The sequence below is a fragment of the Tenebrio molitor genome, chromosome 4 (assembly GCF_963966145.1).
Source record: "Tenebrio molitor chromosome 4, icTenMoli1.1, whole genome shotgun sequence".
Classification (NCBI taxonomy): Eukaryota; Metazoa; Arthropoda; class Insecta; order Coleoptera; family Tenebrionidae; genus Tenebrio; species Tenebrio molitor.
In genome coordinates, this window is record NC_091049.1 from 9,518,667 (window position 1) to 9,656,372 (window position 137,706).

At 36.1% G+C, this 137,706-nt stretch overlaps 10 protein-coding genes, 4 long non-coding RNA genes and 1 pseudogene across 26 annotated transcripts; 6 read left to right on the forward strand and 9 right to left on the reverse strand.

Moving 5' to 3' along the window:
• Positions 1-3,953: 3,953 nt before the first annotated feature.
• Positions 3,954-6,959, reverse strand: LOC138128280 (fatty acyl-CoA reductase wat-like). Its single transcript, XM_069044470.1, has 6 exons — positions 6,609-6,959; positions 6,315-6,563; positions 6,121-6,266; positions 5,947-6,056; positions 5,644-5,899; positions 3,954-4,098 (listed from the first exon to the last, which is right to left on the reverse strand). Exons 1-6 carry the CDS (start codon positions 6,798-6,800, stop codon positions 3,954-3,956), a joined length of 1,098 nt encoding a protein of 365 aa, XP_068900571.1. The 5' UTR covers positions 6,801-6,959.
• A 3,531-nt stretch (positions 6,960-10,490) lies between these two features.
• On the reverse strand, positions 10,491-12,958 carry LOC138128963 (uncharacterized). Its single transcript, XR_011158976.1, has 6 exons — positions 12,711-12,958; positions 12,417-12,665; positions 12,223-12,368; positions 11,447-11,556; positions 10,718-11,399; positions 10,491-10,639 (listed from the first exon to the last, which is right to left on the reverse strand). It is a non-coding gene; the product is annotated as an uncharacterized lncRNA (long non-coding RNA).
• A 2,949-nt stretch (positions 12,959-15,907) lies between these two features.
• Positions 15,908-17,929, reverse strand: LOC138129333 (fatty acyl-CoA reductase wat-like). The gene is made up of 6 exons (XM_069045622.1): positions 17,555-17,929; positions 17,261-17,509; positions 17,067-17,212; positions 16,893-17,002; positions 16,164-16,845; positions 15,908-16,083 (listed from the first exon to the last, which is right to left on the reverse strand). Exons 1-6 carry the CDS (start codon positions 17,744-17,746, stop codon positions 15,984-15,986), a joined length of 1,479 nt encoding a protein of 492 aa, XP_068901723.1. The 5' UTR covers positions 17,747-17,929; the 3' UTR covers positions 15,908-15,983.
• A 4,147-nt stretch (positions 17,930-22,076) lies between these two features.
• LOC138128801 (uncharacterized) lies at positions 22,077-24,113 on the forward strand. The gene is made up of 3 exons (XR_011158918.1): positions 22,077-22,709; positions 22,764-22,922; positions 23,868-24,113. It is a non-coding gene; the product is annotated as an uncharacterized lncRNA (long non-coding RNA).
• Positions 24,114-24,250: 137 nt separating this feature from the next.
• On the reverse strand, positions 24,251-25,816 carry LOC138128800 (uncharacterized). 2 transcript variants are annotated; one of them, XR_011158916.1, is made up of 3 exons: positions 25,279-25,816; positions 24,930-25,205; positions 24,251-24,856 (listed from the first exon to the last, which is right to left on the reverse strand). It is a non-coding gene; the product is annotated as an uncharacterized lncRNA (long non-coding RNA). The 2 variants fall into 2 exon arrangements; XR_011158917.1 differs by having other exon boundaries at positions 25,275-25,816.
• Positions 25,817-33,561: 7,745 nt separating this feature from the next.
• Positions 33,562-38,310, reverse strand: LOC138128600 (fatty acyl-CoA reductase wat-like). 2 transcript variants are annotated; one of them, XM_069044803.1, is made up of 6 exons: positions 36,289-38,310; positions 34,966-35,214; positions 34,769-34,914; positions 34,560-34,669; positions 33,831-34,512; positions 33,562-33,745 (listed from the first exon to the last, which is right to left on the reverse strand). In XM_069044803.1, the coding sequence occupies exons 1-6, from the start codon at positions 36,301-36,303 to the stop codon at positions 33,646-33,648; spliced, it is 1,302 nt and encodes a 433-aa protein (XP_068900904.1). In that variant the 5' UTR covers positions 36,304-38,310; the 3' UTR covers positions 33,562-33,645. The 2 variants fall into 2 exon arrangements, with proteins under 2 accessions (XP_068900904.1, XP_068900903.1); XM_069044802.1 differs by lacking the exon at positions 36,289-38,310 and adding an exon at positions 35,260-35,668.
• A 141-nt stretch (positions 38,311-38,451) lies between these two features.
• Positions 38,452-41,189, reverse strand: LOC138128598 (fatty acyl-CoA reductase wat-like). Its single transcript, XM_069044801.1, has 6 exons — positions 40,806-41,189; positions 40,512-40,760; positions 40,315-40,460; positions 39,450-39,559; positions 38,721-39,402; positions 38,452-38,641 (listed from the first exon to the last, which is right to left on the reverse strand). Exons 1-6 carry the CDS (start codon positions 40,995-40,997, stop codon positions 38,542-38,544), a joined length of 1,479 nt encoding a protein of 492 aa, XP_068900902.1. The 5' UTR covers positions 40,998-41,189; the 3' UTR covers positions 38,452-38,541.
• Positions 41,190-50,221: 9,032 nt separating this feature from the next.
• Positions 50,222-52,919, reverse strand: LOC138129810 (farnesol dehydrogenase-like). The gene is made up of 4 exons (XM_069046112.1): positions 52,759-52,919; positions 51,600-52,061; positions 50,472-50,630; positions 50,222-50,425 (listed from the first exon to the last, which is right to left on the reverse strand). The coding sequence occupies exons 1-4, from the start codon at positions 52,864-52,866 to the stop codon at positions 50,384-50,386; spliced, it is 771 nt and encodes a 256-aa protein (XP_068902213.1). The 5' UTR covers positions 52,867-52,919; the 3' UTR covers positions 50,222-50,383.
• Positions 52,920-55,358: 2,439 nt separating this feature from the next.
• LOC138129809 (putative phosphatidate phosphatase) lies at positions 55,359-59,400 on the forward strand. 3 transcript variants are annotated; one of them, XM_069046111.1, is made up of 5 exons: positions 55,505-55,662; positions 58,473-58,627; positions 58,689-58,978; positions 59,029-59,062; positions 59,172-59,400. In XM_069046111.1, exons 1-5 carry the CDS (start codon positions 55,602-55,604, stop codon positions 59,235-59,237), a joined length of 606 nt encoding a protein of 201 aa, XP_068902212.1. In that variant the 5' UTR covers positions 55,505-55,601; the 3' UTR covers positions 59,238-59,400. The 3 variants fall into 3 exon arrangements, with proteins under 3 accessions (XP_068902211.1, XP_068902212.1, XP_068902210.1); XM_069046110.1 differs by lacking the exon at positions 55,505-55,662 and adding an exon at positions 55,359-55,481 and having other exon boundaries at positions 59,029-59,400; XM_069046109.1 differs by having other exon boundaries at positions 55,507-55,662; positions 59,029-59,400.
• Positions 59,401-62,162: 2,762 nt separating this feature from the next.
• LOC138128283 (uncharacterized) lies at positions 62,163-66,730 on the forward strand. The gene is made up of 4 exons (XM_069044477.1): positions 62,163-63,038; positions 63,084-63,279; positions 63,768-65,620; positions 66,089-66,730. Exons 1-4 carry the CDS (start codon positions 62,163-62,165, stop codon positions 66,728-66,730), a joined length of 3,567 nt encoding a protein of 1,188 aa, XP_068900578.1.
• Positions 66,731-75,319: 8,589 nt separating this feature from the next.
• Positions 75,320-76,506, forward strand: LOC138129812 (uncharacterized). Its single transcript, XR_011159395.1, has 2 exons — positions 75,320-75,858; positions 75,910-76,506. It is a non-coding gene; the product is annotated as an uncharacterized lncRNA (long non-coding RNA).
• Positions 76,507-76,993: 487 nt separating this feature from the next.
• LOC138129808 (uncharacterized) lies at positions 76,994-83,718 on the reverse strand. Of its 4 annotated transcripts, none has more exons than XM_069046106.1 (5): positions 83,576-83,718; positions 82,676-82,787; positions 78,325-82,453; positions 77,977-78,208; positions 76,994-77,271 (listed from the first exon to the last, which is right to left on the reverse strand). In XM_069046106.1, exons 3-4 carry the CDS (start codon positions 81,480-81,482, stop codon positions 78,166-78,168), a joined length of 3,201 nt encoding a protein of 1,066 aa, XP_068902207.1. In that variant the 5' UTR covers positions 81,483-82,453; positions 82,676-82,787; positions 83,576-83,718; the 3' UTR covers positions 76,994-77,271; positions 77,977-78,165. The 4 variants fall into 4 exon arrangements, with proteins under 4 accessions (XP_068902207.1, XP_068902209.1, XP_068902206.1 ...); XM_069046108.1 differs by lacking the exon at positions 83,576-83,718 and adding an exon at positions 83,238-83,363 and having other exon boundaries at positions 78,114-78,208; XM_069046105.1 differs by lacking the exon at positions 83,576-83,718 and adding an exon at positions 83,238-83,363.
• A 9,389-nt stretch (positions 83,719-93,107) lies between these two features.
• Prp40 (pre-mRNA processing factor 40) lies at positions 93,108-97,853 on the forward strand. 6 transcript variants are annotated; one of them, XM_069043869.1, is made up of 11 exons: positions 93,108-93,311; positions 93,358-93,633; positions 93,682-93,821; positions 93,964-94,070; positions 95,111-95,197; positions 95,258-95,649; positions 95,732-96,203; positions 96,250-96,479; positions 96,691-96,885; positions 96,935-97,162; positions 97,483-97,853. In XM_069043869.1, exons 1-11 carry the CDS (start codon positions 93,309-93,311, stop codon positions 97,624-97,626), a joined length of 2,274 nt encoding a protein of 757 aa, XP_068899970.1. In that variant the 5' UTR covers positions 93,108-93,308; the 3' UTR covers positions 97,627-97,853. The 6 variants fall into 6 exon arrangements, with proteins under 6 accessions (XP_068899970.1, XP_068899974.1, XP_068899975.1 ...); XM_069043873.1 differs by having other exon boundaries at positions 95,261-95,649; XM_069043874.1 differs by having other exon boundaries at positions 95,111-95,194; positions 95,261-95,649.
• On the reverse strand, positions 97,691-121,693 carry LOC138127813 (uncharacterized). The gene is made up of 6 exons (XM_069043876.1): positions 121,430-121,693; positions 120,480-120,754; positions 101,187-101,493; positions 100,143-101,093; positions 98,593-98,778; positions 97,691-98,359 (listed from the first exon to the last, which is right to left on the reverse strand). Exons 1-5 carry the CDS (start codon positions 121,442-121,444, stop codon positions 98,593-98,595), a joined length of 1,734 nt encoding a protein of 577 aa, XP_068899977.1. The 5' UTR covers positions 121,445-121,693; the 3' UTR covers positions 97,691-98,359.
• Positions 121,694-132,234: 10,541 nt separating this feature from the next.
• On the forward strand, positions 132,235-134,113 carry LOC138129859 (coiled-coil domain-containing protein 124 pseudogene; annotated as a pseudogene).
• Positions 134,114-137,706: the final 3,593 nt, after the last annotated feature.

Genomic DNA, 137,706 nt, shown 5'->3' on the forward strand with positions numbered 1-137,706 from the left:
AATATTTTTTCTATTTTGCCTCTATTTTAAATTAAAAAAAAGTCCAAAACATAATTCTAGGAAAATTAATTTGGCAGATATAAAGGATTGGTAACACTGATAACTAGACAAACAATGGCAAGTTTTGAATTTAAAGTGTGGTGAAGTGCAGTGATCGCCAAGCAACTACTCACTGAGAGTCACTGCTCACTGCCAACATTAAAAATGTACGTAACCGGTATCGAAAAGAACTCCTTTTCGAAATCCGTTTGAGTGTTATACTGACTGTGTTAAAGGTGCAAAATCGAAAAAAATATGAACTTAAGTGTGCAAAAGATAGGCACATAGATATATTTTTTTCCTATTATAATAAGTTAAAATAAGTACACTGCTATAATTATTTTGTTAGTTATGACTTATGAGTTATTATTGTAAAAAATGACAAGATAAGTAATCAATTCAATTAATTTTAAATCACTTTCAGTTATAATCTACAAATAAAAAAAAATTCTCATAACATTTTAATTACTTATAAAATCAAATTTTTATGCGATTCTAAATCATCTGCAATGCTCCGGGGTCACTGATTGTTTTTCTTTTAATCTATATATTAATACGTGAAGGAAAACCGTTGTACCCCTTTTTAATCAAATTGCGCGCACGGAGGAGTGTGAGATTTGGCATAGTTAAAGTTTATGTGGAGAAGGAGTGCAGAAAGATAAAATTTATGTATAATATACAGGGCGTCCCCAAAAAAAGAGACAAATCCATAGCTCTCTTATTTATCGGAGGATTTTAATTATCTATACACTAAATTAAATGGTTGTGAATAAGCTATAAAATGGCGTACTAAATTCACGTAAAACCCAAAGTGCTTCAAAGTTAAACTGCCCAAATATTTTTTTTTACTAATTCTGAATGAGATTTTTATTTTGAAAACAACTATGTATGACATGTGTAACCTCATATAAGAAATTTTTTTTTTTAAATAACACTACATTTTGAAACAAATGACGAGCACCAAGCGAGAAGCTATCAAAATTCATTGCGTTACAATGTAATAAATTAACCAAATTAAGTTAGTTGGAAAAACAAATGACAACTGTGTAATAACATTTGGGATTGCACGTACAGAGCGCAGATTAAGCATCGACGATAGTAGCATTTTTTAACTTTTCTTTGGTTTTTGGGTAAGTAAGTGTAAACTTGTGATACACTGTTCTTTTTAGAATAAAAAAATCTCTATCAGAAGTGTTAAAAAAAGTATGTGTTCGCATTTGACAAAAAATATTTTGAGAGTTTAGCCCTGAAGTCCTTGGACCTATATGTGAATTTATTAGGGCTTTTTGTAGCCTATTTAGGTCCATTTAATTTGGTGTATAAATAATTAAAATCCTCCGATAAATAAAGGAGTTATGGACTCAAATTCTTTTTCGGGGACACCTGTGTATTACGTTCATATACTGTAAAAAAAGCGGAGTAAATGCGGAGTGAATTTGGAGCGAATGCGGAGTGGATGATTTGTAATTGATTTAATCCCCCGCAGTGAATCCACTCCAAGAGGGAGTTTATTTAGATTATTCATAAAAAAAACTCTTCGAAGTGAAATACAAAATTCTTTGACTATTAGTGGTTTGCCACCACATAAGTTAGTGTTGAAAGTTAATTGCACGTTTTACTGATCAGAAACTTAAATACAAAGGAAGCATTAGTCTATGGAACAAGAACGGGCATCAAGTTTATGCATCGCAATGCTATTGATTGCGAAGATTTAACTGGAACCGAACGCAATAAGAGAATTTTGATTCCACGTATAAATTTAACGTATTCAGGTACTATTTTACCATTTAATTTTCAAAGAAGTCAATTTCCAATTATAACTGCATTTGCGATGACAATAAATAAGTCTCAAAAACAAACATTCGAAAAAATTGCAATTTTATTGAGGCAGCCAGTTTTCAATTGTATGTCGCAGCAAGTAGCGTTCGATCATCATTCAATGAATATGACGGCCAAGGGCATTTAGCAAACGATGAAATTTTATTTTAAGTTCAATGGACAACATTTTATTTTTTTAACCGCCCGGTTTTTTTGTTTTAATAAAAAATATAGGTCTAAAAAATACGAAACAGGTGTTCTTTATTTCATTTTTCATTTTTTGTATTAATTTTTTATTTCAATCTTATATAATTTGAAAAAGATAGGCAAATTAACTGTGCAGCCTTGGCGAAACCTGGCCAGTATAGCAATAAAGAACCTAAGGAAATGTCAAAACACGCGTTATTGTTTTTAAATATGGCACAGCCAAACTATATTTTTCAAATAACTAGAAAATTAGTGCATAATTAATGACGTATTTGTAAACGCTCGCAGCTGACGTAATAGAACAAAATTTAAAAAAAATTATATGCGATAATTATTATAGAGGTATACTCCTTGATAAAAAAAATCTCAGTAACGTTCAAACCAAGCTTCAAACTTAAAAATTTAATGAAAACGGTCGAATTTCGACCGCTGGGCGACCTCTAGTCAGTTGTATTACAATGAGTAGTGAATGTTATGCAAATTATTTTTGTGGTGGTGTTACGTGCTGCGCACTCATCAAATTCATATCCCAGCACCGTTGACATGAATAACACCACCGCAAAAATGATCTGCATTTAATAAATTTCGATTACAAATTAATTTGATCGCTGATATTTATACTATAGTATTGCCGTTATAACTTTTTATCTGCTCCGCCCACTAAAATTGACCAATCAGAATCAAAGCCAGATTAAATCTGTACAACTTTTCATCACATTTGCCACGTAAAAAAGTTAAGGTTAGAATTTTGCTGTCAAGTCCACAATTATTGTTTTAGGTTCTAAAAAATAAAATGTCATTAAGACAATTCGAATGTCAGAAATTTTTACTGTGTAAATTAGATCGTCTTAACAACCTATTTGATTGGTAACTAAGAAAATGAAATGGGCGGGGCAGATAAAATGTTACGTTGTCCTTAGTATTATAGTCCAATATCCACTACAATTCTTTTGTAACCATGGAAATCACTAAAATTAAGTTTGTTTTATTGGTTGATGAACATTAAGTGACAGATGAATTAAATAGTCACTTATAATAACTGTTACCAAGAAAAGGCAAAGTTATCATTCACCTGTCATTTGTAAAAAATAGACCAATAAAATAGTATATTAAAATATAATTGCAGAAGGCATCTATTCAAGCACGAATGTGAAATTCCGAAACGAGCCGCGTAGCGGCGAGTTGAGGAACAAATGAATACTTGAAGGACCTTCTGTAATATGCATCAATATTATGCTTCAAGCAAGTCTTCCTACGTTAGCGTTTTCATTAGAATGCAAGAATGGATGCGGATTTTGGAACTAGAAAACTGGCGCGTTAATAAGACTAGTATGGTCTGTGAAAATCATTTTATCCTGATATCTTCGCCCTTTTGTTACTTACTCTTACGTCTGTAGTGAGGTCTTTGTTGGTCGTTCCATTAGGTCCAAAATCCATTTTAAACTATAAACCTGTATTGGTGGTAGGGTCCATACACCCGAGTGGGTAGCTTTTGCAGTTCTTATTTATTTTTTTTAACAATTCTTACTGCACCTTTATTAGTCTTTAATGGTCTCTGTGTACGACTTTAGAAAAGAATGTTGTCCTGAGCTGTACAGTGTACAGGTGGCATGCGTTGTTAAAATAGAGACCGCCTTGCTATTAGGGAATTTTACTTGTTCTGTAACTAGGTACTGTACTATAGGGTTATTGTTTTCCGGGTTGTGCAGCGGTCTATTTATATCGTTAGTGGTGGGAGTGGTCCCCGTGGGATTGGTGTTGGGGGTGGTAGGCGTGGCTCGGTGAATGAGGTTAGTGGAGGGAGTGCACACATACATGGCCGAATAACGGAATTCCACGTGCTAGAAATCTCAACACCTTGGTCTCTGTTGAAATTATTTGGATTTTTTCTAATCTCGATTGCTTTCCTTATTAATCTGGTATTTAGTTGTTTTAGCCAGAACTACTGTCTTTTCAAGGTCGAACGTGTGGTCTTCATCTTCGAATTTGTGTTCCGCCAATGCTGATTTCTCCTTGTCATACTGCTTGATGGCCCTACTATGTTCTTTTAATCGATGGTATTTTTTTTTTTAGTCGATGATATTTTTACTAATTCAATATCCGCTACAATTCTTTTGTAATCGTGGAAATCATTCAAATTAAGTTTGTTTCATTGGTTGATGAACATTAAGTGACAGGTGAATGAAATTGTCATTGATATTGCTGCTACAATAGTATATTTCAAACCAAGGTAAGAAAGTGGTTTCTTGCAGACCGCAGGCAAAGATTATAAACCGAGTCGTAGACGAGGTTTGTAAGTGCCTAAGGTCTGCAAGGACACTTTCTTAACAAGGTTTGAATACAATTTTTTTCCCTACCGGCACAACTTTGTTGAAAAAAGTAAAAAAAAATCGTTATATTCGTGATTAAAACGAAAATTTTGAGAATTGAATAGTAGCCTGTGTTATTTGTTTAATTAACTTGTCATCGCATTTGAAGATTTGAGGTTTGTTCGAAAATTTAATATAAACAGGGTAAAGTAATCTACCTACCTAGCTTATCTGTTTATTTTCCAGTTTATATGATTGACCTGCCAACTTACTTCATTGAATTGGCTTTCATTTATCAATAACTTATTTCACTTTTGACACTTTTGACATTTGTATTTTGGTACAGTTTTACCATAAACATTTCATGATTAACTTTCTTACCTTAGGGAGAAAGTTGAATTTTCTCATCTCAAATGAGGTATCCACAGCCTACATTTCTAACCGGTAGGGAGAAAAAATATTTGTATTCTTAAAGTTGCGTTGGCTTTAATTGCGAAACGAGTAAATTGTTTATAATCATTTATTATTATTCTAGTAAGACTATTTTTTTTATTAAAGCTCCATTTTACTTCTGTTCTTTATAGATGGATTAATTTTACCCACTGCATACAATTTTATTCGTTACTCCACACACCCACACATACTTCTTCTCATTTTAGTTTAATTAACCATTAGAGACCAAATTTTTGTCATTATCATCCCCATTAATATCGTTAGAATAAAATAGAATGTGAAGAGTAAAATATCATGTGCAACCTCGAATCTGAAAATAAAAGAAATTGCCCTACATTAAATCCAAGCCATCCAGTGAATGAGATAGTTGACACTGCATCATTATCTTTACCTTTGCATTCTAATTGTAGCTTCTGGTAAAGTCCGCAATGGATCCTTGAGCAAGTAGACTCTTAATCCTTTTATAAAATTGCTACAATATGTATCCCAATTGACCATTCTAATGTCGAATGGGAACATTGTCCTATCTTCATCATCAATTCGATTCCATAAATCTTTTACGTTTCCATTCGTAAAATTCCAATTTGTATTTGTAAAGATACCAAACATGTCCAAGATTTTTTCTAGATATCTTACTTTGGCGAACGCTTGAGGTTTTTTGAACGTTAAAATGTAATAGAAATCATACAAAATTGCTAATGTGTGATTGTAGAGTATTTTGAATAAAGTGTACCAAAGAGAACTGGTAGTGCATATTACTCTGGGCGTCCATATAGCCTTACTGAAAGGATAACGATGCAAATATGGCTTAACTAACTTGATAAAATCTATGAAGCTAGTTGGATTATCGATGGAGGAGACGTAGTTGTATACGGGAATGGGGTCCTTCTGGGGTATGTCCCAAGCGCATGCTATCATTGCTGAAGTTACCAAATCGACAGGAACCAACTCCACGTTAAAACCTTCTTTATATAGAATAACTCTAAGTAATCCTAAAGAAAAAAATGCCGTGAAACCAAAAGCTGCAAAAGAATCGACCCAATTTTCGACAGGTTCCTTGCACGAAGAAGTCACTGAAACTTTTGTTATAAGTGCTTAGTGTCATAATTTGTTGGGTTACCTATTGCCGGTCGAAAAATTCCGATGGGTAATCCATCTGATATTTCTTTAATCATAGATTCCGCCATTGCTTTGGTGAAAGTATAAGTGTTTATCCATTTCTTTAGAATACTGTAGAGAGAAAAATGCTCTTCAGCTGTATTGCAAGATCTATAAAATTGTTTTAGTCTCTTACTTCGGTGTCCGTCGAGCAGCTTCTTCTAGTGAAAGTCTCTCCAACATAGATTCTGCTTGTTCATAATGCAAAGGATGATTGTAAATAACTTCATCAAGAGCGTCGAGGTGACAGTAGACATACGCCGTAGAAGTGTGCACCACAGACTAAAATATATTTTGAAAAACACTTCTCCAAATAATAATCGACTTTACTTTCAAATTTTCAAATTTTTTACACAATTCCAGTAAAGTCTTGGTTCCTTTAACATTCACATCATAAGCCGATTTGATGTTCTCGTTAAAATCGACCGTCGCAGCAACATGAAACACAATGTTGGTTTTTGAAATCAACTCTTGTCGATCTTCAAGTGTCAAACCTAGGTTTTCTTGGGTACAGTCTCCGTCCATCGCGGTTAGACGGTTCCTGTAATCTGGATGTTCGTCTCGTACTTTGTCAAAGAGCTAGAAAGAATAGTTTTTGATGGACTTTAATGTTAGTATATTTACCGCGCAATTAAAGATCTTGTCTAATCTTGCCGATGCGTTTTTGCCTTTTTTCGCCCTTATCAAAACGTAAATAGTAGCAACTTTAGTACTTCGCAAAAGTTTCTCGATGAGGACTTTTCCTACGAAACCGGTACCTCCAGTAATAAAAACTGTTTGGTTTTCGTAGAAATCAAGAATTTTTGATGGAGACATTTTTGCTTAGTTAGCAAGGGTATCTCTTTGGGCGTCAACTCGGTAACTGCTGTGTGAAAATAGTACGATTTTCACAGCAAACTTGAAATGACCCAGTTGGTTGAGGTTTTTTAAAGCTATAATTGACTGAAACATTTTTTAATAGATGCAATTATTGTCATTAACTTTATATAATTTTGTTTGTCGTTCCGAAACGGTCGATGATCCTTGTTATTTTCAAAGTGATAAAATGTCCCCATATAATTTTTTTAAAATGGGATATTTTTTAGTAGTTTTATATCTTCTATTGCAGAATCAACAAACTGCATTCAGAAACATCAACATTGAGGTTTGGTTAAAAAGAAATGAAGAAAGTAATTTAATAACCTATAGCTCGGTGGCCGCATGGCTGTCGGAGACAGTGCTCCGAGGTCGCGGTCCCGGCGCTAGTGGGTTCGAATCCCACCGAAGGGGGAGGATTTTTTCGAAGGAAGGAAACTCCGCCGGGCCATGGATGTGTGTGTGTGTCTAGTAGGGGCTGACGGTAGGGTGGTGGAAGGAAGAGCGACACTCTCCCGACACCACCGCGAGGTCAGCAGGGTTCAAATCCCAGGCCGGATGGCCTCCCATGGATGTTGTGATATTCGTGTTGTGTCGTCCAGAAAAAGGAGAGGAGAGAGGGTGGGCGTAGGTAGCCGGGGAAAGTACCCCGGAGCCCCGCCGCACCACAAAGGAAAAAAATATAGGCCTGTTAGGTGAAAGGGGAAAGGCAAAAAAAAAAAAAAATTAATAACCTATTAACACATAATCGAGGTACCCTTGAAGGCTAATAAATTCAAGGTAATCCTGTTAGTTTGCTTTTACATTTCACTGTTGTTATTGTTGTATATCATTAAAGACTTTCTTGTAAAAACTAATCACCCTTTCGTTCTAAGCAATATCATCCGTTTAATTTTAGATCAAACTATTCCAGTGTAAGAACATTTAAACTGTCAAACATTTGATTTTGAAAAATAGTGCTCTACTTCAAAAACGACACCTTTCTTCGCCAAAGTCTTTTTAGGATGTCTACAAATTATACACTGTTCTCATCCAAGTCTTTTTTCATGTCTTTCATTTATGTAAAGTTTTAGTGTAATAAATAGCTACAAATATGCAGATTTGCTAACTTATTGCTTGATTTAACCGGGCAGTTAGTTATTGCGCCGTTCCAGAAACCGGGCATGATGTGATTGGTGACTTTCTAACGTTTCTAGAGCAACGCTTGATTTAACCGGTCGTTAAGTTATCGGGCCGTTTTAGAAACCGGGCAGTAGTCGCTTATCTTTTAGTCAAATTTCAATTCACTGGCGACAAGTCAAAATAATATTAATTATTATTTATGCCTTGCTCCTGATTCCTCCAAGTATCCATAATAATACCGGGATATCAAAAATTATCTTGGTCAAAGGTGGTGATAGATTTTCAAATAATTGTCGAAGCTTTGTGTCAAATCATTTTTTGAATGTCAAAATCAATTTCGAGAGCACTTGCCACACTTTGCAGTAGCGCCGAAGGATTTTTATGCATGCCTTACAAATTGTGTTGGTGTGTTTTGCGAAACTGGCTCTGTTACTCATAAAAAAAGGTGCTGGTAGGCCATTCGTTCGTACCGAAGAAATCGTCACACTAAATAAGTTGAGACGGACGTTTTCCAATCCATAACCTGTGACCACCTTTGACCAAGATAATTTTTGATATCCAGGTATAATTTATAGAATACATATTCCTACTTAAAATCAATAACGGGCGTCATAGAAGTTTTCACTTCTGTGGTGCGGTCTTAAGCACACGCTCTTTTTTTTTTTATTTCGTACCCTTTTTGTTGTACTTATCTCTTGTGTCCTCGTTCACCGCGCGATTTGTTTTTATTTTCCTTTCTAAGGCTTTCCTTTTGCGGCGAAGCTCGCCGGAAGCATTCCGCAAGTTTCATTCTCCGGCTACCGGGCAGGTCGTCACCACCCTTCCTTCTCAGTGATCACAGCTACCACCAGAAAGAAGATCTCCACCGAAGTCAAAGAAAAAGTAAATGGTTATTAAGGGGAGTTTGTCTCAACGAGAACAATAAGCAACAAAAAAAAAACGTAACACTATCTATAATTGATTTCATATAAATGTTCATCAAGTGAGCTGTGCATTTGTAAAAGCACCTTTAATTTAGTTACATTACAAAAGTCACATTCATGAAGGTCATGTCCAATAAATCTTTACTTGGTAAAATACAAAGACAAAAACAAATAACAATTACTTTAATTTAATCAGTAAAAAGACGTAACATTGCTTTTGAAATCAGCAATGTTAAAATGGACAAAAACTAAAAAATTAGTCAAATCGAGTTCGCGCAGAGCAAGCAACTTTGAAAGTTAAAGTCACTAGCTTTATCTTTACTACCAACAGAAAATCAGATTTTCATGGCTTGCTTAGATGCACATTTATATGAAATTGAGTACCTATATAAAATAGTTATGTGGTGCAGCTCGCTGGGAAAACTTTTCAAATTTTGAAGTTGCCGTTTTACAGTATACAGTATACAGGGTGTTCCAGAACTCGCTCCCCAGAAAAAAGAGCAGAAATCTTTATAAAAAGTAAATAAATAATCCCAAAGAAATGTTGTTCTAGCTTGAACGGTATTCGAGAAAAGAACATGGACCAGCAGGATTGTCTCAGAGAATTTAGGATTCGCAGGATCTCTCAGATCATATTCCGATTTTGTCCAAATCGTCTCAGAATCTTCTCCAGACGCAGTCGACGTCTTCACCACCCCGCACCACCTCGTGGAGACACCACCGGGCACCGCGCCGGCCAGGAAGGGGGCGAGCCCCGACTCCGGAAAAGCTCCGCCAGGCTGCCACAACACCCGCCAATACCTTGTACGGTCCTCCACAGACCACTTCTCGGCCCCACTGGACCATCCGAACGAAGACCGACACACCACTGTAGAGGTTGTTTTTGTAAGAGGTACATAGGCGGAGCCAACAACCTGCGCGAAGCTGACGTCATAGTTATGAGCAGTGGCGTAACCAAATTATTTCAATTTATTTTATATTTTTTATTAATTAAAACCTTGTTCTATTCCATTTGTCTTACAGAGAACTCTATTGTTACATTTTAAAATTCGAATCGTTTTCGAACATTATACCACCGTGGACAGGACTCGTGGCAATTTCCGTTTTCCGCTGAACACCAAAAAAAGCCCCGGTCGGAAGGAGGGGCAAAACTATAAAACGGGGGAACCAGTGAAGATCCGGTCTTTCTCGGGTCCTTTTTCGTCGATTTGTCACGGTTTTGTCGTCAGATTCGTGCAGGAGTGTATAGAGGGCTGAAAGGGGTGAGTTGTTGAGCGTCGGGAAAAGAATGTGGAGACGTCGAGGATCCGAAGAGAGAGGAGGACAGGAGCGTCCGAGAAGTCCGAATCCAGACGCCGGGCAGGTCCCCGACGGAAAATACGAATGAAGGTACGATCTAAATACTTAAATGACATTTATCTTTTTGACATTGTTATTGTTTTCCACGGCTCGCTTGATATTTTTTCAAATTTATTAATAAAACATCGTAACGTAATAAAAATTTTATTTATTTTCTTGAATTTTTATTTCCCATAAGTCAACGAGTTAGACATAATTGAAATTAAAAAAAACAGCCTGTATATTATTATTATCATTATCACCGTGATTCTATATGAAGAAACTAATTAATTAGTTTTGAATCCAAATTATTTTAAACTATCTATTAGAGACCACATTTTCGCCATCATAATCCCCACCAAAATCGTCAGAATAAAATAGAATGTAAAGAGTAAAATATTTTGTGCAACCTCAAATCTGAAAACAAAAATTGCAATACATTCATTTCAGATCATGCAGTGTCTGGGATAATTTACGCTGCATTATCATTTTTACCTTTTCATTTTAATCCTTGCTTCTGGTAAAGTGCACAACGGATCCTTGAGCAAGTAAATTCTTATTCCTTTTAGAAAATTACCATAAAATGTATCCCATTTGACCGATCTGATGTCGAAAGGGAACATTATTCTATCTTCGTCAGTAATTCGATGCCATAAATCCCTTACGTTTCCATTGGTAAATTTCCAACTTATATTCGTAAAGGTACCAAACGTGTCAAAGAGTTTTTCTAGATATCTTATTTTGACAAATGCTTTCGGTTTTTTGAACGTTAAAATGTAATACACATCACACAGGACTGCTACCGTGCGATTACAGAGTATCTTTAACAAAGAGTACCAAAAATAACTGGTAGTCCATATAAATGTGGGCATCCATATCGCCTTACTCAACGGATAACGATACATTTGTGGTTTAATTACTTTGATAAAATCTATGAATCTAGTTGGATTATCGATGGAGGAAACGTAGTTGTATACAGGAATAGGGTTCTTCTGGGGTATGTCCCAAGCGCATACTATCATAGCTGAAGCTACCAAATCGACAGGAACGCACTCCATATTACTATCTTCTTTATATAGAATAACTCTAAGTAATCCTAAAGAAAAAAATGCCGTGAAACCAAAAGCTCCATAAGAATCGACCCAATTTTCGACAGGTTCCTTGTACGAAGAAGTCACTAAAACTTTTGTAATAAGTGCTTGGAGTTATAATTTGTTCGGTTACCTATTCCCGGGCGAAAAATTCCGATCGGTAATCCATCTGATATTTTTTTAATCATAGATTCCGCCATAGCTTTGGTATAAGTATAAGTGTTAGTCCATTTCTTTAGAATACTGAAAAGAAAAATGCTAAATCAACGTTTCGTAGAAATCTAACACAGACTTTCTCGAGAATGATCTTTAGATCTACGTTTATTGCAAGGTCTATAATAGTATATTTCAAACCAAGGTAAGAAAGTGCTTTCTTGCAGACCGCAGGCAAAGATTGTAAACCGAGCCGTAGGCGAGGTTTGTAATAGCCCAAGGTCTGCAAGGGCACTTTCTTAACAAGGTTTGAATACTATTTTTTCCCTACCGGCACAACTTCGTTGAAAAAAGTCAAAAAAAGATGGTTACATTTCTGATTAAAACAAAAATTTTGAGAATTGAATAGTAGGCTGGGTTATTTTTTAAAATTAACTTGTCATCGCATTTGAAAATTTGACGTTTATTCGAAAATTTGATATAAACAGAAGTTGTAGTACCTACCTAGCTTATCTGTTTATTTTCCAGATTATATGATTGATCTACCAACTTGTTTTATTGAATTGGCTTTCATTTATCAATTAGTTATTTCACTTTTGACACTTTTGACATTTGTATTTTGGTACAGTTTTACCATAAACATTTCATGATTAACTTTCTTACCTTAGCGAGAAAGTTGAGTTTTCTCACCTCAAATGAGGTATCCACAGCCTACATTTCTAACCGGTAGGGAAAAAAATTGTTTTAGTCTCTTACCTCGGTGTCCGTCGGAAAGCCTCCTCTAGTGAAAGTCTCTCCAACATAGATTCTGCTTGTTCATAGTGCAAAGGATGATCGTAAATAACTTCATCGAGAGTGTCGAGATGAGATTGGACATACGCCGTAGAAGTGTGCACCACCGACTTAAATATATTTTGAAAAAGACTTCTCTGAATTATAATCAATATTACCTTCAAATTTTCAATTTTTTTGCAGAATTCCAACACAATCTTAGTTCCTTTAACGTTCACATCATACGCCGATTTGATGTTTTCGTTAAAACCTACCGTCGCAGCAACATGAAAGACGATATTGGTTTTTGAAATCAACTCTTGTCGATCTTCAAGTGCCAAACCGAGGTTTCCTTGGGTACAGTCGCCGGATATCGCAGTTACACGGTTCTTGCAATCGGGATGCTCCTCTCGTAGCTTGTCAAAGAGCTGAAAACAATCATTTTTGATGGACTTTAATGTTAGTATATTTACCGCGCAATTAAGGATCTCGTCTAATCTTGCCGATGGCTTTTTGTCTTTTTTTGCCCTTATCAAAACGTAAATGGTGGCAACTTTAGTGCTTCGCAAAAGTTTCTCGATGAGGACTTTTCCTATGAAACCGGCACCTCCAGTAATAAAAACACTTTGATTCTCATAGAAATCAAGAATTTTTGATGGAGACATTTTTGCTGAGTTAGCAAGCATATCTCCTTGGGCGTCAACTCGATAACTGCTGTGCGAAAATAGTACGTTCTTCACAGCAAACTTGAAACGACGAGGTTTTCTAAAGCTATAATTGATTGAAACATTTCTTTATAGTTGTAATTATTTTTATTAACTTTATATAATTTTGTTTGTTATTCCGGAACGGTCGACAATCTTTGTTATTTTCAAAGTGATAAAATGACCCCTAATTATTTATTTTTTTTTATCGGATATAGTTTTAGTAGTTTTATATCTTCGATTGCAGAATCAACAAAATGCATTCAGAAATATCAAGATCAAGGTTTCGTTTAAAAAGAAATGAATAAATTAATTTAATAACCTATTAACACATAATCTAGAAACCTTTGAAGGCTAATAAATTCAAGGTAATCCTGTTAGTTTGTTTTCACATTTTACTGTTGTTATTGTTGTATATCATTAAAGACTTTCTTGTAAAAACTAATCACCTTTTCGTCGTAAGTATGATAATGCGTTTAATTTTAAATATAACTATTCCACTATAAAAACATTTAAATTGTCTTTCTGAGTAAACATTTGAATTTGAAAGATAGTGACCTACTTAAAAATCAACACCTTTCTTTGGCAAAGGCTTTTTCATGTCTTTCATTTTTAATGTAATAAATAGGTACAATAAGCAAATTTGCTATCTGTTAGTTTGATAGATCAGGTTGTGCAGATAAAGCTGAATCTGGTTATCGATAAAGGATCATTAATTTTTATTAATAAGCTAGTCACGTAGAATACTAACTTCTCACTAAGAAAAGTGAAGAAGATTAAAAACCTAGAAGTCATTTATTAAATTGATGTTGAATGAAAGATTAAAATTATTCGTGATTATAATAATACAGGGTATCTATAAATGATTGTCTGGTCCAACTTGCTATGAAAACTTGCCAAATTTTGAATGTGTCGCTTCATACAAGTGTTTATGATTTTTTGATGAAAGAAGATAGAGCAAAAAAGACATGATGCCTTCTTTTCAAATGTCAGTTGTGTTTTGGAAATGTAACACTTTTTTTGAGTTGAGTTTCGTTTTCTGTGGAATTATAATAAATCAACTGCTTTCACAAGTAAACAACATTCGTTTTTTCAATCTCACGATGGTTCTCACCGTAGAACATAAAACTTTTTTAATCAGTAGTAGATTATTTCATTAAGAGCAGAAGTGAATCTTTTTGTGCCAAACCCAGAGATTGAAGACCGAGGCGAAGTCGAGGTCGCCAACCGGGCAAATTTGCAGTACCAGTAATTCTTACTTCTCTTGTTGCAATATTATTGGTACCTGAAGATTCGATAATATTAGTAAATTCTCAACGCTATGTAACTTATCCGATGTACTTTTTACAAATTTCCAGCTAAAACTTTTCCAAAATGGAGAATTATTACGATTTGTAAATTATTTAGTGTCCTGAACTTTTACTAAAACAGCAGAGCCCAAATCTTCGATATCTCCCATTGTCAAATTGGTGACTTCATTGCATCGACAAGCGCCGGTTGCACCTAGTATCAACATAACCTACTACCTAGCCAGATATTTTTCATCTATTTTCTATGTAGAAATCATACACTTTTCGGGACTTTGGTGGGATTAGATCCTGCATAAAGTTTGCCGCGATGTGCGTCTGGAGGCGTGCAATGCATTTCGTTTTCAGTTGCATTGAGCATACTTCAGTTATTAGCTAAACATAACAAAAATTATCAAAACGTGAATAGCAAACGATAACAACTGACAACTATTTACTTTTTAACACTGAACGGCCACCTTGCGCTATTTTTGATTTTGACGTCTGAGTCATCTCACATCCATGGGCACGCCCACGCGGGGCGACTTGTGTTACACCACAGTGGAACCGGTTAAATATTGAGTAATAATTTCGTTATTTCGCTTTTTTTAATAGGGATAATTTAATTCTATGCAGATACGAGTACACAAAGACGAGATTTTCGACCACTTAAAGATAAAAGTTACTTTCGAAACGGTACCAAAGTTGTGCCATTTTCGGTTTATTCGGTGCAAAATTGTATTGAAGAATTTCAAGCTGAATTTCGAAATTTTGCTGTAGATCACATAGAGTTAAGAAAACTTTGGACAGAGCTGTAAATTTGCTTCTTGGAACTGGTACCTAGTGTCTTGCGAAAACCAGGCAGTGGAGTGGAAAACGTGCAGACGAAATTGTTGTTAATACTCAAGATAATGGAAAGATTAGGTACATCTTTGCAATAGACTTGTCGACAACGTAAGCAATAATGTCTAGGTGTGCATTTAATGCTTTCAACATACGAGTATAAGATGTTTGGTATTCAATGTTACCAAACATATAGTCAGAGACATGTCATGCTCTAATTACAAACCTTTTTGATAACCTGGTACTCACATTAGGTACCTAGATATAAAATAAATTTAGTCAAAAATGTCACTTCTTAACGTGGCTCTAACCTAACTTTTGTCACTGATCTTCTAAGATATCCTTCACAATGTTGTGGAAAATTCTAAGGCTTCTGGATCAACTTTCCAATTACACACAAGATAAATGTATCGAACCATCAAATTAATTTGCCATCGAGTCATCCATGGATTTGAATTCGTATGTCTTTTGCGATTGATATGGTTGAATGGTTGATAATGGGATCTAAAGTTACATAAGTTTAAATAGGTAATTTTTTAAAATTGATTTGTAATTTTGAAATTAGATCCAAAAAACATAGCCTTCACATCTATTTTTGTTGTTAATTTCAATTTTTCGTCAGATCTGCCCAAGACCTAACCTATGTTCCACGCTGTGCATGTTTATTGGAGTGTGGAGTTCAAGTAACGACATACGATTGCGGATTCATTAAATAACTCGCTTACAAATTAATTTGATCGGTCGATATTTACCTTAATTCCCTGTAATTACGATTATCTACAACCTGTTGGGAAAGATATTATAAAAAAGGAAGCACGACATTGAACCAGATTTATTTATCAGTACGGATGTATAATTATTATTATTACTGTGATATGAACAAACTAATTAATTTGTTATTAATCCAATTAATTTAAACGATTAGAGACCACATTTTTGCCATGATAATCCCTACTAAAATAGCCAGAATAAAATAGAATATGAAGAGTAAAATATTATGGGCAACCTCAAATCTGAAAACAAAAAAATTGCAATACATTCATTTCAGACCATGCAGTGTCTGGGATAATTTACGCTGCATTATCATCTTTACCTCTTCATTTTAATTCTTGCTTCTGGTAAAGTGCACAACGGATCCTTGAGCAAGTAGATTCTTATTCCTTTTGAAAAATTGTTATAATATGTATCCCATTTGACCGATCTGATGTCGAAAGGGAACATTATTCTATCTTCGTCAGTAATTCGATGCCATAAATCCTTTACGTTTCCATTGGTAAATTTCCAGCTTGTATTCGTGAAGATACCAAACAAGTCGAACAGTTTTTCTAGATATCTTACTTTGACAAACGCTTTCGGTTTTTTGAACCTTAAAATGTAATACATATCACACAGGATTGCTACCGTGCGATTACAGAGTATCTTGAACAAAGAGTACCAAAAAGAACTGGTAGTCAATATTAATGTAGGCATCCATATCGCCTTACTCAACGGATAACGATACATTTGAGCTTTCATTATTTTGAGAAAATCTATGAATCTAGTTGGATTATCGATGGAGGACACGTAGTTGTATACAGAAATGGGGTTCTTCTGGGGTATATCCCAAGCGCATGCTATCATTGCTGAAGTTACCAAATCGACAGGAACCAACTCTATGTTGCAATCTTCTTTATATAGAATAACTCTAAGTAATCCTAAAGAAAAAAATGCCGTGAAACCAAAAGCTGCAAAAGAATCGACCCAATTTTCGACAGGTTCCTTGTACGAAGAAGTCACTGAAACTTTTGTTATAAGTGCTTAGTGTTATAATTTGTTGAGTTACCTATTGCCGGTCGAAAAATTCCGATTGGTAATCCATCTGATATTTCTTTAATCACAGATTCCGCCATTGCTTTGGTGAAAGTATAAGTGTTTATCCATTTCTTTAGAATACTGTAGAGAGAAAAATGTTCGTAAAATCTATTGCAAAATCTATAAAACTGTTTTAGTCTCTTACCACGGTGTCCGTCGGAAAGCCTCTTCTAGTGAAAGTCTCTCCAACATTAACTCTGCTTGTTCATAATGCAAGGGATGATCGTAAATAACTTCATCGAGAGCGTCGAGATGACAGTAGACATACGCCGTAGAAGTGTGCACCACCGACTAAAATTTATTTTGATAATGACTTCTCGAAATAATAATCGACTTTACCTTCAAATTTTCAAAGTTTTTACGCAATTCCAGTAAAGTCTTGGTTCCTTTAACATTCACATCATAAGCTGATTTGATGTTTTTGTTAAAATCTACCGTCGTAGCAACATGAAACACAATGTTGGTTTTTGAAATCAACTCTTGTCGATCTTCAAGTGTCAAACCTAGGTTTTCTTGGGTACAGTCTCCGTCCATCGCGGTTAGACGGTTCCTGTAATCTGGATGTTCGTCTCGTAGTTTGTTAAAGAGCTAGAAAGAATAGTTTTTGATGGTCTTTAATATTAGTATATTTACCGTGCAATTAAAGATCTCGTCTAATCTCGCTGATGGCTTTTTGCCTTTTTTCGCCCTTATCAAAACGTAAATAGTGGCAACTTTAGTGCTTCGCAAAAGTTTCTCGATGAGGACTTTTCCTACAAAACCGGTACCTCCAGTAATAAAAACTGTTTGGTTTTCGTAGAAATCAAGAATTTTTGATGGAGACATTTTTGCTTAGTTAGCAAGCGTATCTCCTTGGGGCGTCAACTGCTGTGTGAAAATAGTACGATTTTCACAGCAAACTTGAAATGACCCAGTTAGTTGCGGTTTTCTAAAGCTATAATTGACTGAAACGTTTTTAAATAGATGTAATTATTGTCATTAACTTTATATAATTTTGTTTGTCGTTCCGAAACGGTCGATGATCCTTGTTATTTTCAAAGTGATATATTTTTTTTTTTATGGGATATCGTTTTAGTAGTTTTATATTTTCTATTGCAGAATCAACAAACTGCATTCAGAAACATCAACATTAAGGTTTGGTTAAAAAAAAATGAAGAAAGAAATTTAATAACCTATTAACACATATTCGAGGTACCCGTGAAGGCTAATAAATTCAAGGTAATCCTGTTAGTTTGCTTTTACATTTCACTGTTGTTATTTTTGTATATCATTAAAGACTTTCTTGTAAAAACTAATCACCCTTTCGTCGTAAGCATCCGTTTAATTTTAGATAAAACTATTCCACTGTAAAAACATTTAAACTGTCAAACATTTGATTTTGAAAAATAGTGCTCTACTTCAAAAATGACACATTCCTTCGCTAAAGGCTTTTTAGGATGTTTACAAATTATACACTGTTCTCATCTAAGGTTATTTACGAGTACATCAAAAAATTCTGTAAATATTATAACGGTCCGAGTGATACCACATTCCTCAAGCGAAATCTGCCAACCTTTCTATGAAAATGCAGGTACGCGTCCTGTCCGAACACAACACAAAGATAACAGTTTTCATGGGAAAAGAGACATTGCAAAGTTTACCCGTTCGACAATTTGGGGAGTCCAGTTAAAATTAGGGGATAATTGAATTAATGAATTTGATGTTAGCAGGTTTCAAATTGAGAGAACCACAAAATTAATGTTCATTATAATATTGCCGTTATAACTTTTTATCTGCTCCGCCCACTAAAATTGATCAATCAGAATCAAAGGCAGATTCAATCTGTACAACTTTTCATCACATTTGCCACGTAAAAAAGTTAAGGTTAGAATTTTACTGTCAAGTCCACAATTATTGTTTTAGGTTCTAAAAAATAAAATGTCATTAAGACAATTCGAATGTCGGAAATTTTTACTGTGTAAATCAGATCGTCTTAACAACCTATTTGATTGGTAACTAAGAAAATGAAATGGGCGGGGCAGATAAAATGTTACGTTGTCCTTAGTATAGGTTAATTGACATTTTTTTGGCATTCTCAAATTTGTGGCATATTTGTAATTAAAGGGCGAGAATTGCAAATTAGAAACAGAGCGCTTTATCGTGGAAAATAACTAGAATCGTTTGCACTTTTAGTTAGAAAAGTAACAAAGCAAAGTAGAAAGGGAGTCGGAAGAAAACAGGGACAACACGGTAACGGTAAAGCCAGGTAATCGTAGAAATCAGAGGTGTGAGTGAGAGAGAGAGAATGAAAATTAGGAATTAATTATTAATTAGAACAGTTGGGGGGAATCAAACCAATGTAGAACAATTTTTAGAAGTAGCAGATCAACGGAATTTAGTTGCATGACATGACACTTACGTAACAGTGTCACAAAATAACAGTTTTTCCAGACAATTCGAAGATTTTAATGACTATGTGAATTACAGAAGTTGTGATCCCTGATCCTGTACTTGTCCCAGAACGTGCACATTCATCAAAATTCTCAGGCAAAGTGTTATAGGTTTTTCAACGTACCAAAATTTGTGAACTCAATCTCAGAGAAAAGATAATCTATTACATGGATCGTTATAAGCGAAAAACAATTTCAAAATTAAAAACTTTATAAGAAAACTAAAAATAATGAAATAAAATGTTTGGATAATTGTTTGTCTTTGTGTTTTAATAAATAAAACCATAATATGAAAAATAGGTAAATAAAAACAAAAAAATATGTCCGTATGCAACTAATTATACATTCGATTAAATTTGAATAGATCTAGACAGTCTTACTATGTTTAATTGTCTGTGGTTCTAATTCAACAGCAAATTATGTACATTCGGTCTGGTCCTAACAAAAGTCTAAATTTAAACATTTAAAATAATGATGGAAAACGAAAGCTACGCTTATAAGGCCGTTACAAGGCCCATGATAATTGTTTCTGCAGAGTGGCCATAAAACAAAAGAAGACAGAACCTTATTGCGCGCCCTCTATTTTACATGAAATGGTAAAAGCGTGTTTGATTTGTGGGGCAAAAGATGTTCGCTTATTTGAAATTCCCGCAATATGAAACAAAGACAAAAATGGTTCGAAGCTTTTAAAACGTTTTGCGGTAAGCAAATTAATGGAGACAATGATAAGGACAACCTTTTAATTTGTATTTGTAATATAAAAGACTACAAAAATTACGGATTACTCAGAAATTTGTGAGCGGCATTTTCAACAAGACTTTATAATTACAACCCCCAAAAGACGACGCTTATGTAAAGATGCTGTTCCTTGTCCTTCTATTTTTGTAAGTATCTATAATTAAAAAAGACTTGTGGTGTTTATTGATAGGTACATGAAATATACAAAGAAGCGAAGTCAACCACGAAATATGAAAAAACAAAATGAGCTTCCTCTTCTCATTTTTCGATCAATTACTTATTAGTTTTCACAGTCATAATCAGGGACCTCCAGTTATTAATTACTGTTATCTTATTAATGTGTTTGTTTTTTAGACTTTTCCCACTGAAACTCCGATTGAAATTCCTGTACCCCAAAATCCTGTAGTCTTTCATCATTCCAACTGTTCCAATCACATCCAAATCAATTCAACTAAATAGTATTTCTGCAGAGTATATGCCACTAAATGGCTGAGATAATGGGCTCTCATTTGCTAGAAAATCCAATACTTTCAACTTGTCTGGTACATAAAATTTGCGAGCTGATATTAACTGCAACGCTGAAATCTGTTTTAGATAGTACATATTTGTCAAGAAAAAACAGATTTATTAAAGATGAAATGTGCTATCCAGAACAAACTACTTTGCAGAAAAATATTAAAGTTATAAATTGTTCTAACCTACCTTGTGTTATGATTTCATGTTTTTTTGCAATTCTAATTTATTAGTATTTTGCTAGTCCAGAATGTATCCAAAATAACCTCGGATCTTGGATATTTTATAGCATTCATGTTTCAATTGATGTTTGAAGCACTTAACCTCAAAGTAAAAAGTGGAAAAAGTGTAAATCGACTGTGTTCGAAATCGATAGATGGAGCGCAAAAAGGTTCTGCCGCCCGAAATGTCACAGAAACAAAGTTTATATGGAAAAATCGAAAATTGAAACGGCCTTATAAGCCTAGCTTTTTGATTCAGATGGCCTTGAAAGTAGAACCGAGCTGATTGGTCACTTTGGTCAAGTAGGGGTAGCGAAAGTGGGGTGCGCCAGAAATGATAAAACCGAATGCGGAACGGGAAACGAGGCTTTTTTGATACACTCGGGGTTTGATCTCCAAAGTAGCCCGAGGTAGTATCGAATGCATGAAAAACTAGTACAGCAAAACGTCATAGATTTGTCAACTTTTCAAAAATGTTGTAGTGTAATTAATGTCCAACATGTGAAGTAGATAGCCTAAACACGTTTGACGTTGGGTTGACCATATTAAATTCGAACTGTCATAATGACAGACGTTTATATTTGACATTTTCATGCAGCTCAATTTACTCCAACAAAATTTTGCTGTACTAGTTTTTTATTAATTCGATAGTAGGTTCATTACTTCCAGCAGCCATTTTGTGACCACATTTACAAGGTAAATTATTTTTCTAATTCTTGTACATTATTTGTAATCGCGTTTTAATTAGTCAAACAGCATTTAGTTCTTTATCGCGAAGTATGCATTCTTGCATTTACCTATTGGGGAAACGTGCTCTTGTCAAGGGGAATTAGTATACAATTATTATAAAACATTTCCATTCATTATTTATGTTTTGGAGTCTCGAGTTCGGGAAGCTACCGCCAGTGTCCGTCGCACTCAATTAGCTGTGGTCCGGCGTAAGAGCACAAAATTAGCCGCGTCACCCCAAGGGAGCCAGCGACCAAACTAGGCCAGCTGACACGTGAAGAGAGGTACCCTGTGGCCCTGTTAGAACCTTTTTCCCTTTTATTTTCGACCACCGGAGTAGACCAGGGTGATCTATGAGATTCCAGGGCATCGCGTCGGGTTTAATTTAATTGGGGAAACAAGTCAAATCTAAATGGGATCACATAGTTCGCATCTTAAACTCGTATAATGCTATGCGCGCCAGAAACTTATGTATTTGCCCAGCTTAGGGCCGTATTTATAGTTCTAAACTTAAGATTAACTTGGGTAAGAACGTCTCAAGCATAAGCTTTTTCTTATAATTTGTTTCGTTTTATAGTCATCTGTTCGGCTAAACTCGGGTGAGACAGTCACAAGTGGCGCGTTTCCATAGTAACCTTTCAAGATCTGTCAAATTTTTAAAAATATTTTCTGTGTTCTTGCGTTCTTGCTCGTTTTTATTCAATTAAGAATCATGAAAACGGCCAACTACACTGAAAAAGAAAAAATAATTTTGGCCTCATTTGTTCGAGAAATGGGCGGTGAAATAGAAAATAAAAAAACCGATGCTACTTCGGTTCAAAAGAAACAGGACGCATCGGAGAAAATAGCGGCTCATTACAACAGCCAGCCAGAAGTTGCTACAGCACGAACATCAAAGCAATTGAAGAAGTTATGGGCTAATTTAAAACAAAAGTAAGTTCATGTACTTTTAAATGAAAAATATAATGCTCCTGCACTTTGAAATCTATAATAGGAAACGTGCCGAAAACACAAAACATATTTTCTCTATGTTGAAAACTGGTGGTAGTCCACCAGATGCAGAGTCCACTGATCCATTAATGAAACTGGTGGATGCAGCCGCACCAAATGTTGATTTGTTCTTAGAATGTGATTGGGACTCAACAGCTGCATTTGGACGTAGTTTTATTATTAATTGATTTAAACTAAAATTTACGGAATATTATTATATAGGTTCTCGAGATACTTGTGCAATTACTGTTGCGACAAACTCTGTGACGTTTACCACCAGTCCTGCCACTACCGCTGCCGCCGCTACCATCAGAACAAGTCGGGCTGAAAGTTGTGATTTGGAAGTATACCCACACATGAATATTTTACCAACGTGTACCGGTTTGTTTACGTTACACCATAGACATCTACTATATCCTCTAGACATTGCATAGCCTGCATCAGAGACAATCTGGACACAACTCTAGCCTGCACACTACGCGCCTATTGGTAAGGGCAAAAATGTGCATATTGTGTTGCATATACATAAAGATAGGTAACAATAACAATTCAATTTTTTCATTATTAAATTATCATCTTTTGGAATTCGAAGAATTTGAGGGCCATCACTTAGTTGAACTTATAAAACTTATTCAAAAATTCGATTACATAATTTTAATAACATATTTAATCGAAATATTAAGGGTGATATAGTATTAGACAGAAACTTAATAAGACTGTTTGTACATGTAACTATCTAGAACATGCCATTCCGTTTTATACTAGTTTATTATGGTTGTGTATGTTAATGTTTAATTAATTGATGTGTCTACATAAGCACATATAAATTTTCTCTTTTATAGATGGATATTGAATACAGAATACATATAACCATTATCTATTTATAAGAAATTGGCGAAAATCATTTCCTAGGGCCAGTTTATAGAAGCAAAATTAAGTTAATCGTAATTAAATGCAAGATTAACTGAACACGTGATCAGATTGAACCAATCGAAGTTCCAGGTTGATGGGTTAATCGCGCATTAAAATTTAATTCGAATTAAATATTTAATTCTCTTTCTATAAACTGGCCATAAGAGTCATCAAATTTTAAATGTAATTTGGTAGTGCGTATGTAGGCCGTTAACATTACATTTGCCCTTAGAAAGATGGCGGATTTTGGCTACAGAAATTTTACCTCTTCCACAACCAATGCAATGTCTAGAGGATATAGTAGGTATAATACATACTCGTAGATGTCTATGGGTTACACTTTACAGTATTATATCTACAGTATCTCTGGTTTGATCATAATTTTACTCAATCTGATCCTGATTTTATTCACAGAGAAAAACACAGAGCAATTAAGTACTACCCCTGCTTCACCATCATCCTTTGTGCCTGAATTATATTCCGCTCCCCATTCCTCCCATGAAACGGCGTCCACGATTTTAAGACCTCCAATAAATACCGGCCCAAAACGTAAAACAAAGAGATTTTACAAGAAAGAAGATGAGGAAAAATTGTTACGTATACAAAAAATTAAAGAAGCAATCAAGCAACAAAATGAATTACATCAAATAAGAATGGCTAGTGCGATGGAGGAATTTTTTGTAGCAACCGCCAACGCAAAATTAGTAGCTTCAAAATTAACGAACGAGCAGCTCCAGGAGGTTCAAAAAATTGTAAAAGAACGATTTACTGAGACAAGGGATAATTAATTAGACGAATTTACATAATTATTTGTGAATTTTATTGATTTGTAGCAACATAAATAGAAGTAGGTACATAATTTTGAAAAAAATAAATTATTCGTTAAATAATAATCAATTCAAAAAACAATAATCAATTCAAAAATGCTGTTGAATAAACTGACGTCTAAACGCTAATCCTAAAATATCATTATTAACAACTGGTACTTCTTCAAGTTCTTGTGGAATCTCCTCTACAAAATCTATGTTGTTATGCTCTATACCAATATTATACAAAACAGAACAAGCACATATTATTGCTTCTGTTGTTTCCAATTTAGTAGGTAACATTCGGCTGAGGCAGGGAAATCTTCGCTTCCACTTCCCAAAAATCCTTTCAACTACATTTCTTGTATGTTTGTGAGCCCTGTTGTACCTTGCTTCTTGCTCATTTTGGGGCTGAAGCAGAGGAGTTAGCAAATAAGGTCTACAGGCGTATCCGTTATCTCCCAATAATAATCCTCGAATATTTCCCTGTTCAAATCTAACTCTTGCAGCACTACGATTAAATATGACGCTATCATGGGTTGATCCAGGATGCCTTACGACGATATCTAAAATTTCTAAGCGAGGACCGCCTATGACCTAAAATATAAATTATTATATGAAAAATAGAAAAACTTAAAACAAACTAGCATTTTTTTTTGTGTTTTAATACCTGTATATTTAAAGAAAATATTCTCTTCCTATTTCTAAAATTCTCCGCATTTTCTCCACCTGGATTCTGGATTGGTATATGAGTTCCATCAATTACTCCTGCAATACAAGGAAAGCCGTAAATTTGGTTAAACCGAGCAATTAAATTTCGTTGTCCCTCTTCATTACAAGGAAATTTGACAAAATTTGCTGTATTTTCAGCCAATAACACTGATACCCTTTTTACTATCTGTGATACTGTTGCTTGGCTGACACCTTGTAAATCACCATCAACCATCTGTAATTAGTAAAATATAATTGAAATTTTAAACATTACTACTGTTGATAATAATTTAAGATTACATACTTACTTGGAAGTTTCCTGTAGCATAAAATCGTAACGTTATCAGTGGAGAAATTGGAAGTCCCCGGTTATTAATTTTTTGAAGGCCCCCAATTACCAACGGAAGTATAATATCAATTACAGTGTGTTTGCTGAAACGATATCGCATTTCAAATTCTCTGTCTCGGAAGTACTCGAATGAGTCATTTCTATTCCTTATATAACGTTTAGGTAAACGTCTTCCGCGATTACGTTCAATATCTTTTTCGACATTTACTAGATGCTCAAAAAAATCTTCCATTATATTCCTAGCTACCAACTAAACTTTGTACGATTTATTTTTTACGGGAATGAAGTTTTCACGTAAATGTCACTAATGTCATTCCCTTCCATAAGCTAGACTCAAGTCTCGGTTCGAGGTGACTCAAACTTATCCCAGGCTTGAGTTGAACTTGACACTCAAGTACGTTTTATAAAATAAAATTTGAGAACTTGAGTCAGACTCATAATAAGACAAACTCAAGTGGCGACTATAAATGCCGGCCTTAGTCATTTATTCATGAGTCAGATCTCAATTCGCGGGCCGCGAGTCAAATTTTATTGGGTCAAACTTCTGTTATTTTTTTTTTTTTTTTTTTTTTTTTTTTAAATTGCCATTCCCGTTTTTTGCCATACGGCTTTTACGGTACCTTTCGGTCGGCCGTTTTTTCCAATTCATTTTCCTTGTTCCTTTGCCTATCGGTGATGCGACGGGGCTCCGGGGCACTTTCCCCGGCCACCCACGCCCATTCCACCTCACATTCACAGACATACACAACATTTATACACCCATGGGCACCCTTCCCGACGGGACTCGAACCCGTGCTGACCTCGCGGTGGTGGCCGAAAGAGTGTTGATTCTTCCTTCCACCACCCTACCGTCAGCCCCTGATAGACATACACACACATCCATGGCCGGGCGGAGGTTCCTTCCTTTGAAAAAATCCTCCCCCTTCGGTGGGATTCGAACCCACTAGCATCGGGACCGCGACCTCGGAGTACTTTCTCCGACAGCCATGCGGCCACCGAGCCTGTTATTAAATCCATTTATTTATTTCTATAATTTGTTGGGACCAAACACCACCACACTCGATTATTTGTTAAATAAAATTTAAGTGAAGTGTGCTCAATCTACTATGGCGGACAAAAAATTTTGAACGACTTGTTATTCCTTTGACATATAAATGTAAAACTGGCTTTATGGTCAACTAACCTCATTTTTTATTTTTGCCTTTCTTGTCATGTCACCAGTAACAGATTAGTCAATCATAGATTAACACAAAAATTTTGGTGTGCCTATGTCGGCTCACGAATGGTGAACGTGGATGAAGCTTAATCGTTTCGTCTTTGCCGTCGAAATTGCGAAAATCGCTGCAGCCCCTAGGCTATCGAGTGGTGTAGAATGTAGATACGTACAGTCGATGGACAAATAAAACTGGGACAAAAATGACAATCACATAAGTCAAAATTTACAAATTTTCATCGTTTAATTACGGCTTTATCACAAATAGGTTAACTTAGATATGACATATTATATTATAGACACTGACAAATATTGACAATTCAATGGTCTGATTTACATAGATTAAATTTTAAGTGTCCCAGTTTTATTTGTCCACCGACCGTACCTATCTAGTTCTTAGAGGTTTAGCATCAACACAAAATCAGGAATGTCTTCATCATAGATGAAACCAAATTTACGGGTCTATTTTGTGACTGTTGGATCTCGTCTTTCTCTCTGGACTCGTGTCAGGTGGTTCTGGAGAAGCTCAAAGGGGGTCGTCAGCAAACAAATACTGAAGTAATTGAATATGTGTATTTCACAATAAGGGTAGATAAAGATAACAGAAATCGAACTGGTCTCGTTGAGCGCTGCTTGAGGAAGAGGCCGCGGTCCGGTCTTGCACCGTCCAGCTGCGGTTCTCCCTCCTACAAGGGTAGGGGTGGTTCGCCCTGTGTCGCAAACACATACCACCCGCACTACTCCTACTAGCTAACACAGTTGCCTAACCTACGTTTCTTAAAGCTAACATAACTTATCGTTAAACAATTATCCGTCCGATAGTGATGCTCGTTAAGCATTGGTCGCTATTGAACTACAACGATTTCAGCATATTTGGTATTTCTTAAATCCTATCGTTATCATTATAATTCGATAGCCATCGTTATGGCAAAAGTTTAAAATTTTAGGTTGGATAGTAGCTCAACGACCAACTTTACATTACTGTTAGGGAATTTTCTTTTTTTGTATTGCAATGAAAGTGTTTTATTTTTTCATATATTGAACATTCAAAGCGGGCGTTTTGAATTTGTCAAAAAATTTGACACTGTCACATTATGATTATTGAAAAAAAAAAATACGATTAAGTAGCGATATTATGGTGGCCACAGACAGTGCTTTAAAGAGAAAATACCTCACTTTAGAGATAAAACAAAGTGTTCACCGATGTTTTAAAAGCATTTGGGAAGTAAATGGTCCAAATTTGGGTAGGATGCCAGTTTACCGAATGGTTGGAGAAATTTTTACCGTAAGTTGATAAATCCACTTTTAATTTAAATTGATCTATTTAAAATGTTAGCTTCAATCTCCTACAGATATCTGAAGGAAAAGTACGGAGTAATTTCTGGATCGGGTGCACAGGCACAGAATGGAAACGACGCACGATGGAACAGTGAAGAAATATTTGCGCCATTGTGGTTTTTTTTTAATTACAAGACCGCCGGCCTTCAGGCTTGACTTGAGAAGGTTTGCTTCATGCTTTCACTCTGTGTCCTGCTCTGAAATCTTTTCGTTAAAATCTGTTTATGTTTATTAAGGTACTGTTACGATTTAAATCGCCGCGCGATTGTAAATCTTCGCGATTTTTCTAGAATGTTCTAGAATCCATCGCGACGGAAACGTACTCGGACTTCCGCCGAAAAATCTGCGCACAGAGGGGGTGGAAGCTATAAATCGGGGGAACCAGAGACAGAACGGGGGATTTTTCACGACCTTTTGCCGGGGAGTGTTGTCAGTGCCTGGGGAGAGTCAAGGGGACAGTGATCGAGTGAATTTGCAGGGCCGACGAGACGACGTAGTGGAGTTCACGAGAGCCGTTGGAGACGATTCGTCTAAGTACCACCGCCCACATCGCCAAGCGGATCACAGACTTCACTACGGAAGGTTCCAGACCGAACGCTTTTGCGGATCAGGATCTCGTCGGGTCCTGTCAGTCCAGGTCGTCCCCGGACTCACCGGAAGGTGCCGGATCTACCCTCCAGCAAGTCCGGAGCAGTGGTGACACCCCAATTTTTACAGGCCGTAGCTTCTCAAAGTTTTCGGTTGTATTTTGTCGCTCCGTCGAACTAATTGAGCGTTTGTATTTAATTATAGTCAAATTTCCATTGTCACTCATTATTTCGACGGGTGAAAAGTTCTATCAAATTCCTTAATTTGTATATCGCGTTAAGGATTTATAATTTGTTCCACTGTTAAAGTTGCAGTTTTGTCATAAGGTGCGTCATTTCAGTAATCGTACTAACTTAAGAAAAAATTTCCGTATCAAGTCCGTCGGGTTTTTATATTCACGAACGATTATCAATCCGTGAGTGACCTCGCCAGGAATTGTGTATCGCGCTCACCGAACATTTTTTTTGCGCGTGGTTCGTACCGGAGAAAAACATCTTAACTTCAATTTTTTTTTTTTGGAGCGAAGGAAGACTTGGAGGACCTCCCCGCTTATGCGGGCGGCGTAGCCGAATAGCGACGTTACGTAGGACCAGCCTTCCTCCTTCGCTAAAGAAGGAATTTTTTTTACTGTTTCGCCGGTACTCGTTCGTTGAATATCTGGGACCCGGAGGACCCTCCGAGGAGTTAGGGTTATTCAATTTTGTACACGCCATAGGGCTAGTCAGGCTTCGTTGTTTTCTTTTTCATTATATCATTATTTTCATTGTTGACATCTGAATAAACGATTAGTTGAAAGATTGTGTATCATTTCCCGTACTCCGGGCTGTTCTCACCAATTTTTCAGCTTCAGTCGGCGTTTCTCGTGGTTCGCATTGTAAACCGAGTCGAAGCCACGACTTGTTCGTTATACCCCTGAACATTCCGGATTTGTAACCGGTAACAGGGTTGCCCAGTTTCGGGAGCGTAATTTATAACGTAACAGTACCTACACCTACTTGCTGGTTTCAATGCCGGTATTTAATATTAACCTGTAGATACCATATTGGGTGATTCAAAATGATTGTGGCCAAGTATGGCAACTATGTACGAACATTTATGTGGCAACTGTGTGGGTAGGGTAGAGTTGACATTTCCTTGACAGTTCATAGTCGCGCAATTTTGTAAGTTGTCAAATCAATGTGTAATGGAATTGAAAAAATCAAATGCACGCTTATGAAATGTCATACAAATGTCAACTCTACCCCATTCACACAGTTGTCACATACATTTTCGTACATAGTTGCCATACTTGGCCACAATCATTCTGAATCACCCAATATTTTAAGTAAACTATTCAAAACTAGTTTACTTTGCTTGATTGCGGGACTCGATTAGAGATTTGTCAAAAATGACAATAATCGTACATTATACCTAACCTCTTCAAAATACACATAACCCGAATTATTATCTGTGACATTGCATTTACAGTAGAGAAAAGTTGTATCCTATTACACCACAAAAGTTACTAAAATCACTAGATTTAGTAGTGTATATTGAAAATGGATGGAGTTTACCTATATGTTCATGACAGTTCATGTACTTTTTATGTTTTTTACTGTCACTACCGCTCAAATGTTGAAAATGCAATAAGTAAATAACACTGATCACAATCAATAATAACTGATACGAAAGCGGCAAGAAAAGTTTGCGACTGTGTAAAATTACAGCTTCCCCATTGTAGCTTGAGCTGTGAGAGTCGGATGCGCAGTGGTCTAACACTAATTTTGTCGCATTTTTTTGCTGCTTCCAGGGCCTCTTTATCGGACCTCTTTATTCAACTTTGCACATCCCTCACAGCTCAAGCTACAATGCGCAAGCTGTATATAAAAACAATGCTCAAGCGTAAATGCAAGACGACTCAGCAACAGTATCAGCTCTATGTTGACGAATTAGAAAACAATATGTTCTTCAGGAATAATAAAAATATGTAATAAAAGTAAAAAAATAAAATAAAAACAAACTAAAATCTGGGGCAAGTATTTTACCATAATTTGTACAATTTCATAAAGGCTGTGGACTGAGACATTGCTTATTGCTTCCTACAGGCTACAAACTTTTGGTAATTGCCGTGAGCCATAAAACTCAGGGCTACTACAAATTTTAGGAATTTTTTGACTCTGCCGTTATCTACTCTTTTCCAATTCTGCCACTACTTGTATCAATATGTCTCTGTTCATCGCTAGAAAAACTCGCAAGACCAAGTTTTAATACGACAAATCAACACGAACGAAATATAGTGGATAGTAAAAATGCATAAACTATTTAACGATGACAGCTGACGTCAATTTACGTTATTTAGCGAGAAGCAAAATTTACAAAATACTATTTGATCACTATATTCCGATTAATCACTAACTAACGAGGGATCCTTTAGTAATGATGATCGTTGAGAGTTACAAAATAGACTCGTTGGTTCTATTTACGTCAAGACAGAATGACCCAACAGGTTGTATTTTGGTACGCAAATATCAAAAAATTCAAAGTAGAGATCAATCCAAAATACTAACAAATTATAACATTTATTTAAAATTAAAAGTTTAAAATAAAAAAAACTTTACAAATAAAACTGAAGAAGTCAATATTTGATCATTGCTCCATTTTGTTGTACAACCAAGAGCAATCTATTCCTCATGGACAGGGGGCTTTATTTGAAGTCATTCGCAAAGTTGCGTGTGCGCAAATCAGCAACATGCGAATGGTATTGTGAACGGTCGCTTAGCGATATGCGCAATACCATTCGCATGTTGCTGGCTTGCGCACACGCAACTTTGCGAATGACTTCAAATAAAGCCCCCCTGGCACAGATTTCGGTGATAGTTCGAGGGTGCCTCGTTCTGTTCCACGGACGACACCCGCCTTCTTCCAGAACCTGGACGCGGAACCACCGTCCCAGTGTGTTGCCACTTCCGCATAATGGCATGGACAGTGCCCCTCGATAACCCTAAATTCGTCGAAATTTGCCCATACGACATAATCCTCTGGTGAAGGGTTACTATTTTGGCTTTAGTAAATTCAGATTCGGCTGGCATTGTATCACTAACTTATTATTATAAACTTGATAGACGTTAACTTCAAACCGTCAATTTTTCGATTTAATTTATAAACGTCATAATAACAGTAAAGGGCAGCTTACAATGACATTCTTTGATATGCCAAAATTTGATCGTTCAAAATTTTTTGTCCGCCATAGTACGACCTCTCGTTAGAACCTAATTAAACAAAATGAAAAATAAAACACAACGTTGGATCCAAAAATATTTCTTTTCTCATTATTTTTGTTTCGTATTTAAAAAAATATCTAGGATAGGTCAAGGAAGACGAAACGTTTCAATATTGAAAATCTCTCGAAAGGATGAGAGAGGGTATTCGAGAATAATCGAAGAAAGAGAAATTCCTGCAGCGCATTTGGCTTGTGAACTCTAAAGTAGGTAGTAGTAGTAGTAGTAGTAGTAGTAGTAGTAGTAGTAGTAGTACGTTCTACGCGGACAGCAATCATTCGTGTTTCCACGTGTTGCAAAATTACAAAGTAAATTATTTCTGTAATTCTTTAAGGTTTATTTCTCGATTAATGTCAATTCGGTCACTCTCAATTAGGTATTAATTTAAAGACTAGTTTGGTAAAGGGTTTTTATACTTGATTATCGATGGGCTGCACAGAACAAATTATGTTCAACGAAAAAGTAAGGCGCCCTTATTCGTATTCGAAAAACATGTCTATGATGAACATGAGGAACTTAAGGTTTGGGATACGGTTAAACTAAAGAAGAGCAGATGTGGGAATCGGATGTGCGTGTTGAAGTGACCGTGAAACCACTGATTATACACCTTGGAGAGTCTGATTACGATTCGGATTAACCGGAAGAATTCGAAGATGAGACTTGATTTTTTAAATCCATAATATGTTTGAGTTATCGTTAATTATTGTTTCTATTTACTAACTTACTGCTTTTTTATCGAATGTCAAAACCTTGTCCGCCTGACGGAGATTTTGACAAACAGAATTTTTAGCGGCATCGTGGATCCATATCAATTATAAATGAATTTAAGGGATCTAGGCAGCCTTGATGAATGTATATTGGGTTGCCTGACTTTTTCCACGGCATTAAAAAATGAACCATAAAACACGATTGGAATATTTTAGCAAGGTAGGTAATTTAGTTCACGTACGCTTCCTGTGTCTTCAAATAAATTTACGACTCTCTAAACCTTAAATTTTGTAAAGCCTACATTTGGATAGTGTTCCACGAGAAAACTAACTGTATCATTGAAGTTCTTACGACACTTTCCACAGGCAAAAATTGTTTCCTTTTTCAACAATATTGAAATTTCTGCCATTGTAGTCCATTTTTAGAAAATTTTCAATAAATTTACACAGTTTGACTTTTCAAATAACACGCCCACTTTTGACAGATTTTAAGGGGTGTACAAAATGTTACTTGGCAAGTTTTCATCAATCCTTTCAAAAGGTCACTGCTCAAAGATTAAATTTTTAACAACAAAATCTAACACGCCCACGCGGGGCGACTCGTGTTATACCATAGTGGAACCGGTTAATTACTGGGAAATAATTTCTTTATTTCGCTTTTTTAAATAAATTCTATGGAGATACACAAAGGCGCGATTTTCGACCGCTTGAAGATAAAAGTTACTTTCGAAACGGTACCAAAGTTGTGCCATTTTATTTATTCGGTGCAAAATTGTATTAAAGAATTTCCAAATTTTATGTACAGTTTAAGAAAAGAAAACTTTGGACCGAGCTGTAAATTTGTTTCTTGGAACTGCTAGTGCCGTGCGAAAATCAAGCAGTGGAGCAGTTCGAAAACGTGCAGATGAAATTGTTGTTAATACTCAAGATAAGCGAAAGTGTACCAAAAACATCTATCCGACAATTGAGTCAGCAAATTAATCTCTCTGTTAGAACAACGGACACAATGTTACACAAGAGTTTACATCTTTATCCCCAACGTACAGGAGTGGAGGAATTGAAGCTAGCAAATTAGCCAGGAAGATTACATCTTTGCAATTGGCTTGTCGACAACGTATTATAAAAAAGGAAACACGACACCGAGCCCAGATTTATTTATCAGTACGAATATGTATAACTATATGAACAAACTAATTATTAATTTGTTGTTAATCTAAATTAATTTAAACAATTAGAGACCACACTTTTGCTATGATAATCCCCACTAAAATCGCCAGAATAAAATAGAATACGCAGAGTAAAATATTTTGTGCAACCATGAATCTGTAAACAAAAAATTGCAATACATTCACTTCTGACCATGCACTGTCTGGGATTATTTACACTGCATCATTAACATTGTCTTTACCTATGCAATTTAATCCTTGCTTCTGGTAAAGTACACAACTGATCCTTGAGCAAGTAGATTCTTATTCCTTTTATAAAATTGCTATAATATGTATCCCATTTGACCGATCTGATGTCGAAAGGGAACATTATTCTATCTTCGTCAGTAATTCGATCCCATAAATCCTTTACGTTTCCATTGGTAAATTTCCAACTTGTATTCGTGAAGATACCAAACATGTCGAACAGTTTTTCTAGATATCTTACTTTGACAAACGCTTTCGGTTTTTTGAACGTTAAAATGTAATACATATCACACAGGATTGCTACCGTGCGATTACAGAGTATCTTGAACAAAGAGTACCAAAATGAACTGGTAGTCCATATTAATGTAGGCATCCATATCGCCTTACTCAACGGATAACGATACATTTGTGCTTTAATTACTTTGAGAAAATCTATGAATCTAGTTGGATTATCGATGGAGGAGACGTAGTTGTATATAGGAATGGGGTCCTTCTGGGGTATATCCCAAGCGCATGCTATCATTGCTGAAGTTACCAAATCGACAGGAACCAACTCTATGTTGCAATCTTCTTTATATAGAATAACTCTAAGTAATCCTAAAGAAAAAAATGCCGTGAAACCAAAAGCTGCAAAAGAATCGATCCAATTTTCGACAGGTTGTTTGTACGAAGAAGTCACTAAAACTTTTGTTATAAGTGCTTGATGTTATAATTGGTTCGATTACCGATAGCTGGTCGAAAAATTCCGATCGGTAGTTCATCTGATATTTCTTTAATCATAGATTCCGCCATAGCTTTGGTGAAAGTATAAGTGTTAATCCATTTCTTCAGAATACTGAAGAGGAAAAAATGATAAATGCACGTGTCGTGGAAGTCTAACACAAAATTCCTCGAAAATGTTCTTTAGATCTATAAAATTGTTTTTGTCTCTTACCTCGGTGTCCATCGAGCAGCCTCTTCTAGTGAAAGTCTCTCCAACATAGATTCTGCTTGTTCGTAGTGCAAAGGATGATCGTAAATAACTTCATCGAGAGCATGGAGATGACAGTAGACATACGCCGTAGAAGTGTGCACCACCGACTGAAATATATTTTCAAAAAGACTTCTCGGAATAATAATAATCAACTTTACCTTCAAATTTTCAAATTTCTTACAGAATTCCAACAGAATCTTGGTTCCTTTAACATTCACATCATAAGCTGATTTGATATTTTCGTTAAAATCTACCGTCGCAGCAACATGAAACACAATGTTGGTTTTTGAAATCAACTCTTGTCGATCTTCAAGTGTCAAACCTAGGTTTTCTTGTGTACAGTCTCCGGCGATCGCAGTTACACGGCTCCTGTAATCTGGATGACTGTCTCGTAGTTTGTCGAAGAGCTAGAAAGAATAGTTTTTGATGGACTTTAATGTTAATATATTTACCGCGCAATTGAACATCTTTTCTAATCTTGGCGATGGGTTTTTGTCTCCTTTCGCCCTTATCAAAACGTAAATGGTGGCAACTTTAGTGCTCCGTAAGAGTTTCTCGATGAGGACTTTTCCTATGAAACCGGTACCTCCAGTAATAAAAACACTTTGGTTTTCGTAGAATTGGCTAATTTGTAATTGCGACATTTTTGTTCAGTCTACTAAGTGAGTTTACGTTTATATCACATGCACTACTGCTGTGTGAAGAATAACACATTTTCGATATAAAATTGCAAATAAGTAGCATTGATTGAATATTGATTTTAATAGTAACAATTAGTTACATTGACTGTTTAACCTTTTATATACATAAAAGCGACTGCTGTATGAAATTAATATATACAGGGTGTTAGGTAAATGTCCTGCCAAACTTTCACCGCGAGCTTCATGTAGAACTCGGAAAAAATATTTAAAAAATTCTGTGAAAAAATAAATTGACATTTAATTTTTAAGGTAACATTTTTTTAAACTGCTTTTAGTCTTCCACGTTGTCCCACAACCTCGTAGGTAAAATTTCGGCACATTTTTAAAATACTCCTTTTATATCATATTTTATAAAACGTACACCAATGCGGTTTTCTTGTTTTAAAGCATATTTCCTAGAGGTTACTTCGCATTGGCGTACGTTTTATAAAATATGATATACAGGGTGTATTTAAAAAATATTCCGAAATTTTACCTACGAGGTTGTGGGACAACGTAGAAGACTAAAAGCAGTTAAAAAAAATTACCTCAAAAATTAAATGTCAATTTACTTTTTTGGCCTAGAATTTTTTAAATATTTTTTCCGAGTTCTACATGAAGCCAGTAGCTCGCGATTAAAGTTTGGCCAGACATTTACGTAACATCCTGTATACACTGCTCGCAAACAAATGAAATCAAAACACCCAGAAACAATGTGTTTTTTTAAATAAAATTTTACACGCATATTCACACACAGTAACAAATTATTAAGGTTTAAAAGATTTCGAACAAAGAACTCACAGTCGTTATCAACATTTTGTAGAAAACCAGAGTAGGTATCTTCTTATTGCGTTTGACCTTGAGAACGTCGCGTCAGTTCAATAAAAAATGCCTCGCAGAAGGAGACACGTTAATTTTTCGCCAAATTGCCGGACGTATAGAGCGAAGCGTAGCAAGTCTGGTGGCAACTTGGAGGACATGGGAAGAAGAACACCGTACACGTCGTTCTGAAGGCTCTGAGGCTCGCAGAAGACCACAGCCCACAGAGAGAGGCTGCGTACGACTCGATTGCTGATTCAGCAGAAGGTAGGCCCATTCGTATGCGTACTGTATACCATCGTCTACGTTCAATGAACAATGAACAATGAATCAAGATTTTGTATGGGAGCCCATGATGGACGACAGAGGGTGAGGCGACTACGAAGTGAACGCAACAATTTTACGTTTGCTGTGGAGCGTCATGTACACCCGTACACCGTACTGTTGGAGTAACGGTATGGGGTGCTATTGCTCATGGCAGCAGATTTCGCTTACTCTTTATTCGAGCCCCTATGACACCCCAATGGTACATCAATGAAGTGTTAGGTCCCATTGTTGTGCCTTATGTAAAAAACATAAAAGAAGGCATTTTCCATCAAGACAACGCACGCCCACATATTGCCCACAAATTGTAACTGAAAAGGTACAAAGTCATTAGTTGACAACGCATGCGAATATGATGATCGTTTGGAAGTTATTAAAATGAGCAGGAAAACCAGAGTTTATAGTTTTAGGCAAAACCATGGCACCGTAAGTTTTTAGCACTCCTCGAATCAAATATTTTTATTTGGAAAATAGCAAATTTAGATCAAGGTCATCATACACATTCACAACTGTAAAAACAACAAAATGTAACCAACAAAAAATTTAATACAAGATTGGATGTATTCACATTTAGACTGTTGTTCAATATCGACAATAGAGAAAAAGGGAAGATGATATCAGACTTCAATTATATTTTTTGTTCGACACTGTCAGAATTTGAGAATTTTCTCCTGTGTGAACGGATTTTGATAAATTTGACAACTTGTCAAAACGAAACGTCAAGCTTATTTGAAACATTTTCACCGATTTGGAGCCTTTAAGGGGCTCGTCGAACAGTTATATTTATCTTCACGTGGTCGAAAATCGTGGCATTCTGTATCCCTATAGAAACGGTTGCAGTGTTTTTTTTTTTAGAACTGGACTTGAAACACTTCAAATCTAAGGAGTTGAAATGTCCACAGGCTCGACCAAATCAAATGTAAGGTCACTTGAAGCATTTCTCACGATTTATTTAGTAATAATTACAAGAAATATTTAATAATATATCCCTATTAAAAAAGGCCTCCAAAAAAGGGAAATAACGAAATTATTACCGAATATTTAAGCGGTGCCATTGTGGTATAACACGAGTCGCCCATGTGCACGGATGACAGATGTCAAAATCAAAAAGAGCAAAATGGCTGCTCAACGTTAAAAACTAAACTTTAGACTTTAGTAGACTTTACTGATATTATTAAACCTTCAAGTACTAATAACATTGCAACTAGATAACTAGGAATTACTGGAGCCTTAAAATTTGAAAATTGTAAGTTTGAAAACTGTCATTTCACTCTAACTGCAACAAAAGAAATTAAATGAGTTCATGTCCGATTTTTTTGTGATCCGCTAATCTACTATTTGTGTAACTCGTGTGAGTAAATATCGCACTCGTTACACGAAATAACGCATTTCCTAACTGGTTACGTAAATAGCTATTGAACCCCAAAATTCATACTCGCTCATTGATAACTAAGCACGAACTAAGATTTACTCGATTAAAATACTCGAATGAAAAACAGTAAAAACTCTTAGTATCTGAACAGCGATCGTTTTTTCTTCAAAAAACTGTCAAGTTTTTACCGCATAAAAACATTTTCACTCAGTCTTTTCTTTCAATTGATGATAACCCCAAGACCGAAGTGTCAAATTAGGGATTAGAAAAATAAAAAGAAAATATTCTATTATAAAAAGATGAATGTGTAAAAAATGTTTATTTTAAAGAGTTCTATCAGTGTTTAAATGTATTACGTGGACTTCCATAACACCCTCTATATTTACCTTAGTTCTCTGTAATTTGGATTATCTGCAACCTGTTGGGGATAAATATTATAAAAAAGGGAACACAACATCAAGCCCAGATTTATTTATCAATACTGATATGCTTTATTATTATCATTATCACTGTGATTCTATATGAAGATACTAATTATTTTAATCTATTAGAGACCACATTTTTGCTATTATGATCCCCACTAAAATCGCCAGAATAAAATAGAATATCAACAGTAAAATATTATGAGCAATCTGGAATCTGAAAACAAAAAATTGCAATACATTCATTTCAGATCATGCTGTATCTGGGATAATTTACACTGCATCATTATCTTTACCTCTTCATTTTAATCCTTGCTTCTGGTAAAGTGCACAACGGATCCTCGAGCAAGTAGATTCTTATTCCTTTTATAAAATTGCTATAATATGTATCCCATTTTACCAATCTGACGTCGAAAGGGAACATTTTTCTATCTTCATCAGTAATTCGAATCAATAAATCTTTTACGTTTCCATTGGTAAATTTCCAACTCTTATTCGTATAAATACCAAACGTGTCGAAGAGTTTTTCTAGATATCTTACTTTAACAAACGCTTTTGGTTTTTTTAACGTTAAGATGTAATAAAGATCACACAGAACTGCCACGGTGCGATTGTAGAGTATCTTGAACAAACAGTACCAAAAAGAACTGGTAGTCCATATTAATGTGGGCATCCATATAGCCCTACTCAACGGATAACGATACATTTGTGGCTTAATTGCTTTGAGAAAATCTAAGAATCTCGTTGGATTATCGATGGAGGAGACGTAGTTGTATACGGGAATGGGGTCCTTCTGGGGTATGTCCCAAGCGCATGCTATCATTGCTGAAGTTACCAAATCGACAGGAACTAACTCCATGTTGCAACCTTCTTTATATAGAACAACCCTAAGTAATCCTAAAGAAAAAAATGCCGTGAAACCAAAAGCTCCAAAAGAATCGACCCAATTCTCGACAGGTTCCTTGTACGAAGAAGTCACTAAAACTTTTATTGTAAGTGCTTGATTTTATAATGTTTTGGGTTACCTATTGCCGGGCGAAAAATTCCGATCGGTAATCCATCTGATATTTCTTTAATCATAGATTCCGCCATGGCTTTGGTATAAGAATAAGTGTTAATCCAATTCTGAAGAATACTGAAGAAAAAAAGTGATAAATCAATGGTTTCCTCGAGAATGTTCTTCAGATTTACGCGAGTTTACGTAAGATGTCAATAACACCCTCGCAACAGGGCTGTAAGGGAGGTTTTAATCGCCCGCATTTTTTCAAAATTTTATTTGTTGCCAAAGTACCAACGCTTTGCCAAAGTTACAATGTTTTCCATGATTTTCAAACTCTTTCCATTCAATTGCTGAATCTTTGAATAATTATTTAATATACAGGGTGTCTCCCAGAGTATGGTATATATTCAAACCCTGGATTATGCAAACCCTGAGCGTATCTTTAAACGTATTTAGAACAAAAATTAGGAAAAAAAAGTCAAAAAAGTGTCAACAAAAAAACACCCGATGTTCATTGAATTAATATTGGCCGTTTCCAGCGGTTCTCAAACGGTTTTGGCAAAATTTTCAAATTGCTCTTGTACCCACGCGGTCAAACTTAGGACACTGAACATTTTTTTGAAGAACCTTCACTTGCCGATCAATTACAGATTTGAATAAAGAGCGATCAAATCAATTCGTAAGTGAGTTATCCATGAATCCGGAATTACAAATTAATTTGATCGGTCGATATATACCACACTCTGTGAGACAACCTGTGTAATGTTTAAAGTGATTTAGCACGACGAAAAATGTTGTACGTACCACGTTTCGTTAAGGGCCACAGCTCCCTTGCTCGTTATGGCCTACTTAACAGCCCTTAATACGTAAATAACTATTTTGTCTCTTACCTCGGTGTCTGTCGAGCAGCCTCTTCTAGTGAAAGTCTCTCCAACATAGATTTTGCTTCTTCATAATGCAAAGGATGATCGTAAATAACTTCATCGAGAGCGTCGAGATGACAGTAGACATACGTCGTAGAAGTGTGCACCACCGACTAAAATTTTTTTTGACAAAGACTTCTCGGAATAATAATAATCAGCTTTACCTTCAAATTTTCAAATTTTTTACACAATTCCAGCAGAATCTTGGTTCCTTTAACATTCGCATTATAAGCTGATTTGATGTTTTCGTTAAAATCCACGGTCGCAGCAACATGAAAGACGATGTTGGTTTTAGAAATCAACTCTTGTCGGTCTTCAAGTGTCAAACCTAGGTTCTCTTGGGCACAGTCGCCGGATATCGCAGTTACACGGTTCTTGTAATCGGGATGCTCCTCTCGTAGCTTGTCAAAGAGCTGGAAAGAATAGCTTTTGTTGGACTTTAATGTTAATATATTTACCGGACAACTGAATATCTTTTCTAATCTTGCCGATGGGTTTTTGTCTCCTTTCGCCCTTATCAAAACGTAAATGGTGGCAACTTCAGTGCTTCGCAAAAGTTTTTCGATGAGGACTTTTCCTATGAAACCGGTACCTCCAGTAATGAAGACTCTTTGATTCTCATAGAATTGGCGAATTTGTAACTCCGACATTTTTGTTTAGTCAACGAAGTGCAGTTACGTATACTTCACTTGCACAACTGATGTGTGAAGGCAACACGTTTTATTCAATGCAAAATTTTAAATAAGTGGGATTGTCTGTCTAACCTTTTATCTACGTAAATGCGAGTGGTGTATTAAATCAGTGTACTCGTAAATTCTCCAATTAAAAAGAGTGCCATTATTTTACAACTCATCAAAATATGATGATCGCGGAAAAGTTATTAAAATGACCAGAACAACCAGAGCTTATTTATAACTTTTGGCAAGAAAATAACTAATTTAGTTCAAGGTCATCATGTATATCACGATGCGTACAAATTATACTTGTCCTCATTGAGGTTGTTTAAATAGCTTCAGAAAAGCAAGGATGCTAGTTAGTAGAACAAGTTGTCATACTGATAAATTAACTTATAAATATGGTAATAATTATTATTAGCTTCATTGTCAACTTTATTATACAACTTATTTATAAAGAAGTGAAATAGGTTTTCAATTGGGAATAAATGTTGGTTTACCACTTACGGTGCATGCACTTGTCAAGGGCAATGACCTAAAAATGTTGCAAAAGTCGTATGGGAAGAAAGTAAAACAAAACAAAAATTATAATTCAGTGAACACATTAAATAAACCTTTAAAAAATATATTTTTTGTTCGACACTGTCAGAATTTGAGAATTTTCTCCTGTGTGAACGGATTTTGATAAATTTGACAACTTGTCAAAACAAAACGTCAAGCTAATTTTAAAGATTTTTAGCGATTTGGAGCCTTTAAGGGGCTCGTCGAACAAAAAAACGTTGTATTCAACTCGTTCTTGTGTAATTTGGGCTTTTTTTGGCACTCGTGGACCTTTAAAACTCTCGTTTCACTCGAGTTTTAAACTGGTCCACTCATGCCAAAAAAAGCCAAAATTACACACGAACTCGTTAAATAAATAACTATTGTTTCCAACGTCACAAAAGATTGACAAGACAAAATTATTATTCGTATTGACTCTCTTGCTGCTTCAAGAATTGCAGGCAGAGCACATTGAATTTCTAAATCTTAAAATTTGCATGAACACGTCGATGACATTGATGTGTTTTTATTATTGTCATAAATCGTAATCATAAAAAAAAATTTCCAACACATCACGCTTCTACGTCAATCTTGATTTTTTTAAATTCCTACCAACTTGTTTTATAATTGCATTCTTTTTGTTGCAACATAGATATTCATGAGTTAATGTCTGGTGAGAGTTTGACCTTTGCAATACCATGCACATGCAATTATATTGTTGAATTGTTCTACTTTTGTTTAAATTTTCCAAAACTTTTCTAATTAGTTTGAAAATTTTATTCACTATCACTCACTCACTTGACAATTTTTTAGTACTATGCCGGCCAAAAAATTTTGGCCGTCAGTGTCAGTCAATTCAAAAAAAAAATTGTAATCCGTACTTTATTGTCATCATGATTACCGTCTTGATTATGAACCTTATTTTTTGGGTGGCAAATTTCAAAACTAAAAATTATATTGTCATTTCTACTGCACAGAACGTTTACCTCAGGTTATCTATGTACGATTGCTCTAATTTTGTTTATTCATGTCGAATTTTTGGAATATCTGAACTTCAAACAGTTTAAATTGATTGTCAAAATAACAAGAATCGAAAGTGGGGTTACGATTCCTAAAGGTTTATTTACACTTTACTTGAATGTCAAGAAAGTGACGGCCAAAATTTTTTGGCCGCCATAGTACTACATAATTATATTATTTTTTGCTCGACACTGTCAGAATTTGAGAATTTTCTCGTGTGTGAACGGATTTTGATAAATGTCACAACATGTCAAAACGAAACGTCAAGCTAATTTTAAAGATTTTAAGCGATTTAGAGCCTTCAAAGGGCTCGTCGAACAAAAAAACTTGTAGCCCACTCATGCTAAAAAAATCCCAATTTACACACGAACTCGTTAAATAAACTACTATTATTTGCTCTATATCTATTATTTATCATTTTATTTGCCTTCATTTGAGCTTATAAATTTACAGATTTATTTCAGTAACACCATTTAGCAACTCCAAAGGTTTTCCACGATGCCTAAGTACTATGACGACCCAAAGGAACCGGCCACAAACAAAACTCCGGTTGTCCGGAGGGGAGCGGGACAGGACAGAGAGACACAGATGTTCGGGAGAAAAGAACATTTATTTTTCCAGCTACAGGGCGGCTTGCTATATTACGGCACCCCGCAGGGTGCGGCACAGTGATGCGTCGGTCGCTCCTCACTCGGTACTACGGATCTTCGTTTTGATGGTTCAGTGGGGCCGAGAAGAGGGCTGAGGAGGACCGTATAAGCCTTGGGAATGTTGTGGCAGCCTTGGGGATGTTGTGGCAGCCTGGCGGAGTTCAGCTGGAGTCGGGGCTCGCCTCCTCCGGTGGTCGGTGCGGTTGCCCGGTGATGCCTCCACGAGGTGGTTGAGAATGAAGGAGGATGCTTGAGAATGAAGAGAATCTTGAGAAAGGTCTGGAGAATCCTGGAGAAATCTGCTGGTCGCCTTGCGTCGCGAATTACCGTTATTTGATGCGTCACTTGGACGTTATTGGGCCCGATTCCACAGCGGATCACGGTGCCTGTTTTCGCCGGTCAATGGAACTTCGCCTCCTAGACGCTGGTTCCACACAGCGAAACGGTAGCACGAGGTGTTTCAGACGATTCTTGGCGAGGAAAAGAATTCGTGCCGTTGCGATTTGCGTCGGCGTTCTCCGCAAGGATGAGATGATTTTGGTGGGGCGCAAGTTAGCGAGCGATTTTTCCGACCGATAACTGCGTCACAGTATAGATTGCGTCGCAATAATAGTTATTTGTATCACTAGGCCAGAAACTGCACGTTTGCGAGCATGAGTACGGTTTGCACTACGAGTCGACAGACGAGTATTGCAAGTACGAATGCTCGCAAAACAGTTTCTGGACGTGTGATACACAAAATTTTTCGTACCGACTTCTGCGGATTTTTGTTAAATGGAAGTTAAAGCACTTGTTTTAATAATTGGTATTAGGGACTTTTTTTGTGTTGGCAACACTTACATTTAAACAATTAAATTTTAAAATCAACATCGCTCTTGTTTCCTGACATTTATTAAATTTAATTAATTTGATTTGTTTTTGACATTTTCCTGAAACATTTGTTGTAATAAATACACCAGCCCATATTCAAGAAGTGGCTCGAAACGTAATTTTAATTAATTAATTTTAGTTAAATATTGCTTCTTTGTAGTTTGTACGTTGTTATAAATAGAACAACATTTTTAACGAGCCATCCACAGAACAAATATTGACGTTTGATAGAATTCTGATAACAAATGCCAACCGAAACCGATGACAACTCGAAATCCCTACTTTTAACCGGACTAGGCCGGCAATGCATGTGTTTCTGGACGATTTCGAGATCTGTAATTTACCAACTTCCGGCCGGAGGCACGAAAATATTATTGATAATTTAATTCATGTATAAAAAATCCCATAAGCCGCGATGCATTTGTCACTTTGACATCGGATAAAGTTAGCCCTAACTTTGCATCTGGATAAAATGTGCTTAAACTTCCATGGCAAACTTTTTCGAACCTGATTATTGTTTGTTGTTATGATAACGAACCAACAATCTTAAACATTGACACATCTTGTAATAAATTGAAGTGCCAAATGGCCAATTCAATTTTTCATAATTACCTACCTATCATTATTCATGCAATTATCTCATCGAATTACGCTCGAGGTTTTTTTCGTCCAGGATAAAATTTCATTTTTTAAACTCTAATTTGGTTTCTTTTTGGTAAATTGACTCCACAAACCACCAGATAAAAAAACTCGTCCTTCGGACTCGTTTTTGTATCGGGTGGTTTGTGTCGTCAATTTACCAAGCAACCAAATTATCGTAAAAAAATTCAATTTTATCCGGACAAAAAAAAACCTCTCGTGTAATTACGGTCGATAATTTCGGAAAAGGTAATTGTAATAAACCTGAGTAGCTGTAGTAGCAAGAACGGTAGGACATTTTACCGATAGAAGACAATTGTTGTCTGAGATTGGTACATTGTCCTTAAGTTCATGATGCTTATGTTGTCACGTCAATGCGATATGTGTTACCCTTCACATCATGTTGCCCTAAATGTCGATTTTTGTATTGCGTTTCTAGAATGCTAAAATGCTTTTCTGTCGAGTTTCTATAGCAACTTTAGCGTTCTAGAATGCCAAAATATTTACTGTGGAATTTATCGTTAGCAACTAGTAAACACAACGTACTGTCTTGGAAACAGACGTTGTAAACAAACAAATAGAGTTCAAACCGGTACCTTCAGTAATTAAAACATTTTGGTTCTCATAGGATGGAGCTGGTGTGTGAGGAATAACTCATTTTCCATTCAAAATTTTAAATAAGTTTATTTGGTTCTAAATATGTAATGTCAAATAGTAATTTTCATTTTTTCTTGTTCAGGTACATAAAAGCGCCTACTGCATCACTGCGAACTGTCAATTTTTGCCACTGTCAGTATCATTTTTCAGGTGAAAAGTGGGCAGATGAGAATTTTATTTATTTCTTTCTAAATTAACTATTGAATCTAAAAATATTGAGTTGTTTTGCAACCAATTTAACTCCTGTGTGTGAACGGTGTGTATTCACTTATTCATCATTTTTAATATGGAACGGCAACCATAAATTTAGTTTTTACGCCAACTTGGACTACAATCATTTAGAATGACCCTGTACTATTATTTTTTATTAAACATAAGAATACAAACTGGAAAAAAATTAAAATATTAAGATTTTGACGGATCTGTCACGCAAAATGTCAATTTTTTTGTAGCTAAAAGCGAGAATTAATGCTCTATCGAGAAGAGTTCCTTTAGAATAAATGGAACAAACAACAATTATTTGAATAGCCACATGTAATTTTACATAAAGTTCGATTCCTGCTGCCTTATTTAAACAAAATTTTGAAAGAAAAGCTAAGCAATAATCGGAGCTAGAGTGCAATAATCACTTATAATACATTTGTATAATGCATTCCTTGCAATGTTTCCAAATGATTAAGATCTCTTGGGTTTTATTCTGTAATTTTTAACACTTTTGTTCAAATAAAAACATATGTATGTAAAGTCGACATTATTTTTATTTTTAATATCACAAAAAATATAGCATTTAACAAACAATTTATCACTTATAATACCACGAGCAGGCAAAGTTATGTCGATTATTTTTGTGGTGCTGTCACGAATGTCACCCACGCTTGAATTTGAATATCACAAGTGCGCAGCACGAGTGGTATTCTCAAGCGTAAGAGATGCACTATCCCACCTCCACCCGGCGGCACGGCAATTTTGCCGGAGTACATACACTATTACGGATATTACTGTCAAGTAATAGTGAGTAGTACTCAAGGGACTATTTAGGGAACAAAATTTATAATCAATTTTCCTGATAATCATCACTAGTGACAATAACCGATAATTTTCACATGTGATGAATAATCAGGAAATTTCGTTCTGACTGGTCCAGGAGTGACAAATCGTGCATTTTTATTGGAGAATTTGTATCACATTACATGTGTTAAATAGTCGTTTATTTAAACCAAAATAATCGTCTAGATACGGCGCTGTAATTGGTCAGATTTTTATGAAGGAAATTCAAGCCTTAATTTACGAGAACTGTCTCATTATCCTGTTTCCCCGAATCCACTCCAGTATTCCAAAAATCAACCGGAATTATCAATCTAGCACCAAAACCTGTTCATTTTCAAGTGACACTTTTGTTTGCATAAACTAGTTACGATCCTTGTATCTACTGTAAAGAATAAATTTTTCACTTTGATCGTGCAAATTAATACAGGTGTCCCAAAAGCACCGCCTTTCCTTGAATGTGCGTCATCTAGAAGTGTTATGGAGTACTGAAAAATAGTTTAAAAAATTCAATATCTACTTCTACGGTGACTATTGAAATGCTTGAGCGCGTTCACGGCAACATCGTTAAAAGAGCCAACGCATGTTTAGACACAAATGGGCAAAATTTTGTAAATTTATTTTGATAATAGCTATTTATGTAACCAGTTAGGAAATGCGTTATTTTGTGTAACGAGTGGAATATTTGCGGGACGAGCGCAGAGAGATCCCGCAAAATCACACGAGTTACACAAAATTGCATTTCCAAACGTGTTACATACAAGATTTTTTCTAATTTTAACAAAAAAAAGTTTCTTCTAGCAAATGAATTTTATTAATAATTAATTATTATTGTGTTAAAATATCAAGTAGGTAAGTAGGCACGGTTATTTTGCTTAAAAACAAAAAATATGACAGTGTCAACTGGTGATACAATACATTTTTCCTAACCAGTTAGGAAAGATTTTACTTTTCGTAACCAGTTACGAAAAGTGTGACGTTTCCAAACGTCAATTAATTTTGAAAAGTGTCACTTTATATGTCAAAATTAGAAAAAATAATTTTTGTTGAAGTGTTTGGTTGTTGTGTTACCTGTCAAGCCCATTAAAATGGTTGCCTAGGTATTCAATAATACAATGCTACGAGTATTACGTATTTCTAGGTAGAGGTAATTCTCAGGTTACAGCGTTACCTTTTTTATATTTTAATTAAATTGCGTATATTTCCTAAATGGAGGGTAAGAATTTTTTAAAAATATTTTTCTAGCACTCTACTACATTCCTAAATGACGTACCTTCAAGGAAAGGCGGTACTTTTGGGACCCTGTATACTCGTAAATATACCTACAATAAACTATCTACTAACTACATTAGCAAGGATAAAAACAGACGCATTTTTCAAATTATTTAGATAAAAATAAACAAGTAATGTTACATGCAAATCCCTGTAAGTATCTGATATTTCTATTGTTCATCCGCATAAACTTACGCAAAATAAATCAATCACCAACAATTATTATCTTAATAGTAGTTTATTTGATGAGTTTGTGTGTAACGAGCGTTTTAAAGGCCCACGAGTGCCAAAAAAGGCCCAATTTACACATGAACGAGTTGAATACAACGTTTTTTTGTTCGACGAGCCCCTTAAAGGCTCCAAATCGCTGAAAACCTTTAAAATTAGCTTGACGTTTCGTTTTGACAAGTTGTGACATTTATCAAAATCCGTTCACATAGGAGAAAATTCTCAAATTCTGACAGTGTCGAACAAAAAAATATATTTTTGTAGGTGCATACAATAATTGCCAACATATCTACGTACTTGATGATCTATTTTAATTAAATTGTAAAAGTCTCAAGCACCAATAATGAATTTTATCTTCAAGCGGTCGAATCTCCATAAGGGGGAACACACGATCAAACATGTCTTTCATACATGTACGCGCGTACATGTTTGTCAAACATGAACGTCCGTGTGTTGGCCCGAAAACGCTTCAAACATGTACGCGCATACAAAAAGTCCGTAAAGGGCCCTATACACCTAGCGTTTTGTTTGCAGGATTTGCTTGCGCATGCAAGTATGTGATACAAGTTTATCAGAAACACACACTTTCTGGCATGTTTGTCAAACTTGTTTTCGTAAATTCGTATGAGATACAAGTCTTGTCCACACACGAATGAAAATTTGTATGACAGCACACGGTTTGCTCAAACAAAATTTGGTAAAATCACAGTGAGTGACCAATTTTTGTCGGCCGTGATGGATGTTCATACAAGTATAAGTCTATCAAACGTGTTTGATATTTTTGCGGTGTGGCTTAACTTTGGGTGTGTGGTCGAGATTTTAATAATAAAAAATCTAGTTGTCTTTCCATACAAAATAATGTATACAAGAACATATATTAGCCACACACTTGACAGCATGCATGAATAGAATGTTAGTAGTACACATGTGTTTTATCAAATCCTGTAGTATGTAATCATCATATGTATTGGAAACATGAATGCGCATACAAGTACTGCAAACAAAACGCTAGGTGTATAGGGCCCTTAAAACTTCTCAACCTGGCTTTGCCTGAAAACAAGTCCGTGCGTTGATGTATGCACGTACATGATTGACCGTGTGTTTTCCAAACGCACTTGTTTGCCACAGACTTATTCAGGGCAGTACGTCGTACCGCTTACACATTGCTATAGAGGTTCCTGATTTTAGATGGTGTAATGGGGCAAGTCTTAACTCTTCCAGTAGGTTTCCATGAGAAAATTGTTCCCGTTTTAAAAGCCAATCCTTACACCATTTTTTACGACGGTTTTAATTTTTCCAGTATTTTTGTTTAACTATGGTAATAGCGCACGCCACTGCCATCAAACACAACTCTTCGGACATCGTTTTACTCGGCAGCAAAGAAAACGTGTGAACAGGTTGATTAATATCTAGACTATGATGTCTTAAGACATGTTTGATCGTGTGTAGGTCGGTAGTGTTTGACGCTGATTTTGACAAACATGTACGCGCGTACATGTATGAAAGACATGTTTGCCCGTGTGTTCCCCCCTATAGAGACGGTTGAAGTGTCACTTTTTTCAGAGCGGAGTAGAAGTACTTTAAGTCCTAGGAGTAGAAGTGTCCCACACGCGGCTCGACCGACTCAAATGTAAGGTCATTTGAAGTATCTGTCACCATTTATTTATCAATTACACGAAATATTTAATTAATAAATTATTAATTTATTATCCCCCATTAAAACAATGCCTCTAAAAAACCGAAATAACGAAATTATTATCCAATATTTAACCGATTCGACTGTGGTTAAAGACGAGTCGCCCCTTGTGGGACTTGTGGGCGTGTCCACGGATGACAGATCAGATGTCAAACAAATGACAAAAATAGGACAAGATTGCCTTTCAGTGTTAATACGTAAAATTTACGTTTTGATAACGTTAGAAAACGAAATGTACGGCGAGCGACGGCTCCAAAATTGATGCAGATCACGGCAGACTCAATGTAAATCTAATCCGACCACAGTCCCGGGAAAAAATGTATGATTTCTACATAATTGCTCCTGATGCAAAGTTTCTGGCTACATAGATAAAATTTCTGAGTTCGCTAGAGGAAGAATTATAAATTATTATTGTAGGTTAGGTCTTACTTGTTACTAAGTGTAACCGCTTTCAATGCAATGAAATCACAAATTTGACAATGAGAGATATCGAAGATGTCGGCTCCGCTATCGTAGTAAAAGTGCAGGATACTAAAAATTACCCTTTTGGGAAACTTTTAGGTGGAAATTTACAGAAAGTCCGCTTGAAGATAAAATAGTATATTTTATATCATTCATAGTAGAAGCTCTTTTTGTGCTTCGTCCAGTTGTCGATCTCAACTGCGTTTCGGTCTTCAATCTCTGGGCTTAGCACAAAAAGAGACACTTCTACTCTTAATGATATTTTTGAAAAAATGAATTGTCAGTTAAACTGGCTCCCCGAGAGGACGTAACATAACTTCTTGAACCTGAAAGTTCTGCATTAGAAAAAATACATTTTAATTTGTAACTTACTTGGACATGTGGAGGAGTAGACAATACGTAAATCACAGCATCGGCAACATCTTCACTCTTCAGTTTTGGCATGGCCGAATAAATCTTCTCCCAGTCTTTATTGTCGTTTAGATTTGAGCTTGTTGCGAATTCGGTGTCGACCGGTCCCGGACTCACACTCTATAATGTAGGTATGAATCAATATCCATATTAAATGTGAATTGTTATCCATATTTTGATTTCATATAATTATAATGAAAATCATACCTTAGTTATTTGGATAATTCTAAAACCACGAATCCAAAATATATGGGTTTTTCATAAAAGGTATCTGTGATATCTAATTGAATTTGGTGTGAACTGAGTAGCACGATGAAAATTAGGTTTGCTAATCAGTTCTCGGGCTCCTAAGTATCTTTTACTCTTCCAATGGCTAGCTACCAGTTCTAACGTCTTTTCGTTTATTATTGAAATTTCTATAATGAATTACATATCCTCTTTTATCTGTAAAATCTGCTATTAATTTTGAAATTTTGAATTTTGGGCTACATTTATTTTCTAGACTTCAGTAATATAATTTCATTTTGAGCTACTTTCTCTTTCAGTTGTAGTAATCTTCACCCTATTAATTATTATTCGTGCATAATTTAAATGTTTACAACTCGGTCATTACCTAGTCGTTAGTAACTTTTAGGCAACTGAAAGCAGCAGATTTTTTTAATACAGTATTTAAAAACTTCTTTGTCTTTTTATTCTCTGTTCAAGACAACAACATCAACAAAAGATGAATTATACTTCATTCAATTAAGAAATACATATACTATTTACGTGCCCATCACGTGATCAGCTGCCAAAGAACCGTCTTTCGTTATGAATCGCCTAAGAAATAGACTTCAGAAGCGTAACATGGGGTAACTAGGTATATTTGAAGAAGAGGTGGTTTTTTCTTAAAAAGCTGTTATTTTACTTTAAAGACGAGATTTGATATTAGACATCACTATAACATAATTTTTTACTCAATATTGAAATTGTTAAAAGCATCAACTTAAACCAAGTATAAAAGTTCTGCTCAAGGCAAGTCCAAATTTTCTCAAAATAGTTTTTACTTCTAATTCTAGAAGAAATAAAAAACAATATAAAATATCTCACCGTAATTCGAATTTTACTGTTCAAGGCAACCAATTCCTGTCTGAGCGTTTCAGTCAGTGCCGTAACGGCAAATTTCGAAGCTGAATACATATTCAATTTGGGCACGTGAGCTACATAGTGGCCTAGAACGCTGTTGATGTGTATAACATGACCGTCGATTTGGTGGTCCATCATGTGATTGATCGCCTCTCTTGTGGCGATAGTCAGACCCAAAACGTTCGTATCCAGTACTGTTTTCCACATTTCGGTGTTTCCCCCGATCAGCGTGTTGGGCTGCGACAGTCCAGCGTTGTTTATCAAGATGGCGACAGGACCTAGATTCTCTCTGATCCATTTGAAAGCGTTGATGATGTCGGCTTCGACCGTCATATCGGCTTTGAGGGAGTGGAGTTTGCCTTTGGCACTGGAGAGTTTTTGGGCTAACTGATCGACTCGCTCTTTACGTCTGGCCAACCCCACTACCTAAAATAAAACTGAAACTGTCACTAGTCGAAATTCAGGATTTTATTATACATCGTGTATTAAAAATGGCGTATAACATTTATGTCGCGAATCTACGTGAATTCCAAACATTAATGACAATCCTTGTTACTTTTTGATTTTAGTCAAGTTCGAAAAATCAGTCTAGCTTAGTAGCGATATTAGCTTCGAAATGTATGAACAACATTTTTAAAAATGAAATTACTAATAAACCAATAATCAAATGGTAAAACTAGTGCTGGAATATTTATTTTTCTTGTTGAATTGTATGTTATTAATATCTAATTAAATGTATTTCTCCATTACAGTCGAAACTAATTTGCAAGTTTGACTCTTAATAACCCCATGAGCAAAGGGTTAACAGTAAATTGGTACTAGAGTTTTTTGCTTGTATTTCAACATAGAATCATGTGATGTAAATATGTATTATGCGCCATTTTTAATACACCCTGTATATTAGGTAAAAACAAACGTAAGTTTTTTTTTTTAATTTTATTGTTAAATCACCTCTTAAATGAATAAGAATTACGTAAAAATCAGTTGTTTAGTGAGATATTTGACCGTGACAGCCTCGAGTAATATGATAAATACAACAAGGTTAGTGTGGTAAATGCAAGAAGGTTTATATTAAAAAATGCGTTTGCAATTTAGGAAAAAATGTGGATGTGTTGTAGAGTACCTGAAGACCTTCTTTGACGAGGGCCTCAGCGATGGCAGCACCACATCCAGCACTAGCACCAGTAACAACGGCAATTTTGCCAGTCCAGCGTTCCATTGACAGCACCATTTTACAACGATAGAGGTTTACAACTAAGTGATTGTGAGCTGCGCCACGAATTTCTTTTCTCAAGGGTACTTTTACAAGGTAGATTGGTACAACGGTTTGCAATGATCACTTATCAACCGGATAAAGATAAATATAGTCCAGACGATTAATTAACCGCGCTAGGATATATATATTTAGATACTTTTCCGCTGAAAAACGTGGAAGAAAGAAGGAATTATAAAATCATTTTATAATGATCCAGTATTTAAAAAAATTGTGAAGGCAAAGCCGCATCGAAACGTGAGTCCATTGGTAATTGGTTATTTGTGATTAATACACTCCATGATATTCGGCCAATTACCGTGGTGATTTTTTCAAATTCTGGCCAATCAGATGATTTGTTAAGTGATTAAAAGCAAGGTTAGCTTTTTATCACCGATTAGTTGCCACGTACATCAAACATGCGTGTTCAGCTAATCAGAGCGCTTGCTTTCGTCCAATCAAAAATATTTATCGCGATAAAAACGTCCTATTACTCTGTCATCTGTCTAAAGTGATTAAAATTGCATGCTACTCCTGTCAGATTCTCAAATTGCCTTTAATAATTGTGTTTTTATAACTGTATTGTAAATAAATAATTATCTAACTTTAAAGTTAGTATTCTGGAATTAATCTTGCCAAAAATATCACGACCTAATTTTCTATATCTGATAAATTTCCCAATTTTCACTTAAACATTTTTGCTGTAGACAATTTTATTTGTTGATATTTGGGCATTTTTATTCAAGGTTAAACCCTCGAGCTAAAGCTCTCGGGCCTAACCAGAAAAAAATGCCCAAATTCAACTCGTAAAATTGTCAAAGCAAACAGTTTTCGTAAAATTGAAAATTTTATCCGATGAAAAATTAGGTCTTGTTATTTTACTTTCGATAAAATTCATGTATTTAAAGTTAACTCACTTTATATCTAGAAAAAACTGAAAGTTTTACGTTGTAAATTAAGTCATAAAAGATTTTGTAGAATAATTTTTTGCGACAAAACCTGTCACAATCCTATGTTTGTCGCGTCTTTGCCTTGTATTTAAATAAATAAAGTAAATACTTCACAATGATGCGGAATGCAATATTTTATTTCATTGTCAGATAAACATTGTAAAGTAAATCTTGACTACTGATGTTTACGATGATTCTTGATACACTTACGAGTATGTATACACCGTAAGCTACACATTTTTTCGAAGATTATTGAGAAAATCAAGTTTTAAAAACGTTTGAACTGAAAAAGTTTCAGATCAGTGTCCTAAGAAGATTTACTCCGTAGCGAAACTCAAAATCTCATCTAATACCCACATATGCTCAGATAGATGTAATTTTTTGGAAATAAATTTTGGTCAAAATAATAGGTACAACTTTTGCATTTTGCAGTTGACAATGGAGGTCACATGAAAGTCGGCAGCTAGAGAAAGGTATTATTTACAAAATAATATTTTTTGAATAGTTGCTTAATTTGCATGATTCGATTCTACAAGAATTGTTTTTTTTAAGGAAATTACCACCAAGACAGTAAATATCGTGTATAAAACACGATATTTATTAGCTTTTTAATTGCAAATTATTATTCATTGTACTACATACTCGTATTATACGTGAAGAAAATATAGAAAATATATTTTAAAAAGGAAACGTCATCTTCTAACCGAAAGATAAATAATACCGTGCTTTCAAATAAATTTGGAATTAGAGTAGGCTATGATTTATTTTATCTATTAAAGGTTGGTAGACTGTTTGGCACTGACAGTTTTATGTCACGATCAGAATAAAGCCATATATCAAATACTTTGTGTAGTGTGCTGTCTAAAAATTACATGCTGCCAACTTCATAATAAAATCACAGCCTACTCTAATCCCGAATTTATTTGAAGGCATGGTAATATCACTAGAAAAGTTTAATTTTGTTATAAATAAATAATATAAATTAATTTGTTATTAGTCATTATTTTGATTGCATATTTTATATTTATCCAGAAATAAATTACGTAAAATCTCTAGTAACTTTTAAGTAAGTAGCCATTAAAGAACAAACAGAATGTATCTTGGTGAATACTTTTACTTTTGTAATAAACAAAAAATTTAAATCACGTAACTAAACCGACTGTGAGATTACGTAATTGACCTCTTAGCTTAGTATTACAGATACGATTTATTATTTAAGCTTTTCTAAAATTATTTTGTTACCTCTATTTGAATCCCTAAAAATAAAATATGGCCACAGAATTCTTTTGATAATTTAAAAAAATTAAAAAACAGTTTATTATATGTAGTGCTCTATTTAATTTCAATTATATCTTCGGATCAGTAGAGAAACAAATGTAATTAATTGTCCACTACAATTATTAAGATACAAGTGGAAATAAAATCAGCTTTCAATTTGTATTAGGTAGCATTAAATTATAAACGTACAGTTCTTAATGTGTTATTAAGTAAGAAAAGACTAGGGGACTTGTTATTAGACGGTAGTTAGTATGTCGCCGGCAGTATCATTAGATTTTTAAAGTGACTACAACTCTTATAAAATGCCTAATAAGAAATGAAAGTTGCCAAGCAAGTTAAGAGATGAACCTTTCGGAATGTATTTTTGTAAGTCAGGTCAACTAACAGTTTTCGTAGTATTATCTAAACAAAATTTATTTTGGACGTTTCAAATCATTTGTGATTTGAACATAGTTCTTGTGCTAGTGCAGCAACACACCTAAAAAAATGGAAGGACCTGTTTGGTCAATACTACAAATTTTAATCGACACACTCGTTTTGTTAATCGGTGAGTTAAAATTATTTCTTGGAGACACCGATAATAATTAACTGGTAGATATTATGTAATTTTTCACACGTTTGAACGCAGTCAGATGACAGTTGCGAATAAATAATTAATAATTATTTAACATTCCAAGGTTAACTGGAATTACTTACATTCAATAATTCACATAAGATCAGAGAGTTTCGTCTTTACTTCATATTGCCTGTCTGTCTGATGTAAACAATTTGTAACAACTGTTTTATTTTATAATTTGTTTGTCATCAACGGCACAACATATTGTTTTTACCGACATCTTTATTGCCTACCACTGTATGTATTTGCTAAATATATCAAAAAGTAGGTAAAGACCATTCAAAAATCAAAAAACCACCATCTGTTACTTTAGATTGGTAAAATTTAAAAAACCCTAGGTAGATATTTTTTCATACTATGTTGGTAACTATCAATTATGACATTTATTTGATTCAAAATAAAATTCAATTGCTTTGAATTTCATTCATATTTTTTTATTAGCAGCACGTTTCATTTATTTATTTATTTATTCTTATTATTTTTACTTAAACATGCCCAGAAAAACAATACACTTAATAAACATTTAACCTCAAAATTACAAGTCTCACCAACTTTTACACTAGACAGCGTTGCCGATAGTAGTTATCGAGAAAAATGCTATGTTGGTGGTTTTTTGATTTCTGAATGGACTTTACAGTTGGTTGCAAAAAAACGGGAACTGTCATAATAAAATTGACACATTTTTACAATTTTTCCATAGTGTGAAACTTACTTAACAAGAGATAGGTTAGAATTGTGGTTAAAATTCAATGACATTTTAGAAAATCATTTGATAGGTATTGTCAAGTAGACAGTTAATTGACAAATGAACAAAACAAAATTTACATTAGGCAAATTTTCTTTTCCCGTTTTTTTTGCAACCAACTGTATAGTCCTACAGAAACTCTAGTGGAATTCGACTTTGGTTGTAAATTTACCAACAACAACCGAAGAATAAGATTTTATTATCAAGTAATAACCTTTGTCATAAATACAACTACCACTACCTGTAACATCCCTGCTTGAAGCGAACATTGCGAACCCCAAACTGACAACCCTCATTAGCATTTATTAGTAGGATTATTGCTGCAGCATAAAATTCTATTTTTCAAGTGACAAACATAAATTTACGACCAAAGTCGGGTTCCACTAGAGTTTCTGTAGGACTATACTAAGTAGGTAACCTAAGAAAATTTTAAGAAATTTATATCACGCGTACAAATGAAATCCTGAATCCTGAGCTGGGAAGACATTGGAAACCGTCAACTGTTGTGCTTTTTTGTTGACAGCTAACTTAAAATTTAGAAACAAAAAATCTTTTTTTTTTTTCTTTCTTTGCAATGTTTTACGTTAAAAATAAAATAACTCAACAATCCCTATCCTCGAAGCAAATATCTAAGGCGCACCTTTGCTGGAAATAAACATAATTATGTCCCGATTAAACATAAACAAATATCATTCATGTCAAGGGGCGGGAAATTCAAACTGTAAACTGTTCTAAACGGTTGACTTTTTCCAACGCCTACTCAGCCCAGGATTTCATTTAAACGCATGATATTTAGAGTATAACTATAATTTTCTAGAAATTTTATTTATTTAGCATCTTTTTCCTTAGTTTGATTCCCAAAATAAAATAAGTAGGTATATAATATTTTATGACATAAATAATGTAACTATAAGTGTTTATTCACAATGGACATAAGCCTAAGAAATAATAAATAATTTAATAGCATATTTGATTTTTTTAACATTTCGTTTATCTCTGTGAAATTATACAGCGTGTATCTGAAATACGTGTGTTAATTTTAACCAGTGGAAGAACTCCCTAATTTATGAAACATTTCTCTGTAACAGTTTGCAAAATTCTCAAAAGTTTTCCAAAAATTTTTGACCTCAAATAAGGGGTGGCAAACGAGTCGCTTTATGTGATTAACTAATCTCTATTTTTTTGCCCATGACAGTTTTTCTATAACAATGTAACTTTTCTGACATATGCAGATATACATTTTTATTCCAAATTTTAAATCAATTTGTAGTACATTTAAAAAAAAATTTAATAGAAAAATGGTTTTATTCAACAATTTTAGATACACCCTGTATACATACATTAATATCAACATTCTTTTTTTTTTTTGTTTCCTTATGTTTGTAAAACTAATATCTAATAGTAGAATAGTACCTAATTGTATACCAAGGTTGAGAAGACATTTTTTATAGCCAAGCTAGAAATATGAGTGCAAGGCTGTAACAGTTTCCTCAACCGAGGTTTACGTATTATTCTCTCACTGCTGACCTATTTATTCCTATTATTTATCTAATCATTTGTGTGTTGATAATAAATAGAAAGCTTTGATATAAATGTTTGGTTTTAAATAATATCAGAGGAGAACAGGCAGTCTTTACAGCCGTTTTTTAGTATTCTCTTCATTGTGCATTGTTTATATCGGCTGTTCATTTAAATGTATCCTCAAACTTGGCGTTGAAGGGTCGATTGTGAACGCACCACTCGTCAGTCTGCAGAGTAAAAACACAAACAATGCAAAAAGTAAGGTTAGATTTGAACAGCTGATCCTTGATCCATAATCCGTGGTGCGTTCACAATCGACTCTTCAACGCCAAATTTTAGGATAAAATTAAATGAACACCCGATATTTTAAAGTTCTTTACTTGCTTTTTGAGGAGAGTTTATTGTTTTGGTTTTTTTTTTATTATTTACCACAGCCTTAACTCGCAAGATAATAAAAGTTCTATTTATATTTCAGTTGGTTTACCAACACCAATAATAAGAAGTACCACGACCATATTCAAGAGAGGTTTTTTTTGCAACGATGAGGATATCATGCATCCAGTTCCAGGACATTCAACTGTGGAAAATAAATATTTCCATCCAGCGGGATGCTTACTCAACATTTCTGTGGTAAGAAAAATATACCTTCATACATTGCTTCTTCGGTATTCATAAAAATGTTAAATTTTAGATATTGCTGGTCGAATATATGAGACGGCAGAAGAACGACGAAAAGATCAATTTGTGGCGTTTCAAACTACCAGCATGGGTTTACAAAGCTTATTACATATTGCTATCGTTCGCTTTTGGACAATTGTGCACCATCTTGTTAACGACAGTCTTGAAAGGCTCAGTTGGGCGTCTTCGACCGTTCTTCTTAATCGAATGCGCCCCAAACATAAACTGCTCTCTACCAGAAAATCAACACGTTTACCATGTAAACTACGAATGTACCAATAAGAAATTTAAACAAAACACCAGGTTCAGTTTCCTATCAAGCATTGAATTAATTATTCGTTCTATATTTCCAGACTGTCTTTTCCCTCCGGACACTCCAGTTTTGCCATGTATTGTGCTTTGTTTCTTGCCATCTACATCCAAAAGAGAATGAACTGGAATTTTTCGAATTTGCTTAAAGGCACAATTGAGTTTTTTCTTATTTTGTTAGCATTGTATGTGGGAATTAGTCGAGTGTCAGACTATAAGCATCACTGGAGCGACGTTGTTGGAGGTTTCGTAATTGGAGGAAGTTTGGCAATCGCCGTCAGTGTAAATTTATATTGCCCATTTGCACCCTTCAAGTATATACCCCCGAGACCTTTAAACTCAGTTCTTCCACAATAATAATTCTGCCAATTGTAAATTTTGTTTTTACACATTACAATTAAACACAATAAAGTCCACTATTTGTCCAATAAAATTTATCGTGCACCTGATCTTGTACATAATTGTACATAATTGCAAACGAAGCGCTTTATCGTAGAAAATAACAAAAATAGTTGCACTTCTAGTTAGAAAAGTATCTAACAAAGCAGAGTAGAAAAGGAGTTGGTAGAATACAAGAAGGTAATACTAAGACAACTCTTGCATTTAATGATTGAGTTGTAGCGTTACGAAACGCCACAATGGCGATTGGCCGGAGTAGGAGGCCACGAGGTCCTACTTATGCTCGCGGGGCTAATAGATCGCAGTTCGAAGACCCGGAACTAGCAGTTAACGCACGGCATTTGGCAACGCGACGCGCCCACCCTGCCTTCAAGTTTTTTACGTCGCTCATTCCGGAAGCGGAAAGTTTCAATTTAGAGTCATTTGTGCCAGCCACCACGGGGGGGCTGGAAGAACACATGTTACCCCCGCAAATGTCAGGCTGAGGTGGCCTCACGCCTCTAGGTTGGCGAGCTGCAACCTATCTTTCAGAACCCCACTTTCACTTTCTCTTTCTCTTCACTTTCTCTTCTTCTCTTCTCAGCGATAGGTGACCGTACGGCAATGTTGGGTCCCTTTTCCTCTTTAGTAACTTGCCGGAAAGTCATCTCCTTCTTTTCAACCCCATCTTTCTTCCTGTCCTTTTTTTTTGACCTGCGAGTTACGGCAATTAACATCAGGATAGACGTGCACGACTTACCGACACAATACCGTCCAAAATCTGAATTCTCCCGCTCGGTATAATTTCGAGGTAAACAAACCGACGCCATGACGGTCCACCTGTCATGACACGCGCACGTGTAGTACCACCGGAAATGCACATTTTTGATTGCGCAGTACCACGCAAGCGCAGCCCGCCTTATAGCACAACTGAATAAGGTCGAGAATCGCGCGCGTGACGATTTTCGCGATTTATGGGACTGCGGTACCGAGATTAAAAATGCGGAAGTCGGACACTTCGTCGAGAGCCGTCGAAGCGACGCCAGCGAAGCGCCTTTTAGAGTTCGTGGTCGAGTGACCCCTCGCACTATAGAGGTAATTATCGTTCAATTTTGAATTCATTTCACTAAGACCATGTATTAGGGGTGGTTCGATCCAGTTTAGAGTCAATCCCGTTTGGATGAATTGATCCAGTACCGTATCGCAACTTTAGAGTACCGAAAATTTTTGAGTAAAGGAGTGCCGGAAGGACTTCGATTTAGCGCCAAGAACCCCCTTTTTCGCTGAAAGGTAATTACCGAATCTTCCGATTTTCACAACACTAACGACAATTCGTTAGGGGTCGTTCGCAGGGCGATTCGTAGCCAGATCGTTCGCAGGGCGATTCGTAGCCAGATCGTTCGCAGGGCGATTCGTAGCCAGATCGTTCGCAGGGCGATTCGTAGCCAGATCGTTCGCAGGGCGATTCGTAGCCAGATCGTTCGCAGGGCGATTCGTAGCCAGATCGTTCGCAGGGCGATTCGTAGCCAGATCGTTCGCAGAGGCGACCATTTTGGAGAACATCGTTCGCAGAGGCGATCGTTTATTTTGAGCACCGTATCGCCAAGGTCACACCGCAAGTCAAAAGGACGCTATTCGAGGAGACAACAGACCCGTCATAAAGCTAAGTCGCCATATTTTTTTACCGCGGCATTGCAAAATTTAGGAACGCCTCGAATTTCTCGCTTCTCGCTTTCATAATTTTTGTATGTTCACAAAATTTTTTTGAAACTTTGCAAATGTTTAGAATTTTTTTGTAAGAACCTTTTCATTCAATCTCCAGTGTCAACTTAAAGAAATTTCAGTCAAATTTAACGTTTCGGAACTTCACCGATTTAAACTTTCCTATCAGGATCAATTTTAATTTTTTTGTCAAAGTGACACCCCAATCTTGACCTTGGGTTTCATTAAGTTTACATTTAATAATTAGCTCGATCAGAAGGAAGTCTAAGTTCGGGAGGTTCCTCATCAGGAATCAAAACATCTTTTATTTCGTCGAAGAATATCATGTTTAGTTTAAGATTCGGTCACATGTGAAAGAAAAGCTTTTCTGGTTACGACCAAAGTAGATATTAAGGCCACCAAAAAGTACTGGTTCCGCATCTTTCAATTTTCATCTAGTAGTTACAAGCGAACCATTATCGCATTCGTGTGAACCAGTACCGAGCCACCAAATACTGTTCTGTGGATAATTTTGCAGTAACCGAATAAACCAAAATTTGTTTAACGATCAGAAAGCGTTTGCTTTTACTTACCTTCGACGAGTAAGATCTGAGCACTTGTCCCGGCAGCTGGACAAGCAACAACCAGCTCAAGACAATAGCTGCCTGGCGCCCATTTTTTAAAAATCCGAACCCACGCCCTCTGCCCCGAAAAACCCCCTGGGAGCCCGGAGCTGTCACTGGCCAACTTTTGGTCACACAAATTTTGACGCCCAGAACGTGGGGCTCGATTTTTTGGAGCAACCACAAATTTTCGTTTATCGTTCATCTTCATTGAGGCTCAGTCACTTTTTTCAATCGGAGCAAAGGGAGTTGGTAAAGGTTTATTGAAAGTTGAATTTTTTGATTGTGTGTTAATGAGAAGCGGAAATTTAGCGGCGAATTCATTGTTTGAGTAGCGGGGTCTTATCTTGTACCCTCGACGACAAAAACCTTTTCTCGGAATCGACTATCGTGTTGCGCGCTGTTTTTTGGTAGTGTTTTGACCGGCGTTTTTATTGCGTTACCGACCCGTGGAATCGCGGTGAGTCTTCGTCAAAATGGACGAACAATTCAAGGTCAAGCATTTACTAGCTGACGAGCTGACGTATGAATTGCGTATACGCGGCATCACGACTAGCCGAAACCAGGACGATAAGAGGAAACTGTTAGCGAGAGCTCTGTCCAAAGAACTAGGTCGACCGGACGAATACTTTCTGTCACTTCATGACGCAGAGTATGATCACGACACCGAGGTCCAGGCCATTGAGGACACCCTTGAGAGCATACGCACGATTTTGACAGAATTTGAAGGAACGGCGGAAGACATGATCTTCAAACGGTTGAAGACCCGTCTAACGCACCTTTCATTTCGCATTCGGCGAATGAGACGCGAGCGAGATGCGGAGTATAGAAATGAGGCGTACGCGACATGTTTGTTGCTCGAAGCTGATCTTCACGACAAGGCAGCAGAAGCGAGCCCGGTTACGGTGGAAGCGCCACCAGTCGTCGCGACTACTCCCATTTACGTGCACCCTCACGCGAGATCTCCGGAACCGAAACTAGTGCCAATTCACACCTGGGGCGTATCTTTCAACGGGGAGGAAAATGGAATGACGGTGAACCAGTTCTTGGAACGGGTAGAGGAACTGTCGGTAGCGCGAAACGCAACCAACAGGGACCTTTTTAACGCGGCCATTGATCTCTTTAGCGGCAAAGCGCTGATTTGGTATCGTTCTGTTCGGAGCAGATTGAGCGATTGGGACGAAGTGGTTCAGTTGTTGAAACAGGAATTTCTTCCACCGGATTTCGATGAATTGTTGTGGGACGAAATCAAGGGCAGGCTTCAGGGCAAAAGCGAGTCGATAACCATTTACGTTGCGGTTATGGAGACGCTTTTTGCTAGACTTAGTCGACCACCGGCGGAGATAACCAAGGTAAAGACGATTCGGAGGAATTTGCTTCCATGTTACCTTAACCAGCTTAGCATCACCGAAGTTGTCACCGTACCGGAGTTGATTAAGTTGTGCAAAAAAGTGGAGGAGTTATCGGCTTTGCGGCAGAAACATCGCGCTGCACCCAAGCCATCTTGCGTGTTGGAGCCAGAGTTGGCATATGTTCGGGCGAGCGAACCCGCGAAAGCGAGTCCACGCGCCATCGTCGTGAAGGAACCCTCAGGCAATTCAGCCAGACGGAGTGAACCCGCGAGTTCGTCCTCCAGGTCGTTCAAGTGCTGGAATTGTCAACAGCCGAATCATTCGTTCATGAACTGTCGACTGAAAAGAAAGCAGTTTTGCTACCGTTGTGGGGAGCCAGACGTCACCTTGGCGACCTGCAAAAAGTGTAATCCGTCGGGAAACGCGCAGTAGGGACGCGGCAGACTTGCGGCCGTGCTACGTTCCTAAAACATCCCAAGGCCGATGTAAACGCATCGATCATCGCGAAACGTACGGACACCCAGTGGAACGCTTGGTTAGACGAAGTCAAAGAGTTTTGCAAGCCTTCTCGGGCAAATTCCGCTTCCATTTTCGTCAGCAAAACCAATGACAATAGGCCATTTATCAGACTGCGTCTAAACAATAAGGAAACTGAAGGACTCGTGGATTCCGGTTCGAATTGCACTATAGTTGGTGGAAAAGGAGCCGATTTAATTCATTTTCGCGCAGGTGGAAAAACTTTCCCATCTCGGCTAAAAACCATCAGAACTGCCGACGGAAAACAACATCCGGTAACCAAAGCTATCGAACTAGAAGCAGTGTTAGACTCGTCGAGACGGCGAATTCGTGTCTACTACGTGCCAGATCTTCAGCATAGCGTCATATTAGGGTGCGACTTTTGTAGATTATTCGGACTCAAGATAGATTTCGCGGGTCACAAAATTGAAGTAGCGTCGGATATCGTAAGAGTACCAGAATGTGACGCGGTGACGGAGTGTGGCGCGGATCGGCATGAGATCACCGAGATCATCCGGAAAAATTTAGATTTGTTGAGCAACGACGGAAAGTTAGGGAGGACACACAAAATGACAGTCACAATCGACACGGGAGAAGCATTGCCGATCAAACAACGTCCGTATTGGTGGTCTCCGTACATGCTTGCGGAAGTCAACAAAGAAATTGACCGCATGCTCGAGAACAATGTCATATCGCCTTCTGACAGTCCGTGGTCTTCTCCAATTTTGTTAGTAAAGAAATCTTCCGGTGAATACCGACTTTGCTTTGACGGTCGCAGGCTCAATGCCGTGACAAAACGTGACAGTTACCCATTACCGCGTGTCGACAGGATTCTCAGTATGTTGCGAGGAGCAAAGTACATCAGTTCGATCGATCTCAAGAACGCTTTTTGGCAAATCCCGTTAGATTCAGAGTCTAGACCGAAGACAGCTTTTGCGATTCCCGGCAGAGGTCTTTTTCATTTTAACGTATTACCGTTCGGACTGACGAACGCAGCCCAGAGGCAGCAGTGTCTCATGGACAGAATTTTCGGACCTGAACTAGAACCTCACGTCTTTGTTTACCTGGACGATCTAATCATTATCGCCCCGACATTCGAGAAACACGTACAAGTTTTGAGGGAGGTGATACGACGTCTTCGAGACGCGAAACTCACCGTGAATGCGAAAAAGTGTCAACTTTTCCGCTCAAGTTTGAAATATTTGGGTTTCACTGTCGATGAACATGGTCTAGGTACCGATCCAGACAAAGTAGCGGCCATGGTGAGCTATCCAGTCCCGAAGACTAGTACCGAAATCAAACGTTTCGTAGGCATGTGTTCTTGGTATAGGCGTTTCATCCCTCATTTTTCGACCCTCATGTCCCCGATAAACGCGTTACTTACCGGAAAGCGAAAGCGACAGAAAACGGAGTGGACTCCTGAAGCTCAGGAAGCTTTTCAGAAAATCAAGGATGCACTTGTTTCAGCACCCGTATTGTCAAGTCCTGATTTCTCGAAACCTTTCGTGATCCAAACTGACGCTTCAAACACCGGTCTAGGAGCAGTTTTAACGCAAGATTTAGACGGAGATGAGAGAGTGATCGCGTACGCCAGCCGTTCGCTAACAAAAGCCGAGCGAAATTATAGCGTTACGGAACGAGAATGTTTAGCCGTTTTGTTCGCGTTGGAAAAGTTCAGACCTTACGTTGAGGGCACCCATTTCACGATCGTGACGGACCATTATTCATTGCTCTGGTTAAACCGAATGAAGGACCCAGCAGGCAAGTTAGCGCGATGGAGTGTCAAGCTCAATCAATTTTCATTCGATTTGGTCCATCGTAAGGGCAAGCTCAATGTAGTACCGGACGCACTATCGAGACTACCTGCAGAAATTGCTGCGGTAGACATTGACAGCTTTCTCGGCGTGAACTTGAATGATTTGGACGAGTCGTACACGCGACTTCGCGACAACATAATCGCCAATCCTCAAAGAAATCCATCATGGAAAGTCGAGAACGGTCTCGTGTATCGATTCGTACCGAACAAAATTGTACTACCCGGCAACGTCCCGGAGTGGAAGCTTTTAGTACCGCGAAATCAAAGAACAAAAATTTTAGAATCATGTCATGATGCACCGACATCAGCTCATTTCGGGTACTACAAGACACTTTCAAGGTTATCCATCAATCACTTTTGGCCGAAAATGCGTCGTTCCGTCATTCGTTACGTTCGAAACTGCAAGGTTTGCAATGAGCAAAAAGCACCGAACACCGCTCGCGCAGGGCTTATGGGAAAAGAAAAAAAGGTTCAGTTTCCGTGGCAAATGATTTCCGTTGACTTGATTGGTCCATTACCGACGTCCACGAAAGGATATTCGTATCTCTTAGTGATCGTAGATTGGTTCACGAAGTACGTTGTACTATTTCCGTTACGAAAAGCTACGAGCTCAAAAGTTACAGAATGTATCGAGAACGGAATTTTTCTTGTGTATGGTGTACCGCAATTCATTTTGGTTGACAACGGCAAGCAGTTTGTCGGAAACGAATTTGTAAAGACTTGCGAGAACTACAAAGTTCAAAAGATCTGGTTCACAGCCAAGTATCACCCTCAGAGCAACCCTGTGGAGCGATACAACCGCACAGTTGGCACTGCCATACGAAGTTACGTCAAAGGCGCTCACAAAAAGTGGGATGCCGAGGTGGCAAAGATCGGGTACGCGATTCGCACAGCGGTCAACGAAGTAACCGGATTCAGTCCAGCATTTCTCAATTTTGGTAGGGTAGTACCCTGTACCGGTGAATTTTACGGCAAAGTAGCGGAAAATCCGGAAACCTTGACGACAGCTGATCGCGAAGATCACGCGAAAAATTTAGAACACCTCAAGACCATCTTGCAGGATGTAACCCAGCACCTTCACAAAGCGCACGAACGCAACGAACGCTCGTACAATCTTCGGAAGCGCGACGCTGAATTTTTTGTAGGCGACAAAGTTTGGAAACGCAACAAAGTACTTTCCAGCGCTGCGAAAGACTTTGCGCAAAAATTAGCGCCACGCTACGTGCTGTGCACGATAACGAGAAAACTATCGAAACTCGCGTACGCTCTCGAAGATGAGAACCGCGCAGATCTAGGTGTTTGGCACATGAAAGATTTGAAAGAATTCAGAGGATCTCTGGCAGAAGCCGAAGAACCGTAGCGAGCTTTGCATTTCACTTTTTCGTACCGTTCAATTTTTCGATTAATTCTTTTGTCCTCCTTTGGAATGTTGACGACAGTAAAATTTTACCGTGGAGTTTGTTCAGGAAAAGTTTATTTAAGAACCCCAAATTATGACATTTAACCGGACTTGACTTACATCATACCGCAGTACTCAAGTACTAATTGACATTGAGATTCAGTTTTCAATCGTTTGATACGCGCAGATATCGACAAGCCATTTTCGTGGCGAAACCAAAACTTTTCCAGTGATCAAATTTTGACGTTTTTTTGTGAAGACTTCATCTTCGTTTTTTTGTAAAAAGTAAAAGGCAACTGAGTTACCTTTTCCTTTTTCTTTTTGAGGAGGGGGGTAGTGTAGCGTTACGAAACGCCACAATGGCGATTGGCCGGAGTAGGAGGCCACGAGGTCCTACTTATGCTCGCGGGGCTAATAGATCGCAGTTCGAAGACCCGGAACTAGCAGTTAACGCACGGCATTTGGCAACGCGACGCGCCCACCCTGCCTTCAAGTTTTTTACGTCGCTCATTCCGGAAGCGGAAAGTTTCAATTTAGAGTCATTTGTGCCAGCCACCACGGGGGGGCTGGAAGAACACATGTTACCCCCGCAAATGTCAGGCTGAGGTGGCCTCACGCCTCTAGGTTGGCGAGCTGCAACCTATCTTTCAGAACCCCACTTTCACTTTCTCTTTCTCTTCACTTTCTCTTCTTCTCTTCTCAGCGATAGGTGACCGTACGGCAATGTTGGGTCCCTTTTCCTCTTTAGTAACTTGCCGGAAAGTCATCTCCTTCTTTTCAACCCCATCTTTCTTCCTGTCCTTTTTTTTTGACCTGCGAGTTACGGCAATTAACATCAGGATAGACGTGCACGACTTACCGACACAATACCGTCCAAAATCTGAATTCTCCCGCTCGGTATAATTTCGAGGTAAACAAACCGACGCCATGACGGTCCACCTGTCATGACACGCGCACGTGTAGTACCACCGGAAATGCACATTTTTGATTGCGCAGTACCACGCAAGCGCAGCCCGCCTTATAGCACAACTGAATAAGGTCGAGAATCGCGCGCGTGACGATTTTCGCGATTTATGGGACTGCGGTACCGAGATTAAAAATGCGGAAGTCGGACACTTCGTCGAGAGCCGTCGAAGCGACGCCAGCGAAGCGCCTTTTAGAGTTCGTGGTCGAGTGACCCCTCGCACTATAGAGGTAATTATCGTTCAATTTTGAATTCATTTCACTAAGACCATGTATTAGGGGTGGTTCGATCCAGTTTAGAGTCAATCCCGTTTGGATGAATTGATCCAGTACCGTATCGCAACTTTAGAGTACCGAAAATTTTTGAGTAAAGGAGTGCCGGAAGGACTTCGATTTAGCGCCAAGAACCCCCTTTTTCGCTGAAAGGTAATTACCGAATCTTCCGATTTTCACAACACTAACGACAATTCGTTAGGGGTCGTTCGCAGGGCGATTCGTAGCCAGATCGTTCGCAGGGCGATTCGTAGCCAGATCGTTCGCAGGGCGATTCGTAGCCAGATCGTTCGCAGGGCGATTCGTAGCCAGATCGTTCGCAGGGCGATTCGTAGCCAGATCGTTCGCAGGGCGATTCGTAGCCAGATCGTTCGCAGGGCGATTCGTAGCCAGATCGTTCGCAGAGGCGACCATTTTGGAGAACATCGTTCGCAGAGGCGATCGTTTATTTTGAGCACCGTATCGCCAAGGTCACACCGCAAGTCAAAAGGACGCTATTCGAGGAGACAACAGACCCGTCATAAAGCTAAGTCGCCATATTTTTTTACCGCGGCATTGCAAAATTTAGGAACGCCTCGAATTTCTCGCTTCTCGCTTTCATAATTTTTGTATGTTCACAAAATTTTTTTGAAACTTTGCAAATGTTTAGAATTTTTTTGTAAGAACCTTTTCATTCAATCTCCAGTGTCAACTTAAAGAAATTTCAGTCAAATTTAACGTTTCGGAACTTCACCGATTTAAACTTTCCTATCAGGATCAATTTTAATTTTTTTGTCAAAGTGACACCCCAATCTTGACCTTGGGTTTCATTAAGTTTACATTTAATAATTAGCTCGATCAGAAGGAAGTCTAAGTTCGGGAGGTTCCTCATCAGGAATCAAAACATCTTTTATTTCGTCGAAGAATATCATGTTTAGTTTAAGATTCGGTCACATGTGAAAGAAAAGCTTTTCTGGTTACGACCAAAGTAGATATTAAGGCCACCAAAAAGTACTGGTTCCGCATCTTTCAATTTTCATCTAGTAGTTACAAGCGAACCATTATCGCATTCGTGTGAACCAGTACCGAGCCACCAAATACTGTTCTGTGGATAATTTTGCAGTAACCGAATAAACCAAAATTTGTTTAACGATCAGAAAGCGTTTGCTTTTACTTACCTTCGACGAGTAAGATCTGAGCACTTGTCCCGGCAGCTGGACAAGCAACAACCAGCTCAAGACAATAGCTGCCTGGCGCCCATTTTTTAAAAATCCGAACCCACGCCCTCTGCCCCGAAAAACCCCCTGGGAGCCCGGAGCTGTCACTGGCCAACTTTTGGTCACAGAGTTAACAAGTTCTCGTCAAGGCTACCTTTTTCCAAAAAAAGGTTTTAAAATATTTTTCATACATTATGCGTTCCTTGGTGCTTTCGTAGTTGGGGAGGCTCCGCCGGTGTTCATAGTATTTAAGTCTGGCGCAGAGCACAAAATGCAACCACACCACCCATTAATCGTTTGTCTCATCAACTTTCGTTAATAAAATGTTATGTCCAAATTATCAAAGAACTTGGAGGAGTCATTGTTCACGATACATCAAACAGTTCATGAACAACTTTTATCGCACGTTCAAAAGAAATCCTGGACTGAGTATGCGTTGGAAAAATTAAACCGTTTAGAACAGTGTAAAGTTTGAATTTCCCGCCGTTTGACACGAATGACATTTGTTTATGTTTAATCAGGACATAATTGAAGATGTTTATTTTCAACAAACGGTGCCCTTAGATATTTGCTTCCAGAATAGGAGTTGTTAAGTTATTCTATTTTTAATGTAAAAACATTGCAAAGAAAGAATAAAAGAAAAATTTTCTTGGCTATAATTTTAGGTTAGCTGTCAACATGCTCCAATTAATCTACGCTTTAAAAAAGCACAACAATTGACGGTTTCCAATGCTTTGTGCAACCATGACACATTGTGCATTGATAACATATCAATGCTGATTTCTACAATTAGTTATTCTAAATGTTGCTAAGTGCATTGTGAAGGATATTTTGACAAACACTGCAAAATTTGAAAGTCTGATTTTTATCGTTGCAGAAATGAATAAAACAAATATTATACGGTCAACAACATAATAAGGTCACACACAAATGATAATATATAATTTAAGGTCAAAAGGAAAATAAAACACATCGGTTATTAATAATTACAAACAATGTAACACGAAAAACAATACGAAGAGAAACTAAAATTGAATTATTAAATGGTTCTATCATTCCAAATTGGATTACAAAGCTCCGAAAGATGAGTGCTAATCTCTACGGTGCTAATCTAGTTAAAATTATCAAAAAAATTACCATCACGAATGTAATTCGGCGTGATTATTTTTTAAACTATGTCAAATCTCAAAAGCGAAATCTGAATGGTACTCCATAATGGTGACGGTGCTGAATTTTTAATGTTTATATTGAAACAAATGGCTGCGCTACCTTAACAACGGAAAAATTATCAACAGTAATATCCCAAGTGCATTAAATTTTGACGCTTTGTCAAAATGTTTTACTTAGAAATATGTCGAGTAAATGTTCCATGTAACAAAAATTTTGGATCGAAAATTTACGAGAAATATTTCTTTAAGCAAAACGTTGCGACAAAAAACGTCAAAATTTAATCAGGTTATTTTCATGCAAGCGGGGTATTCGGAATAATTATTTCCTAAATTATTATGGACAAATAGATTTTATAACGAATTATTTGCAACATCTTTGACAATGATTGCAAAAAATTCAAAAGCGAGTAAATTTTGACACATAGACACATTTGACGTTTCAAATTTAACCGATATGAAGGCCAGAAAAACCATAGCAACTACGGCTTTTTATATGTATGAAGGAAATAATGGCGGTAATTAGCTACTAGCAAATAGTCAGTGTAATTTTGATGCTATTGGTCCATTTGAAATATTTCCTCATTACGATTGGCTGACAGGACTGTTTAAAAAATAATCTATTTTATTAATTTTTTGCTACACGTGCAAGGGATTTTGTTATTTTCGACGATACAGCTATGTGTACAGGGTATTTCACGAGTGGTATGACCCCGGCGGAATTGAAAATGCAACCCACAATACATTTCCAAAGTTAACGTGATGGCTTTGCTTCTAATAATTTTATTCGTCACAACTGACATTTATAAAAAAAAGTTAAAATATGACGATTAAAATGTATTCAAACGATGAGGAAACAGCATGATCCTGATTTATAGCGAATGTAATAAAAATGCTTCTGCCGTTGCGCGTTTATGCAGACAACAAACATTTTCCCCAAAAACTCTTGGTTTTCTCACAATTTCATTTAACCAAGCGAATGACGTTTATGTCAAAATTTACGAAACTGCACAGCTAGAGTGCCAACACTTTAAGTAGAACACACCAATAAAGTTGCGCGGCAGGCGCAACTACGTTGGTCGAGTCCATTTTTCGATTTCCGGGTGGGAAGGTAGAACCGCTTACCGGCCATGCGGCGTCAGAGACGTACGTTTATTCGTGATCTGCTTTGCCAGTGTTCGTTTCGTTGTTTCGTGATTTCAGGGTTGTTTTCTATTGCATTAAAATCAGTTCTTTTCAGAACTAAATAATTTTTATTTCTTTATTTGAGCGAGGTTAGTATTGATAGAAGCGGTATCACAATCATTCAAATAAAAATGTATGCCCCCATTTCTGAACACAAGTGATACGCCACTGGACAAATTTCACGGACAGATTTGGATGCCTCAACGTGTTGTCCTTAAAGTGTGCGGACTCTAACTATGTTTTATGTTTCTTAAATCTAAAAACAAATATCCACGTTAACTTTGCAAATGTATTGTGGGTTGCATTTTCAATTTCGTCGGGCTCATTATCACTCCTAATTTGCCATTGTCGCTCTCTCACTATATTTGACAAGAATTTGCACATGATAAAAATGGTCACTTAATCTAATAAACATTAATTTGGTGTTTCCCTCAATATAAAACTTACTAACATCAAATTAATTAATGCAATTTTACCCTGATTTAATTAAAATTTCAAGTTTTACTGCAGGTGTTTGTTCCCTTTCACAATAATAACAACTGTAAAATATGTACGAAACTGATATAGGTTGTCTGCGTGATAAGCGATAAACCTTTTAATTTCACACCTACTGTTGTCATTCCTTGAGACACCATATACATTACGCTACACGTTTTAAAAAATAATAATTCAGACGATATTGGACACATTTTTTGCGTTTGGACGAAAAATTAATATGGAAAGAACTGTGTGGCCGATATCTCGCATTTATATAGATTTTCTAATGCTGTTATTCGGTAAGTTGTGATCAGTCTACGAAATGAATATGTTTCTTTTTTTCTGCAACTAGGTGTGATTTAACAATTATTATATTAGCTTCAATGTAGTAGGTACATACGTAAAAGTGTGACAATTGAATATTTTATATCTATTTAAATTCTACTCAAAATATTTCGAAATTATAAAAATAACCAACTTCAACAAATTTTACAAAAAGTTTCTAATTAGACATAAATATCTTATTAAAAATTGACGATTACCTCTAGATCTTTATTGCAGTATCCCATCCTGCCTGTTCTTTTTTTGTGTTTTGTTCTGAGATGCACAGCTAGGTTAAGTGAACAACTTTTCTTAGGAATTTTTTTTTTAATTTGCTTTTTTTATTACGCTGAACTAAACTATGTTTCCACTGTTCGTATCTATAAACACTTAATTATTCACACCAAGCTAAAATGCGTCTATCGATATTTTAAAACCGGTGCACACGAGTTCCCGTCAGCATAATATTTTATACCTGGGCTTGGACATAGGCCCTTTAATCCTGCACACGAATTCCCGTCAAGGCAAAAATGCACCACAAATTCTAGACTCGAATTCCCGTCAGAAAAAAATCTTGGTTATTGAAAGCACTGTTACGAATTACGAAAGTAAGATTCAATGATGAATCTTCTATGTTCTGAAGTAAAAACCATTTTTGCGTTAAAATTTGGTTAATAGTGACAGTTGTTTGACGTTTATTAGCTGACTTAGCACAGATACGAAAAATCTGACACTGTCAAAGTCACAGCCGCCCCTTATCTAAGTATATAATTGTTGATCAAAGAGTATTTGTAACTTTTTAAAATTTTAAACATTTTTTTTTGGTCCACGTACCTAATGGTAAACAACAATGGTACCTGGCAACGGCCAGAGGGGTAGGTAAGTAAGGGATTGAAGCGCTCTTTTACCCTTGACGGGAACTCGAGTTATGGATTAGATCAGTTGATAATTACCTGACGGGAATTCTTGCATTACTTTATGACAAGAAATAAGTCAGACGGGAATTCGAGTGCGCCCTTTAAAACGACCTTTTGCTTCCTTCAGTGGTTTATTGTCCACTAACGCACTAACAAAGATTGTTGTAAAAGTGGTGAGTAACCGATCCTCAATAATCCGCAGGTACCATCGAGAGTTTTTGTTACAGGGTAGGTAAATAATCCCCTAGTAATGAGACCATCATAAACGACCCAAAATGTTAACTAGTGTTTAAAAAGTCGTTTCAAAATATCGATAGACGCACTTTGATACAGGTTTGTAAAGGAAAATGCCTTGGCTGCCGCTTTTATAATTTAGAATTCCGATGGATCTCAAACAGTGGTTCTTCAAATTGAAAAAATGATTACTAGAAAATTATTACACATACTAAAAATGTTACTAGAATAAAAGTTTTATTTTGCCTATGTCTTTACACGGGAGAAGTTTGTTACCTTATACCCCAAACACCCTGTATATTAGGATATACAGGCTGTAGCACGTAGTTATTTGTGTATCAAGGCCAATCTTTTTCGTCCAAGTCTCAGGCTTGAAAACAGGCGAAGACAAAAGGCACTTTTTGGCAGAGGTACACTGGTACACATTAAATTTTTTAGGAGACCGCAGGAACTACAAAGCAAAAGACGTAATTGAAAAAATTACAAATTTATTTTGTATTTACCTTTTTCAAATATGTAGATACATTTCTTAAAACATGTCAACAATTTTTTTATATCTAGTATTTGGTATCAGCTTGCTAACAAAACTAGAAATTTACTACATATTTGCAATACAATTACTTATTAACATAATTTATGGTGACAGAACAATTATCGGTTTTGTAGGTTTCCTTGCTAACTTACTAAACAGACCAACAGATGGCGCCACGGTCAGCGTCTGAAATAGTTACTTTTCGTCCGCTTGTGAGTACGTAAAATTACCGTTTTCATTAAGGATGCCTAAAAAAATATTTATCACACCTCTGCTCTTGTACAAATTCTATTCTACATCTAGAGACTTTTCGTAATTTTCTTCCTGCAAGGTTTTCTCCTGAAGAATTAATAACTTCTGTTTCAGATTACTATTTATTAATAAGAATAAACCAAATGTAAATATAAAAAAATTGCTAGAATATATTAATTATGACAATCACAACTTCAAACTAAATATTCAAGAACCGTTGTCCTTCTAGTTAAACTGTAACTTCTGTGTCTTCATAAGTAAGAAGAGATTGAAATTCTCTTGAACCAGAAAAACATAATAGACATACTGTTAACAACAGGCTCCACCTCTGCTGCGAAATAAAAGCAAAACAAAAATGTAGTTTTTTGTAGCACAACAAATGCTGTAAATAGAAAAACAAATATGATTTTGTGTTACAGTTTTCTTATCGCCATCATTTATAAAGAGATACACAAATATTGTCGAAAGAGGCTTCTTTTGCAACGACGAAGACATCATGTATCCAATTCCACAAAGAGTAACTGTACCCTCTAGATATTTATATCCAATGCTGTGTTCATTGGTCGTTTTAATTGTAAGAATCAACATTTCGATTTTCATTTTAATCTTTGTTAGCATTAAATACATACATATTTAAGATATTTTTAAACGAATATCTGACACGCTCAAAGTACAGAGAGAAGGTGAATTTGTGTTGTGTGAAATTACCAAAATGGTGCTACGACGCTTACCAACCTCTGTTACATTTCCTACTTGGACTCTTCAGCAACGTTGTAGTGAAAACATCCTTGAAAGGTACATTTGGACGCCTCCGACCATATTTCCTTGCAGTGTGCGCCCCAAACATCAACTGTTCGTTACCAGAGAACCATCACATTTATCACGTAAATTACAAATGTACCAAACTGGTACCAACGAATATCAGGTTTAATCTGTAAATGGATGGTTGATAACTAAACCAAACGTTATTTTTGCAGAACATCTTTTCCTTCTGGACATGCCAGTTTTACCATGTATTGTACTTTACAGAAGCAATAAGAATAAGTCAAAAGAAACTAAAATCTCGCAATATGACATTTATTACTTAAGTTCTAATTTGACCTCAGGAGATCAATTGCAAAAAGCATTTTTAATGGTTCAGATCCAATAAAAACCTTCTCCAAAATTCCATCATAAACTTGTCACCCTTGGTTTTTCGCCCAACATACCTCTTCAGGAATCGTTGGTTGCCTACAAAATTCCCTCTTTTGCTGGCGCGAAGACAAGCGCGCGCGCGACTCCTTCGAGAATATTCCATCTTATCAGGAGAATCTTCACTCACGTTTTTTTTCTCTTCTGAATCTACCGTGCCACGTGCCTTTGCGGACCGTTTCGTTCGAGTGAAATCAATTTATTACCTGGTGCCAGGGATCTTCGTATTCGCCGAAACCTTGTGGATGGTGTGCTGTATCGTCTCCGTGTGGAAAATTTGAGCGCACCCTTCCAACTCCGCTTAGGGAGGATTTTGGTCCAAACGCTAAGGCTCGTGACGCAATCGAAGTAGACTTCTGCGAGGCATTTCCCTTGCCTGAGGGTATAGGTGAGTCTTCATGTAGACAATGTGCTACACGTAGTACTCCTCTAGGGAACCCTCCATCTCCACCCCCTAGACTTCGACCTCAACCGTCTTACGTCGAGGTCAAGAGAAAACCGTGCGTCGGGCTCATCGTCGACGCGCCCGAGACCTCTGTGGCTCCAGTCTCGTCTCTAGAACCGTCAGCTCCGCTCAAAGGACTTTGCCACCACATCCCCGAACGACTGGGAAAGGACACGCTCCTCTACGGCCCCTGAGCGCGGACTGCTCCTGGAGACCGGCAAGCCACCCCTCTTATACGACTCAATTTCATCTTATCTAACCTTTTTTTAAATATCGTACTAACCATATCACAATTTACAAACTAACTCAATCTAGCAAGTGAAATAGCTCACTTACTTTTGTTATATATACCACATTATAACCTTGTTAACATCTCCGCGTAGACATCAGCGAGATTCGCTTGTTGTAAAGCTCTGCGGAAATAGCTATTTCGGCCGGATTGCTGGAACCGAGTTTCCACCCCTTTTTATTGTACATTTTCATATTTATATTTATATCAATTCACATTTATATATTTATATCCATTCATATATTTATCAATTCAAATATTTACAGTCATTTCAATTATATTCAATTTTTCACTTACATAGTGTGTATCAATACTACCCCCCTCAGCTCGCCCGTCTGTATTTTTTTGGTTTCGCCTGTTTGAATAGCGCCTAGGTCCAGCCACGTACACTTTGTGCGTTTCTTTTCGTTCTCGCGAACTTCAAACACCTCTCCTGGCCAGGTCAGCAGGCTACTTGCGGGGCCTGCTACCAAAACAACCCTCGACTTCGCCGCAACTGGCGCCCTGAGATCGAGCTAGCCCAAGTATTGTGCCCTCTGGCCAGTTTGAACCGTGGCAAACTGTTGAAACTTTTTCGACCTTCGCCCTTCTATTTCGATGTTTTGATTATAAATAAATTCAAAAATTTCACAAAACATCACATTTTAAGATTTTCATCACATAAAATTCATAATGAAATCAGTAAAACTTATCTTAATTAAATCATTCATGTAATAAGACAGAACCTCTGCACTTGTTTCCCAGGCGTACAAATACTTATAAAAGACAAAGTATGAAACCAGAAGAATCAAAGAGATATAATAAAATAAAAAATAAACATAATATTTTTATTTAAATTTGGTTAGATGATACTGATAGGTACTAATTATCTTCTTCACTCAAGGTTGAGAAAATTGTCTTCTTACATTTCCATTCATCGTTTTCAAATATCTGTTCTTGCTTTTGCTCCGGATTGCAATGTCGACGTCGTCTATTTTTCCAAATTTTTTTAGATCAGTTTGAATCGTAAATAGTTGGAAATCGTTGTTATAACGCAAGATGTGCAGGAATGAATTCATTTTCTACAAAGAAATACTTTGTTAGTTACAGTAAAATTTAAAATAAAGGTAAACGTTAGAATAAAATGATACGTAAAGTCTTTGAAAAACTAGATTATCTGCAAATGATAAGAATTGAGGTTTATGAGATGCAAACATTCTTCACACGGTTGGAAAGCAACACCTTAGAATCTTTTGATACACCGAAAGCTACAAATGCTAGCTCGTACAAAATCCCACCCACTTTGACAACCATTTGGTGGACGCCTGTGTAGGAAAGTACCAATCTTTTGTTCGAGTTGTTATTATGACATCGATCACAAGGTCATTCACATTTATGAATTTCTTGAGCATATTGAGAAATTATCGGACATCTTTCGTTCGACGCGATATGAAGAAACTAGTAAGCCAAATGTCTTGAATTTTTTTTTATTTATAATACAAATACATTTATTTAAAGTGAACAGGTTATTACTATTAATTGTGTTTGCGTTGTTTGTGTGGCGACTACTGTGGAACAAGCAATGTAATAAATCCATAAGCTAAATAAATAAATAATAACAGATCAACGTGGATATGAAGAGATTTGAGTGGATTTTGTTAACGAGTGTTATTTAGAATAGCAAAAATTAAGAATGATGAGTGCAAACCAGATGAATGCGAAACAAAAACGGTCGCAGATGAGAACCTTGTGGTACAACAGAAAATACACAGACAACGTCCACCTACCTTGACAATCTGCTGGAGGTCACATTTTGATATCAATCCATGATATCAAATTTATATTTCAATATTTGTAATTCAAAATTTCCAGAAGAGCAAACGACGTCTCTGTGTGTTAAATTTCTTGGGCAATTAAAACTCACCATCAGATCAAATTAGAATTCTTGTAGTAAAAAACATGCAGTCGCAGAAATGTTACTCATTCTCTGTAAATTTTGAAAGCCAAGAGAATATCGAACTAAAAATCAAAAAAGCATTATGACTTTTAAACTGACAGTTTGACCAGCATCATACGAAAATTTCTCATTTGTTTTCTCGTTTACGTATGAGCCAATCGTTGATATTTACTTTTACCTTTCTAGTGTTAACTGCAGCAGTAGTTCTTCTCGCAAGCGGCCATCTCTCACGGCAGAAGTCAAAGGATATCTTCCATGATCAATTTCGACATTCGTAAGATCAACGCCGTGCTCTAAAAGACACCTAACAAATCGCTGATTTCCCTTGTAAACAGCTAGATGCAACGGAGCTACACCAGCCTTCGACACGACATTAACAGATGCTCCCTTCTCGACCAGCAATCTCGCTGTCACCATTTTTCCGTTGTACGCGGCCATATGTAACGGAGTTACGTTGCTGTCCGTAACGGCGTTGACCGATGCTCCCCCTTCGATTAATGCCCTGACTATTTTCACATCTCCCCTGTACGCAGCGAAGTGTAACGAAGTAACACAGTTGTACCTGCTTGTAACAGCATTAACAGATGCGCCTTTCCGGATTAACAGTTCGGTTGTTTCCACACTTTTACTGTAAGCGGCGAAATGTAACGGAGTTTCGTTACTGCTTGTAACGGCGTTGACAGACGCTCCCCTTTCGAGTAATAAATCGGCTGTTGCTACATCTCCGTTCTCGGCAGCGAAGTGCAAAGGAGTTTCGTTTCTATTTGTTACCGCACTGACGGATGCTCTTTTCGCGATTAATAATTTCACAGCGTATGTCTTTCTGTATTTGACAGCTAAATGGAGAGCTGTCAAACCTTCGTTGTTAGACCAGTTAACCTCAAAACCGTTGTAATATTTGTAAAACCGACGACCACCACCTAGAACTTTGATCAGATAACGCAAAGTGTCACTTTCTTGAAAATAACAGTTTTCGATGGTATGTTTAATGAAGGTCCAGGGTTCTGCTTTAATGATATTTTTGCTCCCCTCACTACTATCGATTGCCAAAGACAACACATTTTTGCAGCCGTGCTTCAAGCAGAAATAGTAAAACGACAAATGTTTCTTGTATTTTTTGATCCATTGGGACATTTTCTTCGACCGCCCGTACCTTTTCAAGATTATCTCCATTGACACAAGACAATCGTGCTCGATGGCGTAGTCTAGAGGGCTCCACAAGAACAACTGGTCGCGTTCGTTGCAGTCAAAATGCGCAAGTGTTTCTAAAATTGTGATGTTTTTCAAAAAATCTTCAGTTTCTGCAGGAGATCCAGAAGAATTTGATGTAAAACTGTTTAATCTAGGCTCACTGCCAGCTGCGATATGAAATGGATTGCGACCACCTTTGTCGTGAATATTACTGTGGTCGAGATGTTTTGTAATATGGTCTAGATCTTTGTAAATCACAGCCAGGTGTAGAGGATTTTCTTCGGCAAGAATCACACTGAAGATCATCATCAGGTTTTTGTATCTGTCGGAAAACAGTTCTTCTCGGACAATTCGGCATTTGTCGAAGTTATTTGCCAAAAACACACCAGCAAAGTACTCCCCATAAGTGTAATGTTCGAACACGGCTTTTCCTTGGCTGTTCACTCTGGCGACAATGCCCAAAGGATCCTTGTTTTCTATAATCTCGTTCAAAAAATCATTCAAATTTATTTCAACGTTCAACGTTTTGAAAACATCATTGCTGAACAAAGACTCCAGAGCCAAGACTTCATACTTCTTCAAAACGTCCTCTGGTTTAATTATATTCAAATGTTGATGCTTAAATTCCATCTTGTCGAAATTATGTTTGATTCTTCCATGAAAGAACAATTTGTACATTTTGGTCAAAACGAAGATGTTGTCTCTCATGTTGTGGTACAAATCTTTGTCATCGAGTAACGTCTGCGTTATGATGTAGAGCTGAAGAGGTATTCCCAAAATCTGACAATTGTTGACGATGTCTGTACTGCTAAAAACTCTACCAATCATGTTGTCTATTTCTTCGTCTGGATATTTTTCCTGCAGGCGATTTTTGATATACGATTTTTGTTCTTCTTCATCAACTTCCTTCATATCTATCATAAATTCGCCGAAACGTGATTCTAATTTTGATTTTAAATTTTTTCGAGTAGAAACCCACACACGAAATCCCTCAGCCAACAGTTCCTCCACGTACTCCAGAACGTTGTCGACACAATTGTTTTCAATTTCGTCGAGACCATCAAAGAAGAAAACTACTTTTTTCTTCGACATGAAGCGCTCTCTAGTCTGATCACAGAAGCTGTCTTTGCTTCTTTCGATCAAATAGCTTAAAAGCTTGGTGATGTCGTGTTTTCTCTTCAGGAATTCGTTGTGTGTTTTGAGATCAACTGCGACCGTCCAAAACTTGGGATCGCATTCGTTCTTCAATTTCTTCAACATCGTGGATTTGCCCGTACCGGGATCTGCGCACAAAATATTGATGGGTCTGGTTAAATACTCCCAAATTTTGTTTTCTTCTATGGATACTTCATTCCAAGGAAGAATTTGTGATGGGCGCTTTGTATTCGTCACTACTGACAAACTGTGGTCGCCAAGCAATCCTAAATGCAGTACAGGTTTCTTGTCGCTTTTTCTTGAAACATCTTCAAGTAATTGCTTTGAACATTCTTCATTTGTTGATATAAGTCTTGGTTCTTTCGCTGCTTCTGTCGATCTTAAATAGTTGTGGATATCGATGACGTTTAAGCCGAATTTCTTTCGAGTCTTTTCCAGTTTTCCGTCGAAATTGATGACGACTATATTTGCCATTAAAAATTTCGGGTCCAAGATCGTATCGATTTTTAAAACTTTCAAAGACACTTTTCTGTTTATATAAAATGAGGGAAGACGCTCTATTTCTTGTCCAATTGAGAAATTGCCCTTTAACATTTGAAAGACTTCGTTAGCTTCCACCTTTTCACCAATTTCTTCAAAACAGTAGATCAATTCCTCTAGTGTTATTTCTTTTCTGCCCTGCAGCGATAGGTGACACGCCCGGATGACATCCTTGTGTAATGTTTCCTCAATGGATAAATCGATTAACTTTTCAAAAATTCTAAATCGTGTCAACTTTTTGGATTCAATCCCCTTCCCCACTAATACAAATTTTATTTTGCTTCCTAGATGAAGGAGTTCCATTATTTTGTAAATCATTTTTTCTGAGCTGTCATTGAAATTAACAATGAGTGGTTTTTCAGAAGCATACTGCAATACTTTTACTTTTACTTCTTCTTCTAGGACCGTTGCAGATGCCTCAAGCATTTTGCTTTCTTTTGCTAGACGCATAATGTATTTGTCAGCTAACCTGACGGACTCCAGTCCTCTAGAACATTCACAACACACATTCACTGAAGAAAAGCTTCAGTTCCTTCTTCAAGATTAGAATCTTTTGTCAAATGTTCAACAAAGTTTTCAAACAAATCATTTATCAAAGTCACATCAAATTCCTTCACAACTTGTTCAAATAACTTCAGTTTCTTGTTTTGGCCAATGGGAAGGTAACGATCAGTTACTATAACTGGAGACAAAAAAATATCAACGAGATGAACATTCACTGTCGCTCTATCAATTGTTTTATTTGTGAATCTACCCTGATGCCAATTTCTAAACAATTTAATGTACTTCATGGCTGCATTCTCGTCTTCCAAGATCTTATTCACCTCTTTTTCGATATCTTCAACATTCTTTTGACAGGCGAAAAGCGTAAACCGCGAAAGAAACTCTTCATAATCCGATTTCGTCATTCCTTCGTCGTCTGCAGTGTTACGGTTGGCTTCAAATCTGTACACATTTTCTCTTCTAGGACTGGTATTGAACAACAGATTTGCCTCAGATTGGTCGTCGATGATCATGTCGAATTTCGTTACTTTTGTTATATTTTGAGGATCAAACTTGGCATTCGTATAAAGAATGAACTTGCATTGCTTATTTTCAGTTTTCAGATTTTTAAATGCTTGACAATATTTTTTCAATCTGAAGTCGCCCTCTCGTCTTTCTTCACCAAGTGACACCTTTCCTCCTTCTAAACTTTCAGGATGTAATTTTGTGTTCTTTTTGTCCTTGTGCTTCAGTTGTATCGCAAAACGGATTTGTTCGTTGGCTTTCGTCAAGATGTCAATCACCACGTCGTCCATATTACCAAAATTTTCTACATTACTTTGAATGGAAAAATCTTCAATTTTATCGTTGTTGTTAAGTCGTAGTGCAAAGTAAGCAGGGAATAGAACTTCATATTCGGCTCCAAGGCCAGGTGTGTTCTGCAACAAACAGTTTTTAAGTTTCGACGTCTAAAACACTACATACTCGTATCTAGCAGAACACCATTTCAATTTAAATATAATTTGCCAACAAAATTAAAACAAATCTTCTTATTGGATAAATTACTATATGTATTTACAGAATTAACAGAATCTACTGTAAAAAATATGTATGATAAATTTCTGCATTCAAATAAAATTAATTCGATAGCGAATTCTTACCTTAGTCATGACGGTGTAAAATTAAAAATATTCCGCACGAACAACAATGTGACAGGATGAAAAGAAGAATCACATCATTTTTCCATATTTTAGTTTCAAATTTCTTTCATCCCTGAAAAAATTAAACAGTTTTAGCAAAGTCTTTTCTAAGTACTGGACAAGACAAAAGCGTAGTTTTGCATTTCACTATTTAGTTTTTGTATTAAAGCGTCCCTCGTATAATTCGCGGCAATTAAATTATGACTGTTCCTTGTACATTCAAGTAGAACTGTTCATCAATTATCATCACTGGTAAAATCAAATAGTTCATTGAATGTTGTCACGCTTTCCGTAAAACTGTTAGTTCGTGCAGTTGGGTGTTCAAGAAGAAAACAATTTACTACTATTTATGATAAGATAAATGATTAGAATCGATTGCAAGGTCAACATTACTTTGGATGAAAATAATCTTCAAAGTCATCTTCATAACGAGGTGTGCCCTACAGTACTGAGTACGTTTAAAGCAAAATTTGATACATTATTTAATATTTAAAAAAAAATACAGAACGTGGATGATATTTACATAGAAACAGGTAATCAATTAATGTTTATAAAATAGATCCCACAAAAACACTTGCAACACTTCTCTGTGAAAACGTTAAATGTGGTAACACGTCACGTACACAGAAACGATAACGCTTTATCGGTAAGATAACATAACGAAGGCTTTATAAACTTATTAAATTTATTTAATCAGATGAAGAAAAAAGCAACAATCTCCCAAAATGTTCACTTGAACAGGGTAGAAATGGAATTTTTATGCAATTATTATCACCTCGAATTGTCCACATTAGAATCTTTAAAATAAAATAAATAGTAAATATCTGTATAAAATATAACGAAAAAAATAATAAATGTTACCTTTTTCGCCACTTAATTTTAATCCAATTGCGAAAGGGTTTCAAGTGATTCCTCAAATCATCAAACCTACACGATCAAGCACAGAACACGTTGTGTGATCGAGAAATCTGTTGTTTGAGTCAGCCTTGGAAATGTCATTGATTCAACACAAGAAAAATGCTGGAAAACCTAATTTTTAAATAAGACTTTGTTATTAAAAATTATTAAAATATCGTAAGGACTACTGTTTCTACGTAGGTACCTAAACTAGGCAAAAATTAATAGGGATTTTTTTCTTTTTTGAATATTTTATAAATACAGTTTAAAATTTGTAATGAAATGTGTTAGAAATATATAGATATACACATTATATGTAATGTTTCAAGTACCTGAAACATTTTAAATTTATCTATGTAGTGTTTAAGGAGTTTGAGAGCTCTGGTTTACAAAATTTACAATTTGGCTTTCTAAGAAAAATTGTGGAATTCCCTATTAATTTTTGCTTAGTTTATATGTTTAAAACAGTAAATACGTATGTAAAATTTTTGGCAAGCAAAATTACTTGTATCAGTCTTCAAGTGACGTAGATGGCACAATTACGCATTTTCATCATTAAGTTAGTCATGATTTCATCGTCAAGGCTGACTCGATTCTCTTCATCGCACATTATTATAACACTAAAAAAGAAGCGACGATGCATGATTTACTTTTACAGTTTCAGCACTATTTAACATTAATAGAATTCTTACAGCAAATTTAAAAACTAATTCGACCAAGCGCACAATTAAAATATTTGTCTATGGTAATTAATGTTTTGCCAGTGTGGTGTAATCCTGGTTGCTTTCCTGAACATGAACTGCATTGAAATAATTTGAGATGCCAAGTACGTGATCCTACAAAAAGTTGAATTGTTTCCTCCGTTAAATTGACCCCTCGCGGATACTCGTCGAACCTGTCGATCGATCAAGCCTGGAAAACTATTTGGAAGAATAAAATGAAAAGGTGTCATCAGACTTTTCACGTCTTAGCCGTTTGTCAACTATCTATATCACATTAATGGGTGGCGTGGCTTCATATTCTGCTCTGCGCCGGACCACACCTAATTGAGTGCGATGGATACTGGCGGAAACTCCCGGATTACGACAGCTCCAAGGAACGAACAACGAATGAAAAACATTTTAATTTAGAAGAGGTCGTCTGGAAGAGAACTTGTTTCCCCAATCGTTAGACGCAAAAGATCACATACTTCGTGATAATGAATTTTAAAAAATTACATGAAAGATTCTGAATTCAAAAGAGAGTATTCCATTGGATACTTTGAAATACCTATTAGCACATTAAAAGGCATTAAATAATTACATACTCTTAATCTTGTGCTTGTGCTTACGTTGGTTACAACTAACAAATATTGTAGGAAATAGTGACATTTTTGGCAGAATACATAACAAAACAGTTAAAGGATACATTTCTTTGTGATGTTCACAATTGTTCCGGGATCATTATTAAGATTAATCGCTTTGCAGGGTTGTGGAATGGTCTCAAATATGTTCGATAAATTAAAAATTTTAATTTTTAAAATAATTTCAACCAAACATCCTAAGAACCGTTCATTTTGGGATGGAAATTCTAGTCAGTTGTAAATTTTATTGATGCTTTTGTCGACAAAGTGGTACTGTAATCCTCAAAGCGAAATCTACCGACCTTCTTGGATAAAGGTACACGTCCAGGACAAACCATAGCCCAAGGGGAACAAGTGTTCAAGGGAAAAGAAATATTGCAATAAATTACTCGTTCGACAATTTGGGGAGTCCAGTTAAAATCAGAGGAAAATTATATTAATAAATTTGATAAAATTGAGAGAACCACCAAATTAATGTTCATTTACTTTTTCCTCAGATTTGTGTCATATTTGTAATTAAAGGGCGTGAATTGCCAGTCAGAAACACAACGCTTTATCGTACAAAATAACTAAAATCATTTGCACTTGTAGTAGAAAAGTAAAAAGCAAGGTAGAAAAGGAGTAGGTAGAAAACACAGGAAAGAAGGTAACGGGAAACCCAGGTAGTTCTAGAAACCAGATGTGTGAGTGTGAAAGAGAGAATGAAGATTATTAATTAATTAAAACAGTTTTGGGGAATCAAACCAATGTAGAACAATTATTAGAAGTAGTAGATCCACGGAATTAAGATGCATGGCATGGCAATTGCGTAATCGCATTCCAAGCCCAATTTAGGTTTCAAAATATGTAACGTTAATTTATTTCATTTTTAATTCTGTTTGTTTGGTTTTTAATTCTGTTTGTTTCTTGATGCTAATGTTTATTATTGTATAGTCAGTAATTTAGTGCTTTTTTTCAGAGTTCTAATTCAACAACAAATTATGTACATTGGGTCAGGTCCTAACAAAAGTCTAAATTTAACATTTAAAATTGTGGTGGAAAACGGAAACTGTTATTTCAAAAGTTCTAGAGATATCGAAATGGTGTCGCGATCAGCGTAAGTAACTGACTAATTTGTACAGGGTGTTAGGTAAATGTCTTGCCAAACTTTAACCGCGAGCTACTGGCTTCATGTAGAACTCGGAAAAAATATTTCAAAAATTCTATGTCAAAAAATAAATTGACATTTAATTTTTGAGCTAATTTTTTTTTTTAACTGCTGTTAGTCTTCTACATTGTCCCACAACCTCGTAGGTAAATTTCGGCATATTTTTAAAATTCACCCTGTATATCATATTTTATAAAACGTGCGCTAATGCGAAGTAACCTCTAGGAAATATGCTTTAATACAAGAAAACCGCCCAATAAACCCCACGGAATTTATAAATCTTGGGTTCATTCGAACACTTAAAATTTCTGAATTGATTTCACGTCACGAGTTACTTTTCCCCCCGCCCCCCAATTTTCAATGAGGCAACCTACTATAAAAATTCGTCAGTTTTACCAACCTTGTAAGTAACAAGTAAAGTAGAACCGAGCTGATTGGTCACTTTGGTCAAATAGGGGTTGCGAATGTGGAGTGCGCCAAAAATGATAAAACCGAATGCGGGACGGGAAACGAGGCTTTTTCGATTCACTCGGGGTTTTGATTTCTTTTGAGGTATGTACGTTCAGTACCGCCAGCAGTTATTTCTGTGACCACGTGTTTACGATTACAAGATAAATTGTTCCTCTAATTTCTATACTTTATTTGTAGTCGCGATCTAATTAGTCAAACACCATTTAGTTCTTTATCGTGCATTTGGTGACCACGTGGCTTTTTAGAATCTTGAATTAAACTCTTTATCGTGAAATATGTGATCTTCTTGCATTTACCGATTGGGGAAATGTGCTTTGGCCAAGGCGATCTATTATAAAATTATTATAAAGCATGTTCATTAATTATTCGTTGCTTGGGGGCCTTCGCCGTCGAGGAAGCTACTGCCAGTGTCCGTCGCACTCAATTAGCTGTGGTCCTGCGTAAGTGCACAAACAGCCGCGTCATCCGTAAACGGGACAGTGACCAAACTAGGCCAACTGACACGTGAAGAGAGGTACCGTTACCTTTTTCCCTTTTATTATCAATCACCGGAGTAGACCAGGCTTTGACTGAAGGCTTCCAGGGCTATCGCGTCGGGTTCAAGTTAGTGGAGGAGATAATCCAAATCTAGACCGGATCACATAGTTCGCATCTCAAACTCGTATAATGCTGTTCGCGCCAGAAACTTTGGTATTTGTCCATCTTAGCCATTTGTCCATGAGTCATATTTCAATTCCTGGGCTGTGAGTCAAATCTCATTCATTCCACGTCCACCAAAAGATTTTATTAAATTCATTTATTTATTTCTACCGTTTGTTAGGACCAAACACCACAATACACGATTATTTGTTAAATAAAATTTAAGTGAAGTGTGCTTAATCGTTTTAATTCCATTTTAAAATCCTCCGAAAGATGCGGTCTCTCGTTAGAACCTAATTAGATTAAATTATGAACAAAACGCAACGTAGGATCTATTAACATTTCTTTTCTCTTTATTTTTGTTTCGTATTTTTCGGCCAAAAATACCATCCGAGGGAATGCGGCAACCAACAATACACACTATCCTTTTCAGCAGTAGGTATTTATTTCATAATCAACCTAAAGTTACTTTAACATTAAAGTTTACCATTTACCATAGAAACATATTGTTGAAACAATCCATTAAAGTCACGATAAGATAAAATCAACTTTAAATTTATTATGAAACTGGCCCTTTGTGATTTTTCAAGTATTTCAATTATTTTCCAACAAAACGTTAAACACAAAAGTTGTAGTGTAAAAAAAAATTGTACCTAAATCCCTTTCTAATTTTTTTTCTAACACCTTCTGGTTCTGTTAGACAAGAAAAATTAAATATTAAAAATCTACCGATAAAATAGTAATAGCCATGACTTCCGACAACAATAAAGTTCATTTTTTGACAAAACTTAGTAATAATTGGGAACCATTTTTAATATTCTACAACTTTTGTATTTAAGGGTTTGTTCTAAAATAATTAGGGAGCCAATATTCGAGGATTTTTACTTTTACACGTAAAGTGCCTATGTACCAAAATCCATTCTACACCCGGTATACACGCGATTGGTCAATTAAAAACGTTCTTATTTTAAAATCCCATGAGGATGGATTTTCAAAAATATTTTTCCTATTATTCTCAGAACATGATAATTTCACCGTATTATTTTGATCCGCCAGTTCTGATAGACCTGTATACAGGGTGATTTACGAGGAATAATGAGCCCGAGGGAATAGAAAATGCAACCCACAATACATTGCAACAAAAAGCCGGACATCGAAGCGGTAAATGTCCGGGTTTTTCTCCTGATGAATTGCGGGTTGCATTTTCTATTCCGTCGGGCTCATTATTCCTCGTAAATCACCCTGTATAGGTATATCGGGGGTGAAAAAAAGGACGGATAGGCGTTTTAGTAGCATCAAATAGCATAACATAGACCCTGATTTTGTAACAAAAATTGTTCTGCAGCTTTCAGTTAAAGAAAAAACTCCCAGAAAGTGCAAATGAAAATGGCAGCAACGCAATAGGTAACTAAAAACTACCGTATGTAGTTGTCATGGTTACATTTTTTCTCTCTCAATTATTGGTCAAAACGCCTAATAATATTCACACTGGAATGTCTTCCGTTAGCAAAACGCATGGTGTATCTCTGCAGCTAAATGCCGCCTTATTTTCTGCGGGACCAAGAGCTAAATACATACACATTACAATATAACAATTTGAAAACTGTCACAATTTAATTGACAATTATTTTTAGAAAAATATTTTTTTCGTTGCTATGATATGTTAGCAATGTTGCCGCGTTTGAAAACTGCTCCCCCATACCAAATTTCATTATGACAGTATGTTGGCATCACTTGTTGTTTCAGTTTAGTAATTTTGAATTTTCTAATTTGGCAATTACCTTGACGCGGCAAATTGATAAATTCAAATTATTATTGATCATTTCCGATAAAAAATGTAGTCTCATTCGGATTCCGAGGATGACTTCGTTTAACCATGTTTTACACCATGTTGAAGATTGAGTTTTATCGTTTGTTGTTGACGTTTCACGAAATATCAATTTTCTTTTACCATAACCTCAATTTCTTGTTTGACATTTTTTTAACTAGGATTTTCTTATACTCTGAATACTGGTTACGAATTTGTGTGTACAATCTGCACCAACATATTAAAAATGTCACTGACAGCACGGATGTCATTGAAAACGACTATACATAGAAAATTCCATTCAGAATAAAATTAACATCGCGAAAAAAATACAGAACCAGGAAGAGAATACTACTACGTCCGGAAGCGGGAAATTCGTTCACCTAGAAGAAGCGACTCATGTAATTAATGTTGAAAATAATGTAATTCCTAAATGTTCATTTATAACTGCATATAATTGTACACTTAATGTACAGTCGTTGGCCAAAATAAAATAGGGCAAAGTGTTACCTTAGACAGTTTCACAATTCAAAAATTTGTATAGTGTAACTGAGGCGTATGTGTCTCAGATTACAACTTGATTTGACTTGACGATTGATTTACAAAAAGTTAGGTTGTGTTTTTTCACTTGTCATTTCGTCACTGTCACTTTGTTCAATTGAATGATTCTGAGTTTTTGAAATATTGTCGAGTGATGACACTTATCAGAATTGTTTTTTTATTTTTGACACTTTTGTTTCCTAAGAGATGAATTTCGCAAAAATATCGAATTACACAATCGAAATTTACTTTGTCCTATTTTATTTTGGTCAACGACTGTACATACCGGGTGTCCCAGAACTGCCGCATGATATTTTAATAACGTATTCCGGAGTGAAAATGAAGACTAAATTTGAAAGAATAAATGTCGAGGGCCGTAGGGTATTTAAATGGTAAACTATTGAAATTAACCAATCGTGTGAAGCTTTTTTCAACCTGTTTTAAGGTATATTAAGTAATCCGACTAGTTGCTAGGAAACAACTTACATTTACATTTTTCAAAATTCTTATAAATTTAGCTGGTCCACTGTACTTGACAGAAATGAAGTGTCAATGTGACGTTTTTTAATAGCTGCGTTGAGGCACGTCACCCTAAGATGAAAGCGTAAATGTTGAGCTGACAAACGTTAATACACTCCTTGAAACTAGGGACAAATATTGAGGTTCATGTTTGATTGGAATAATGCCTTAACAAAAGCTGGTTTTTAAGCAGGGTAAAACAGAAAAGCAATATTGTTTTGATTTTTTAGAATTAAAAAAAAAAGTTTAATAAACAATCAAAAACCATAACAGTTAACAATTCGTAGAGACTCTTATAATAATTGCTCAAAATGACCTCCACCAATTTGAATACAAAGGCGTGCTCGTCTTATTAAGCTTGCTTGGGCGCCTTGAATCATTTGAGGTGTAATTGTTGCCAAAGCTTCATGCAATCTATCATCCAGTTGTTCTAAAGAGTTCACCGGTTCACGATTCCTTTAGAATCCGCTGTGTTGTACTTTTTGAAATGTCAAACATACTAGCGACGCTTGTAATACTTAACGTTCCGTCTTCCTCAAAAGTCTGAAGAACAGCCTCTTCATTTTATGGAGTGCGAGCCTCTCGAGTATAGTTGTCCGTTTTCTCTAAGGTTATATTGGGGCCGTAAAATTATCCCATTGTGTAAAAGTTGATTTGTCTACAAAAGGAAACATTTTGTGGTTGTGAACATCAAACAAACCCGGCTGGTTGTTTCGTTCAGAGTTTTTTGATTTATTGCAGGGGCGCGTAGCTTCTGAAACCCACACAAAAGGGCAGCTTATTAGGAGGTAACTACTTTTACGGCCCCAATATAACCTTAGAGAAAACGGACAACTATAACACCACCAACTCCTTTAGTGCGAGGGACTAAATTCCCCGTATTCCTAGCGCGATTCACCAAACGCAAAAATACATTTGCAGGAAAACGTGCATCGTATTAAACTGTAAAGGACCTGGGGCGGAGCTTAGCTTGCGCGGCCTTTAACACGTCAGTGGCGTAAGGAAAGTGAGAATCACTGGGAACCACGACAGTGGCGCATCATGTAATGGAAAATTTTCACCGTAGAATAAAACGTTTGAGCAGTTTGTGATATAATCAATAATAATGAATAGGGGATTTTTGTCAGATTTGAGGGCGAAGTCTAGCCTCATTATTTTATAATACTAAATATAATTGTGGATAAAAGTATTATACGTAAAATCAACTTTTTAATAAATTTTATAACTCCTGATTTTTTCTAACACAGAACACACTCTGATTCGTGTTTTATAAATGCGATAATGTTAGCGATAATTTCGCGAACTCGACTGTGTAAAATTTTCTCATGCTGGCAAAAAGTTTGATGCGAAGACATTCCAATCAACTGCTAAAAAAACCTACAAAATTCCAGTAGTGTTAGTTAAGTTTTCATTTCATTTTATTTACAAGTCAATTGTTATTGAAAGTGAGGTTATAAAATTAATTTTCCTATTATTTTTTTGTACTTACGAAAACACTGTAAAGTTATCTTCAGTTGTCTCGAGAAGACAGATTTGAAGTCTTGGGTAAATTTGGTATGCGTATAAGGCAAAATCATAAATAAAGTTGCACTGCATGAACATGTAAACAACTCTGACAAATCTCCCCTATTTTCCGTCGAATGGACTCGACCACACAAATTGGTTTTGCGCGCAGATCACGTGACCGTCCCTTTACACTTTATTCCTAGTCTAAGCTTCTACGGCTGCGTAAGCACTTTCACCACATGCTCCATAAGCTATGAGCATATCATACATAGGTAGGTACTCTGCAGCGGTAAACATTTTCAAACATGATCACTTTTGGATTTTATGAAAAAATATTACTGTCAAAATGACGTTAAGAAATGTCACATTGTAATTTATTATTCGATTACAGCGGACCAAATAATTCAAAGAATTTTATCGTATTATGAAAATCCATGGAAATGAAACAAAGTAATGAGCTTACCTAATAAAGCAATTAACAATGGTCTTAAGATTGGTCAGCGAAAATCGCTTACAGTATAGATACTATAGGACCCTCGACATTTTTTCTTTCAATTTTAGTCTTGATTTTCACTCCAGAATACGCTATTAAAATATCATGCGGCAGTTCTGGGACATCCGGTATACATATCATAAATAAATCTAAAACTCCAAGTTCAATTTCTTGTTTTACAAGACTAGTCGGGTAAAAACACACCCAACGGACTAGTCCAGTAAAATGGAACTTTCCAGGTGGGAAATTATTAAAGTAAAGTGTTCATTACAGTACGATCGCAAAAAAAAAGAATTTCCTCAGCGAGTGCAATGAAACAATGAGATTTAAAACTAGCGCACCTTTATTTAACGTCAACGGTGAGCACGGAGCACGCGCACGCCGCTTGTTTTGTAAATTGATCCAAGATCCAACGATCATCGATCAATCAATATTATCCAGATCCAGAGAGGTTGTTGTCGGTTGTGGGGGCTCTTATTGTCAAGAAGTAATTTGCATTGTTGATCAGTGATCACGCTGTACAATGAAGCTTTGTACGGGGTGATCAAGGACTGTTTAAGTTGGTACTGCTGAATTTTATTTTTAAATGGTACAACTGGAGTAACTTCCGGTTGTTGACGGCTTCACACTGACAGCGTGATAGCCGCATCAGTGACAAGTCAAATTTGACATTTCAAATTAAATTAAACATGCTGGTGAATCGTCCGAGAGAAGAGTTAATTTATGTTTAGAGCAAAATGGGGAGCACTTCGAGAAATTCCTTTAGTTAATTTTTAGATTATTATTCCAAATTCCAACTTTGAATTTTTTTGGCGTTAATTTTTACTCTCCTAACCTAATACCATTTTGTCGTTATTATTATTAATGCTACGTCAGATATCTGTCAAATATACCCACAAAACATATCCGGTTGCAGTGTTGTAAATAGCCGAATAAAAAAAATGGTCTTAATTGTATTGCCAACTTAAACAGTGCTTCTTGATTACCCGGTATTTGTAATAATTGGTAGTTCAAATGCTCGCGTCGGTGAAATATACTAACTACAACTACGGTAGGTCTGTAGTGTAGATAAGAAGTTGCGGTTACGCTTCGTCGAATTTTACAATTATTATTCTCTATTTGCAATTAATTCATTAAGAGCCAGTATGTGATAATTAATATATTGATTTCGTGACGTGATATTTTTAAATCTAATTACGACCGGTGTAAAAATACCGTGCAATTGAATACAAAATGGTAAGTACTTTTAGTGAGGTTATGTTGACCTGGCTTCATGTAATAGCAGGATCCAAACGTGCCGCCACCAACTTACCCACCCCCGGGAATTGGTACACCGCCGTTGATGCCTCCGGTTCAAATGCCGCCAATGGCGGGGTTCCAAACCATGATTCCACCCTTCAGTGTGCCTCCTCCAGGATTTGGAGGTTTTCCACCTCCACCGAATCCTGTAGAACAGTGGACAGAACATAAAGCCCCAGACGGGAGGACCTATTATTACAATTCTATGACAAAACAGAGTTCTTGGCAAAAGCCTGACCAACTCAAAACTGCGTCGGAGGTTAGATTTAAATTTCATTAATTGTAATGTGCAAATAAAATGTTTTAGTTGTTACTATCACAGTGTCCTTGGAAAGAATATGTGGCTGATAATGGCAAAATTTATTATCACAATGTTAACACTAAGGAGTCGCGGTGGATCATGCCAACTGAGCTAGAGGAAATTAAAAAGAAAATTGCTGCAGAAGAGTGAGTATATCTTTATATTTGCATATCACCCTTTTTATTTTAATAGTTGAAGGATGAGACAGTTTTATTTTTAATTTATAATAATTAAGAATTAAGTTCAATATTGTTAAATATTTAAACAAGTTTAATTTTATTTTTGCAGAACCAAAGGTGTTTCAGCCACAGCTACTCCTACTGAAGTATCAAGTCCAGCGCAGCTTTCAGTGGGACCAGTTGCGTCTAATTCAAATTCACCCAATGTAGCCCCAGGTGAGTGCTTTTGCAATATTAATTGTTTAAATTCTAAAACTAAAACTTCACCTTTGTGAAAAAAATAGCACCTAGAATAAGAGTAATTAATGCAACAAGTGCATAAAGTAGTACCTTTTTACCTAGGATTTTTCTAAAACTGACGTCAGTGTTTTCATCTTCATTATGAAAATCTAACAGGTCATTAGTTCGTCACACTCAGAGTCTGTTCTCATTTTGAATATCACATAAAGTTTCTACATTCAAAGATTATTGGCGCCAGGAGAATGCCATTTTAATAGTGCCAATATTGGTTGGCGCCAGTTTGTCTTTTAATCAGTTTTCAACTGGCACAAACTTCAACATGGCGTCAACTGCTGTAGTCGTCAAGTATTGTTGACGGTGTTTTGTGAATTTTGTCTTTGTAGTTCCAGAGAACGTTACAAAAAAAATCAAATCATTTTTGATTTCGTGGAATTAAATACTCGTTATTAATTTCGCCACTCTAGCTTTGCGTTTTTGCGTGACATATTCGAACATGGTCAAACTTAATCGGACAAAAGACACTGGCGCCAAAAAATACAATCGCCTTTTACTTTACTGGCGCCAGTCTCCAATTGACATGTTTTCAGGTTCAACTATACTGACGCCAGTCCAATCGACATGTTTTCACGTGCAACTAAACTGGCGCCAGTTTAGTGGGACATAATATAGTAATACTAGGTACACGCAAGCATATTGTCGGATAGCCGAAGAAAAATAATTTTGACACTTGTACTTCTTACCAAGCACAATACAGATCTATTTTATATCGTTATATTTCATCCTGCTGGTAGTTTTGTGTTTGTTCAGAAAATTCTTGGAGAATTTAAATTATGAATGAATTTTGTGGAGAACACTTTCATTTCTCAGATGACGCTTTCTGCGTCAGGGACATAAAATAATGAACCATCGTAGTATTTGCTTTCCTAATTCATTCTCGTAATGTGTTAAATTGAAATTAATTTTAACCAATAAAAGAATTACTAAATCAATAATAATAAATTTGCTTGTTTAAATAGTGGCCAGCCCTGGAAAAAGTGCGTTAGAATCGTCTATGGCGGCGACATTGGCGGCAATCAGTCTTCCAAATCCAGCTTCTAAAAGTGGTAATTATAGTTTTTTGTTTTTGCGATACTAAGTAAAATTTAATGTTTCCTCTTGTAAAGAAGAAGATACAAACGGTGTGATTCCGAATGAAGCTCCGAAAGAGCCCCCTAAACCAGCACCGGAACCGGTGAAAGTGTTTAAAGACAAAAAAGAAGCAATGGAGGCGTTTAAGGAATTATTGAAAAGCAAAAATGTCCCTTCCAATGCCACTTGGGAACAGTGCGTGAAAATAATTTCTAATGACTCAAGATACGAGACTTTCAAGAAATTGAATGAGAAAAAACAAGTTTTCAATGCTTACAAGACGCAAAAACAGAAAGATGAAAAAGAAGAAAACCGACTCAAAGCGAAGAAATCCAAGGAACAGCTGGAAGAGTTTTTGCTAAACTGTGATAAAATTTCATCTACTACAAAGTATTACAAGTGCGACGAGTTATTCTCAACCACGGAGGTAAAATCTAACAAAAACAATTATCTTTGCGCCTGTAAAATGCATTAAAAATCACTAACAAGTAATAATTTAAAAATTCTAGATATGGACCAGCGTTAATGATTCGGATCGTCGCGACATTTACGAAGACGTCGTCTTTACGTTAGCCAAGCGAGAAAAAGAAGAAGGCAAAGTATTGAAGAAGCGCAACATGAAGAAATTGTCCGAAGTGTTGGACAGCATGACAAAAATAACCTACGACACGACCTGGAGCGAAGCCCAATCCCTCCTCCTGGCAAACACGGCATTCAAAAACGACGTAAATCTCTTGGCCATGGACAAAGAAGACGCACTGATCGTCTTCGAAGAGCACATCAGACAACTGGAGAAAGAACAGATCGAAGACAAAGAAAGAGAAAAGAAACGGCTGAAGAGACAATGTCGAAAAAATCGCGATCAGTTTTTAGCTCTACTCGATCATTTACACGAGGAAGGAAAACTGACTTCGATGTCGCTTTGGGTGGAATTGTACCCAATTATTTCAGCGGACATCCGCTTTTCTGCTATGCTAGGTAGCGAGGAGTATGTTACTAAAATCCGAGGTTACGTTTGTTTTTGCAGGCCAGCACGGTTCTACCCCACTGGATTTGTTCAAATTCTACGTCGAGGATCTGAAAGCGCGCTTCCACGACGAGAAAAAGATCATCAAAGAGATCTTGAAGGACAAAAATTTTGAGGTTAAGGTTGACACGAGTTTCGATCAGTTCGCAACTGTCATTTGCGAGGACAAGAAAAGCGCCACCTTGGATGCGGGAAATGTTAAGCTCACTTACAACTCGCTACTGGAAAAGGTGATTAATTACTCTTACTGGAGTATTATCGATTTATTTCCGAATAAATTAAGTAAATGTTGTAACTATTGTGGAAATTATTTTAAGCAATAGGTTTACTGACGAGTGTCAAGTTAGAAGTGTCATTTTTGACGTTTAGTCAAGTGTCAGAGACAAATTGGTTTTAGAGTTAGTGGGGCCAAGTAGTGTAGTGCTAACGGTTGTGTTGCAGGCAGAGGCGAGGGAGAAAGAGCGGGTCAAGGAAGAGTCCAAGCGACTAAAAAAATTGGAACTCAATTTTAAAAATCTTTTGAGAGATCTGAATGTCGATTACGAATTGAGTTGGGATGAAGTTAAGCCGAAACTTGAAAACGAAGAAGAATATTTGGCTTTTTCGTCCGAGAGCGACCGGATTAAAATTTATAAAGTACGTGATGGTATTGTTATTGTAAGTGTTGTAACGGTCACGATTGCAGGACTTTCAACACGAAATGGAAGAATCGTGTAGTCACCATCATTCCCGGTCGAAGAAATCCAAAAAGAAAAAGAGCAAAAAATACAAATCGTCGAGTAGCGAGTCGGAGAACGAAAAAGTGAAGAAGTCGAAACGTCGATCGAGGAGCGAGTCTGTGAATTCGGAAGAAAGCGAAGAGGAGTACAGGAAAAAGAAGTCGAAGAAGAAGCACAAGAGAAAGAGCCCTTCTGTGAGTTATCACTGACGTTTGTATCTTTGATATAAATTTTTTTTTGGGTGTTTTTCATTTTCTCATTGGGATGTAGTACTCACAATCGCTCTGGTACATACTAAACCTGACCAAAAAATACACACAAAAAAGTGTTTTTTTGATCGTTTTCTCCCATTCGTTTTGTTTTAATTTTAGTGTTGATCTGTATACTCGTTTAGTTTAATTTTTTGTTTCTTGACTGATTCGGGAGCTTATTAATTAATGGCATGATGTAAATATATTTATCCATTAAAGATTTGACTGAAGAAGGTATTTATTTATTTTTTACTTTCGTACAGAGAACTCCGTCAGAGGACAAACACATTAGTCGTAGACCGTCAGAACCAGATGCGATTGGCAAGAGTGGTGAAATGAGTGAGTCTGAATTAGAGAAACAGAGGGCGCTTTTGTTAGCCCAGTTGAAAGAACCTGAAAGTGAATAATAGGTCCTAAGTAAAAACAAAACGTTGTAAGGGAGTGGGTTTGGGGTTAAGTAAGACAACGCCATCTGTATAGACTTTACTGTATTTTTTCATACATTACAATTCTTAAATTACGTAAAATAAAATAGACAAATTTATGTTACAGAAATGCCTTTTCTTTTAATCATGTAAAATAAATGTAAAATGGATAAAAACGAAACATATTAAATGGCACTTAAAGTAAACTACATACGTATTTTATTACTACTGAATAAAACTTGATTGTGTGAATCGTTATTTAAATACTGCAACAAGAAAGTATCCGACTAATATTTACAGGTTATACAATAAATATTTGGTAAATTAAGGCCCGATCCGTGACAGAGGGCGCCACGAACTCAGTCTAACTGAACTGTGATGCAGAATACAATTTTAACTCTTTATTATTTATTCCCACCTTATACCGGTTATATTTAAATAATTATAATACACTTGAGCAAACTTAGAATTTATTGTTCGTTGTCAAAATCCAAGATAGGGGACGCTTCCGAAACTCCCCCAAAATCGATCATCGTCATAAAAATATTTTCAACACTTTCCTCAAAGACTTACGGCCAAATTTAACTCGGGGTTGCGTTCCACAAAGCGCCCCCTACAGGTCAGAGATAAACCAAACTAAACATCAATAAACTGTACACCTGAACGCTTATTTGTGCCCAGCCGCCTCTTCCGTTATCCAAACACAGTCTCACGCCTGAAACAATCGGCAGACAGTTATCCAAGCCGTCTTGATCGCTTTCAGTGTCAAACTGACCGTTCTTTAGCACACGTAACGGTTTGCCAATACCCGATAATTACCACAGCGCAGCACTGCGCCTCGGTTCGGCATCGCAACGAAGCGGCACGCCAACATTTAGCTTAATTTAATCTCTCGTTTTGAAAATCGAGTGAATCACTCTCCGGTGGGGTGCGAGTGTGTTTACTCACCTATCTGCGGTGGCCGCGTCCGTTTATTTGGGGTGCGGCTACGATGACGGGACCTGGGGGACCTCCGCGCGCCTCGTACATGGTGCGGGGCACTTCGGAGCGCTCGAGCTCGTCACCGGAGAGGTCTAGGTCTTGGACCATCTGCATGATTTCTCTTTCTTTCTTGATGTCTTCGCGGTCCTCGACCTGCCAACCGATTTGAACAATTTAGTGGTTTTGGGAGTTGACTGGTGACGGAAGTAGTGTTCACCGGAAAATTTGGTGAATCATTTAACCTTCGACCCGCACCTGTTAGACACCAATGAACTTGAACCAATGAACCCGATTAGGTACGGGCAGAGTAGAGTGCGCTTTTACCGACACTAATGCGATTTCTTTCTTATTTCGACTAACTGGTACTACGCTCAATTACGATTCAGCTAATTCAATTTACTTCCAGGAGTCTCAATAAGCCACCGTAAAATGTTTAATTGCCCAAATAAATAAATTATCGCTGATTTATGTCGCTTGATCCGGTACCAACTTTATCATCCAAAAATCCCACTTTTTTAAGTTAAGTTTGTTTATTGTATTTTTATGGCGACCTGTCAGTCGTTTAAAAATATGTTCTTGATGACGATTACACAAACACGGCAATAACGTCCGATCATAAAACAAAATTTACGGCACAGTAAAAGCGTTTTTAACCGAATCAAGGTTTCGCGTTGGTCCTCCTCGTCGCCAATTTAAATTTTTCCGCCGAGCAAGACATTTTAATTAATCGAGTATTACTTTTCCGTACTGCGTCTAAATTTACTGACTTTTCGTTCGCCCAAATCGTCTGGAAACAGTGAATTCCATGCTTTGGGAAGAAAATCGAAATAGGAATTTTTTATGAAAGATTTTAGGTTGGTGGCACTGAGTGTCAAATGACGTGGAATTTTTGTACAATTTTCTAAGTGTGAAATATTGTTGTTGGGCAAATTTGTATCCTTTAATTATCAAGGGGGTTATCAAACTTTACGATAGCGGATGGGATAACAGTTAACCGCCCGACTGGAGTCGTCGTAATCGTAAAGAGTTCGCTACCAGATCGACAACCAGTGACGGATTAGGAATAACAGCGAGGACGACAACGGTTTTGAATATTTGAAGAATTGATTGAAACTTTTGTGGGGTCACAGTCACTTCTTGGATCCTTCATGTTGCCCACGGAAGAAAAATAAATTCTCTATCCGGTAATACCTATTTTAGCAAAAATTTTAAAAAATTGTCGGCCGAAAATTACTTTTTGTACCTCTGCTTAAACGTCTAATTAATCCGATTTAATTAGGCACTTTCTTGTCTGAAACTACGTGATCTGTGCAGCAAATCGTGCGAAAACGTTACGAAACAAAGTGAAATTGGCGGTAATGCTCAGAAAAATCGCACAATTTGCGCATTGTTGGTGCTTTCACTTGCCTCGCTTGGCCCGTGACGTCATCAGTGGTGTCTTTGGTTACTTAACTCGCCCCAACCTGACTTATCTTCTGTGATAAGTCCACGCTACTGGTTGACAAATGAATACTCACATCTCCGTTGGGGATGGGCGTGGCAAATTTGAGATTAGCCAATGAGCCGTAACTCCTACTCCTGTGCTCTTGTCTGATGGAGTACGAGAACGCTCTTTCGTTCAGATGGCCCTTTTTCCTGTAGATCCCCGTGTTGAAAGGACTCTCGTCTTGTTCTGGGGGTGCTCCGGGCGGCGGCGGCGGCCCTCCCATCAAACTCGGATCGTCTAGCCCGTTCATACTCTGCGCTAGTTTTTTACTCAGCTTTCCTTTCTCCCTCCTTTTCTGCTTTCCCTGCGACTCCATGGTCGCGTAATGCTGCATCAAGTAGGCTTCATGGGGGAAATTGACAGGTTGATAACTCGCCACAGGTGACAACGCTCTGTTGCTGGGCATGTAAATCGGCTCCTCCATTGCGTGCTTCGATTTCTTCTTGTTTTTGGGAATGGTGGTAGGAATGATGACTGGAGCTACTGGTACTAACGGAGGAGGGATTGGACGTGCAGGGATCAACATTTTCCCTCTGGGTCTGTGTGAGAAGGTATTGTGAGGTTTGAAGAATTTTGGATTGGGGAGGGTTTGGGGGTGGGCGACTATGTAAACGGGTTGGGGTGGTGCTTGCGGCCGAGGTTTCATCATCGTTCCGGCGACGCTGTTGGCTTTGCCGTTCATGACAGGATGGTAGAGGTCCTCGCGGGAAGCACTGAGGGACTTCTTCGATTTCTTCTTTTTTTCTTTGACTGGAGGCGGGGGGACGGCGACGGGTTGGGTGATTTGACGGGGGCGGGACGGGCGGCTGATGGTAGACGACGAGTAGACGTCGTAGATTTGGTCCAGGTGGTCTTGGGAGCCCGCCCACACCTTGTGGTTTTCGTCGCCGTTGTAGATGCTGACGTCGTCTTTGGCATTGCCGATGGTGTTGATGGTCATGGTGGAGCCGGAGGTCGATCGCGTCATCTTCCATTCCTCCACCTGAAAGCCAGTGTCACATGAAATACTCTTCTGTGATCATCACTCGCTCAGTATCCACAGTGAAACGAAGTAAGTTTTGGCAACGTACTCTACCTTGTCTTTATTAGAAATTCTGTCGGACGCCAATGTGCCGTATATGCTTCCGGCGGTGTCAACTTGTTTGGCGTACGAGGAGTCGGCGTAGGCATGAAAACAACATCTGACCAGGGCATTGGCGGCGACTTCTCTTTTGCAGATGAAGGCATGGCATTCGAGAACTTTGATTCCTGTGGTTCTTCTCAATATGGCGGCGAAGAGGGGAGGATGCGTCGGGTTGGGGGCACGGGCGAATGGCGAGTCGAGGGGAAGGAAGCGGGGGCTCGGACTGTGCAAGGTGTTTTTTTCCGGGACTAGAACATACCTGAAACCAACAAAAAAAAAACTAATCACAAACCAAACAAAAAAATGAGCAGTCAGCCGAAAAAGTCTAATCCTTACAAATGTCGTACCGTTGGTATTTTACAGCGCTCCAACTATTCAGGCACTCGGCTTCGCCTCGAGCCTGAAACCTAGTTGTCGCGCTGTTGCTGTTATGCAAGATTATTTATATTCTGATAAATAAATAAATATTTAAAAAAGCATAATGAAACTTGGAACCCAACAGGACGGTAAAACTCTTTGGTATTTATCGACGAGTTCGGCATTAATTCTACGTGTTTGACGCTTGTTTATAATATATTTATTTGTTTATGTCTGCATCAAGGTCGCATTTCTTAATGGTGCATTTACAAACAAGCGTCAGCACATTTCAAGCGAATGTCTGTTTTTGCCGATTTTTTTTTGTGCCCATAGATATTCCACTTTTTGAATGATTCCAGCAACGTCCAGACAAAAACACACCCGCGAACCGTGTAATTATTCAAAAGCATGTCTGCCAACAGCCCTTGCAAAAAATCTCCAAATCGCGTTCGACACGTTTCAGCAACGGTCGACTTCTTCGGACGATCGGAATGCGGTCCTCGAACGTTTCGACCGAGTTTCATGACAGCGACGATCCGTTTTCGAATTACATAATCAGTAGAACAGGTTGTATCGGCTGTTCACGAGCCGGCCGGCGTGCACGAGGCCTAATGGTAAAAATAAAACGGCCGTTGGGGCCACGCCTTTAGCGCGAATTCCCGTTAATGGGAAATTCTTCGGCGTGGATTTCGGAGGCTTTCAGACACAGCCGCTGCCGTTAATGACGACAATTAAGATGTCCAACGTGTGGATACCTTTATGCAGAGAATGTTGACTTTTTACCTTGGAAATACCGCTAATATCGGTTTGAATTTTTTAACGACGCTCCGAGTCTGGATGCCATTGAAGGATCAAAACAAGTGCAGCGAGAAATGCCCGAGGACATGCAAATGCAACGGTTGATGACAACAATCCTGACTGTTGTTGTTGTCTGCGACAAGGTGGAGCTCTACAAGAAATCTCATCCTTGTAACTTTATTTTCTTTTAAAGTACACCGAATGATTCTCAAATCTCAAATCTTCGCCACCTCTGTCATGCTTTCTACCTATCATAACAGACAAATGATATTTTGTGAAACCACAATGACCAATCAATTCTAACTGCCAAAGACATTTTTCTATCTTTTGGTTCCACTGAATATCCCTGATTACTGAGTTAACACCAATTTCTAACATGTACCATTTTTACATCCCTAACCTAAAAAGCATCACAGAAAAAATGAAAATCTAGTAGGTAAAAATTGCGGAACTTTACGCTTGTTGCTTTAAATAAAACATAAAAAAGTAAACGGAATTAGGATGACGTTAAGACGGAACCAGAGCTGATGCGGTGGCTCCAAGTTGTCACGTGCTGAGGTGGTATGGTCAGTCGAGGTGCTTACAAATTAAATTCGACTCTTAATGTATGTAATGTAAATGGCGCTTTACGTCTCTTGGGTTGTAAGTAGTAATGCAAACAAAATATGTAAAGGGGTTACAAAGAATTGTTTTTCAATGTTCCGAAAGATATGGACGACTGAATGTCAATTTGGTATTTTCGAGATTATTCAGGAGTTGAAAGAAATATTTCAAGCTGCAATCAAGAGATTTTGAGAAAACTTACCAAACTTACTTGAATTAATTAGTTTGGCTGATATTGCAATAAAGAAGGAATGCTGTCACTTCTTCAGATTCCGAACTAAGTAGCAGAAACAGTTCACATTTTGAATTAGCAGGCAAATGCTTGACAGGAAATTAAAATATTATGTTTCGTTATGTTTACGTAACGTACGTAAAAAGTGTGCTTGCGAGAAATTTACTAACTTTTTAAATTCAAATATTGTTTTATAAATTGTCACCACAGACAGTTTCGAATCAGTTTTTAGATAAGAAAACAAAAATATGAATTTCAGCGAATGTTTCTTGTTTTGTGCTTACCCTAATTTAAACAAGAAGCGTAAAATTGTATCATGATATGAACCAAGGCGTGTTAAATACTTGTTTGAAATAAAATTATCTCAAGAATTTAAGGCTTAGAAGGTACGATTGCTTCACACCTAGCTGGCCGTTATTATTGTAAACATGATGTTTTCTGTTTTAATTGTTCTAATTTGGGAAAATACATAATACAGTATTATTCACGTAAGATGACGAGCCTGACCAGGTAAAAATGCAACCCAAAATACGATTTATAAAGCGCTCTTGATCCGTATTACATTATCATAATGCACATAAAACATAGTTATGTATAGATAGTTTTTAACATCAGCCTAATGAATGTCAAGTTCTGACAGAAAAATACCTCTCTCAACAAAGTATCATTTAATAACAATAATAATTAATAAGCAATTAAAATCACAAAAGTAATGGGTAAGTAGGATCATGTAGGTTCTGTCATTTTCTAAAATGACAATGACAGATATACCTTTCAAACTAATAGAATACCTGAATACCTTCTTGGATTCTTGATTTAATTTTTAAATATCAAAACACAATGTATGCTTTGTAAAATGTAGCTTGGGTTGCATTTTTACTGGTCAGGATCGTCATCTTACGTGAATCACCAATAACCTGTATAACAGATGAGATAAGTCCTATGGAGTAGAAGTGTCTACAGGCGGTTCTTCCGAGTCAAATTAATGTAAGGTCATTTGAAGCATGAAATATTTAATAATTAAATTATCCCTATTAAAAAAAGCCTATAAAAAAGCGAAATAACGAAATTATTACCCAATATTTAACCGATTCCGTTGTGATATAACACGAGTCGTCTGGTACATGGATGTCAGATGTCAAAATCAAAAATAGCAAGATGGCCGTTCAGTGTTAAAAAGTAAACAGTTGTAAGTTATCGTTTGCTATTCACGTTTTGATAATTTTTGTTATATTTAGCGATTAACTGAAGTATGTTCGATGCCATTGAAATTGAAATTCATTGCACGCCTCCAGAATTGACACCGATCGCGGCAAACTCTATGCAGGATCTAATCCCACCAAAGTCCCGAAAAGTGTATAATTTCTACATAATGCTTCTGATAAAAAGTATCTTGCTACAAAGATACAATTTTTGAGTTCCCTAGAGGATGTGATGAAATCACCAACTTGACAATGGGAAATGTCGAAGATTTGAGCTCTGCTATCGCTATCCTAGTTCAGGATACTAAAAATTACAAATTGCGATCATTCCCCATTTTGGGAAAGTTTTACCTGGAAATTTGCAGAAAGTACTATTGGGGACACGGAAAACTTACCTTAGCTACTCATAACCAAGTTGACAGTTTTTTTGAAAATATCAATCATAATGACGGTAAAGGTGCATTTACATTGACACTTTTTGAAATGACAATAACAGACTGCCCAGGATTCCATGCCCCTCATTGTATGTACTATTGGAGACACGGAAAACTGGGCCGATGTGTGATTCAGTTGTCAAAATTTCTAAACCATACCTTAGACACTCATAACCAAGTTGACAGTTTTTTTGAAAATATCAATCATAATGACGGTAAAGGTGCATTTACATTGACACTTTTTGAAATGACAATAACAGACTGCCCAGAATTCCATGTCCCTCATTGTACATCGGATAATTTAGATAGCGTTGTAGATTTTACTAATATTATCGAAACTTTAGTAGGTACCAATAATGTTACAAGGAAAGGAGGAATTACTGGTGCCTTAAAATTTTAAAACTTCAAATTTGAAAATTGTTATTTTAATGTAACTGCAGGAAAAGAAAAATAAATAAATGAGTTAATGCCCGACTTTTTTTTGTGATCCGCTTGAAGATAAAATAGTACAACGTGATCAAGAATGACTGAGTCTGTTGGTAACAATGAAAATTTGAATGATTTTGGTACCACTGTAATCTAAACGCATTTCCGGTTGTCAGCTTTGACAGAGTTGACAAACGAATTTGACGTTTATCATCAAAGGGTCATTTTTGTATTAGCATAAACATACCCGACATAACCTAATTTTTTTTTAATGTCGTGTCAAGTTAAAACATCCGGTCAGTGCCAATTACGAAACAGAAAAACACCAATATTTTTCAATTGTTTCATTGCCAATAGACTCAGTCATTGTTGATCACGCTGTATAAGTATATCATTCGGAGTAGAATCTTTTTGTACTTCGCCTAGTTGCACACCTCGAGTTCGTCTCGGTCGTCAATCTCTGGGCTTAGCACAAAAAGACTCACTTCTACTCTTAATGATATAATCTACAGCCGGAACGTTATACATGTGAATTGGGGACTTGTCGTTAAGTTGGTACTACCAGCAAAAGTAACTAGGCGCGCCAATAAGGTATTTGGAGTTTATGACAGATCTCACTAACGTACAGCTCAATCATAAGTTTTAAGCGACCTTGAGTTTGACAATCCACATCCAAAACATTTTGACTATACTTATAGTTTGTCCATCGAGAGATTGGTTGATATAAAAATCACAAAACACAAAACAAAATTATTTATTTACTTACCTTCAAGCGGTAAATTTTTTTGTCTTGAAATTATGCTCTAATTAATGCACCTATTCTAGTGCATTTTGTAGTGTTGAGTTACAAGTCTATAATTTAAAATCTCCCAATGTTTCGCTGGACGAAGTATACCATTTTCTCATGTAAAAATGAAAAAAGTTACACCGTTTTAATTTAATACATAAAATAACTTCAAATTGTACTTGATAAGTCTTTGAATTTATTTTTAAAAGTGTTTTGTGTTGAATAATACAGTGTTTTTTGGAAACGAACTCAAGCTCCAGCGTCTTTGAACAAATTTGTTTAGAAAGAAGTTATTCTACGATTACATAATGTAATACTCATAATAGTGCTGATAAATATTAATTAATAAATAACGAGAATATATTTTTATTGGAATGTCATGAGTTAGCATATTGCAAGTAATAGCGATTATTCTGTTTTTGATTAAATATTTTATCCGGTTGCGTTGTTTAAATGTACCGTAAAAAATATAAATTTATTTTTTTGTTCCACACTGTCAGAATTTGAGAATTTTCTCCTGTGTGAAGGGATTTTGATAAATGTCACAACTTCTCAAAACGAAACGTCGAGCTAATTTTTAAGCGATTTGGCGCCTTTAAGGGGTCGTCGAACAAAAAAACCTTGTATTCAACTCGTTCTTGTGTAAAATTGTAAATTTTTTTGGCACTCGTGGGCCTTTCGTTTCACTCGCGTTTTAAACTGACCCACTCATGCCAAAAAAAAACCCAATTTACACACGAGCTCGTTAAATAAACTATACTCACCGGCAAAAAAAACGGAACAACAAATTATTCCCATAATACCTATTTTGATGTATTTTGACCAGGAGGCGATGATAGCAAACATAACCTTGAACATTAGCACAGGCTATTTTATTAGCAATTTCGCATAAAAACAAATTTTTTGCTTAAAAACCTTCTTTTCTTAAATTTACCATTTTTATAATAATCAAGCAACCTGGTTAGATTTTTATAACTTTTGTAATTTTTTATTGTTGTTTACTTCGAATAGCTGGTGTAAATATTGCCAGAGCAGTAGCTTTGGTTGAAGACTGTTGTTGTTTCCGTTATGCAGCTAATGCTATTGAGGCTCCTCTTGCTAGTCGTTACAGAGCTGTTAGAAGGTTTCAAAAGACTGATTGAAAAAGAGCAACCACATACCGCGACGATAGATTTTTAAATAATAATGGTGTTCCGCTTTTTCTGCCGGTGAGTGTACTATTATACGAAAATTTAAATTTTCGCGCCATATGAAAACTACTTTTCAGCGCGTAGTAAGTTACTGTTTTGTCAATGAAAGTCCCAGCGGAAATAGCAATTTGGGATTTTTTTAAATAAACATTTTAAAATACCATAATCGAATCATTTTATCTTCTAGATCTAGATGGTTATTTTTTTTTTCATTTGTATTGGCAGTAGAAGTGGCATCGGTATTTTACATCTAACAGTTTAAGGTTTAGGTCTATGAGTGCTGTCCTTTTAACAAACAGAAAAATTGCAAAATTCTCCTAAGTAAGAAATACGACCATTCTCCATTCTCTACCTCTATACCATTTCGAAACTAAGTTTCATGCAGTATTCAATATTTAAATAGGGAATTCTGTCAAAATTGAATAGGTTATATTATTAATTTCACATTCCTCTAGACCTAGAGGATAAAAATATTCGATCATATGCTACTACCACTTCTAATTCCCGTCAGTTGATTTGTCTTACCACTGTACTAAGTGGAAATTAAATGCAATCAGGATGCAATTAGTAACGACGACTGATTTATAAATTTCATTAAGCGTTAAGCGTTTATAGTCACGCGAGATATCTCTCCAGCCCATCATTTTATTTCACATTTTGTACATTCCTGATCCTGTCTTACTCTCAATTGTTGCATCAAATTGCCAAAATTACCAAAAAAATTTTTTTTTTCATTTGCTTTAACTTACTAAAATTGGAAATACTAATTCATATTCATTCATTTAGTTTCACGCTTTGCTTGCGATTTATCTTTTCTTTTACATCTTTATTTGATAATTTTGTGTTATACACCTTTATAATTACATAAAACATATTCAAAACATATTGTTCAATCATGTGGTGCCAATCTTCAAATAAAATTTTAACGCCAACTACGTATTTTTTGAATTAGGATAAATTACAGTGTTTCAAATTTAAAACTGCAATTTGCTATGCAACTGAAAATATTTTCTCAATACTGTCCCACTGAAATATTTCGTCACCCATTGTTTATTGCACTTAGATAAACGAGACCAAGGTGCGTCTTTTTTATTTCTTGTAATTCTTGCGTAAAGCATTCTATTAAAAAATTTAAACTTTACTGCAATCCTGTCGTTTCCTATTTATATAAGTTTCACGTAATTCACCCACCACTCCACGATTTTACCAAGCTTTATCCTTTTTTACTAATATTTGAAAATTTCAGGTGCAAGACGTGAAATTACTGAACCACAAACGTTTGTGGTTTTTGCAGTATATTTTTCAAGAGCGTCAGTCTCTCAATCAGACTCATTTGGTAAAAAAAAATCTTTTTGCAAGTAATGCAGGCGCAGTAACAAACCAAAGCACGAAACCATTTTTAAAACATCGAAAGAAATTCCTTTAATAAAACTTATCAATAAATAACAGATAGAATAATAGAAAAATAACGGAAGAAGGAGGAATTATTATAAACAGTATTTACGCATACGATCTTGAAAATAAACCATCAGAAAATCCTGATGAGCTGCTTTAACAAAAAAATATCCCGCGTTCAAATGAAATCCTGGGCTGGGAAGGCGTTGGAAACCCTCAATTGTTCTACTTTTTTAAAGCGTAGATTAATTGGAGTATATTGACAGCTAACCTAAAATTTAGAGCCAAAAAAATCATTCTTTTTTCTTTCCTTGCAATGTTTTATCTCAAAATAGAACAACTTAACGATTCCTATTCTCGAAGCAAATATCTAAAGGCACCCTTTGCTGAAGACAAACAATAGTGCCCTGATTAAACATAAACAAATGTCATTCGTACCAAACGGCGGGAAATTCAAACTTTACACTGTTCTAAACAGTTTAATTTTTCCAACGCCTACTCAGCCCAGGATTTCATTTGAACGCGTGATATATAGAAATGTCTGTCAAAATTAAAAATGCAGCTTATTTTAATTAATTTGTCTGAAGGCACCAATGACTCCACAAACAGAAAGCTGCAACGGAAGCAGACAACTTTTTCCAGTTGATTCCCTCCTACTCACAACCTACCCAAGGTTTTGTCCCTAGTTCTGTCAACCGTGCAAAAGGTGAATTGCCTTCAGATAGTCCAAGATTACAGAGTTGCGACTTTCATTGCCATGCGTGTGCTTCAGAGCTTATTATTAAACAGTGCGTCCAGCCTGCCATTGGAAAAATTCCTGCACACACGTCAAGACACGATTGCTAATTTTTTATCAATGCGGACATATCCTCTTAATCGCTGAAATGTCAGCGAACTCTTCCGTTTTCGTCACGACATCACTCCCAACAAGACTATTCGATCACATGTCCTGCGGTCGAGCCGCATCTCCGCGAGATACACCGCTCTCGTGTCACATAAATTGCAGTTTCGACGCATCGTGTTAGTCAGCAGGCGATCCAAAAAAAAAAATGTAATAGGGAAACAAATTAAAAAATGTGTTGTGAAATGGTGAAGAATGTTGTGTGGAATGCCGTTCTAGGTGCATCTCGAGTCATTTTGAAAATCATTCATGGGCGTTTGCTTTATTGCTTATTAGAAATAAAAAGGAGGATGTACCGTGAATGAGATAATGACGAAGGCAAACAATAAGTTGCGTGACAAAAATTGTTTCAATAAACGTAGATAATAACAGTGCAAACAAATGCAGAAATAGCTGAGGAGAGAGTTGAGTGGAGATCATAAATGGTTTGAGGCATGGAGGAAAATGTAAAGAATTTGTTTTGTAACGAATGAATGATAGCCATTCATTATTAAGACGAGGTTGCAGCCGGTACATTATTATATATAAGGTTGCGGTGGTAACCGTTACTTAAGCACAGCAATGGCCCAAAAAGGCAACTTAACACTTTCAAGTAAAACGTACACAATCATGTGGTTTTTTTACATTCATAGAATAGAGTGGATCTTATTGGACTACTCATTTTTGGGCCGAATATATATTTTTTTATTATTTTTTGAAAGCAACGTAAACACCGTTCGCGTTGTTTTGGAATAATAGGAGGCGATGATTTTTTTTAACATTGGACACACTGTTTGATTTCCGTCACTAAAGTGTCCGACATAACATGTTGCTGAATTTCCCGCAATGTCTGAGTATTCTTCTATTGCAAACTAGTAAAACTGACAACAATGCACTAGACATTGACGCTATTTATAACCTCAAATTTAGAAAAACATAACCTATTTCAACAAACAGCTTTACTACCAAATCAAATGCAAAATTTCCATGGCCTCCCATTATGCCAAAACAACGTGAATGCATTTTATTTTTTTTCATGAGTCATGCCAAGATCCTAATCAAATTAACCGAAAAATTTGCAATTTAACGCTACAGTGCTAGAGAAAAACAGAAGAACTTGCAGGAAGTTTGAGTCTGAACAAGCTTGCAATTTGTCTAATTAGGTTGCCTTTCGTTTGGGAAGTTTCATTCAAGCAATGGAGAAGTAACAAGGCATTCAATTCATGTTGTTCAAAATGACTGACAAAAAAAATTAAACGAAGAAAAATCTACACTATCTCTGTGACAAGGATGTGAACATGGAGATATGAATTGTCACAGAGGTAGTCGTGATGTGGTCTCACGGAACGGCAGTAGGGTCAAATGTTGGGAACGGTGACTCATCCGTATAGGAACCGTTTTCACCCCAGAACAATTTTTTGTCTTGGTTCATGACAATTATTCATAATGACATTTACGGTTGGATGATTTAACTTCTTAAATGTTTTGTTTCTCACAGCCGTCCTTGACCAGACATTTTTTGAAACAGTATCATTTTAAAAATTATCTTCAAGATGTTATTGAGTGAAGAAATATTTAAGTACCTTTTTCGTTTTTCGAAATTTTTGTTGGAAATTTACAAAAATGAATTCACACAGTCAAGGTGGGTTTTTTTATTAACATCTAATTTAAACTCAATTTTTTTAGCAGCAGGTATCACCAAAAGTAGATATTGCTTTATTTATATCTTTTGTTTTAGTTGTGCAACTAGATCTTAAATATAACAGTTGGAGATGAAGAAGGAAGTAAGGAAAGACAAGATAACAGAGATAGATAATATTCAAGTAGAGAATGCTAGTGATATAGTGATAATGATACAGGGTTATTACAAATGATTGTAGTCCAAGTAGACGTAAAAACTGGATGTAAAATTTATCGTTGCCGCTCCATATAAAAAACATCAAAATGAGGTGAATAAGTGAGTACACACCATTCACACACAGGAGTTAAATTGGGTACAAAACAACTCAATATTTTTAGAATTGGTAGCAAAACAAGTCAATATTTTTTGGGTGCAACCGTTAATTTAAAAAAAATAAATAAAATCCTCATCACCGCACTTTTCACCTAAAAAATGACAGTGACAGCGACAAAAATTGACAGTTCACATGAATGCGCCAAAAATTTCATAACATGGGCATGGCCTGCTTCGACTACAATCATTTATAATAACCCTGTATAATGATAATAATTCAATCAATTCTGTGAACTTGTTAAAACTTACAAAGTACAGTATAATTTTAATTGGAAACATTGACAGATCTTCACCGAGGTATCATCTTCTTATAGTGGTGGTACCGTGAGATCGAAAAAAAAATTAGAGTTGGCTGTGCCAAAAATTTCAGTTGGCAATTCGTTAAAATTTCAATTATCAGATGTCAATCTTAAAAGTTAGGTTAGGAAATCTTGATTGATCATAAAGGTGTGCATTATGTGTGCATTATGTGACCAGTCGGTTGTAAAAGAATCATGAGGAGCTCTAATCGTATTTACGAACTAGAGTAATGTTCGAAATGTCTGCCTTCAGCTTGCAAACGTAATGCTACTCTCTTCGTTTCATGTTTTCAAATGACTTTCGCAAAGTCGGGACATCAATTAAATTATCAGTAATTACTCGCATTAATTCGGGAATTGTGCCAGGCCTATTTTTGAACACGTCGTTTTTCAGGTATGGAAAAATAAAATAATCAAGGCAAGTTGTTGGTAAGTGCCTTGTAAGTCCGGAATGACAGTTACTATTGTAATGAATGGGATCTGATGACATTTGAATTAAATTTTTACGTGCTGCCAACTGAAGTGGCCATCTCGATTTTTTTTATTTTCGATCGCACTGTATTTTTCGCTGCAGCGATTATCACTGTATATAAACACAGAGTCTAGGGTTCTATTGTCACACAAGTTCTTGGTCCTAATTCGATTAGTTTTTAAAATTTACTTCTTGCGAGATTCTGGGAGTTAAAATGTTACTAGTTTTATTTCTGACAAACTGTACAATTTTTTTCGTGAACATGAATTCGAACACCGAATACAGTATTTTTTACTGGAGCAGGTTCATATTTGGTTATTATAAAATTCCTTACTAAACTGGACTTTTTTCTGCCAGAGTTTGACCCGCAGTAACGATCTGCTAAGATTTGTTTTTTTTTTACCAATTACATATTTTACTTTTCTCCCATCGCACTTACTAATTAAGTATTCATTTTCTACTCTCCAACTATGTATATCCTACCTATTGTTTTAGTTTGTTTTTACCTACACTTTAAAATTTTTCTTTCAGCTGTTGAATAGTTCATCTACATCTTCTGCAGCATTGAAAGACGTTTTAGTGGCTCGAAGCAGCATCTAGATCCATAAACTCACAATCAGTACTACAACCACAACCACCAACATCATCTACATTTCCTTTTTACACTTGTTTGACACCCTGTTTTGCTCCTTAATTCTATTATTTTTTAAAATAGCTTTGGAAAACGAGCTAATTTGTTAACTAAATATGGTATGTGTTACATCCTAAGGAAAGCTTCACTCACAAAGGCACCTAACTTATTTACTCAACTGTTTAAATTATTATAGCGATCGACGAATTTTCTTAGTAATTTTGCTCTTACAGAAAATTTAAAAACTCAAGAACAATTTGCTAAAAAAATTATTTCTTATAGGACGCTACAAATCCGAGTATTACAAAAATCATCGTCATATAGAACATTGGAAAAGGTGTGAAATGTAATGGTTTCGTTATTTCATTGATTGTTATTGCATTTTTTGGTCTAAAACTTGTCATTCTAAATGTTGTTTTCTTATTCCGTACTTCGTTTTTAGAATGATCAGTATTTTGTCCTGATTTAAATTTGTGAAACTACTTTCAAGAAATATTTTTACCAACGAAATTTAATTTTTATTCAGTTTTTTATTAATCTACATATTCTTCATACATTTTTGTTAAATAATTATTAATTTTATTTTCACAGATGTGAATTCCTACGTAGTTCCATTTTGACAAATATCTTTCTAAATGTCAGTCACAAAGTATTTATTTACGAGTACATTTTTATGGTTCAAAACAAATTGTTTTTTTACATTTACTTGTCTTAATTAACATATCGAACGGGCTATTCGCTATTAATTACTTTATTTCTTAATTTTTTATTTAACCAATTAAATACAGGGTTAATATAAACGTTGGTTACATCATAGTTGGCTGCGAAACGTGCTACTTACAATACACAACGTAACTACACTATTTTAAAGGTGAATTGATGTGATTGCTTGGTTGCCTAAAAACAAGGAGTTTAAGATAACGCGATTTAAAGTGATAAAATTGTAACAAATAATTAACATCAAATCGTCCCACAACAAATTTCGTCTATTCAATTGAGTAAACATCTGAATTAACACTACTGAAAATGATAGAAAACCAAACAGCAAAATGACAAGTGCGAGCTGTCAAAAGTCACTTTACAAATATAGAATAGGCGGCAAATCGATACGTATACCATAAATCACAGCCAAGTACGATGTAATAAATATTTATAATAACTATGTAGAATAAATCAACTGTACGACTCTAGCTATCAAAGAGCGTTGGGATCGCAATCATTATTGTGATGACTACTTTAGTGAAATATTGCACCCATCTGTAGGAATCTGTTACATTTGATTGAGATTTTACAAATGTACTCTTTTTTTAACTGATTTTTCGTACTTGAGATCTAAGATAATAAACAATTCTTAACGGGCCTTCAAATAAATATATATTTAGAGCAACCCAAGACACAAGAAACGTCTGACATTTTAACGAAATAAAATTAGGTTAGAAAATATTTTTAATTTTTGTAGTGCATTCCCCCTCCACGGAATATAACAATATGAAATTGGGAAAAAGCTTACTATGTAACCTGTGTAACTCCGGGAATAATTGGTTACCTACAAAAATTATTTTACACTGTTAACAGAATTAGAATGTCGCCTACGCCTACTATAAATATATATTTATTTGAAGGCCCGATATAATTTAAAATGTAAAAACGCTTGTCTTCGTCATCTTGATTTGTAAAGAGAATTATTATTAAAACAAACAAACATAAAATGATGTGAATATAATGACTGAAGTGACAAGACGTAAATAGAAACTAAACATTACAAAAAATTCAAAATAAATTTTAAAATGTTGCCCGACTAGAAATCTGTGATAAACAGACCAAAATAGAGTAGGTTTGAATACTACAAATTAAAACTGGTAAACAAAATATTTTGCAATGATTAACACCAATGGCATTCTCCAATGTTTATTTGGAATCAGTGCCATTTAAATATTATTTCTAGTTTCTGACAAACACCTCCAACAATACGCGAAGATTTCCACATTTCTGCGAACAATTAGTAATCCGATTTGATTGTTATGAGGTATTTCCAATTAAAATGCTTTAAAAAAATGCGATTTTACCATTTCTAAACAAAACTCTTGACATCACCAACCCATCCCACTGCCTTACATCATCAATTACCAGAGGCTACTAAAATCCGGCAACAATACCAACGTGAGTATGGATGAGTGGTTGTTTTTGGAATTTTCCACTCCGAACATTTTTATACTACGGTGGCTGAAGAGAAAGTCCGACCCGGGTTGCAGGATGTGGCCAATAAATACCACTTTGCAAAACAATTGTGTTTCGGTAGCAACATGTTGCATAAATTTGAAGAGATCATCTCCCGACTGACGCAATCGGTCCTAGTGAAACCTCTTGTGTCGTGAACACCCCTCGTACTATTTGTAATTGATTTCTTGGACGAACCATCCGAAGAAAGTTAATTAAAAAAAGTGTTCCACTATCGCCGACGCCATATTTGATCGACGACGACTAGAAATTATCGGAAGAATGTCAGTATGAATCTTAAATAGATTCGAAATTTTTTTTTCAATATCCGGCTCGACCTTGATGGAATGCGCCGTGTTCTTCGTCGAAGACGTCCATAAAAATAACTGATCGCTATTAACAGTGAATTCTTAAAAAGCCACCACAACCGTAATTGCGACGTTTGTTACACTTTTAATTATACAGCCTAGACAAGTGCGCAGGAATAATGCTCTCGATTTCATAACTTATCAAGATTTCTACACTTCTTTCGCCAGTTTTTTCCGGGAGAAGAGTCTCATTACGACCATTTACCTATTTAACAGTGTGTGACAGCTTTTTACTGTGTCACACAAGTGTACCCACAATTTCCAACGTAACGCAGCAAATGTCAATAAATCTAACGATGTGGAACGCTGGGCGCCGTAACATAAGCGTAAAATAAATAATAAACATGCAAAAATTGAGTTGTTAGCATTCCATCATCATTTCTGAATTTTATCGTTTCACGCTTCCGTACTTGCAGTAATGACGAAATAAATAAAAAGACGCCAGCACGTAGGAACGCAACGTAACCGCTGTCTTTCTTGCGACAATATTTTACTGTCTACGGTTATGCTAATGAACGTAAAACATGTCCGTTATGGTCATTTGTGGTCGTTCTAGTTAAGTAATTAAGCAAACGTTCATTTTGGGATGTGTTGTATTTTTTGACATTGAAAAATTAGCTGTCATAATCGAGACGGTTGTTGTACTGTTAGGTGTAAACTGTTCCTAATTGTTAATTTTGGCCAATTATCAAATTTAAATTAGCTGACGACATAAATTTGTCTTTTCAATTTTGTTACTAAGTAAAAGTATGACGCATCGGATTTTGTGGTAACTAATTGGTAAATCCACCGAGAATATTTCGACAGAAAGTAAGTAAAGAAGTGCGTAACGGTAATGTGTATACATTTTATAAAAAAATATTTTGAGTTATTTATTAAAAAGTGGTGTTTCTCGTTGAGCGAAACAAGTTTTTTTAGTTTTATGGGTTTGTGCAAAAAAAAAATTAAGCACAGTCCGGATTTTCTAATCTAGATCGTGTTGAGTCTTCGATTTATTCTGAAAACCTGTTTGAATTTTAATTATTGCAAATGTTTAATTAACTGAAGTTTTAAGAATAAAATAAATTCGGATGGTGCGAAGTGAGATTAACAAGAAAATAATTGTGGTTAAGAAATTTTGTTTCTCATGAACATGTTGCAAATGAATTCGTCAGAAGAGCTGATGATTTGAATTTTTTTTTTTTGTAACGAATAGAGTCTAATCTATGACATGGTATTCGCAATGGAACAATATTTCATTGTCCATTCTTACCAGGTATTCGTTTGTGGTTTTTTAAAAGATTACTTAAGTTCTTGAGTACCGCAAGGCGTCCTTAGCTCACCTTGAATATATTTTCAAGATAAGAGATAACAATTTACGAGGGACAGTTTGGGTTTTGTGGTCGTCATTTAACAATGACGCAATCTACTTTTTACCATTTAATCTTGGGTTCTAAATTATTTGGTAAAGGGAAAATAAAAACAAATTTAATAACCCAATGCAGTATTTTAAATTTTGTTTATTTTAATAATAATAATAATTTCAATTTATTGTCTTTTATAATAAATGTATCGTCGACAGAAAATCGACACAAATACCTATGTAATACAAATGATGTAAAAAAGGGACACGGCATCGGCATATTTATCAATTTATCATTATTATTATTATTACTACGGTAATTGCTAGCAGTGATGATAATTCTTTTGAAAGTAATATTTTTTATATCGGGTGTTCATTTAGATTTTATTTTATTTTATTTAAATTTATCCTCAAAGTAGACGTTCAAGAGTCGATTGTGAGCGCACCACACGGATTACAGATCACCGATCAGCTGTTTAAATCTAACCTCACTTTTTGCGTTGTTTGTGCTTTTACTCTGCAGACTGACGAGGCTAAATTTAAATGAACACCCGACATTATTATTATTATTGTTATTTAGAAGTCGTTTTTTTTTTAATTTTTCTTGGGGGATAAGTGAAGTAGCTGTTCAGCTACACTTCACACAATTGAATCAAAATTGGTAGGCGGTTGCGCGCTCATTTACAACATCCTGCAACGAAATGGGACCTCCCTATTGGTTACTCTATTCCATTAACCAACCACTAACCAAAAGGTAGGTCGCATTTCGTTGCAGGATTTTAGAAATGCGCGCTCAACCGCCTACCAGGAAAAAATATACTATAGGACTATTGTAAGAACGATGTGCATGCTGCAGTTAATAATTATAAAAATAATTATTAATTAAAACCGATCTACATACATAATTACATAAGACTTCAAATTCTACTTTTAATTTTATTTAATTTTGTTTAAAGGACTCGTCAAAGAATTTGCCATAGTATTGGCATGTTCATACACCATTGTATAGGGTGTATCTGAAATACGTGTGTTACTTTAAACCAGTGGAAGAACTGGTCAATTTATAAAACTTTTTTTTCTTTATAACATTTGCAAAATTTGCAAAAGTTTTCCAAGATTTTTGCCCCCTCATTTTTTCCGAACCAGTCGTTTTGTGTGATTAACTAACTAACTAACTATAGTGTCTACTTTTTTGTAACGATGAGAATTTTAATTATTTCATTTTTTTCTATAGTAGTGTAACTTTTTTGAGAAAGCTCTATTTCTATTACAACAAAAAAAATTCGCCCTTACCCATAGGCAGATATACTAATTTATTCTAAAAATTTTAAATCAATTTGTAACACTTTTTCATAAAAAATTCAAATAGAAAAGACGTTTCATTTAACAAGCTCTGCTACGTGTTAAAATTAACACACGCATTTTAGAAACAGCCTGTATATGAATAATGTGAAATTTTGAGCGTTTATCAAAATGCTTTATTTAATTACATATTGCCAATTAAGGAAATGCAAACATGCGATCCTTGTCGAAATAGTCAACCTGAGGACCTTTTATCTTGCTATTTTTGACTTCAGTAAATAATAGTATAAATATTAAATAATAGTAATACATACTAGAAATACGTGGAGGGTTGGTAGAAAAATTCTTTTTATCGATATTCGCCTTTGGAATGTAATGTTATTAAAAATATTTACGAAATAAAAAAGTTATACAATATTTAATTTCAAAATAAAACAACGATTTAAAAAATTAAACAAGATGTTTATATTATTGTTTTTATTTGTTTACAAACAATTGCTTACTATTATTATCACTTATTGACATACTTCAAAAGCTTTTGTTAAACCATAAACAACTGTAATTGTTTTAATTCATAGATGCTATCAGTAATAAAAATAATACCCGGTAGTTAGCGATCGCGTTATTGACACTTTTGTGACCATGCATGTACAGTGGCGAGCACGGAATTTCGCACACATTGGACATTTCACTGACATAATTTTATTAAAATGAGATACTGGCGGCAGTTTCGTGACAGTTTAGGTGAAACATCAGTCATGATAACATATATCCATGATATATATATCAATCATGATTGATTATAATGACCATAAAGCTTAGACTAGATAGTTTTTTTTAATGACATACAAATTGGTGTGCGAAATTCCGTGCTCCCCACTGTACATATTGTTATTTGTCATTTTCATGCTTTTAAATGTAAGGTTATATCGATAAGCTCACACGATAACTACCTACGTTTTATCTACACGTTAATCATGTGACGTCACTGAAGGAGTAGCTACAAATATTTGTTACGTTACAGTCCACTTACTGTGTGATAATTCGAGTAATCGCTCTGATGTGGTAATCACAATTATCTATATTTTTACTACAAGAACTATATATACGCCTAATTTCATTTCTATACTAGAGGAATTAAATCCGTTTAACTTTTTACCATACAAAAAAAAAAAAGAATGACAGATAATTACAAATGTCAAAGATGCGCCCTCTAGCGTTTGTTCTGAGCTTCAAAATGTGTAACCGCTACAAGTCACTCTTGTTAGATTACATTCTCATGTTTTTAGAGATAAAACAACGTTGATACTAATCGTCAAGTTAAATTCTAGATATACAGTCCCGGACAAAAAAAAGTAGGTAGGACAATGTTTTTTGCTAATGTAAATTTGCTTGCCCTTTCTATGGTTACTATGAAAATATTTATTGATTTATTATAGTAACCCCGGTTTACTCGACTCAATTTTGGGAAAATTTCTTAATAAGACTTGTCCTACTTTTTTTTGTCCGCGACTGTACAATTCTGTGACGCCATTCAAAATAATGAGATTAGTAATATGTATTAAAAATGATAGGTCAGGTCAGTGTTTTTCATATCCGACTTAGCAATGTAGATATTTATCCACTTGAGTGACGCGTAAAGTGACATATCAAGATCTATAGATCCGCCCTCTAGTGTCTGCTGGACGCGTCAAAATATTTTAGTTGATTTGCCTACACTGTTAGTATCAAATGTGCACTTTATTGCAGAAGTAATTATGATTTACGTGTGTTACGCAAACGTGCTTCAAGAATTTATTGGTGGACCTTTATGATGAAAGACTTAAACGTCAAGGAAGAATAGAAATAAATCTAAAAAAGTTTAGAGGTAAAAATAATTTAATTCGAGAAGATTTGGACTTGAATAGCAAATTTTACGAATGTCAAGGTGATTTTTAAATTTGTTTCGTCTCAGTCGATTGGTTCGCAGCATTCTCAGGATGTTTTTTTCCTGAAACTTTACGCACTGAATATTCACACATTTTATTATTCATATAACAACTGTCATTATAACTGTCAGAAATAACGAGATCCTACAGGCAGATTACTTTGTAATTACCCCAAGTTCGTAATTGGTGTCGAATTGAGTTAATTGTGAGCGAGCGCGTTCATAACTGTCAAAAATGAAAGATGCGGGGTCTGTGACATTCGTTGATAAATGTCGTTTTAAATGTCAAAAAATACAGCACGCTCGATCGTGTATGGAAATTCGTCGGTTGCACAAGCCCACAAGACAAATCACCCGGCCATCACTCACCTAACGGCTGCACAATAATGCAGACTTTCGATGGGAAAAAATCTCGTGATCTTCTTGTGGTTCTCATCAACGTTCTCCAGCAGGATCCCATTAGACCAAACGCTCAACCAGCTGTCTATTCCCCTGGCCCCCGTGGCCCCCTGGTCGGGGTAGAGCTCCTGCAGCGGTTCTTGTATGCCCTGCAAGCCGTCCTTGGTCTGCTGGGGCACGGAGCTCCCCAAGTACAAAACCCGGCACCGACAGATCGGAGTCGACTCCGTCATCTCGGAGGCCCCCTAGGAAAACAAACGAACGAAATGACATTGCAGCGTACTTGATTCGTGCATTCATATTAACAGAGATGAGAACATCGGAGGCGCTTACGCAACAAGTGACAATCGGATTTGATTGTATTGACAGCGATGTTGATAATTGTACTATGGTAACTAGACCGATTTAAAGTGTTTTATTGTGTGCTATCGCATCCGTTTATATGCCCCGCTGGGTTTACGTCACCAAATGAACTGTAAATCGGAAGTGCACTATGGGGTGCTCCAGCTTCGGATTTCTTTGGCGTGACAAGTGTGCCGTGCCTGTGCACCCCACGTTACACAGCAAATCGCCATTTTTGTGTCACGTGTTATGAAAAAATCTTCTGCTTCTGTAATCTGAGGCAAACCTCCACTTCCCATTGTATTGTAATCGGTGAAGTTCGTTCACTTGTATTGTGTTCTAAGAAATTGTTAATAATTAATTATAGCCTGAAGAGCGTACTGGAAAATATGAAAAAATTATTGGTGACGTCACGCCGTCACATAAAATAATCGACACCGAATCTGAATATCAAAATACAGCACAGGAACAGGTTTCGGATAATCAATTATTCTCGTCCGATTTTGTCGCCATTCGCGTTGTGTCTTTTCCAGCGGGGATTGAATTTTTCTGGAAGAGTATCGGAATTTTTCACTTACTCTTGGACCGATCATTCAATAAATCGTAGCAATCCACACCTAAATTCCATCGCACATTGCACACACCACTAGGAAATCGCCGTCACCTTAGGCACTCGCGCTTTGCACTTGTCACACTCGTCGCGATTCACTTGGCACTTGGTGGCGAGGTGCGCTGGGGTTTGTTGGGGTGAATGAAGAGATGTCGGTGGTGCTGTGTCGGTGATTTCAACGACCGCGTATCCACGTAGTCGAGCTTCGCAGGTAGGACAGGTAACTCGGAGAATGTGAATGTTTCGGTGGGAGGGAACGGCAAGGTGAGGCCAAGAAAGGTGGGTTCCGAGGAGCTAGGTGGAAGGAGGCACCTGGCGGTAATGTGTCAAGTTGACTCTTAACTGCCAAAATGTGACATATTTTCACGATGTTTTGTCCGTTTTTTTCACATATCAACAATTTTGTGCATTACTCATCATTACTTAATCAGTGGTAATAACATACATTACCGCACTTAAAATGCAAGGTAAAAATGTTTGTACTTTGTCACGACTTCTTTTTGTTGTCAAAGTTGCAGTAGCCGCATTTCCTGTAAACAAATATAGGGTGTTCATTTAAATTCATCCTCAAAGTTGGCGTTGAAGAGTCGATTGTGAACGCACCACGGATTACAGATCACGAATTAACTATTTAGATCTAACCTCAGTTTATAATCACTACAATTTTATTTCATCTTCTTCAATAGACATTTCGAAATTTAAAAAATAAAGTTTCCGGGATCGTGTGTTTTTGCTAGCGTTGTTGATAGATTATGTCAGTTGCATTTACAAATCTCTGGCTGGTTTGCATAGAATACAAAAAAGATCAGTACTGATATGAAATGTGACAGCACTAGTGCTGTTATGTAAAACAAAAAACATGTATCTGTATAATACGTAGTAAACAAAACAACAACAAACCTCTATTTATGTGCAGAATTGATTACAGAATCTCAGAAAATGAAGAAACCTGACTGTTTCGTTTTTTCAAATTTTTCCTCAAATATGTTATATTGTATTTATCAACCTTGTAGCGTAATATACTGATTTCAAATATTTATTTCAAAATTTATGTTTCAGATCTCAGTAGAATAGTTAAACTTAGAAATAATATTTATTACCTACTTTGAAAGGAAAAAATAGCAAATCCTTTAGTCTTTTTTTATTACAGTATTATCAATATTTCAGTACTTGAACGAAAAGGAATGAACAGGTAGGTATCTAATTTAAGAAGAATATGTAGATGAAATAGTAATGAAAGGAAAAACGGTTATACACTGCCTCGCCAAATGTGAATTGTGTGCGGGAAATTTAAATCTTACTACTTTAAGAATGGACAGAAATTTCTGCTGCGTTGGTTGAGCTGCACCATACTTCTTAACGCGCGCTCTTTAACCAATAGGAAATCATCCCCCGAAAACTATAGATGTTCACCAAGACTTTGTGTTTTACGATACCAAGACCAAGTTGAAAGAACTTTTCTAACAGTCCTTATTGATACTTTATATTTTTCATATGTTGACTTTCTAGATGGAACGTATGTCGATACCATTTTTTGTCTTATTTTTCAACACCTGTAGTCGCTACGAGCCCACCTACTTGTCAGACCCCTTGGCGTATGACTCAAGCCGCGCAGTGTCTGTTTAAGGTAAACGCCATCCAATAAGAACACGACCAAGTCGCCGAGTTCCAGTGGAAATACCTCGACCACGGGATTTTTCTCTTCGGATCGCGACATGTGACCTCGCGTTTCTGCCATTGACGTTCCTCGAGAAATTATAATAGATTTCGCATAAATTCTTCGATTTTTTTCGCCACACCGACTCGACTTGCTCGTGTTTTGACGGAATTGACAGCGATCGGTGCGCCGTCGACTCGCATGACGAACGGGCTCATCGCCGACGCGACGTTTGCACGGAGTTAACCTCGAAATTTGGCACACATTTACCAAATTGCCGTTCGATTTTTCTTATTTGGCGAACCGAACGGGTTTTACTTTTGAGCTGACCGCGATTTTCTTCGCAGATGGCTCTGTTATTAGCGCCAAATGTGGGGCTGTTTTTTGATCCGGCTCGAAGGACCATGTCTTAGAAGGCGCCTCCTCTGATATTGTCGCAGCCACGGAGACCGTCTCGTCTGTTGTTATCTTTAAAAGAAAAACTCCTGACTTTTATCGGTTTGAAGTAAATTTATTTTTAAAATACCGGTCTTTAAGGACAATGTTTTGCACTCTAGAAAAACTTGTTTTATTTTTAACTCCAACGTTTTAAGAATGTTGAACAATTCTTTTATTTTAGATGCAAAAAATTCTTAGTGGCTAAAATAACAATAAGAAGAAAAATAAAATATAATGCATTCTTTAATAAGACCTAAACATTTTATTTTCTATTTGATGGTTACATTTTTTAAAATACTTATTTTCCAAAATCGTTTTTAAACAGAATTGATAGCTTGACGTTTTCTTTTAGAAAATTCTTCTATATTTTTCCAACGAGGGAGATACGCATATATTTTCCAACTCTTTTTCTAACAAAACACAAAATCTCTTCTATGAAGGTGACTTTACGACTTTGGACAACCCAGGCGTACTAACTAGTGTTGCTTTCCTCTTTCTAAGAAGTACCGACATAACTTGGGAACATGAAGTACCGAGATAATTTAGATACGTCGCCGTCGGTTTATTATTTTATTACAGGACAAACTACGACTTCCCTTTGCAAACCAATTATTGCTTAGCTTTTGTATATCGTTTTGATATCATTGTAATATTTTCTTTTTATACAAGTTGTCAGTAGAACCAAGTAAATTCTCAAGCTTCATCGAACTTCTCCAGACATGAAATTGTGTCACGGTAGGTGCGATTAAGTAATTCTGTCTAGACCATGCGCGAAGTACTGAACCATGTATCCAAAATGAAGACTCGTCCGTGAAAACTACGTTCGTCCAATCATTATCCAAATGTTTATGAACCCATTTCAGTTTAGAGTTTGGTTTTTCTGAGTGGATACCTCAAGCTGTAATGTCGTTCTCTAAGGCTTTCTTAGTTTTTGGCGGATAACGAACATTTTATGTCGATATCATTCATAGGTAGATTTAGATTTGTACTTTCACTTTCATAGATGCTTTGTCTTGTCGTTGGTGGTTGTTTGGGTGGTACCACCTCGATTAGGCATAGTTATTGTCGAATTTCGTTTTCGTTTACACTACTTTGACAAATTAATCATTAAAAAAATTCCACTGTACTTCTCATTTCATTTTACTAAAATACTACCTCAAACCTCCTGCAGCACGCCCTGCTCATTTTTCCATGTCATAAATAAATTTTACTATGATTGTTCAGTTGGCAAATGAATTGGCTTGACAAACTTATAATTCTCTCTGTATTTTCTTTGTGACTGGTGTAATAATTATCATTAATAATAATTGTAGCAATAACTATTTACTGAAAAATATTCATTTGTTTCTTTTAATAGAAAATTGCAGTCAAGTCATATTATAAACATAAACAATTTCCTTATCGAGGCTGCAAACAATGTTTAATTTAAAGGAATTTAATTTTTGGTCTGAGAAACTTTGAAGGGGATTGGTTGCCAAAAAATCTTGTTCTATTTTGGTATCATAAGTGAGTCTTTGTGTAGTGTCACAAAGGAACTTTTTGTGAAACTGTTTTTGAAACGCACTGTGATGCTTGTTCTGTTGGAGCACTCCTCACTGCGTTCGTCGTGCCCCACAACTCGTGTTACAATCAAGCGTCTTATAAAACTCGTATAATAATATACTATTACACGATTATTGGACGATGTTGTGTGTAGAATTCTCCATATTAGGCCTGATATACCCACTGGAAAGAAAAAAATTGAAAGGAATGTGTTTTTGCAAAAGTTATCGTGATCAAATAGTTATGGTGAACGAAAGAAAATTGTACTAAGGTGTGAATATGTACTTTCAAAACCACAGGTCCGGCTGTCACTAAAGGCAATCGGTCTGGAATCCTCATTAAGATAAATATTTTGCACAAAGAAACATTCAAATTGATATATTTTTGCAGAAGGAAAAATGACTTCAAATCGCGTATACTCCCAAAACCATGGGTTCGATTAGAATTAACGAAAATAGGTCTGGAGTCCATTTAGGGACAAAACTTTTGTAAAATAAATCAAATCCACCTCAAACTAATCGTAAATGGAAAAGACCTGCATAGACAGTTTTCTTTGCGTTTTGACGTTGATCTTATTTGCATATTCCAAAAGAGACTTCTGCGAATTTGTACCTTGAAATATTAACACTTTCTTAATATCCTTACACTAAATACGCTTTATTATTAAACTAAAGCTGACGCACGTTTTGACAGCATCAAACTGTTTTTGTCGCGTCGCTGTGATAAGTGTTTAAATTTAATGCAAAGAGAGAATCTTTTGAAGATTCACTAAACATCAAACAGTGACATGATTCGCTACGGCTGAAATGAATTTCTGTTCGACACTTTGATTCATAAGTTCATAACTAATACGCCAAATTTTTTTTTTTCAATTTTATACAAAAAATAGTACCTACATTGATTAATTTTCAACGTACGCTGCGTTATCAAAAAGAAATATGAAAATTGTAACTAGATAAAAGTTTATTCGAAGGTAAAATAACAAGACCTAATTTTTTTATCAGATACATTTTTCAATTTTACGAAAACTTTTTGTTTTACGAGTTGAATTTGGGGATTTTTATTCTGGTTAGGCCCGAGAGCTTTAGCTCGAGGGTTTAACCTTTGAATAAAAATGCCCAAATATCAACGAGTAAAATTGTCTAAAGCAAAAATGTTTAAGTGAAATTTATCAGATATAAACAATTAGGTCGTGTTATTTTTGGCAAGAGTAATTTCAGAATACAAATTTTAACGTTAGGTAATTATTTATTTATAATACAGTTATTAACAACACAATTATTAAAAACAATTTGAGAATCTGCCAAGAGTAGCATGCAATTTTAATCACTTGTGATAGATGAAGGAGTAGTAGGACGTTTTTATCGCGATAAACATTTTTGATTGGATGAAAGCAAGCGCTCTGATTGGCTGAACACGCACGTTTGATTACGTGGGAATTAATCTGGGGTAAAACCACGAGTGCTTAAAAATTACCGATAATTTTCTTCGAACTCTTGGAATTATTAACAACAAGCTTGAGTGAAAATTCTCTTGTTAATTTTTAAGCACAAGTGTTATGTGTTAAATGTGTACTTTTTTCAGTGCAAAATGACGTAAACTATCTCCAGACACTGTTCTTGCTCTTTTCCGTGTTTTTGGGTACACTTCCTCTTCAATTCGTATATTTTTTGTATAATCCAAGTTGCATTTATTTTAAGTTTTGTCGGCCAGAACTGTCATTTGAAGCATCAGTGATTCGACCCTGACATTAAGTAACCGTCGCGACAGGATGAACAAAGAGGGGTTTAGTTCTTGAATTTATTCGTAAAACAAAGACTGTCTCTCAGCCCTTTATTTCATTACAGACAATACCAATTGCTGCTTTAAAAGCAAACAAAAACTTGAAAAACTTGCACAATCGAAATCATTTTCAAGCTTCTTGGACTTTAGCAACAACATAAACAAAAATAAATTGGTCTCAATGTTGTTCCTGAGCGAGAAAAATGTTTACAGTTTCCAATAATAGATTCAGTCGTTCACATAGCTGCATCAGTAATGTGGCTGATATGAAAGTCAAATCATAACTGACCAAAGATTGCTCTCCAGTTCTTAACGGATGAGCTCCAGGATAACATTGTTGTCATAGTTATAAATAATTGATTTTAAGTACCTGCAGGTCCCTGAGGCGCACCCGAGTGTTGGTAAAACGTGTCAGAATGAAAACTATTAAAACGAAATGCTAGCCGAGTTTGCATAAGTATAGATTTAACAACTTGGCAAGATGAGAAGAGGCAGCTGAAAAGTCTTGTGATTTGTTGTAGCAAAAGTTTCAGAAAAATACAAAAGAGAGTACGTAATTAATCTAAGAATAATCGTCTATCTGTGTGGTCTAGTGATTAGGGAAGTCATCTCTAAACGAGTGAATAATGAGACAGTTAAATTACAAATTGATGTGTTCGACCGTATAACCATTTGAAAATAATTTGGAAAATTATTTAAAAACATTTTTGCGTCACAACTAGGAGACTGTAATTTGTAAGAATAATAATATTAGTTCCAAGATTGTTCAATTCGTTTCTAATCATTACAACACTAGCAATTTTGATAATTAGTGTCTAACCATCTTCCAATTATCGCCAGTGAATACACTCATGAAAAGCAATAATTAGCCAATGATTTCCAGGGAAATTTCCAAACGGATTAATTGTGAGAACGTGAATGTTGCAGCATCTCAAACCTTGAAAAATGAACCATTACTTCTTCTACATCTATAATTACAGGTTGGATGTAGTGAAAGAATTGGAAAGTTCTTTTGTTACAATTGCAACCATTAATTAAAGGGCGCAGCCATTTGAATCAAGACCACTGCATCAGAAAGTAACACAGAGTACGCCAATACCGACCGAAAAATGACGCTACTGTTCGAGAGATGGCGCCCCCCGTCCACAACCAACCAGATGTACACCACCACCAGTTGGGACAAACGCCGCTTCAGGCTCTGGTTGACATTTCAACCGTGCGCAACTGTTGATTATGACACAATCAATAATTGGATGTAGGCAAGATTCTTGTTTATTTTTGTGCTGTGATCTAGCGTTAAAATTAGCAATTTTGTCGCTTGATCTGACATCGAAATCACAATTAGTGATGCGAATCCCGACAAAGTTGCTCATCGGTGGCATGTTTTTTTTTTGGTTTTGGTTGTTGGTTCGCCGTCGAAATCGGTCTCACTGGCTCGGGTTTGTTGGCAGCAGTGGCGTAAATTCCTGGGATTAATTAAGAGTTATGCAATGATTGCATTCTTTGCGTTTATTAAAGGCAGCGACATTCTCTCCGGGTTATTATATTAAATAATAAATGATTGTGTAACGGCTGCATTCTTGCCGCGTGTTTGGTTTAAAGGGCAGTACTCGACCGTGAATGGCCCTGAAGACGGACCGGCGCAGTGGGGGAAAATTATAACAATTTTCGAAGTAATCTCTGTCAGAGGCATTGTTAATTGGGTACAAGAAAGCAGAGAGATTAAATCTGAATGCGAGATTACCATTTTAATTGATTTTCTGATGCATTTAATATACAATTTCTATTTTTCAAATTCAAATTAAACGAGCTTCCACTGGTTTCAAATTGCTTTACAAGAAGAGATTGTTTTTGTTGGCTTGTTTTCACTCTAGCCAGGTTGGTCTTGGGACGTTCTGTAGTTGCACAAATTCATCATTTTACTAGCCAACACTTGATGAAAGTCCATAAAGCGAAGTCGTAAAATTTACGATGGTATTTTTTGCAGTGTGTGTACTCAAGAAGACATTGTCATTTCTGTACTTTCAGTATATTTCTTTCAACGGTAGGTTCAAGTCTTGACTTACCGTTTTCTTACTGTTAACTGAAATAAGAGACAGCTTAAGTATAAACAGATGTGCCTACACGAAATTCTCATTAATTTTACTCACTTAATCTAACTTTTTTCCTTTGCACTTGCAGAAACAATGTTTACAACAACTATATCTTCAATGTGAGTTGTTAGACTTTGACATTTAATTTTTTTCACGGAAGCAATTGTGCTTGATAATTATATGTGACTGCATCATTTGCTTAACATTTTATTTAATAGTTGCGCTTTTTTATGACAATAGGTAATTTAAACGACCAATTAGCAAGGTTTCCACAAATTTGATGCTTTTTTTTGAAATTTTTATTGACTAATAGGTAAATGGCTAATAATCATGAAAACAAAATACAACATATCGTGGTGACAGCTCTGTATGTGAAAAAGTTTGACATTTGTTATTTCAAAAAAATCCGCAAAAGTGCAAAATAAAGCATTTGTCAGTCGAAAAATCAATACAAATGTCGTGCGGTAGGTATTTTATATCCCTCCAATTAATCAGACACGAGGCGAAGGCGAGTGCCTGAAACCTAGTTTTCGCGCTGTAAAATACACCTACCGCACTCTAATGTAAATAACTATTTCTTACACATTGTTATTGATAATTTTCATCATCTGAATTACGTAGATATACTGTGTGGAGTGACAATAAAGATAGTAACAAAGGTCCTGTTAGAGTTCATTTGTAGAAGGTGCACCTAAAGAAGTAATTTTATTAGATCTAAATAGAGATTCATGTAATATGTATCAGGTGTCTAAATAAAAATCTGGTCAAGAATGCTTAGGAAAATTTCACGTAAACACGTCGAGCATAATGTGTTACGTTTAGCTACGTAACAAACCATTGCAAGGAGAATAAATACATGTCATAAAAGTCTTTTGTTCGGTTGAAGCGATTTGAATAAAACATTTTGTAACATTACATGTCAGTTAGTTTTGAAAGAGAGAAAAATGTATAGAAATGAAAACAAATATCTTAAACACAAATTGGAGATTATATTAAACTTGACAAGAGTGACAGTTCATAACCTACAAACTACAATATATGGGAAATAAACAAAATTTGTGATAATGCACTCTTGATGAGATTTTTATTTAGATATCTGATGTTTACATAAGGGTGAATAAATTCATTATACAGGGTGTTTTCCAAGTCGAGGCGTTCCTTTTAACATGTGATAGTATGCGTTGTTCTAAAGAGTTTTAGCCAAAATCACCTTAGTAGAATGTGTACGGCAAAGAAGATACAATAAGTTAATTTTTTTGAAATTTTTGAAACCGGTCCTGCTCAAATTTGCGCTGATTTACAAACATTTTACTAAGAAGGTTTAGGCTACAATTCTTAAGAATAATGTATAGTACCTCGTGTTACAACGAACGCCTCAACTTAGAAAACACCCTGTATACAGATTAGGAAAAAACATCTAATTTACTTTAAAAACAAGAAAGTAGTAACTAAGTGTGTAAAAAAACTAAAAACTTATAATTTGGAAAAATCTTTGATTTCAATAGCAATACAGTAGGTACAGCGTTTTGACACAACTTAAGTAAGAAGTAATTATAATCAATTATTAAATTAATCAACTATAAAATTGATTCATTGGAGATTAAGCATCCATCACATCTTCCTTATGAGTTATTATGACTCTCACTTAAAAATCATCCACATGATTCGACAAATTAATTAATATGAAAATAATCTTTGTTTGGTTTTCTCTCACACTACATTATCGAATTATGCAATTTCGGATTTAGTTAGATATTGTCTGGCCAGCATCGATTATTTTTAGAGAATAATTAATTGGAAAGTGTGATGGATCACAACTACATATTACTTTTATATGGATAAAAAATGAAGAAATGTCAAACTATTGTTAATAACTATTTTTTGAGCAATGAAACTGTCAGACCACCTTAGGAATTGTGTTTATGACGTCGTTGTGTCTGAACTATAATAAGAGCACTTTGTATTTGTTGCATAATAAATCATTACGAAGAAGGAAAACTTGTCGAAAATATTGGTGGCAAAAATCAAAAAACTAATTTGATCGGAACATCTCAATGAAGGATGACCTTGAACTATAATTAATAATTTAATTTATTAGGTAAATATACTTAAGGAAAGTCATAATTAATTTTTTGTATTATTTTTCGTTATTAAATAAATCATTAAATCGTGCTCTAAAATACGCGTGCGACAAAATGGTGTCTTGATAATAATAAAATCTGCTTTGCGAAACGTCATTTCTCCAATTTAGATATTGAAGAAAATTTCGAAAGAATAAAAATAAATCGCTATTACTTCAATTGACACTTGGGCAAGCGCCATCGATTCACTAAATTGGAAACTATTGGAAATAATTTAAAAATGCTAATGTTCGCTCTTTCGTCGCTTGTGCCTCAAATAATGCGCTCATGTGCGAAAAATGTCTTCTCGCACTCGGTTCGTAAATAACTATTTTACATCGATCAAGTTTGTGACCTTGCGACCAATGCTAAGGTTTACATTTTTTTATTCTCCTAATGTTTCAAGGCTCGTCTGACTGAGGACTTCTAACAAAGTATATAAGATAGGGTGCTAAAGACCAAAGACTCAAACGTAACTGTACAAAGTGAAAGAAATTGATCGATTAGTTTTACTAAATTTTATAGAACATATTTCCTGAAATTAGAGGAAGCGGGGTCATTTGTCACCTTGAAATGGTTGAACTTTTGTTTAAATAATTCACACTCTTCTGTCCAATTATACGCTCTAAAAATGATTTAAAATTTTGGGTTTTTCATATACGATACATAACTAACAATTTTGTTTTTTACTTTCGCATCTAACATCGTGTATGTACGAGTTTAAAATTATTCTGTTATGTGTTAAAAAAGGAGATATTCTTTACGAGTGAAGAGGAAGTCTTTCATTATTCATTATACTATTATGTATCTCCTGTAGCGTTTAAATGCCCGAGTCTTACATCAGAATAATTTTGAAGACTTTATTTACTTCTCGACCCTGTCCCACATCGCTCTCAAGTTAACAAATGCAGGAATTAGAATCAAGCTGGTTTCATTACATTCTGGGCTAGAGTTGGTTCGTCTGTTTAAAATATAATTACATATTACAAAATGACGCCTATTCTGTAAGTTTTGTGTTAAAATTGACAGGGATGTTAAAAGTTTAATTATAACAGAACTGTTAAAATTTTAACATGGATGTGTATTCTGTAAGGTAATTTTTAAAGCAACTTGTATAGATTAGCTATTTATGCAACTAGACATGATAATCATGTCGTGTGCAAAAAAATAGCCATTTTGCTACGCGTTTCATACAAGATTTTTTCTAATTTAGTTAAGAAAAGCACACATTCTAATTAAAATCCTGTTTAAATCTGCTATTTCAATAATTTTCCGGGATAATAATACTAATATCACTTTTTAACACTAGTGATAATATAATGTCACTTTTTAACACTAGTGATAATATAATGTCACTTTTTAACACTAGTGATAATATAATGTCACTTTTTTGACTAGTTATTAAATGAAGCACGTTTGACAACAAAAATGACATATCACAATGATTGCTTTTCGTAACTGAGTAAGAATTTTTTTTTTAACACGCATGTTAACACTGACAACGTTGTCATATTATACAAATTCGTTTCTCCTTTGCTATCTCATATCATATCATAGTATCTCTCCTTGTTTTGATATTCTATCGGGTCTTCAAATAAATATATATTTAGAGTAGGCGTAGGCGACATTCTAATTCTGTTAACAGTGTAAAGTAATTTTTGTAGGTAACCAATTATTCTCCGGAGTTACACAGATTACATAGTAAGCTTTTTCCCAATTTCATATTGTCATATTCCGTGGAGGGGGAATAGGGAAATGCACTACAAAAATTAAAAATATTTTCTAACCCTATTTTATTTCGTTAAAATGTCAAACGTTTCTTGTGTCATTTTCTACGCTGGAAAAATGTTGCAAACAATTGAATTTCAATAGGTTACTCTAAATATAAATTTATTTGAAGGCCCGTCAGGTAGTGGAGACTGTGATAAGCAGATTCGTCGACAAACATCCTTTTAAAATATATTACATTTTTTGATGTTTTTATTTATGATATTTTATTTTGTATTTTTCCTTTGTTCACGTGGTTTGGAATTTTCACAATTCCAAAAATAAAAGTCTCGCTTAACTTATATCCATGACGACAACTTTTGAGGTTAAACACCCATCAAAATGCCAAAAAAATTCTCGACAGAAGAAAATCCTAAATCCGTGGCGGCTCGCGAGCGAAAGAAAGCCGTTCAAGACGCGGAAACTGCCAAGAAACAACAAGAAGAGGAGGATCTGTACTGGCAAGATGACAGCAAATTATGTAAAAAGAAGCAGCAGAAAAAGGACGATCAGATCAAAAAGCGGGAGCAACAACTAGCCAAGAAAGTCGAAACTAAACAACTTTTGGAAAAAGAAATGAGCAGTTTGAAATCGGCCAAAGTGCCTCCGCCAAAACTGACTAGAGCTCAAATCGGGGCAGCGCGACCGACAGACAAGGAAAAAATCGTGAAGGAGCTAGAGGAAAATATGAACAGACTGAAGCTGGATGGAGTGACTGCGAGAAGTGTCGACGAGGCGATTTGTGCTTTGAGTGAAAAGAAGGAAGACAAACATCCGGAAAAGCGCAGAAAAGCAGCGTTCACAGCGTTCGAAAATCGTAGGATTAAGGAGTTGAAAGCTGAAAATCCGACTCTGAAGTTGTCACAACTGAAGGAGCAAGTGTTCAAGGAGTGGAAAAAATCACCTGAGAATCCAATGAACATAGAGTGAAACCTTTGTAGTTTTTCGCCTCGTTAGCGTCGAATTTTCTGACCAGATTGTCGTTCTTTTGCTTAAACGAATTCGGAAAATCTGTAGAATTATCTTCCTTCAGTCGGTGAAAGTCTTAGATCGAAATTTACTCGAAAACTTGAACAACACTATTTGGACAACCTCTGGAGGGTTGTTATCTCTCACCTAGCGCCGCAGGAGTGGAAATCTACGGCTTTCTCTACAATTTAGCCGTTGAGTGGCCACAGAGTATTTACCGTAAAATTTACTGCCTACATTAATAATAATTAACAATAAATTTTTGATTAATGATTATTTTGTGTTATTTTTATTGGTTCAAAAGCACGAGATTAGGCAATTAAGATTCATAAATGTGATAATAAATTTACATTCTTACTCATCTGCATTTTTCAGTTGGATAATTCTCGGAACAATCAGGATGCAACCCGGCTAATTAGTAGTTACAAATCAAGATACTTCAGGAACATATCTCAGGTGTAGTTATAATTGTCACGACTCCTCTACAGGAGCCGCTTCATGCTTAATTGCTGTGTTCCTTGGAAACTGGCTATGGGAGAATTTAAGAAAATTCTGTTCTAGTTGTTAAGTTTGAACAATTACACTATACAATAAATTGTTAAAAGTGGGCTTAGAAGATTTTATTGAAATTGTAATATTTTTTTAATAAAAGATGAATTCTAAATTGCGAAATTAATTCGTCGTAGGAAAAGTATCTTATTGTACTCCCGTGTAATGTATATTACTCACCCGGACGACTACAATACTCACCTATAGTTTATCTCGCCCACACCCTCATGACTCATGAGTAAACCCTATCATTACATGCTCGTTGAATAATATACATACCTAAAGTCTGTTTTTTAATCAAAGAACCACGACCTGTTGATTTAGGTTTGCAAATATAAAATTTTACCAAATTTAGGGAATTTAATGATATCTATTGGCTATTTCTGCCCACGCCTGTCATTTTTAATGTCCTTGAAAGTACGCAAACTCGCAGCTAAAATTTGAACGTGTTATTAAAAATGTCTCGCAAAGTAAGACATTTATAAAACTCTCAAATTAGTTGTTGTTAGTTGTTATTAACTTTATTAAATTGCTGCGCTACTAATATCTCTAATAACCTCAATTTTTGTATGATGAGATTTTTCACCCTAGCTCAAAAGTGTACAATGTTGTCAGCTCTATTTTGGATGTAAATTGCGGTGTTGTGGTTCTTTGATTAAAAAATATACTATACTTGTTTTCATTTCCTCATTTTTTTGTAAAAAAAATAAATAAAGTAATATACCTAGTAATAATATGATATAATAATAATATACAAGAAAGTAGACCTACTAGAGGAGCTTTAAATTCTCTTTTTAAAAAATGTTTGGAACAATCAGTCATTTACAACATTTTATTTTGTTTACATTATTTAATTTTTTATGTATATTTTTGAAATTTTAAGTAGAAAACAACAATGAACAAATGAAAATGTATTACCAAGTTAATTTATAAAGAGAAAATATGTTAAACAAAATAATCTGATTAAGATGACGATATAAAAAATATTTTTTTTAAATTAATTGATTTCTATTATAATTTTTGAAAGTTTCAAATAAAAACTATCATATAATAAATGGAGAATGCACTTTCCCGTTTCTTCAAGAACTTTGGCCCTACTCAACGCATTAAACTTAACAAAACAATTCTTCATAGGCGTGTCTGAATCGAATTTGTTAATTTATCAATCAAACACTAAACGATTTCCTCAATAAAGAAACTTCCTTTTACGTATCCCCATTACAACCTTAACAATTATGGAATATGTGTTTCCAGGAAGCGACTTTCACGACTCCTCCTAAACCGCATTAAAAAATCACTCCTGCGAGATGGAATAGGAAGAAGACGCCAAGAAGAAAGTTCCCTGGACACATCATTGCCGGCGTAATTTACCGTGAAATGTCCTCGAATTGTGCCAAGTCGTACGCCTCTGGCGGGATGTAGGCCACTGAACGTCTAGATGAGTGGTTTGTGGATACATTTTCGGATCAACTTTCTTTGGCTCTTCTTCCGGGCGTAGAAAGCTGACGGTGCATCGCGATGATGGACAGGGACGAGTTTTTGTTCTTAAGGTTCAACTGCTTCCATCAGCGTTGCATGATGCTCAACGCTATTAATTTTTTTCTTATCTCGGAGTTTAATTCGTTAGATGGATGGGCTAGAAAATAAAATTAAGAAGCCGTCAAAAAAGCGGTACACGATAATTGACACATTTTGTTGAGCACCAGTACAATTTACATTTTCAAGGTTGGTAACTTCCAATGTCAAACATCACATGCCAAATGTCAAATCACAAGAAATTCAAATTGAATTTTCAGATGTTTCACTGTAACATTTGTGTTACCAACCGCCATAAAATTCCCCAATGAAGTTATGAATTAGTGAAGCTACAACGGAACGCGGTTTCCCGGCGGCCATCCATTCAAGCATTGATCGTACACGACATTGCTTAACTTCACTGATTGAATAATCATAGAGCTTTCACAGTAGAGGAGTCGCCGTATTATTATTTTTACTACTTAAAAAAGTTCTCTTTAGTGATATCAGATTATTGTTGTGAATTTTGTGATAATGACTTGACCCACACGAAATAAACTTACTCAAATATTTTTACATTCATATCAAGAGTTACAGTTACAACAGTTACAGACATTTTTATGTTCAGTCAGTGGGATGAAAAATATTTGAAATGAATGCATAAATGAATTATGAAAGAGAGGGGTCAGGTCAAGCCTCTGAGATAGATGATTCACTGTTCTGAAGCTTTGCAGTCTTTGCTATTCTCATTGTTCGAGTATAATGGAATAAAAAGTCTTTACTAAACCATTTATTTATTAAATATTTAATAGTAAGTTGATCCTTCAATTAAAGGAATTATTTCCAAAATATATTTCAATATGTTATTTCATAAAAATCTGCAAAAGTGCAAAATAAAACATTTGGTCAGTCGAAAGATCTAATACAAATTGTATTAGCTATGTTGTACGTAGGTATTTTACAGCGCTCCAACTAATCAGGCACTCGGCTTTGCCTCGTGCCTGAAACCTAGTTGTTGCGCTGTAAAATACACCTACCCCACTCTAATGTAAATAACTGTTTTTTATTATAACTACGTAAAATACGACACCACTAGTTTTATTTTAATGTGTTGATTGAGGAATTTCTTTTAAAATCTGGAATCACTAATGTGCGTGAAAGAGAAGAACTAGCACCAAGGACAGACAAACAAATGATTTTACACTGTTTGCGTAAACCTGAGAAAACGTGAAAAGTTAATGATTCGAGTTTTCAATTTAATACTATACTTTTCCTTCACACAGCGATGCGAAATGAAAAGGAAAATTGGAAACGCATTTTACTTTATTATAACTTTCTTTTCGTTATTCTGTCGTGGGTTCTGTGTGCACATTATTATTGCATAAGTATGTATGAAGTAATGATTGAAAGAAATGAAAATGATTTACTCCTCTGCGTTTTTTTTTTAATCTAAGAACAGGTTACAAGAAACAAGAGAGTCGAGCTAACAAAAAACCGCTTTAAATGAAAACAATTTATTTTCACTTTCATATTTTTTCAAAATTTTCCGACATGTCAACCGCGTCAGTGCCTGCATTTTCACGAGCTGGATCCGTTTGTCAGTGAACTTGGCCACTTCCCAAGGTTTCTCTCTGACAATGCGACGACTCTTCGTTTCTCATTGTCATTGTTAGACTGCGCCAATTGAGCATTTGCCCCCGCATAATCGCGGGAACTGCTCATTCTATTAACTCCGACCATCTTAATTGCCTCAAAGAGCTGCGTGACGCTCGATCAAAACGACCATCTTTGTCCAAGAACACTGAGAAAAACG

Bases quoted from the DNA above. Each gene is read 5' to 3' on its own strand.
- LOC138128280 (XM_069044470.1), bottom strand. From the start codon at position 6,800: ATGTCTCCATCAAAAATTCTTGATTTCTACGAAAACCAAACAGTTTTT. The intron at 6,057-6,120 runs GTAAGAGACTAA...TTCTCTCTACAG, and splicing joins GCTGCTCGACGGACACCGAA to TATTCTAAAGAAATGGATAA. The intron at 4,099-5,643 runs GTTAGTTAAGCC...AGAACATAGTAG, and splicing joins AGCTTCATAGATTTTATCAA to GGCCATCAAGCAGTATGACA.
- LOC138129809 (XM_069046109.1), top strand. From the start codon at position 55,602: ATGGAAGGACCTGTTTGGTCAATACTACAAATTTTAATCGACACACTC. The intron at 58,628-58,688 runs GTAAGAAAAATA...GTTAAATTTTAG, and splicing joins GCTTACTCAACATTTCTGTG to ATATTGCTGGTCGAATATAT. The intron at 58,979-59,028 runs GTTCAGTTTCCT...CTATATTTCCAG, and splicing joins AAATTTAAACAAAACACCAG to ACTGTCTTTTCCCTCCGGAC.
- Prp40 (XM_069043869.1), top strand. The intron at 93,822-93,963 runs GTGAGTATATCT...TTATTTTTGCAG, and splicing joins AAGAAAATTGCTGCAGAAGA to AACCAAAGGTGTTTCAGCCA. The intron at 96,204-96,249 runs GCGAGGAGTATG...TTGTTTTTGCAG, and splicing joins CTTTTCTGCTATGCTAGGTA to GCCAGCACGGTTCTACCCCA.
- LOC138128283 (XM_069044477.1), top strand. From the start codon at position 62,163: ATGGACGAACAATTCAAGGTCAAGCATTTACTAGCTGACGAGCTGACG. The intron at 63,039-63,083 runs GTAAAGACGATT...TACCTTAACCAG, and splicing joins CACCGGCGGAGATAACCAAG to CTTAGCATCACCGAAGTTGT. The intron at 65,621-66,088 runs GTACCGCGAAAT...GAATTTGTAAAG, and splicing joins TCCCGGAGTGGAAGCTTTTA to ACTTGCGAGAACTACAAAGT.
- LOC138129333 (XM_069045622.1), bottom strand. From the start codon at position 17,746: ATGTCTCCATCAAAAATTCTTGATTTCTACGAAAACCAAACAGTTTTT. The intron at 17,510-17,554 runs GTAAATATACTA...TATTCTTTCTAG, and splicing joins ACGAGATCTTTAATTGCACG to CTCTTTAACAAACTACGAGA. The intron at 16,084-16,163 runs GTAAAGATGATA...TTTTGTTTTCAG, and splicing joins GCAAGAATTAAAATGAAGAG to ATTTGAGGTTGCCCATAATA.
- LOC138128600 (XM_069044802.1), bottom strand. From the start codon at position 35,451: ATGTCGCAATTACAAATTAGCCAATTCTACGAAAACCAAAGTGTTTTT. The intron at 34,670-34,768 runs GTAAGAGACAAA...TTTCCTCTTCAG, and splicing joins GCTGCTCGATGGACACCGAG to TATTCTGAAGAAATGGATTA. The intron at 34,513-34,559 runs GTAATCGAACCA...CAAAAGTTTTAG, and splicing joins AATTTTTCGACCAGCTATCG to TGACTTCTTCGTACAAACAA.
- LOC138128598 (XM_069044801.1), bottom strand. From the start codon at position 40,997: ATGTCGGAGTTACAAATTCGCCAATTCTATGAGAATCAAAGAGTCTTC. The intron at 40,461-40,511 runs GTAAAGCTGATT...AAAAAATTTTAG, and splicing joins AAAAATTTGAAAATTTGAAG to TCGGTGGTGCACACTTCTAC. The intron at 39,560-40,314 runs GTAAGAGACAAA...TTTTTTCTTCAG, and splicing joins GCTGCTCGACAGACACCGAG to TATTCTTCAGAATTGGATTA.
- LOC138127813 (XM_069043876.1), bottom strand. The intron at 101,094-101,186 runs GTAGAGTACGTT...ACTGGCTTTCAG, and splicing joins GAATTTCTAATAAAGACAAG to GTGGAGGAATGGAAGATGAC. The intron at 98,779-100,142 runs GTGAGTATTCAT...ATCGGTTGGCAG, and splicing joins CGCCCATCCCCAACGGAGAT to GTCGAGGACCGCGAAGACAT.
- LOC138129808 (XM_069046106.1), bottom strand. From the start codon at position 81,482: ATGCGTCTAGCAAAAGAAAGCAAAATGCTTGAGGCATCTGCAACGGTC. The intron at 78,209-78,324 runs GTAAAAGTAAAT...TTTGATTTTTAG, and splicing joins CTGCAGTTAACACTAGAAAG to TTCGATATTCTCTTGGCTTT.
- LOC138129810 (XM_069046112.1), bottom strand. From the start codon at position 52,866: ATGGTGCTGTCAATGGAACGCTGGACTGGCAAAATTGCCGTTGTTACT. The intron at 50,631-51,599 runs GTGAGATATTTT...CCTACATTATAG, and splicing joins ACAGTAAAATTCGAATTACG to AGTGTGAGTCCGGGACCGGT. The intron at 50,426-50,471 runs GTAAGTTACAAA...CAGAACTTTCAG, and splicing joins CTACTCCTCCACATGTCCAA to GTTCAAGAAGTTATGTTACG.